Source organism: Lissotriton helveticus, chromosome 8, assembly GCF_964261635.1.
Source record: "Lissotriton helveticus chromosome 8, aLisHel1.1, whole genome shotgun sequence".
Lineage (NCBI taxonomy): Eukaryota > Metazoa > Chordata > Amphibia > Caudata > Salamandridae > Lissotriton > Lissotriton helveticus.
In genome coordinates, this window is record NC_136069.1 from 147,787,738 (window position 1) to 147,914,117 (window position 126,380).

A 126,380-nucleotide genomic window follows, 5' to 3' on the forward strand; every position below is an offset into this window, starting at 1 on the left:
ACAGCCCGAAACAGACCCCAGCAACGGCTTTCGTTTGTTTATCAAAGGTCAGGCCGTTATGAAATCACACCCAAGTTCTTCACAACCTCCTTGGGGAGTGGGGCGGGTTTGAGACAATCCGGCCAGCACTGCTCAGACCAAAGCTCCCGATCCCTGCTGAACAACAGAATCTCCAACTTGCTGGCATTTAACTGTAGGCAATTCGTTGCCAACCAGTCGGAGACGGCCAGGAGATCGTCCTTGAACTTGCCCAAATTGGCATTGCATTTCTTCGAGATAGCAATCACCAATTGGGTGTCATCCGCATATGACACCAAGGACAGCCCCATGCCCTTTGCCACCTCTGCCAGGGGTCTAACATACAAGTTAAACAAGAGTGGACTTAGTACCAAGCCCTGCGGCACCCCCCGGGTGCAGGGCGAACTCCTGGGAATTAAAAGGAGGTACTAAAACCTGGAAGGACTTATCCTCAAGAAAGGACCAAATCCAGGCCAAGGCCACATCTCTAATCCCAACTTCTAGGAGGCGTTTCAGGAGTATTTCATGGGAAACCTTGTTGAATGCGGCACTTAGGTCTAAAAGGACCAGTGCCGCCGAGTCCACAACATCCAAGCTACCCCGAATGGCTTCAGACACAACCAATAACACAGACTCCGTACTATGCCTGGGTCGGAAACCATGCTGTGAAAGATCAAAAATGGCGTCTGGTCAATAAAATTTGCAAGAGAAGAATTCACGTGCGATTCCACCACCTTAGCCATAAAAGGGAGCTGGGAAATGGGCTCGTAATTACCAGGTTCCCCCGGGTCCAGAGAAGATTTTTTAAATAATGGAATAACTTTAGCATGTTTGCATGCCCGAGGGACTATGGCTGATCTCAACGACAAATTGGCCAGTTATAAACACACAGGAGAAATCAAAGAGTACATATAATTAAGTTAGCATGAGTTACTGCCACTTAGAAAATATTTTTCTTCAGGGGATTCTTTGTATATTGATAACGATACCCTGTCTCCTGTGGGGTACCGGGTTGTTCTATTGTTGTCTGTTTTTGCACAAACAACACAAAACCTGAGCTTTTGAAACTGTCCTTTCCTCACAGTTTCATCACAATTGCTGAGAGTTTTCAATAGGGAAACACTAACCCCCTGATATTGTTGATAAATGCAAGATTGTAATTAGTTCCAATTTTTTTGGGTGGGGTGTGCAAACGGTGTAATGATAAATCATGTGCATATAGAATCTATCATTGTATACAAAATGCCTTAAAATCTAAAAGAAGCACTATTTGATCACAACTTTTTCCAAATTATAAAGAGGGAACAGCAGGTGATAAATATCTGCACACCAAAAAGATTGTAAGTCTTTGCCCACCTTGACACCCTTACTGTGAACAAGATCACAGGAGCTTATTTGCAAGTAATGTCAATTAACAGTCCACGCTGATGCTTCTCCAGCGGATCACTCATTTTCTGCAGTCCAAATCCAACAAGCCAATCACAAATAAAACAGGATAACTGGTCATTAGGAAATCATGCATCAGGTTTACTTCTATAATGACAAAACACCTTCTGGACCTTAAAAAAGACCAATTGGGAGGGCAGGTCACTTCTTGGAAGAAACATGGGCACAATTCAACACCAAAGTAGATTTTAACAACAACGAATGTCCCTATATTAAAAATCCTTTCATTGAACAATAAAAATTAGACCAATTTCATCTACTTAAGTTGAAGGGAAATAGCCCTCCAAAAAGACGCATCTTACAAATGACGATAATAATATTGCTCATCCAAATGTTCTGGAAAAATCATTGATTTAATTGTTTGTAAAGAACAGTCATCACACTCAGAGGAAGTGGTGCTCCAAACTGAAAATAAATTAAAGGAAGGTTGGCGGTCATACCAATCTCAGAAAGCAAAAGGGACCATTGCTCCAACATTTAAGGTATGCTCATAGTGCTGGGGAGAGGGGAATGTGTGGTGCACGCTGTAACCTAAATTTAAACGAAAAACAACTGATTTGTGGTCCACCTTTAAAGTGACAGCATTGCGTGTTGATGGTAAGAAAAGGACTATTAGGTTGGTTTTTTTCCAGGAAGAAATAAAAATTTGTAGCAGCAAAATGAGTCCCAATGAGAAATAGATCATATTAAACTGTAATTTAATAACAGAAAATACAAGCCCCAACAATAAAGGAGCAGATCCCTGAAATCTTCAAGATTTGGACTCACATTAGGTGAGAAAATAAAATTGTCATTCTATGCCCTTCAACATTGATTTACATTTGATCTCCAACGAATTTCCATATCGCATTCATGCACCCAAAGACAGTGGAGTAGTCTGCTATGCATTTTTCAGTTCACTGTAGGCATCCTTTAGCAGCACACACTGGTGTGTTACTCTTACTGCAGCTGTTGGTGTCTATGGGAATGCATTTCCTTTAACCCCAAACTTCACTCTCAAAGAGAGATGCCCTACTCATAGTACAGAAAAAAGGAAATATTGTTTTTCGCTCTACAGCCAAAGCCGACAAACCGTGCAGACCACTACCAGGGGTCATTTCCGTAGCTTGAGAATGTCAGCATGAGCACATGTCCAGAATCTCCCCCTTCACCAGGAGAGGCTGGCTTCATTGAGTCCATCAGTCTCTTTTGGTGGACACCATTGGCTTACAGAGCCATATGCTTCTCAGGGGCTTGTTTGTGTGCCAGATACAGGAAGAGGATGCTAGACAGTGCGCTAACCAGAAAAATGACATCAAACCAGCGGTGATAGAAGTTAAATTGCAGCTCGCCTAGCACCTCTGTGATGATAGTGCGGTACTCCAAGGGCATGCTCATTCGGATCAGCAACACTGATGACACAAAGTACATGCCCTGCAGATAAAAATAAAAAAAACACACAGATTAGCAAAAACAGCTACAATCTCTGTATTTTCAATCCAACATGTTACACTCCAGAAGCAGACATCGGAGTTGTAAAGATGCTGCTCTCACTGGGTTGGCAAAGATGACCTAGGGAGGTAACCTAGCTATTCAAAGTCAGGGATCATCATTGGCAAAAGAGGACTCCTCACCTCATTCTCTAATTTCACATGGAATATTTCTTTATTACGTGTAGCATCAATGCTCCAAATACTCGCCCTGCACTTCACGTAGTCTGTGCTGCATATTTCAATCTGTGTCGAAGCAGATGCAGCAAGTTTTATAAGAATATTGGCATAATCCTCTTCTCTGCCTTCATAAAGTTTGTCAGAGAAGCATACTTTCAGCATAAAGTACTACTAGTCAACACATTTTCTATTTTCTTCTGTTGATAACCAACTTGGATACAACTCTTTCTCATGCCCACGATCCTTGTTATGATAACCTACTTGGGCACAGCCTGGTACTTTTCCTCCCACTTCCTACTGTTAAGACTAATTTCATGACCACAGTCCCTTACAGAGGAGGTTATTCGCGGTTCAATAGCATGTTTTCCTACCTCAAATTCATTTCTACTATTTAATTTTTTCCACATAGATCCAAGTAATGGTTTTAACCTTATATTTTAGTAACCTAACTCCCAGGATTACCAGAACCCAAACAAGCATTACCAGAACAAACACACCATCATTGACCAAATAACATCTTGATCAGGGATGATGGAGAATTCAGACATACTAAGGATTATTGGGGCTTATGACAGAGAGGAATGTATGGTGTGTGATGTGTGCAACACATTTGCTTAAATGACTATGTACAGCAGCATCTAACTTTGAATAGGCTCTTTGTTAATTCACACATGTTGTCAGACATTAGGGCCTCCAAACAACTGAACAGGCCATTGTTTTTACAATAAAGGGTTTCTCCCTCCTATTGCTTATTGACAAAAATGACTAGGAGGAAGACTCACCACTCTTCACCCAACGACCTAACACTCTTTGCCCAGAAACATAACCCAGCGCTTATGCAGTTGTTGTTTTTGTTGTTTTTAAGTAATGCATCTCCCTTACAACAACCAGCAAACAATAACACTCCAGAGCCTAGAGACATCGTTCATACAGCTGTGCAATATAATAAATCAATAAGCCATCTAACCAAATCCATTCATCCATACCCCCACTCATACTTCTAGACTGCACCCATAAGCAGCACGGGTTGCTAACTGCAGAACTAAAGAGATAGATCTGTAGGTTATACCCTGCATTCTTGGGTACACCTCAGGAATGAAAGCTGGATAAATATGTTAATGGGTGCCATTAGCTTGAAAAACTCCTGCAGGTTCTGTCCCACATTTAGGTATTTGGTAGTGTACATTTGAGAAAAAAGGAAAACAATAATATTATTCTAGATTGTGCAACAACTATGACAGCCTATTGTGAAGGGACAGAGAGCAAGCAGTGTTCTTTGTCCATACAACAGTCCTTACTTCATCCTCGAAATGTTCATGAAAAGTCCATTTCAGATTTAAGAACGTATTACTTGGAAAACAACTTACTAACAGGGATGCTTTCTCAAATAAAAGCTGCAATAAATCAATACATCAAGGGGAATCACTAATGAAACAAGAGCCCAATTAAAGGGGGCAAAGAGAAATTTGACCATAGATATTTACATTTAAGATTGAGATAATAAGCAGAAATAAGCTGCGCAAGGCAGTGTTCAAAGGACAAAAGTGTAAGCGATGGTTGGTGGAAACTGAGACAAACACTGCCTACATAGCCTAAATATCTACACAGATGGGTATTGAAGCAGCTAAACCTGTTGGCTTTGAGTGTGGAGAAAATGTGTACAAAAGCTTCCTTTAGCTTTCGCACTGGTGGAAAGGTCCAAGCAGACTAAAGGGTTTTAATCGAATGAAGCACAACTTGTTTGGGGACCGGTGAGAGGATACTAGTAGGTGACACATAGATCTCATGAGGGGTTGTACTGCAAGAGGTAAAACAGGGAAATGCCATGGATGGCCCCGGAGAATATATGGCACTGTTTTTTGACTTGCCGTTTATAGGGATAGAGTATTGTAATTACGTTTGCACACTACTAAAGTATTGGGGTGGGGCAGTTTGGCTTTATAGAAAGGGAGCAGATCCTTCTTTAGATACTGAAAGCCAACTCAAAGCATATGCTGGGAGTTGGGATGAAGTTAAGGTGTTCAGGAGAAAGAGCATCATGGCAGACAAGGTATTAGTAGCAAAGTATGCAGGGAAGCGGATGTTAGCGGAGGTTAGCATCAGTGAATGATAGATCATCATCCAGTGTCAAAGTCAGGGCACATTTATTTAAGGTTTTGTATAGCGCGAACATGATAAAGGTGGGTATCAGAGCGCTTTACACACGGTTTAGGTAGACAATGGAAAACAGCAAGGGGATAAAAATCAGGGTAACAGTGGGACAATATACTTTTTTCTTGGTTACTTTTACTTTGTATCACTTATCCCTTGGTATTAAATTGCCGGCCACTCTTAACCTGCACCTCTGACCCGCTCACCTGCATTATAATTGGAAGAACACCGCACTTTGCGGGTCCCTCGCCCCGTCTCGTTGGCGGCCATCTTGAGGGAGGGTTGAGGCTTCCAGCGGTCTAGTTCTCACTAGGAGGCTGGACCAACATAAATACAAGCCATGCCGATGCGCAGCGGTATCGCGCAGCGGGATCGCCGGATATACGCCGGAGTTACGCCTGAGTTCAGCCCGTCTGCGCCCGACCGCGCTGAGGACGCGCTGCAGGATGGGCTGGACTCGGCTTACACTCCTCCTCCATTTTTTGAGGTACTTAGGCAATATTCTATTTCTGAGCTGTTGGCTCTTAAACCGTCAGCACATTCATGCTATTATTGCTTCACTCCAGAGGGGATATTACATTCCCATTTTTGTCTCACATGCAGAGCTCCCCTTCGCTTCCCCGCTCCCGTTCCTATAAGACCTTATTTGCGCCTCGGAAAACGTCTTACCATCCCTCCCAGAACGGGTTTCCTAATAAATGCGCGCTCGCTCATTAAAAATAATGTTGCCTTCCACGAGTTTGTCGAAGAGAGACAGCCAGACTGGGTCTTTGTGACGGAAACCTGGGCCTCGGACTCCTCCGGTCATGACTTACTTCTGGCCATTCCTGATGGCTATTCTCTCCACAGGCAGGACAGATTGCTCCGTAGAGGTGGAGGACTTGCCATCCTCTATAAATCCTCCCTCTCTTGCACCATCAAACCCCTATCGATGCCCCAAGACCGTTTTGAAGCATTATACTCCTGCATTCTGTGTGCCCCATCTGTCTCATTCACCGGGATACTTATATACAGACCGCCTGGTCCTAGAGCTAGTTTTTGTGTAGATTTACTTAGAATCCTTGAACCCTATTTTGGAAAATCTCGTTCAGATGGTGAACAGCCCAACACACAAGGCTGGCCATATTCTGGACGGGGTATTTTCCAGTGACTCAAGATTATCTACTGGCCCCCCTTTGCCGCTGGTCTGGTCAGACCATCTTGCAGTGCCGCTAGAACTTGCTCTCCCTGCCTCGGCCACGGCTAACCAGGTCGCCACCACATATGCTCTCAGGAGAAATTATAGAAACATCACCGACAAAGCTCTTGCCCCTTACGTTCGGGCCATAGAGCCCTCCACCTCAAGAGAGGCTGGTGAGGCAGCTCAAGAACTCGCGGACTCCATCATTACTGCAGTTGAGAAGCTTGCCCCCGCCTCTCTCCGCTATGTGGCGAGACAGAAGCCCACTGCTCCCTGGTTTTCTGAACATCTGAGACTTCTGAGGCAGAGCTGTAGGAGTAAGGAGAGAAGCTGGAGGAAATCTTGGGATATGAAGGACCGGGAGGAACACAAGTCCGCTTTGCGGGAATACAAACAGAGAGTGATCATGGAAAAGCAGGAGTATTTCTCCAATCTTACAAGTTCTCTAACCTCATCTAGAGAACTCTTCAAAATTGCTGATTCGCTGTGCTCTCTCCAACTTCCAGATCCAGTGGTGAGCTCACAAGATCTCTGCAATAACATCTTGGATTTCTTTTATAGTAAAATCGCAGATATCCACACTTTTTTAGAAGCTCAATGCCACTCCCTGGACGATGATGTTCCTCTCACTATAGCCAACCTTGATACTTTGGTTGAAGGCCCCTCCGAATCCTTCACCCAATTTCCAGCACTCTCACTGGAAGGACTTAATCTCCTGCTAGACAGGACCAAATCCTCTTCCCCAATGGATCCTGTACCGCTAAAAAAGTTAAAGGAGTGCAGAAACAGCATCCTTCCGCCTCTGCTTGAAATCATGAACGGGGCTATGGTCCAGGGTGTATTTCCGCCGGTGTGGAAGAAGGCTATAGTGAAGCCTCTCCTTAAAAAAACGTCCCTGGACCCGGGCCTCCTTAAAAATTTGAGGCCGATCTCTTTACTTCCAGCCCCGGCAAAGAGGTTAGAAGCGCACCTCAATACACATCTTTCCACCTTCCTTGAGTCTAGTGAGTATCTTGATAGCTCGCAGCACGGATTCAGAAAACATCACAGCACCGAATCCGCTCTCACTGTTGTGGTGGATAATATTCGCTGCAAAGTTGACCTTGGCCAAACCACAGTGCTGGTCCTACTGGACCTCACGACTGCGTTCGATACCCTGTCTCCCGCCATTTTAACATCTCGGCTTAGGGAGGCAGGGGTCACTGGACCGGCCCTGAGTCTTCTTAACTCCTTTCTCCATGACAGAAAACAGAGAGTCATGCTTGGAGATTTCCTCTCCCCTGCCAAGTCATTGCAATGTGGGGTGCCACAGGGGTCGGCCCTGAGCCCGACCCTATTTAACATCTACGTGGCCCCCCTTGCTAGACTAGTAAGATCGCAGGGGATGGAGGTGGTGTCTTACGCCGACGACACCCAGATCATGGTGTCGCTGGCCCACTCTGTCAGTACATCCGCATTCAGCTTTAGGTCATGCATGCAGCGTGTGGCGGAGTGGATGATCATTAACTCCCTAAAGCTGAATGTCGACAAGACAGAGGTCTTGGTGTTCGGTAAAGACCAACACGTGTGGTCGAGCGAGTGGTGGCCTTCATCTCTCGGCATCTGCCCCACTCCCTCCCAATCGGCCAGAAATCTCGGCGTCATCTTTGACACTTCACTCTCCATGGCGCTCCAAGTGAATAGGACAGTGGCCACTTGCTGGGGTGTCATCAAGATCTTAAAAATAATTCTCCACTATCTCTCCTTCCAGGCGCGCAAACAGTCTGCGATTGCCCTTGTTGGCTCCAGGCTTGATTATTGTAACTCTCTCTATGTGGAGTCCAACAAGGGCCTTATCCATCGACTGCAAACTGTACAGAACGCCGCAGCGCGCTTCGTCCTGGCCCTTCCCATAGCATCATCTGCCACCACTGCTAGAAGAGATCTTCACTGGCTCCCCGTCCAGTTTAGAATCTCCTTTAAGCTCCTATGTCTTACATATAGAGCACTTGTGGCTGGCCCTGCGGACGCACTTGGTACCCTGCTTACCCGCTATGTACCCACGAGATGCCTACGATCGGCCGGGCTACACCAATTGGTAGTGCCCCGCGCTAGGCTGACCAGATGGGGAGTGAGAGCTTTTTCTGTTGCCGCTCCCCAGCTTTGGAACTCCCTTCCGGTGGAGATCAAAATTCTTCCCTCCATCGACCTGTTTAAAAAGGCCCTTAAAACTTGGTACTTCATCAGAGCCTACCAATGAGATACTGCTGTCTGACCTGGTTTTTTCCTTTATTGGATGTAGGCGCCTTGACGCCCATTGGGCTAAGTTAGCGCGGTATAAGACACAATTCATTCATTCATTCAGGGGCACGATGAAATTAAGATGTTGTCTGAGATTTGAGCCTGAAGGCGGGGGCTTTTCAGAGGGAAGTAGAAAAAGATTTACATATGATCTGAGGTAATGGAATCTTGGGCATGAACTTGCCTAGTGGGATTAAGCACAGCTAAATTAGAGTTGCCAGCGCTTCTTGACAATGAATAAATTAGAAGGATCCCAACGACTGAGGCCTATCTGCAACCCACAGAAAGGGCTAAACAAAGTAATGGCTATCAAAATATGATATAAACTACATTTTGTATATTCAAACCCAACGTCAGATGTGTAACTGACAAGACATTTTGAACAATGATCAAAAAGGAAAATGCTCACCATGATCTGTGCTATTAGTAGGACAATCACGTTGGAGGACTTGCTGCTGGAGATAGCATAAAAGAACTGAAAAGAAGGAAAGCTCAATGACAAAACAATTCAAGAGTACGGCAAAATCTAGCTGGACAGACAATGTATTGAAGCTAAATCCAAGTACTGATATGGCCTTGCATGGAGTAGAAGTAGAATGAGAGAACATTTAACCAGAAAATCTTTTTTATCGGTCATGTGAGTATCCACAAAGAGAGTAACCAAGTGGGATATTAATAACAACAAAATATACTTTGGCCAAAAAGATTTACAATAACTGCAACATACTCCTTGTTGAGTATCAGCATCAATTGTATACATCTACCTTTAACTTCAAGGCAGTAAATTAACCAGACACTTCTGAAGATAACCTGCTATTTTGCCACTAACAGTTGTCTTTTGGTAAAAAAATAAATAAAAGAAAGAAAACGGTAATCATATAATATAAAATTGTTATGCCTTTGTCCAAAAAAAGTGAAAATATAAGGCATACAAGAAAACAGTTTCCTGCATGTCAATATTGACTTGCCGATCCTCAACAAATTGCCTGAATTCTCAGCAAAGGGATTGTTACTGCAGCACTTCATATGACTACCAGGAGTATTTGCTTTACAATGAGACTCATATTTGAGGTGGAACAGAAGGGATACATACCTTGGTGAGTGTAATCAGTAAACCCCTGATGGAGGTGATAATGATGATCCCCACGAGGATAAATGAGATGTGCTGGGACCAGAACTTTACCTAAAAGAGGAACAGGAGATTAAGATATGCCACGTACCCTAGCTGTTCGAAGGAAGCAATCAGCACGACACTCACATTCCCTTGATAACTCGCTCATATGTTTAATAACTGTATAGAATTTGTCTTGCAAATCTTTACACACATAAAATCAGGTTTCAATGCACTGTCATGCAGAGAGTTTGTATTGGAGCTCTTTATTACAGGATCGCCTAACTACTTTGCCACTCTTTTATGAAAATACTATGAAATTAAAGGTCAACACCGATTCTTTTTGCTGTTCGTCTTTTATTTAAGAATCCCCCATTGGAAGCTGCCCTCTAGAATGTTGAGGAAACTCACCAGTAGCTTAGGATGTTCTTCAGTGAAAGTGCCAGAAATCTACTTCTTGCAGACTTAATTAAATGGTTTAAGCATGCTTTGACTTTTTGGGGAATTCACATTCTCTTCTGGAAGACCCAAGGAAATATATACCAGCTACTTGCCTACGTTTACTCAACAATTACTTTTGCGGGCAAGCAGAACGGTGATTGTGCACAATAATTTACTTTATCCCTAAATAAGTTGCTTGTTATGAAGAAATAGTTTCCTCAACATCCCAAGAAAAGGGGACTGCTCCTTGCCTTTTCCTCTCAAGAAACACATATGGATTAACAAGAACCCCCTAAAGTACTTCTGAAAACCTATGCAAATATTCAATTTCCTATAATTTTTCTGCAGGAGCTAAACTTACTCATGCAGCGCAGACAATATGCAGAAGTAAGATACTGGATTTTTTTCACTTGAAGCTTTTACTTCTTTTGTTTCTCAACACCAGGAAATATTCTTCCTAGTGGAAAATCCCTTCTCTTTCTCATTCTGGCAACATGTTTGTTCCAACCCAATACCCACAAAGTTACAAATCTGTGTGCCTTCTAAGTGTATTGCATGGCTACTGCCCTGGTGTTTCTACTTCCATTCTTACTCCTAAAGATATGAATGCAAAATAACTTTCGAGCCTTCATAAGCTCCTTCTGCAGATGTATGTGCTCGCATATCATGGGGCCAGATGTAGGAACCCATTTACTTTACTACGATTGGGTAAATAGCACGGTTTGTGACCAGTGCATGTGTTTTTCAACGGTATTAAACCCATTTAGTAATTTGGTAACAGGTTACTGAATCAGTAAATAGATTTAGAAAACAATCCCGAGTATGAATTTGGAAGGGACATGTTAGGGTGTCCCTTCCAAATACTAATTACTTATGAAATGTATTCATATTTTGCTCCAAAAATTCGGTTGTAAAACATTCCTGTTTTACCGACTACTGAAGGGTATTGGTAACCCATTTATAAACAGAACGGAGTCCCCGAAGGACCCCTCCCTCTTTTTTAGGAGTAGGCAATGATCCATAGTTTTCAAAACATATTTATTTATTATTTTATATAAACACAGCTCATTGTCCTTTAACCCCTTCCATGCTGATGACGGCCCCCGTCCGTCATGCATCACGGTGGGCATGTGCTGATGACGGCTGGGGGCCGTCATGAACCCGCCCACTCATTAAAACGGCCGCACAGGCGCAGAATCGCGGCCGCGCCCAAGGGGTTAAGGAAAACGAGCTGCATTAAAAAAAAAATGCAACCTACCTCATTAATATGCACGAAGTTGGATGTATTTCGCCCCTCACCTATTTGGATTTTGAAGATCCAACCAATTAGTACATGAGTTGGTTCTTAGAACTCTTTACTGGTCAAAATTTTAACCAGTATTTTGCAGCCAGATAGTTGTAGATATGGCTCTTGATTCTGTGAACTAGGATTTGGGATTAATGCCAGCAAAGGGGTTATTTTGTGCACACCGAAGTATATGAAAGGTGAGCAAAAAGGCACTTTATCTGGCTATAACTTGTACACTAGATGTCAAGTAGCTCAAAGATGTCGTTGCACAGTTTGTGTAATCATAGTTGAGATATGCAAGGAGATCAACACTATTGTTTTCTCCACCACAGAGTGATTACAAGGGATAAAACAAGGCAGTCCGGCAGGAAGAAACTGCAAGACATGTACACTTAAGCACATATACGCTATATTAAAAGCAGTGCATCTATTATGTGAAATCAAACCCAAAAAGGAGGTGTTATATCAAATAAAAAACATGAAATATTTATCAAGCAACACAGCATCAGGGAGTTTTAACAAGAAAACAAAGCTATACATTGCACTATCACTGGATTTGGCCTCACATCAAACTGTATTCCTAGGTAATTCACTGTGATCTCAATCCCTCTTGTGACTGGATCGGTCTTTCCAACGCGATCAAACACAATATTGATAGTTGCCTGTAAATCAAGCACAAATAAAAATTATTATGATTAAAGAGTGTAGTACGGTGATGTATGTACTGTGAAAATGCAATAATTTCAATTCATTCTGAAACAGGCAAAATTAAGGTATTATTCAAAAGGTTGATCCTAGACATAATACACGTTCCAAACTCCATCTTGTCTAGTATTGGGGACATTAATTGAATCAAAGGCTTTTACGGTGTTCAATGACAGCACTGCAAATGGTTCAGTGACTCTCTCATTATGTGCAAGATTACTGTGGAGTCTTTGCAGGTTAAATCTAGTCTTGTGGGCATATAACCGGACTGGACTGGTCAGCATGGACCAAAATTATCAGAGGATTACACTCACTATTAGAACATTGGAATGTTGGGAGCTCCATTGAAAACAATGGAGTGCTCTGGGCTTATAATGGCTGGTATAAGCCTGGAGCTCCAACATTCCAATGATTCTTTGAACAAAGGCTTTAAGGACCCTGAGGGGATTCCAATCCCCTCACGCTCCCATAAGGCTTTGTTCTTTTTTGTTGGACATTCTGCCCTCTAATGGCAGAATGTTCTAATAGCCTTATAGCCCTTCCTGGCTGGGCTATACCGGCTATTAAAGTCCCTCTCCCTTGTTAAAGGGCCTCGCCTTCAGCTCGGGGCCTTTAACGCTGGAGAGGGCCTTTAATAGCCGTATAGCCCTCAACAGCGGGCTATAAGGCTATATTAATTTGGCTAAAATCTTTGTTTAACTATTTAATACGAAAATGGGAAGTTAAGATAAGAAGTTCCTCCACTGCCCTGCCGTCTTTAAAGATCAGTACTACATCTGCTGTCCGCAGGTCTTTAGGCAGCACCGATTCATCCCTGATCACTGAACATATCTAACATTGAGCTTGGAATCTCATTGGTCAGGCTTTTACAGAACTCCATCGGCAAAACATAAGGATCCGGAGTCATGCCTGATTGAAGTTGTGCTTAGTTCCTGTCCCACTTTTTCAATAGTGATCTCTTTGTCAATAGTGACCACTTTGTTCAAGTTTGTCTTTTGCTCTATCGTCAATCGAGGTGTCAGGCAGTCAGACACAAATCTGGTTATATCCTTTATTGTACCGGACAGATAGGAACCCTTTAAGGTGCAGAGGTGCTCTGCTTTGAAATTTTTATGACACGAAAGACTGATGTTTTTCACTCATGAATAGACAACTTTTGGAAGAATTCAATAAAATAGGATAATCTTAAAAATGAGAGGAAAAAGAAACTTATAAAGCATGAGACAATCATCCAAAGGTGTCAAGGAGCTAGCTCATCAGACAATATTAACTGGACGGTTCAGGGCCACTTCAGAGATTAAACAGCCACGTCTTCAACGCCTTCCTGAAGGCCAACAGGGGAGTTTCTTGTTTCAGCCTCAGTGGAAGGGAGTTCCACAATCTGGTCATGACAACCAGAAAACTTCTTCCACCCCAGGAGCATTTTTTTTAACCTGGGAACTATCAGGTTATGGGAATGAGACGTGCAAAGATGGCGAACAGGTATGTAGGGCTGTAAATTATATTTTAAAAAGCCCGACCCTATATCATGCGTGGCCTTAAAAGCGATGCAAAGAGCCTTAAACTCGATCTGCCTCTTCATCTTCACTGGCAGCCAGTGTAATTCTTTAAGCACTGGTGAGACAGATGTGTGTCTTGGAATATTCAACAGAAGAAATTCATATGGTTTCACAAGCACAATGAATAAGAAATTCAAGAACCTGCATGACAACTTTTTATTGTTATTGCTTACTTTTGATGAACATTTGGAAAGTATATTGTTTTCTACACCCTACAGATCAAAACTTTGTCTGTATTGCTCTGGCATTTGTACTATTCTGTATTTGTATCTATTTTCCCAAGCGCATATTGCATAACCTAAACATCAGAATGAATTAAAAACTATAAAAACGCATTATAAGCATTGAAAGATAACAGAAAATGAAAACTTGAATGTCAGTAACTTACCATAAAGATTTTCCAAACGCAGTAAATGGAAAAGAAGTAACCCAGGAAATTGAAGTATTTTCCCTGGAATGTTTTGGAGTATTCTATCCTCTCCTGAAAGAATAATCACCCGGGACAACATATGCAGATTACTGCGCAGAATAAAAAATTAAATCTCAGTAAAGCAGCATCACTATCTGATTAACACACACAAATGTTATTCTCACGTTCTAGTCAACAATTTTTGGTTTTACCATAGTGGCATAGTGCCACAAGAGGCAAACAACTGTGTCAGCACTTCTAGAAGAAGGGACCCTATGGCAAAAATTGACAATTCACATCACAAATTATTCTGCTGTGCCAGAAGAGCTCCATTGCATATATTGCTGTCCATCTTCTACATTGATCCGCTCTTACACAAATCAATATTTCACAAGAAGCAGTTTGTCAGCCATGTTAGAACAGGAAATACTTGTTCTCTGCACTAGTTGAAGGCATTTGGTCACTGTAGGAATTCTTCTATTCAGGTCCCTAGCCTGCCAACACTAAATAAGAACCAAAGGAGACAAATGAGGCTGTCATTTTGAGATCTTTACACCGTAAGTACCTGTGTGTTTGGGGCAACTAGAGACATTATGACATGCACAGACACACAACCCCTTAGATCTAGACACTACCATTCTGGTAGAATTATTGGCTTTGTAACAAGTGCCCGTGTTATTTATTTAATTTATTTATTACTGTGTTTTATAGAGCGCAAACTTGACCTTTTAGGGTATTAGAGCGCTTTACAGGAAACATAGCATTTAACAAAAAGCCATAGAGTCCCCACATAAGAGACATGTATTTAAAAATTATATTTACAGTTAATCAAGATGAGACACGTATTTACAGATTACATTTACCATTACTCAAGACAAGATCCCAGGTTTCTGGGTGGGGTGACTAGGTAATCCGAGGGGAGGCAGTAGACAGACGTAGATCAGGGCCATAGTGGTGATTGAGGGCAAAGTTTAAACAAGGCATTTACTCATATGGAAGGTCTTGGCATCCTTTTTGAAGCTGGCCAGAGTAGGGATTTTTCTGATGTCAGGTGGTAGAGAGTTCCATATTCTTGGAGCAGCTCCAGAGAAAGCCTGATTGTAGGGTTTTTTTCCCGAAACCGTGCAGGTTGGAGCAAGAGGTCTCTGGCAGCCCGGGAGTTTCTGATTCCTCCGGAAATCACAGGTTTCTGTTCAAGATATGCAGGGGAGTTTGAATATAAAGCCTTGTGTGTGATGCATGCTAGCTTGAGCTGTATTCTTGCTTCAAAGGGAAGCCAGTTCAGAGCTTTCAGGTGTGAGGAAATATGGTTGAATTTTCTTGTGCCGGTAAGTAGTCTGGCTGCCGCGTTGAGGCAGGCTTTTAAGGGTGCCAGGGAGATCTGGGGTATACCTGAGAGGGTAGAACAGCCATATTCCAGTCTAGAGATGACAAGTGCTTGGACAGCCTTTTTCAAGTCAGGAGCATCAAGGAAGGGTTTCAGTTTCCTAAGGTAGCTCAGGTGGAATCTGGCTGATTTGGCCATCGAATTAATGTGGTCCCGCATGTTCAGATTGCTGTCAAGGGTAATTCCCAGGGATTTGGCCAAGACCATGATGGTCGGTGGGCAATTTAAGGCTGTGATAGAGTTAATTTATGTTTGAATTTCGTGGTTGGTATTAGGAGGAGAAATTAGGAGAAATTCAGTTTTCTTAGCGTTGAGTTTGAGATCATTGGAGGCTAGCCATTGGACTGTGAGTTTCAGGGCTTCGTTCAGGGAGAGAATCTTTTCGAGAGTTGAGGTTTTGATGTAGATCCGAGTGTCATCAGCATAGATATGGTAGGAGATTTTTGCAGTGCGTAGCACTTCGGCGAGCGGTTCTAGGTTAAGGTTGAAGAGGGTGGGGGACACGGTTGAACTTGAGGGACTCCAATCGTGACTGTGAAGGATGCAGATAGGTTGCCGTTGATTAGGAATCACTGTGATCGGTTTAGGAGGAAGGACCTAAACCATTCTAGAACAGTGCCATCCAATCCAATCCTGAGTTTGAGGCGTTCAAGTAGTTTTTCATGGTTGACCGTGTTGAAGGCCGATGATAGATCTAGGAGGATTAGGAGACATGTTTTGCCTTAGTCAAGGGCTTGGAGGGCATCATCAACGATGTGGAGCATGGTGGTTTCAGGTCTAAATCCGGATTGGAAGTCATGGAGTAGGTGAAAGCTGTTGATGTGGTGACTTAGCTGCTGTTGCACACATTTCTCCAGCAATTTGGCTAGGAGGGGGTTGTTGGAAATGGGTCTGAAGTTGTCAGGGGAAGCTGGATCCAGTGAAGTTTTTTTCAAAATGGGGAGGACTTGGCCGGCTTTTAGAGACTCAGGCATCAATCCCTGCGGAGAGAGGCGTTAATTATTGCAGTTCAGCTAGGAATACGGATTGGGCGCCGGCAGCTAGACAGTTGGGAGGGAGCGGGTCATTAAAATGCTTATTCGATTTAACTTTAAGGAAGATAGGATTTTAGAAACTGAGTCTTTGTCATAGACTTTGAAGTCACTCCAGTGAGCTTGATTTTTAGGTGGAGCCTGTGGGGGAGTAGCGGCAGGAGGAGGCAGGCCAGGAAGGGGTTAAGAGTATGTGGTGGAGCGGAGTTCGATTCCTGGAGTTTTGATTTTATCAGCGAAGAAAGAGGAGAATTCCTCGGATGATATAAGAGACATGGGGGTTTCTTTCGATGTTTTTAGCCAGTTTATTCGATTGGTGTTTGACCAGTTCGAAGAGCTTGTGAGGTCTGTTCTTGGCCTTCTCGAGTTCAGTTCTGAAAACTTCTTTTTTTGAATTGAGGATGTTTCTGTTATAGGCATTTCTGGCCTGGCGGAGAAGTTTTAGATGTGCGGCAGAGGGGTGCTGCCTCCAGGTTCTTTCAGATTGCCGGAGGGATGTCCTCTGATACCTTCTATGAACGTGCACAGCAGTGACAGGTCACTTTGTGCACCTCTGAGCTCCTTACAGAGGTCTCAAATGACTCCCTGCCGCCCTATCTTGACCTACAATACAGCAACGACCAGACCCCGAATGAGCACTGTTGACTAATCTACAACAATACTGTGGCTCTTTATACAATTTCAGTTTGGATGATTGTTAGACCTGGCACCATTGGTGTGGGTCTCCCTTCCATTTTTGCTGTTGCCTCATGTGTTTTTGCTGGTGTTAGATGCTTTGGGCACTGTGCCACTGCTATTCAGTGCCACAGTGCAAGTGATCCCTATTGTAAACTAATGTATTAATCAGTGGTTCCATGTTTGGCTATTTGGTTTACTTGTCAGACCCTAGTCTAGTGCACTGAGTGTATCAGGGCATGTAATCCAAATGCTGCTGGTGGGCCTGCAGCACTGGTTGTGCCACCCACAGAAGCAGCCTTGTAAAATGTGTATAAGGTCTGCCATTGCAGAGCCTGCATGCAGTCTGGCACTGTCATGCTCACTGGGCAAGTGCACTCACTTCCCAGTACCTAAACCTTCCCTTTTCTTCATATCAGTCACCCCTATGGTAGGCCCTAGGGCAGGGAGCATTGTAAGTATTAGGTAGGACAAGCCCTGATGTGTGTGGCATGTCCTAATAGTGAATTACAGTCATTTTCGTTTTTCACTATTGCAAGGCTACCTGTTCTCCATAGGCCAGAATGGGATGTTAGAATTGTTACATTTTATAATCCTAACAGGCTCAGAGAACATGGTAGAAATTCGAGTTTAGTATGCCTGAACTCAGACTAATACAATACATCTTTTAGTGAAGGTTATTTTAATATTCTGTGTTTGCAAATACCACTTTCAGAGAGTAGGTCTTTGCTTGTCTAACCATTTAAACCTGCCTCTGCTAGGTTGTGTATTACTATGTCTGGTTTCTGTGAGTGACAGGGCTGGGGAATTCCAGGAGACCGGCTGAGTCACCCAGTGTTGAATATAGAGATCTGCATCTTGATGGGAGGGAGGGGTGCACCTGAACTCTGAATAGGGCTGTGCCTGCCTTCCACAATGTTGGCTCCACCCCTTGGGGAGCGGCTGATGTCTCTGCCCTGCACACTGAAAGAAGAGAAGGAAGACTGTCAACACAGTGCTCCAAGACTGTACTTGCCTCCCACAATGCTGGCTCCACCTCCTGTGGGGCGGCTGATGTTTCTGCCTTGCACTGTGAAAGGAAAGGAGAGGTCTGGAAAACAAAGTGCTCAGGAACTGGTTTGGACTAGGCACAGGCCCCTCTCCCCTCAGAGAACAAAGGATTTTGGGGTATAAATATTGGGACCCTGCTCCCATGAAATTAGATCACTCTGAACAACAACAAGAAACCTTTACTGAGGAGAGGAACCTGAAGAAACTGAGGAGAGACTATTCCCAAGCTGAAGTGCTGCTTGGGGGACTGGCCTGCAGTGGTTGCCTTACTGCCAAAGGAAGGAGAAAGGAACTTTGTGTACTTTGCTTTCAACTGGTGAAGGATCTCCAAGGGCTTGGAAAAAAGCTTGCCTCCTGCTGAAGTCTCAGGGACAACAGACTTCACCCCCCAGCTCCACAGAGTTCTTTTGGAAGTGCCTGCTGCTGTTTTGGGCCTTCTGAGGAACTGTGTGTCGCAAGGAGCTGAAAGCGAGACTCAACGAGAAGAAGCGTGTCGCTGTGCCTGCTGTCGCAACTCCGGAGAAAGGAGGGTGTTGCCGCTGGAACTGTCGCACTGCACAGCATCGGAGAGAAGCGTGCTGCAACAAAGAGGAAGCGTGTCACCGTCGCTGCTGCTGACGTCGCAACGCCGAAGAAGGAGGGTGTCGCCGCTGTGGTTGTCGCACTGCACCGCATCAGGAGAAGAATCTCGCAACGAGGTCAGAGGGTGTCGTCGTCGCTGTGCCTGCCGTCGCAACTCCGAAGAAGGAGGGTGTCGCCGCTGGAACTGTCACATTGCACTGCATCGACCAAGAGCACCTCGCATCCCAGAGAAGCGCACCGCTGTCGGAGCTGCTGCCGTCGCATCTTGGATGTCGCCAATTTAGTTGTCGCATCGAGCGGAAGCTTCACGCATCGTGGAGAAGAGCGTCGCCACTGGAGCTGTTGCCATCGCATCGTAAGGGTGTCGCCGCTGCAGTCCATGTATCGAACCGACAGTTTCTCGTACCCCCGAGAAGTGTGCCGCATCTGGAAGATCTTCACGTCTTTATTTCTTTGCACCTGAACTTTGCCGCATTTCCCATCACTGTGACATTGCTTGTCGTGGAAGCGCAACCCAACCAAAGGTACATCGACGCAGCGTGTCACATCTATGAACTGAACTGAACAAAGCTTAAATCTACCATCTTAAAGTAATCATAGTGCGTAATTTTGTCGTTATAGTCTTGTGGTAACTCTATATAAAGTCTACTTATTTGTGATATAAAACCTGTGTGGGGTCCATTTGTAGTGTTGTCACTGGGTTACTGTATGTGGTCACAACTGCTTAACTTACAACGCCTCTGAAGTAAGGCCTTGGCTGCTCTCGCCACGCTACCTTGAGGCTGAGCAGGGGTTATTTCAGAAGTGTAAGCCCCCTTTACCTGACTAGAGGAGAGGGTCCCTGCTTGTCACAAGTACCTACCTGTGTCAACCAGAGACCCCCAAATCTAACATTGGAAGTCAAGCGGAAAGGATTCCGGATTTACATTTGTGACTCATGTACAGTGACTGGTGAACACTACTTAGTGAGTGCAGACCATAACGATACCACATACTTTTTGGAGGATTCCGTTTTGAATTTTTGGATTGCCTAGTTTTGAAAGATGCCTAATTCAGTGGAGAGAGCAGAATCTGTAGCCTCTATTAATTGTGAATGGGAAGAAGAGAGGATGGAATGCTACACAGTAAAGCAGATGATGTACTTTTGCAAGAAATTCAATGTTTCCACTTCTGGATTTAAAGTGAAGGAAGAATTCTACAAAGCGCTGAGGGCCTGGGTAGAAGCAAGGAAAACTCATGTGATTGAGGAGGATGATGATGCAGAAGCACAACAGGAAGAGCCATTAGGCTTAGGAGGAAGGAAAGTACCTTCCCCTGCAAGTAGCCGTGCTTCTAACAAAAGTCTGTCTCCAGAGGAGTTGGAGGACAGAGAGAGAAATAGAAGGCATGTGATGGAGCTGACAAAACTGAAGTTAAGTGGGCAGTTAGAATTTGAAATGTAGACCAGGAAGTTAGCCCTGAAAGAAAAGAAAATGCAATTTGAACATGAGAAGGTTTTGAGGGGGTTGGAGTTAAAAGCCAAACGTTTAGAAATGACTCCCTCTGGAAGCAGCATGCCATCAGTACATTCAGAAAGTAGGGTGTATATTCCCAAGGATGTGGTCAAGGAGTTTTACAAAAATTATGATATTGGTCAGTGGTTCAGAGCCTATGAGGTAGCCATGTCTTCCCACCGGGTCCCTGAGAGAGATGGGGAGTGGGGTTGTGGGGAAGGTTCCTTAGTGAGGGGCGGGATATATTGTTAGACCTGCCTTCTGAAGTCCACAATTCATACAGCCACATGAAAGATGCATTGATGTCTAAATATGGTTTGACACCTGAGCTCTATAGGCAGAGGTTCAGGAAATGCAAATAGTTAGTAAACAGTACTTGGGTTGAATATGTCACTTTCTTTTGCAGAGCATTGGATGGTTGGGTTAAGGGCAGCAAGGTGAATGATTTTCAAGGTCTCTTTGATTTGATTGTATGGGAGCACTTGTCTGATAATTGTTTTCCAGAGCTGCGCAATCATCTGATATATAGCAAGCTGACTAAGCCTAGGAAGCTTGCTGAGGAGGCGGACCGCTGGGTCCACAAGGGTCACATGGGAGACTCAGCCAAGGGTGGGCAGGGTCCCCAGCAGCAGAGTGGGGGGGGACAAGGGTAAACAGAAGGAGTTCCGCGAAGGGCCCCAAAGTAGTCCCCAAGGGAACCCCGTGAAAGGTTCCCAGCCTCCCCCTGAGAGAAAGCAAAGGACCCCGACAGGTAGTCCTGTTCCCCAGGGGCCCCTGAAATGTTACAAGTGTAGTGACCTGGGTCATAAGGCGAATTATACCAGGTGCTGCCTGTTTGGTAAACAAGCACCCACTGGTTCTCCGCCCAGGCAGATGGCTAGTGTAGCCTTGTGGGAGAAGAGTGAAATCCAAGGTGGGGGGAGTCCCGTACAGATGACCCTTGTCTCTTTAGGAGACTGTGAGACGGTCTCAGAAGCTCAGCTACCCAGGAACACTAAGAAATATGGGCAGCGAGTGACCGTCAATGGCCAAAAGGTGGAGGCTCTTAGAGACATAGGAGCCAGTGTGACAGCTGTCAGGTGTCACCTGGGGACTCAAGAGCAGATTGTACCTCATGCATTTTGCCGAGTTGTTAACGCCGACAACACAGAGAGTCATTGTCCAATGGCTCAGGTTCTCTTTGAGTGGGGGAGGGGTCTCTGGTACTCTTCAGGTAGCAGTGAGGCCCGCCATGCCTGTTGACTGTTTGTTGGGTAATGATTTGGAGAGCTCCCCTTGGGAAAAGGTGGAGAAGACAACTCCCTTGAAGATGGTTGGACTGCCTGACTGGGCGTGCGTGACCACCCAGTCAATGTCAGCCAGTAGGGGTTCTCAAGAGGACCTGGAGCCTGAGAGGGAGGCCCAGGACCCAGCTGAAGAGAGAAGTGGCGAGGGGCGTGGGAAACCGGCCCCCGAAGTTCCCACGGCCCAGGAGGAGGTAGACCCTGAGGGGGATGCCCTGGAGCCCACCAGGGAGCAGATAGCTGAACTGGGAGACCTGCCTGAGCTGACCCATTGGCAGCAAGAAGGAGGTCCCTTCAGGGAGGAATTTTGCAAGGAACAGAGAGAGTGCCCTTCTCCTGTCGGCGTGCGGCAACAGGCTGCAAGCCAGGCAGCAGGTGATCAGTCAGGGTCACACGTGATTTACTGGGAGAATGGTCTCCGGTATAGTGAGCCTAAGGTACTGAACCTGGGTCAGCCCGTGTGCTGGTGGCACCCCAGAAGTTCAGAGCCTTCCTACTGGGGCTGGCTCATGATGTGCCATTAGCAGGACATTTGGGGCAGGACAAGACCTTTGAAAGGCTTGTCACCCACTTTCATTGGCCCCAAATGCGCAAGAGTTCTGATATTCATTGCAGGACTTGTCAGACTTGCCAGGCAAGTGGAAAGAGTGGGAGGAAGCACAAGGATCCTCTCCAGCCATTCCCTGTGGTCAGTACCCCCTTTGAGCGGGTGGGGATTGACATTGTGGGGCCACTGGACCCCAAGACAGCCATGGGCAACGGGTTCATCCTGGTCTTGGTGGACCATGCCATCCGGTACCCGGAAGCCATACCTCTGAGGACAGTGATGGCCCCCGTGGTGGGACGAGCACTGATGGGAATTTTCTCACAAGTAGGATTCCCTCGCGAGGTACCAACTTCATTTCCAAGTATATGAAGTCCCTGTGGCAGGAGTGTGGGGTAACTTACAAGTTCACCACTCCTTACCACCCCCAAGGAAATGGGCTGGTTGAAAGGTTCAACCGGACCCTGAAGGGCATGATTATGGGTCTTGAGGAACCCATGAGGCGTAAGTGGGACGTCCTCTTACCATGCCTACTCTTTGCATACCGGGAGGTGCCACAGAAATCTCTAGGGTTCAGTCCCTTTGAACTTCTCTATGGACACCCGGTCAGAGGACCTCTGAGTCTGGTTACAGAAGGCTGGGAGCAATCTCCCAGGAAACCTCCCCAGGATGTATATAGCTACATGCTGGCCTTCAGGAACCAGACCAGGCGCTTCAGTGAACTCGCTCAGGCGAATCTGGAGGCCAGCCAGGAGGAGATGAAGCGCTGGTATGACCAGAATGCCACTCTGGTAGAGCTTCAACCTGGACAGAAGGTGTGGGTCATGGCCCCAGTGGAGCCCTGCGCGCTCCAATATAAGTGGACCGGACCATTTGAGGTTGTGGAGCGCAAGAGTCCCGTTACCTACTTGGTGGACTTGCTGTCTTCTAGGAACCCCTGGAGGGTCCTCCATGTCAACCGCCTTAAGCCCCACTTAGAGAGGTCTGAAGTGGGCATGCTCTTGGCAACAGATGCTGGGATGGAGGAGGAGACTGAGCCTCTTCCTGACCTCCTGTCAGCCTCAGAGCAAGATGGGTCAGTGGATGGTGTTAACCTCTCTTCCACACTGACCCCTGAGCAACAGAATGACTGCCGCCAGTTGCTGGGACAGTTTTCTGATCTGTTCTCCCTGGTTCCTGGTGTCACAGATTGGTGCGTCCTTGATGTGGACACAGGAGACAGCTTACCTGTGAGGCACATGTCTTGAAGGGTAACTGACAGGTTGAGGGCTTGCATTAAAGAGGAGGTCTCAAAGATGCTTGCACTTGGGGTGATTGAGTCATCTAGCAGTCCTTGGGCCAGCCCAGTGGTCTTGGTCCCGAAGGCTGCAGCGCCGGGTGCCACACCCGAACTCCGGTTCTGTGTGGACTACAGAGGGCTCAATTCAGTCACGAAGACTGACGCGCACCCCATCCCCAGAGCTGATGAGCTCATTGATCGGCTAGGGGCTGCACGGTACCTCAACACATTTGACTTAACATCTCGGTACTGGCAGATCGCCTTGACTGATGGGGCTAAGGAGAGGTCAGCATTCTCCACACCAGATGGGCATTTCCAGTTCCATGTTATGCCTTTTGGGATGAAGAATGCCCCTGCCACCTTTCAGAGGTTGGTCAACCAGGTGTTGGTTGGACTGGATGAGTTCAGTGCCGCCTACCTGGATGACATCGCAGTGTTCAGTGTCACTTGGTAAGAACATCTGCGCCACCTCTGGGAAGTGTTGTTGGCGCTGCGGAAAGCAGGCCTCACGATCAAGGCGAGTAAGTGCCAGATCGGGCAGGGTTCTGTGGTGTACTTGGGACACCAAGTTGGAAGCGGCCAGGTGGCGCCCCTACAACCCAAGATTGAAACCATCCTGGCTTGGGAGCCACCCATAACCCAGACAGAGGTGAGAGCCTTTTTAGGACTCACAGGAGGTTTGTCAAGGGCTATGGCAACATAGTTGCTCCCTTGACAGAGCTGACTTCCAGGAAGCAGCCCAAGAAAGTTATTTGGACTGACACCTGTCAGAAAGCCTTTGAGGCCCTGAAAGCTGCCATGTGCACGGCGCCCGTGCTCCTGGCACCCAACTTCTCAAGAGAGTTCATTGTCCAGACAGACGCTTCAGAGCATGGTGTGGGGGCTGTTTTGTCACAGATGAACGAGGAGGGCCTAGATCAACCTGTAGCCTTTATCAGTAGAAGGTTACTTCCACAGGAACAGAGGTGGAGTGCTATTGAGCGTGAGGCATTTGCTGTGGTCTGGGCACTGAAGAAGCTGAGACCATACCTGTTTGAGACCCACTTCCGGGTTCAGACAGACCACAGGCTCCTCAGATGGCTGATGCAAATGAGGGGTGAGAACCCAAAGTTGTTGAGTTGGTCCATGTCCCTACAGGGTATGGACTTTACGGTGGAACACCTCCCTGGTACAGAACACACCAACACTGATGGTCTGTCAAGATTTTTCCACCTTAGTGAAGAGAACTCCCAGGAGTTAGGGTAGTTCTCCCCACTTTTCAGCTGGAGGGAACACGTGTTAGACCTGAACCATTGGCGTGGGTCTCCCTTCCATTTTTGTTGTTGCCTCATGTGTTTTTGCTGGTGTTAGATGCTTTGGGCACTGTGCCACTGCTAGCTATTCAGTGCCACAGTGCAAGTGCTCCCTATTGTAAATTGATGTATTAATCAGTGGTTCCATGTTTGGCTATTTGGTTTACTTGTCAGACCCTAGTCTAGTGCACTGAGTGTGCCAGGGCATGTAATCCAAATGCTGCTGGTGGGCCACCCACAGAAGCAGTCTTGTAAAATGTGTCTAAGGTCTGCCATTGCAGAGCCTGCGTGCAGTCTGGCACTGTCATGCTCACTGGGCAAGTGCACCCACTTCCCAGTCCCTAAACCTACCCTTTTCTTCATATCAGTCACCCCTATGGTAGGCCCAAGGGCAGGGTACATTGTAAATATAAGGTAGGACAAGCCCTGATGTGTGTGGCATGTCCTAATAGTGAATTACAGCCATTTTCGTTTTTCACTATTGCAAGGCTACCTGTTGTCCATAGGCCAGAATGGGCTGTTCGAATTGTTACATTTTATAATCCCAACAGGCTCAGAGAACATGGTAGAAAATAGAGTTTAGTATGCCTGAACTCAGAATAATAAAATACATCTTTTAGTGAAGGTTATTTTAATATTCTGTGTTTGCAAATACCACTTTTAGAGAGTGGGTCTTTGCTTGTCTAACCATTCAAACCTGCCTCTGCTAGGTTGTGTATTCCTATGTCTGGTTTCTGTGTGTGACATGGTTGGGGAATTCCAGGAGACAGGCTGAGTCACCCAGTGGTGAATAGAGAGATCTGCATCTTGATGGGAGGGAGGAGTGCACCTGAACTCTGAATAGGGCTGTGCCTGCCTTCCACAATGCTGGCTCCACCCCATGGGGAGCGGCTGATGTCTCTGCCCTGCACACTGTAAGAAGAGAAGGAAGACTGTCAACAGAGTGCTCCAAGACTGTACTTGCCTCCCACAATGCTGGCTCCACCTCCTGTGGGGCGTCTGATGTTTCTGCCTTGCACTGTGAAAAGAAAGGAGAGGTCTGCAAAACAAAGTGCTCAGGAACTGGTTTGGACTAGGCACAGGCCCCTCTCCCCTCAGAGAACAAAGTATTTTGGGGTATAAATATTGGGACCCTGCTCCCATGACATTAGATCACTCTGAACAACAAGAAGAAACCTTTACTGAAGAGAGGAACCTGAAGAAACTGAGGAGAGACTATTCCCAAGCTGAAGTGCTGCTCGGGGGATTGGCCTGCAGTGGTTGCCTTACTGCCAAAGGAAGGAGAAAGGAACTTTGTGTACTTTGCTTTCAACTGGTGAAGGATCTCCAAGCGCTTGGAAAAGAGCTTGCCTCCTGCTGAAGTCTCAGGGACAACAGACTTCACCCCTCAGAGTTCTTTTGGAAGTACCTGCTGCTGTTTTGGGCCTTCTGAGGAACTGCGTGTCGCAAGGAGCTGGAAGCGCGACTCAACGAGAAGAAGCGTGTCGCCATCGCTGTGCCTGCCGTCGCAACTCCGGAGAAAGGAGAGTGTCGCTGCTGGAACTGTCACACTGCACCGCATCGGAGAGAAGCATGCCGCAACGAAGAGGAAGCGTGTCGCCGTCGCAACTCCGAAGAAGGAGGGTGCTGCCGCTGTGGCTGTCACACTGCACCGCATCAGGAGAAGAATCTCACAACGAGGCCGGAGCGTGTCGCCGTCGCTGTGCCTGCCGTCGCAAATCCGAAGAAGGAGGGTGTCGCCGCTGGAACTGTCGCATTGCACCGCATCGACCAAGAGCACCTCGCATCCCAGAGAAGCGCACCGCCGTCGGAGCTGCTGCCATCGCATCTTGGATGTCGCCGATGTAGTTGTCGCATCGAGCGGAAGGGTCACACATCGTGGAGAAGAGCGTCGCCGCTGGAGCTGTTGCCGTCGCATCGTGAGGGTGTTGCCGCTGCAGTCCACGCATCGAACCGAGAGTTTCTTGCATCCCCGAGAAGCGTGCCGCATCTGGAAGATCTTCACGTCTTTAATTCTTTGCACCTGAACTTTGCCGCATTTCCCAATGCTGCGACATTGCTTGTCGTGGAAGCGCAACGCAACTTAAGGTACATCGATGCAGCATGTCGCATCTAAGAACTGAACTGAACTAAGCTTAAATCTACCATCTTAAAGTAATCATAGAGTGTATTTTTGTCGTTTATGGTCTTATGGTAACTCTATATAAAGTCTACTTATTTTTTATATAAAACCTGTGTGGGGTCCATTTGTAGTGTTGTCACTGGGTTACTGTATGTGGCCACAACTGCTTACCTTACAACGCCTCTGAAGTAAGGCCTTGGCTGCTCTCGCCACGCTACCTTAAGGGTGAGCAGGGGTTATTTTAGAAGTGTAAGCCCCCTTTCTCTGACTAGTGGAGAGGGTCCCTGCTTGTTACAAGTACCTACCTGTGTCAACCAACGACCCCCAAATCTAACATTGATTTATCAGGTTCCTAGGCTAATGAGCTAAGTAAGGAGGTAAGACAAAGTTACCCTGAGAGTTAGGTAGACAACCTCTTCAAAACGTCCAGATTTCCTGGTCAGTTAAAAAGAGTTCAGGCATGTATGGCTCGAGCCCGGTGATAACTATCCGACTGAATGCAGAATTTGGAAATGCTGAAAAAGCTACTTATTTGTCTCTGCACAAAAACTATGAGGCCCTCAATCTAATTAGGTAGATTATTTCGTTTTAGCGATTCAGGATTACGAATTGAATGAAAATATTGCACAGACCCAGTTGTTTTCCCTACACAAATTACGCCTTAAGCTGGTGCAGGAAAGAAAAAGACAAAATTCCAAGAATTTTCAAAATGTAGAACTTAAAAAAGGAGAGGCAATACCAAACCTATGAACAACTAGACCACGCGATCTTTCCCCAGGTACTACTACCTCCTGTAAACACGGTCGGCACTGGAATGAGGTCCTAAGAAGGAAATCAGCGCTGGCAGTGTATTTTTATTTAATGTATGTAGGATTCTTGATGTAGTTTTAATTACGTTCCATTCATTTCAAGTCACAGGTAATGAATAAAATAATTGAACCAGAATGTGAGAAGAAGTTTTTTGAAAGGGTTAATTTTTTTAACGAGCTTCTAAGTTTATACACATAAGCATTCAATTGTCCTGGTGGTTCTCAAAATCTCGGTCCCCCGTTGCTGAGCCTCAAAACTGCAACGTTGGAGTTTCTTGGAATGTTCACATGTACTTAGTGCTCCAAGTAAACAAGGTTAAAAAGTTGACCATTTATCACCCGAAGATCATCCAAGAGGTCTACTTCATTTTAACGCCCTCGCTGCTTCTGTCGGCCAATGGCTGTCGCAAGCACTACCTCCGTAGTGCTGCGCACGTCCGTTAGCCGACACAGCCCCGCCCACTCAATGGAATGCCCCGCAGCACGGCGGAACTGCCGCCGCGGTTAAGGCGTTAAAGATGTCCCAAAGTATACGACATTAGTTCTTTCATTTGTCAGGCGCTTTTTAGTGACTTTAATGGGATCTATGCTTGATTCATGCCAAAACACTGAACAATCTGCAGCAGGACGAAATCTATGCTGCCCATTAAACCTTCAGCTTCAGAGGTATGACTCCACAGAGAAAGCCATGAGAGGTCTAGATTGACTACTGGCTAAACAAGGCATCGTCTTTAAGACTTAAGGCCAAATTTCGAGTCTGGCGTTCCGAGGACTACCAGACTAGCGTGGGTGGCGGTCCAGCCACCGCCGCAACGGTGGTCAGGCCGCCTAATAAACCTTTGGCGGTCGACCACCATTGCATCGCCACAGCCGCCAGGGAACTGCTGCTCTCTGGCAGTGGCGCAGCGTTCAGGGGCTCAGTAATATGCTAGTGGTGCCGCTACAGCACCACCATGCATATTACGAGTTTCAGGACTGCCAGCGGTGCCATGGAGACCTTTACTCCATGGAAAGGCTGACGGTACTGAAACAAAGGTGGGCCTAAAGGCCCCCTGTTGCCCATGTGCAGGGGATGTATGCAGGATGGCACAACATGTGCTCCCCCCTGTCTGCACTCACCCAGGTTCCTGCACAGCATGGACTTTACTGTCTATTCTGTGCAGGAACTGTTTCTGGCATTCCCATTGCGGTGCCCTTGAAAAAGGGCACCGCCAAAAAAAGTCCGCCATGTACAAGGAAACTTGTAATCTGGCGGATGGTGATAACGTGGGTTTGATGGTGCGGTGACGCCAGCATGGCGCTCCACTCCAACATCGCCAAACTCGTAATCAGGCCCTTTGTGCCTGACCCACAGGTTTTTTTCAGAGCCAGGAGCCCTCCACCTTGCTAGAGCACTCCCTACCAGTTGACAAGATTCCAGAATGAAGCTTTCCACAAACATTTTGCCATTTGTTACTTAAGAGTATAAATATTTTAAATGCATATTCTATCACTATGAAGACCTCTCGCTTGGGAACTCAATCTCTACACCTCTACCTTAAGCAAAGTTAAAAATCTAAACTTCGTGCTGTCTCTTTCAGCACATCTTTACAAAGAGGAGACTATGCAGAGAATGGTCAATATTGAAAGAGAAATTTTATTTCATTTTAATATAATGCAGAATAGCACCTTAATGTTGTGCAATCTATTTCCTGGCCTAAGAAATATTTATTGTTGGAAAATGTTCGCTTTTTAATAACTATAACTGTGCCATAATGCACCCCCAAGACTGTGTTAATAATGATGCAGCTTAATAGAAGTTGGCATTGTCTGTTGCATAACAATCTGCCCAAAGTGGAGTGGAACAGCCCATCTGTATTTTAAATTAGTCAAGCAGAGGACTGTAGAGAACTCTTCTACTCCTGGTCCACTGTTCCCTTATGTTCCCCAATTGCATTGAATCCATTCTTTAATTACAGAACAACAATGAAGACTGTGAATTTAAAATTTTTATTTTATAATTGTTTTATAGATAAAAGGCGAGCAGATCAATCCATCGAGTACATTTTTATCTTGACTAAACAGGGTGGAACAAATCACATCCTGCAGGGGGACTATATTAGTAAGTGATGTACCAAATAATAATCAGTGTTCGGATGTGTACCATTCCACAGGGATTAATTTAGATTTGACACAAATTAGCGGTCCTTGACTTTATTAGAATCAAAACTGGTGTGCACTGCACGAAAGCATCAATGACGTCCATCAGGTCTCACAATAATCTCAAAAATGTTATGGGAAGTCCTGCCTTTTTAATCAAGAAATATGAAGGTTTCATTTAAAGCTAAAATGAAACGGTTTCATAAAGGGCACACAAACTGGATTGCAGACGACTGTTTTGAAATGTTATAACCTAGCCTCTGTAATACTGACTATAATGTATTGCTAAAGGCTTCGGTTAACAGTTCATGCAGGATCAGTTTCAGCAATGAACCACAAACACACACAACCCCTCACCCAATCCCCCCTCCCCCCTCACCCCACGTTCTCCCTCCAATCCGGCAATCAGGATCAGTTTCAGTAATGAAACACACACACCGTGTTCCTAACCACCAATCTGACCTGAAAGACATTCTTGGGCTGAAAGACATTCTTGGGCTGACAGACAACTATTTCCAGAAGTAAACATTGTATGACCCACCTATGGGTGTATCAGTTTTTACCTTTGTTGCATGGAGATCAGCCGTTTCTAGGAAAAGCTGTCGACTCAACTCCTCCAATGCATCCACTTCTTGCTGGATCAGAGAGAGATCTGCAATATGAATAGGCTTAAGGAAAGACCACGTCTCTGTAGCAAAACTTCATACATTCTCAAATGTCCTCCTCAACCTTCTCCCCACCTGAGAACGTGATGCGGCCAATCGCCTTTTAAAAGACTACAATCTCCAAATTTGCTGGATTATTACCTCTGTTTCATTTAATTCTGTTTCAGTTGATTCAAGATTTGAGCTTCCCTTAGTTTCTATATGAAGTACAGTAGCAGAAGTCCCATGCATGTTTGTGACCTAGTACTGTTGTACTATATATTCACATTACAACATAGACAAGACCAGCAGAGCTTTTCTTTAAATCTTGCATGTAAAACATCAGAACCACCCACTATGTTGTAATTCGACTACTATTCCGAGATATAAAATCCAGGCTAGATTTGAACACAGCCGTATGAGTGTACCTCACCAATGACTGGAGTAAACTCTCTTGGAGAGGTGTATCTGCATAGTCAAATAACGATGAGCTATTTTGACTGCTGGAGAAATTGTTAATCTATGTAGAGGGTTACTAAGTGAGTGGATTGGTCATGAAGCTCAGGTCGTCAGTGCGGAAGGCTGCTTTAACCTGAGGAATGACGGAGGAGGAGGCGGTAGTGCCTCTCTGACTGTAGCACAGCCTTTCTCAAGAGAAAATATGGAGGTATTTCGGAAAAGGCACACAATGGACACATGCCCAAAATAAAAGTATACAAAGAAATTGCCACATTTAGACCCGAAATGTTTCTTAAAGCATTAATATGAGGAATGGTACCTTCTGATCATCTAATGTCTGGAAAGCTAGTCCTGGAATGTTTCATTCCATCCTTATTCGACCAAGACTACAGACTAGAAGTGGTTTAGACTGGTAATCAATAGCGGCAAGTATATTATTAGTAATGCACATACATCACAATCATATTCACCGCCACTATTTTTGGAAAGGGTTTACTGTAAAAATGGGGTCATTCATTCCCAAAAAGCTTCCTGTCAGTAAGAGGTGGTGCAACTTGTGCAGTCCTCTACAAGTGGCATTATGTGACATTTATCTGCCTCCAATAATTAATATTTTCAAACGCTAAGTAGTAGAGTGTCAGTTGTATGGGGATGGAATAAGACTCTACATTAGAGTGGGATGCCCAGATCAAGAATAACAATCTCTCTGGTCCATGAACAGCTCGGTGGAGCTCAGACAGAGGTTAACATCTTCAGCCAAAAAATATAACGCTCTGGGTAACTTTCTGGTACCTCTCCCACTAGCATGAATTTCCCCCACACCAATACTTTAGAGTTAAAAATGATTCTGTATTGTTCACTGAAAATGGAAACACAAATAAATGCCTCTAAATTAACGACAAGGACTATTAATAATGTTTCACAGCACTGGGGGAAAAGGCTAAGCCTAAGGTGTGGGCAGCTTTAGTGTAAAAACCTTAACTATTTTGGTAGGCGACACGTTTTCCACATTGGATCATAGTTCTCAATTAGAAGACACCTAGTGTGAAGCACCCTACACACTAAAATTTTACAATATCACACAGTGGTTGACTGCAACTGTAATTACGGAAACATCATTAATGGAAGAAGTAGCAATTGTGACATCAGGCACAGGTGGTCTACAAACCAACACTATTATGAAGAAAAATAAATTCAAAGCAGAAAAGAAAAGGAATAGGAGAGCCATAACATTTAATGATATTATCGAAAACTGCATATCGGCCTAAGCTACCAACTAGGAATCAACAATATTACCTATTAAAGAACTCCTAGATTTGTCAACTGCATTGAAATGAGAGAAGGCAAAGGATACTTTCACTTCCTGGAGCAGAGGAAGTGACACTCTTTATCATCCCCCAGAATCCAGAAGGCTTGCAGTGCTCCTCCCCTCTCTGGAACATGTTTCTTCTTATCATTGCCATTCTGAAATATTAGGAATGTTACTTTTATCACACTGCAGAGGACAGTTTCATTGCATTATGCGAAGGAGCACTTGAAGACTCGGTGTTGACATGGGCAAAATGTGCCACTTCTCCCTATCATTTAACAGTGCCTATATTCCGAGACCTGTAGTTTTCTTTCACATCAATTGAACCAATGGAAGGAACAACTCACATTAGATAGTTTTTAACAGGAAAGTACAGAGCCAGATGACACACAGTATTTTGCTAAAAGTAAAACAGAAGAAAAGGAATAGAAAAGCTGATGAATATTGTAAATGTCAACAAAATAAAATCAGACTTTGATACAATTAATGAATGAGTGACTGTACTCATTTCCATTGTTTATCTACTGAAAACTTGGAAAACCCTCAGATACTCTTTCAATGAGATTCAGCAGCATCATTACGGTCTATGCTGACAAAGCACTAGTTTTAGTAAGGCCAATGGAATATAGACATCCATGACATAAACATTTATCCAAACCAATTAAACTGGAGTTCGAAAGAGTAGCAAAGAACTGTTCAGAGCAGCGGTTCTTAACCCTTTGACTTCCATGAACCCCCGATTAATCATTACTGGAACCTGGGGACCCCCACTGAATCATTATTGGAATCTGGGGACTCCTAATGAATCAATACTGGAGCAGAGGATCCTGGCCTCGGCATTTTCGATACTCTGAACCGCAAAATGATAAACAAAAAATACAGAAAAAAGCATTCATGAAACAAATATAGCAAACATTAATTCACAATCAAATATTAAAAAACAGAACAAAACTTTAATGGGAAGGTTGGAGCTTTTCCAAATTCAATTGAGGCCAATCATCGCCATTACTGTATTCTGTTTGATGCACTTGCACTGCTCCCATGAATCGATCTGAGAAATTTGGCTTAATTTTTAGCCTCCAACTTCAGATTCACTGCATTAACAATGTTTTAACACGTTGTTATAGATGCTGTTTCTTTATTTATTTGGGATCAAAGGTGGTTTTTGAAATTTTATTGGAAGCTGAGGGCTCATGCAGCTATTCACTGGGAAAGAGGGCTCTGTGTCCGTGGAGGAGGCCCAGGTCACTCCTGAGACCTTCACACTAATCCACATGTTTAAATGTTTGTTGTTTTCTTATTTGCTGAAAAGATAGCCGCACTCCTGACTGGCTCTGCATCTGAAGATGGAGCTTTCGTCAAAGGCCAACTTTCCTTAGGAATTTTTGGGGTGAGTGACAGAAAAGTGAGAAATATTGAATCACACAAAGTAATATGTCTATGAGAGTGCAGGCAACGACAAGAGTAGAATTACTGATGATGGCTCAGTGAACAACTATTTTGGAAACACAGCAAAAGCCTCACTTTTATTAGAAATTGATGACTCCTAGATCTCATCTTCTCGAGACAGGAACTTCAGATAAAAACAAGAGATGCAGTCAGTAATGTTTTGTTCAGGCCACATGTTTAATGTGGCCCGGATATAGATTTCTTACTTTTACAAGGTGTTTCAGTAATACTTCAAAATGTAGAAGGATTCCTTAGTCAAAATTCCGAACAGCAGTCTCCAGATAGTGCTGCAGAGTTGCAGCCAGGAATAGAAATAAACTTTAGGTAGAACACATGAAAACACAGCCCATATCTGCAGACAGCACATGAAGTTCCTCTCTTCCTGTGTGGCTGCTTTTCTTCACTTCCATTAATGCTAATTCTCCATACCAATGATGCAGCCAAACTACAAAAAAGGCCAAGTTATATAAAAATCCTAGAAAAAGTTGAAATTGTGACTGATTTAAAGAATTTTTGATTGGGGAATGGACAGAGCTTACAAAATGAATAGCAACGAGCAAATACACTATTCGAAAAAAGTGTAAACAGAAGTAAATTATTATTTAATGGTAGAAAGTGTAAAATACCCATAATCACTTTCTTTACACGCCAAAGGCCAGTCTGCAAGTAAAGTTATTTTGAATACTGTTCTAACACCCCTGGTTTAATCCTACAAAGAAAAGAAACAGCCCTTAAAATGCCACCATTGCATAGCTTCTTACCTCTCATGGTTCGATTACTACAGCTCTTTCTTCTCAGCTGTTCAAACCCTTGACATTTTAACCTTTAGAAATGCCCTATATGCAGCAGCTATATTAATTCTTTGAGAATTTCATGGCTTGTCATCAATCTCAGGATCTAATTTCATGGGATATTTTGCACAAACAAAGGCCCATACCCTATAGTGAAAATAGTAGCATTATTTATGGTCAAACAACCCTCTCTCCATCTAGTACCAGCCTACCGGGTCCCTTACTACCAATCTAGTGAATATTCATTAAGAAAAGGGTAGACCACCCAAAACGTTGTAGAACCGGTAGAACACATTCACTGCAGAGTTCCATTCTACTACTAATTTGCTCAATCTCTCAAATATACTTAAAATCTGCATTATTCCTTGGGCCCTCAATCCTTTCCTCACACTGATAAGCAACTGGAAGTTATTACATCCCGTCCCTGACTGCCCCAGACAAGGGCAGCATGGACCTCAGTTCCACAACTAGACCCTTGCAGTCCCTTTGCTTCCACCAGTGTTCCTGTGCATGAAATGTTCAAACAAATGGAACCAATCTTGAAATGTGCACCGATACCACCTGTGAGGTACAGATCATCACAGAAACAATACAATAAATGTCATCAGACTGTCAGTGGCACAAATATTCAAGGATCTGCAGGAAGGGGTGCAAAATAACTCAATGAGAAATCACAAATGTGCATATATGTGTAATTTGCACATGTGTAAGAAAGGTACTGTATTGTAATCAATGTCAGCCATCTAAACATTCTTTTTAATTTGTGCTCACCTCTTCTTCTTGCTGATTATCATATCCAAAGTCTGTAAAAGTCTTCTTTCCAGGGCTGCGATATCTGTATCCGTCACATTCCTGGAATACAAGCGGGCAACGTCAACTGGGTTCACGCTTTAGAATACAGCTCTAGGGTCAACGAGACAAGTCACCAGTCCAAGTTGTACAAACAGCCAAACTTGTCAAAATTGTTTTCTAGTATGTGTGATGGAGAGCAGCGTAGGATAGGTTTGCCTGCCTTTCCAAAGTGTCTATGACTGAGACATTGTTCATTCTGTACAGTACAGGTATGGAAGGCTGCACCTCAGCTACCCCTCCCCACCGAGAGTTATTGGGAAAAGGGTGTAAAGAGACCAGAGGATTGGGAGGGGCTAGACGGGACGATGGAATGTTGAATAGTGAATCCGCATGGCCATTATCCAACTGCAGGTCCAAAAGCATTTTAAGGTATGCAGGGATAACTACCTGGTTTGGCACAATTGAGTTAGAGAATACTAATCACTCAGCCGCTGCAATAACCATGAAGCTGCCACACACACACATATACGCACACACACACACATACAAACACACATGCCTTAGGTAGGATTTAGACAAACTCATTCCAGAGAGTAAAGTTGCGTATTGTAAAATGCTTTGGGTTTTCCCAGTCATAATTTAATTCTACATTATGAATGTTAGGATTGCTGTAATAATATCCTTCATTTTGATATAAAAAGTTTATGTGCTGATTATACACAATAAATATCCTTACATTATAAATCACCAACAGCTGTCTATTCTCACTGTTCTCAGGGGCCTGGGTGAGGGTCCAGGCATCTACATATAACCGCTGCTGATAACAGCTTCTCTGGCAGAATTGTCTGTCCCATAAAACTCTGGATCTAGATGAGCCTAACTCCTCACGGAGAGGAGTGAGACACATCTGTCCATGTTCCTTTTCTCCGAATTAGGCGTAGTAAGCAAGACCCTCTTGGCGTGAGGGAAAGCTTTCCTGGAGCGCCTCTCGAACTGGGAGGTACACAACAATATTTGCATGTTGCACTACATTATTCGTTGCTGGATAATAAATGTCTATCTTCACCATCTCATCTCCACCAGAATAAAAGCAAAAGACATAACCTCACAATCTAGTCCATTAAAAATACAGATATTCCCTAAAAGTCTAATATCTTAATTTCCATTCACTGTTTTTTCCTGTTATGCTTCATACTGGTCGATTAATGCATACACTTTCGACTTCACATCTAGGTTCCTACCTGGCATCCACACAGACTTAAGTCTTTTACATGATTTCAATTCTGTGGTTTACGTTAGCAGATGTAGGACACCCAAAGAGTCCAAACAGAAACTAAACTCACGCTGAGTGCTGAGAAATGGCCAAGTAAAAAGCACTGATTATACCAGTAAACGAAAAGCATATTTTAGTCCTTAACCTAATATAATATATTCATGGAGGGAGTTAATATTTATCATTTTAGGTCCTGTTTCACCATTATACACAGCAAACAAAGGTGTACTACTTTTTAAACGTCACCGGACGTGTGTTATATATTTTTTTAACCAATGTGTCATATTTCTATTACCATTAGTTATATAACTGTGCAGAATTGTATTAAGAGGCTGTCTTCTTTTAGCAATTAGGATAAACAGGGAGTGCTCAGGAGAGTGACGCGGAAGTCTAAGAGGTGTTGTGTGGATGTAGAGAGATTTACATATTCCTTTAAGTATCCAACATTACCCCACCGTTCTTTACAACAGGTCTTCCAGTTTTCAAATGTATAGGGCCTGATTCACAAAGGAAAACGTAGACCAAAAGTCTAAGTTTAGATCTAAAGTCTAACTTTAGTAGTAGTAAAGTTAGACTTTAGGTCTAAACTTAAACTTTTGGTCTAAGTTTACCTTTGTGAATCAGGCCCGTAGTCTATAATGTTTGATGCTACAAAGGGTAAAGGATAGTTCTACAATACAATCTTCTTTGGGTTGTATGGCAAGGGTCTTCACTATAATTAAACAATCATATTTAAGGAGGAGGGGCAGTCCTTAACCCCTTTCAATGAAAATATCTTAAGCACACCCTTGCTTAGCACTGGTGGGGCAAGAACGACCCTTCTCATCACATATTCACACAGCTTCTGGCTGCAAATCTCCTTAGCAGATTGTGACAGGCACAGCTCTCTGATTTACAATGTGCAACAAACACCCTGTCTCACAACCTCAACTGAACTGAAACAAGCACTATCCAAACAGCCTATACAATGATGTATAATGGGAACCTGTGCACCTCAGGAAGTAGGACATGTAGGTGTAGGGACAGTTCACCGCACCGAAGCCGGACAGCAGCGCCATCAGGGTCACTCCGATCACACCCACCCGGCTGATCAGCTGCTCGATGGAGAGAATCCCTGGAAGAGACAGACAGCATGAATGACAGATATCTAAACTATCATCCAGTATTAACATGGTGCATAAAGAGGTCATTTATCCAGATCATTACGCAATATTTTGTAAGCATGCATTGTCTAACTGAACTGGTAATCATGTTTTAAAACTTTTCGAACACACGAAGGTGAAAGACTGGATCAGCCCTGCCATATGTAGCAGATATTTGCACATGTGCTGCAGGAAGGGGTTTCTCCCAGTAAGACATTTACCCAGCTTCCAATAATGCTGTAGTACATGAGATGGCAAAAGACAACACATGACATATATGAAACAACATCTTAAACTAAGTACACGAGGAAATCATATATTAAAGGTATTTACTCAAATGAAGTTCACTTCTAGTTTTGAGTGATTATTAGAGTTATAGTAATCTAGATGACATTTTGTACAAGTGACTTCTCCTACCATCACTTGTACTTTTGGACTCCCTCCCCTTCCTTCATATATTTAAGATCCACATCCGAGGCATGGTAAGGACTCAAGATTTTAGCAAGGTTGTTGGAAAGCCCATGCACTGTTTTCCTGCAGCTAAGAACCCCTCTAGAATACTCGCCCACTCGTCGCCCCTTTCAGTTCTTTCTCTACAAGCAAAAATGGGCTGATACAATATTTATTCGGGTACATGGAGAGTGTGGGAGAGTCATAAGAAGAAAGCTGGGAATGCACAGCATGGAGCAGCAGAAGCCATTCTAACCTCTACGAAATGTACCCAGTAAGTTAAATCTACACACTTTGAGCTTTCCTCCTCAGCAAGGTTGACTGAGTGAGTAAATGGACAATGTTGCCGCCGTTCCTCTTCAGGTGCACAAATGACAAAATTCTGAGCACTTAGAAGCATGAAAGTATGTGGAAAATGGTTGAATGCTAGTATAAAGTGCCATGTAAATGCTACACGTTTACATTCAGTCACGTGACCAAACTGATGACCTGTTACTAAAGTCATTGGCAACAGAAACTGCTGAACAATAAAACTGAAACTAGAGAAGGGACACATAACAATAGCTAAGAAAAAAAACAGTCAAAGGAATAACTCACCATGCTTCGGACTGAGAATAGGAAAGGGGTCCCCCAGTTTCCAAAAGAAATACATGAAGGTGAACCAAATGACACAAGAGAAGATCAGCCGCTGGCGGTGAACTGGGGAAGCAGAAACAGGCAGAGAAATGCTTTAATTGAGCATACAGTAGTGGTCAGAGACAATGGAGCAAGCCGGGCTTCAACATTCAGTTCATTCACCCATGACAGGATACTGCACATCCGGCTGTATCATTCTATGCGGGGGTGGTTGTGCCCACAATTAAAATACTATACATTTGAAGACTTGGTCTAGAGTAACATAATATATACATTTGTATAGTGTGGCTGCACACCTCGGGGTATCTTGACCCTCAATAATAGGTGTTTACTGTTACTAAACTCAATAGTACGAATTGTATCGACTTCAGAAGGATGAAAGCCTGAACGGTGCAGCTGAGATTTGAACCTGCAGCTATGTGGTCAAACACAGGTTTCTGAAGTAGATGGACCAATGCATCTAGATGGACTGTGCCACCAGACCTAGCTTTTATAATATTATATTGTGTAGCTTTCACATCTGCAATAGCATGTTGGCGCTTATAATCAAAAAGATAACACATCATTCTATGGGTACTGGTTATGGCACCTAGTGGTCGGACTTCAGTTCAAACCTCTTCTTTATTGCACCTGGCACAACACAAGTGGGACATAGCCCAAGTGCATCTAGCTCCTGTGCATCATTGCTCTAGAATTCAAGACGCTGAACACAACAACCCAGTTAAGCTCCTTTCCTATATAACATACTTGGAATGACACTATTAGAACACACTTCTATCTGGAATCCTTTTTCTACCCTTATGAAATATGAGACCAAAACCAACTCGTTCTGGGTCCATGTAAACTGTGGTTGAACCATGGGCATCTCCTGCTAGGTGAAATTTAAATGCTTTTTGTGTCTGCACGCAAAAACAACTTACATTTTTTTTATCCAAACGTTATATTGATAATCCCCTTTCTCACTAGTTCAACTGTGTATCACTTCTCATCAGCTGCTGGCAGGATGTTTACAAGTGCAGTGGAACACCTGTGTGACCACAACCCATAAGATTTCAAAACACTGCTTTTTAGATAATCTGTCGTCATTCACTGTTTCAGGCTTGAAATAGCCCCAGGCCTGCACGTCAGTAAAGCACAAAACACAGTGGCAGTAAAACACGCTTTTTTTGCCTTGAAGTGCAAGAATTGAATTCTGATGAGAAAATTGAATACATACTTTAACATACAGGAATTCATTCAGAAATGTGTCTGTCTGTCTGCCCTCCGAGCCAGGGCTCGAGTTGGGGAACCACGCGGGTGGACGGCGCCCCCCCACTTATTTTACAAGGTGGACTCCGTCCCCCCTGCCAAACAGCTGGACTTCACTCTTTGGCCTTTCTGGGATGAGGAGCTCGGAGCTCACAGCACGCTGCTCACGCGCTGAATTCTCAGATGCAATCGCATCTAAGGGGTGAGTGAGGGGAGGCAATGAGCCCGACGGTGCAAGCCACCTTTCGTGACGTCACTTCCTGTTGTGACGTCACTTCCGGTGACAGCGTACCCCCACTTTTTTTTTTAGGACTTGTGCCCTGCTCAGAGCACTCTAGAGTAATTACACCTCTATGAATGATACTGGTTATTTGCATTCCATATATGTTTTTGCTTCTAGCTGTAGTTGACCTAATTCAAGGAGCTTCATGTCAACATGTAACAAGGACTTCATTCTGCATAGCCCCAATGCACCTAGATCTATGTAACTTCTCTTTGCCCCATACTAATTTACACAGCCCTCACAGAACAAACGTGTTGTATCCCAAATCCGCTCTGTAATGCCCAATACATTCCTAATTCATTTGCGTTTTCCAGGTGTCTTCAACCGGTCGATCTTGTGCTACCAGTAGCTCCCAGACACCTTCAAAGTAGCTCGCAGCCTTGAGATTATTTTTAAATAAGCACAGGGTTAAATGTTTGTTTTAACATTAAGGGAAGGCTGTGTGTACTTTAAACTATTATCATCAGGCTGCAAATGACAGAGCCTGATCATGAAAAGTGCTCAGCCAGATTTATTTGCCAGGCTGGGTGTCAAAGAGGTGCAGACCTGGAGCACTGAAGTATTTAACTGTCCTTGTTGACTCAGTATTGGAGAGTGCGATCAAATGCTCCAGTCTGGATACTTCCCTAAAAATTGGAAAATTGCATCAATCCTTCCTCTTTTAATAAAGCAAAATAATCTGGATGCCGATAATCCCAATAATTATAGGCCAATCTCTCGACTTCCCTTCCTGGCCAAACTGATAGAGAAAGCCATAAACACCCCGAGCTCACTCTATTTATCCGGGAGCACAATTTACCGGATCCCTCTCAGTTTGGCTTCAGAAGCCAACATAGTACTGAGACAGCCATAATCACAGCCGCAGAATATGTCAGAACAACTTCAGACAATGGAAGGAACACTGCCCTAATATTGTTGGACCTTTTGGCAGCGTTTGACACGGTCAACCATCAACTCCTTATCAACCGGCTGTTCAAGATAGGAGTCAGAGGTACAGCCCTTAAACTCCTTAGCTCATTTATCACTGACAGACTGCAGATGTGGAATGTAACGGTCACAGATCTACATCTTTCACCCTTCCCTGTGGCGTACCACAAGGTTCGCCATTGAGACCCACCCTTTTAGATCTGTATGTTACACCCCTGGCTTCACTAATCAAAGGCCTGGGCTGCTCGGTTGTTTCTTATGCTGACGACACCCAAATTGTAGTGTCTGTCACAGACAATGCAGATAACACAGATAAATGCTTTCACAACTGCATAGTACAGATTGGGAGGTGGATGTCCACCAATTGCCTGAAATTGAACTCAGACAAAACTGAGGTACTACTCTTTGGCAAGCAACCTTCTTTTTGGTCTCCTTGCTGGTGGCCTCTAGAATTGGGTACCCTCCCAATTCCGGTGCCAAAAGTGAAAAACCTGGGAGTACAGTTTGATGAAAAACTGTCTTTTGTGGGTCAAGCTAATGCCATTAACTCGACATATTTTTTTCACCTTTATATCCCTATGGACCTACGCAAAGCAGTGATCACAACACTGATCTTTTCTAAAATAGATTACTGTAACGGGCGCTTCCTGACCGCCCATAAGAAAGCCCTGGATAAACTACAAATGGTCCAAAATGCGGCCGCTAGACTGCTTTTTGGGAATTCCAAAGCATCAGTCAGTGTTCAAGTCCCTCCCCCTACTCCACTGGCTTCTGGTCAAAAAAGAGAGTTATGTTCAAGTCCCTGTGCATAGCCTTTAAGGCCCTCCACTCAGAGGGCCCAGACTCTACTAAGCAACTCTTACATCTGTACACCCCTGACAAAACCTTAAGATCGGCCTCCCAGGCTAACTTGGTTGTTCCCAAGTTTAAAAGAGCTACCTGGGGAGTCAAGAGCTTTGCAGTGGCCACTACCAAACTCTGGAATACGATGCCACTAACACTCAAAACTTCAGTAAATCTTTTCACATTTCGGAAAGCTCTTAAAACTTGGATATTCAACCACTAGTTTATCTTGCTCTTTCGCCTCTCTTGCGTTTCACTAGGATGGTGTTATTTTCACTGGGACCAACCCTGTTTTGGTAGTCAGCGCCTAGATACCCACCGGTAGTAGTGCGCTTTAGAAATCATTATTTTATTCATTCATTTAATTTCCTAGTTCCCATTTACCCAAGCTCTGAACAGCAATCAATTAACCCAGTTTGGTACATGTTTATTGCTGATTATGAGTATACACATATATGACAATAAAAAAAAATACTAAACGATTTATTATTATAAAGCATACAACACTGCTAGTGACATGGGATTTGCTGCAGCCCTATAGTAGGCTCTGGGACATTAAAATGTGATGACATAACCGCCATCTGGGAAATACTCACAGAGCCGGATATTGCTGACCACGAAATAGCCAATGTAAAATGGCACCACAAACACCAGGACAAGCAGAATCACACACAGATTCAACTTCCAGTGGAAATATCGTGAGCTGAAAGAAAGAAGACATTTTCAGATTGATCACAGTGCTAAAGACTCTGGGTCCAACTCTAGTCTAAAAACATAAATGAGCCAAAGTGTGGGGATGCCAATAGAGAAGGCTGCATTTCCATGAGAGAGTAGATAGATGCACAATAAATCATGCTAACTTGCATCACAATATACTCCACAAAATAGGTGAATCTCTTTGAATTCTAATAATAGAAAATGTGTATTTCTAGGGCATTCACCTGATACGAGGCAGGTCAGGCAACGTAGACATGCCTCGGAGAATTACAGAATTAACACTTTTCTTAAGTCAGGACCCCTTTAAGAGGGCCACTGGGCAAGCAGGAGCAACAAGGGGGAGGGAGAGTAGTTGAAGGCTTTAACTTCTGATGTCCCGAGGCCTGACTTACTATGGGTCCTGAGCAACTGGGACAAGTACCCCTTCTTTTCCTGAGGAGGGGGTTTGGGGAGGGGCCCATATCCAGATACCAAGTATGTAACAAGAGGAGCAACTCCAAATCTGATAGTCCCACAACACAGACAATGGGAGAGACTAGAGGTTCACACCTGTATGTCAGCCACATTTATATGTGCATCAAAAGATTGCCTCAGCCCTTCTCTTTAGGGTCTCTTGTCAGCCCCATCTCCTCCCTGAAATGTGTCCAGGATTCTTTCCTGTGACTGCTCCCTGAACCAAAGAGCAACCTTGGAAGTGTACTTAAGAGTCCGTAGTGTTGTGTCTCATCCTGCTCTCAGGAATTCAGAGTTCCACAAATCTGTTGGGGGAGCTGGTGAGATTCCTCTACCTCCTCATGCTCTTCCAGTCAGCTCTGTGCTTCACAAAATGGAACCCATATTCTTCCATGTATGTACTATTGCAGACACATATACACACAGCACACACGTGTGCTGCACAGCGCTACATATTAACTTGATGGTGGCCAACAGTGAGTTACGCAAACAGCAGCTGAACTGTACATCAGTGACCCTGTAGGACTCACTCCAGTAACACAGGTAAAATGCCTGCTCACTTCAATTGATCACTACACGCTCGAGCTACTTAACTGCCTGCAAAGGCAACAGCCTTTCATCATTCTGACTGCTGCGTTTTTTGCACCTCTCTCAGTCCAACAACCTGCAATCCATGTACCAGGCCCATGTCACTGTGTATGCTAATGATCTGTGCTCGCTCATGACAATACAAATCAGCCTCAGGGATCCAGAGTTTGTTGTAGCTGGGGAAACAACTTGTTGCTTTTATTAAAAAAAAGTTATGAGAGGTGGCTGACAAGGTATCCTTTGATTAACCTCATGAAAATGTTCTACCACAGAAACAGGAGAGAAGGGTTACAGCCATACTCACTTTAACCAATGTACCCAACTATTTTTACATTTCATACATTCTCAACACAATAAACGGAGCATCCTTCAGAGGAAATCAATTACCTTGTGTTCAGGAGTCCAAGAATCTCAAAGATGATGAGCTCAAACATGGTGCATGAGAAAGCAAAAGTCACGGAGAAAACCACTTGCACAACATACTGGCGCACCTGAAACAAGGGGAAAATAGAGGTAAGTAATTCAGATGAAAACTATTCCATAAGAGTGAAAGCAAAAGGGGACCTGAAATAAACAAATTGTCTGTATGTTTTGGCTTTTCGACAGTCTTCAGGGTTTTAAGTGACAGAAGCTATCCAGTGTTATGAACAGCCCTGGACAGGAAATTCCAAGCTTTTTCTTGAAGGTCAGATCTTAAAAACTGTTTATCTAGCAGAATAGGCTGAGCACTGATCTACGTGAACAGCATATTGGACTTTAATGTTTTAATTTTAGATGTTACTCTAAGGAAAGCCTGTGCACGCCTGCAGTTAAGTCACAGAGGGTGCAAAAGTAATTAACTGTCTTTCAACTTTATGCCATGTGCCAATTCCTTGTGATGCCCATTTTCTTGTCAGTTTTTGTCTTCACTGTAAGTCTATGGCAATTTTGTAAAGTTGTCACAGCTGCAATGGAAGTTCATTTTGTGTTATTGTGTTAAGGAGTAGTATATGACTGCTTGTGAAATTTGGAGGAAAGTAGACTGATATTTTTTTTCATTTTAAGCAAAAACCTATTATATAAGCTAAAATTTAAAAAGGGATTTAATTTGCTTACATTTTGTTTTTTCTCTCTTTCTACGAAATAATTTCAGTAAAGGTAAAACAAAATAAAGAGGCATTCCTGTGACACTTTGAATAATTTATTTGCTTTCCAAGGGCAAATAATTCCAAAAGCATACTCGTTGGACAAAAACATAAACACTGGGACCTTACCTCATAGTCCTTAAACAACTGACGCATGAAAAACAGCCATCCGAACCCAAAGAAAAGCAGCTGCAAGAACAGAAAAGAAATAGTGGTAGTAATTGTTATAAAAGGCCAGTACAGCTCACACTGAAGAGTTTTCTTTCAAATGGATTTCACATGAATTGACTTAAGAAGTCTATGAAAGTATTCATAAATGTACTGATTTGGGAACAACAGATGCCAGGCTGTACAAAGCTTCTGACTCTAGGGAGAGGCTAAGGTTATAAAGCACCCTTGTAAAAGTATGGGATTAAAGAAATACATACATGGTGAGGCGTCCCAAATAAGTACGCATAAGCGAGAAATCCAAAACGTTATGTTGCAAAGCACTCACCTTCTATGCTAGCTAACCCGTTTTTTGGTTCTTATTATATAAAACCATAACATAATTGTTCAATATTACAGCTGAAGTATACTGATTCTTGACAGGATAATGTACATCTCAGGATAAAGGGACTAGGTTTACATCATTGAAAATGTAGGACAGAAATGCACATTAAGAGGAAGTGACAATAAATGGAAAGGTCAATCGGTGACGTAGATACATAAAACAGATGTTGCTCTAATCACCGACATGTTTTCAACTAAGAGGCAAATCAGGAGTTATGTGTACCCTGTAAGTGGGCTAGATTCTTATTATACATGGAGCAAATGTTTAGACTATTAAATCAAACGAAAGAGTTTGGAAACAGCAGAAATGCTGATCTCACATATTCAAAGGTGCTCTCATAGGTGATAATGAAGAAAAAGGTGATTCTATGAAATAAAATAGTTCCCTAGAATCAAAGTTTAAAGGGCAATGCAATATAGTTAGGTTGAGTAGATTATTCTAATCAGTAGACCTGCAGGTCTACTAACATTGTTATGATTTTCGGAGGCCTGCACTAAGATAATTACTGATGCACTAGGAATAAGAACGCAACCTAGCACGTTTGAGCCACTCAATCTGCACCATTTTGGACATTTGTCAAAGTGCCAATCCCATTCGAGCTCTTCAACGGTTGATTCTTAACATTCAGGAACACTTGGGAAGAACAACTTACCAAGGTATCCTACGCTTGACTTGCAGTTTCAAAATCTTTCCAAATTCTCATGCAATAATATTTCTAAAAATATGCTGATCATCATGTTAGGATGATGAAAGTACAGTTTAAAAAAGGGTGAGAGTGACACCATCATTCAGTGAATGCATATGTTTGGTTTTGATCTCCTAAGACTACGACTTCAGCCTGACAGATGGATTTCAGTGTTCAGTAGCAATGTGCTATTTCTGGGGTCCAATGAGTCAACCAGTCTATGAAACTACCTCGGGCAGCTCTCTTCCCCAATTGCAAATTCTAGCAGTTTTACCAGTCTGCCTCTACTTGAGCACATCGTAATACAGAACCTTTGTTTACACATACCATTATAAATCCTGTGCATATTTGAGTTAAATCTTTGAGTATTTGTTTTTCAAAACACCTGTTTTCCCATTGTTATGAATTTCAAAATCTGCCATGAGTAATGGATAAAAATAGTTTACATTTCAAGAACCACCCTGAATTACCAGGAAATTCATACTCCAACAAGGAGTTCACATTAGACTCCAATTTAGTTAATATTACAAGAAGGAGTAAGTGAGAAGTGATACAGGGTTCGCTCACCCTCTCCAAACACCTAACCATACAAAAACAACAGGAGGGAGCCTCTACCGAGCTTCACCTGTCATTCCATACTAGCCCAAAGGGATCACCCTATCATATTAAAAGGACTCTCACCCACTAGGATTGCAAGTGGGATCCCTTGTAAGTCAAAGTCCAATAAAAAAGGGGGTATTTGGTAATGCAGTGAGCTTGCACTAGAACTAGGCCCCTGCGATCCCCAGAGCAATAGCAATACTCGCGCAACAAGAACAACCCACACTCTCAAAGTTTTTCTTTAGCATAAAAGGTCACTTTATTTAAGACAGGTAAACAGTATAGCCATGCAACATTGTACATTAAAACATTCTTTTATGTAAAACCTTTAAATATCAAAAACCTTTAAAACTTCCCCACAAAACTTTGCATCAGCAATTTCCCCAAATGAACAGAACCATGCCCTAGTTTATTTCCTCCTTCCAATTTCTCGTTCCCCCCCCCACCCCCTAGGGAAGGATGAGCCCGCTCCTGACCATCCCATCCCCAAAAAAGCGCCTTCAGCAAATAACAAAACCATGGCACTGTCACCTGTCCTATAGTGACAACAAAAATAAATAAATATAACAAATGGTAACAGCATTACAAGAAGGGAAGGGAGGGTGGGGCTCGAAAATAACAGCTGCGTATTCTTCCTCGCAGCGCCGCTCTCCTCAGCCTCTGCGCGCGCCTCCTGACTGCCCCCGCCCGCGAGCCCTGACCTACCCACAATCCCCTGCGCGTGGATTGTTCCAATCGCGCGAATCATCCCAGGGGGACACCGGCTGACGCCGGAATCCCCCCGGGCCCCATTGTCACTCCACAACAACCTTCCAATTGAGCATCCCATCCTCACTTCAAACAAGTGTGTTATGATAGTAAGCAGACAGGATGATGATGAAACTGGTGCTCAGGGTAACTGCGTGCTCATCTTCTAAGTCCTGTAAGGCAGCAACCCTTCTCTCAGGTGTACAGCTTAGAATTCTCAATTATCAGACTTCCAAACATGTGCATAGTACTTATCACACAGCCGACTTGGCTACATACCAAGCATGCATGACCTACTTCGCAGTTGTACATTTAAATCACAACCACGTGCACTCACATACACAACACAAACATGCCATACCATGCATACCAACAAGAAGACATACAAACTGCAGTCAGACCATCAAAAAACGTGTTTTAATTTCTATTTACCCCACTCCTACAACAGAACTGGGGCACATTCTACGCCAGCTCTGCTTAGGCAGGAAGTCAAAGTGTCATGACAGTGACAGGTTGCTAAATTAGCTCTTTATTAAACGCTATCCAGAAAATCAAGCAGGAGTGTAATGAGGCTACTACTTTCGTCTGGGAACTAAGAAGAGATCCAAAAGCTGTGTTCCAATGTTGTGCTATCCTCTCAGGAGGGGCATCTGGGAAAACATGTAAAACATAAATCCCTCTACTCAAACTTAGCAAAGCAGCATGGTCATTCTGACATGGTTTGGGATATATATATATAAAGAGACAGCCCACCTGTGAAATGACCATCAGTATGGAATCAATCAGGAAGCTCATTGTGCTGCTGAACAGGAGGAAGCTGTTCGATCACCTAGAATCTGGTCTTCAGTTCCAAGAATGCTTACTGCAAGAGATGCCACATGTGGGATTCCAAGCCTTCTCGATAGCCTCTGGGGTGTCTTCAAGGCGAGGCGTTATAGTGTTAGCTGGTCACGACAGTAACCACAATGTACAGAGAGGGTCGCCGTGTATACCTTAAATAAGATTGAACATTGTTTCTCTACTTCTTTTTCGGAGGTCGTTTTGTCTAGCCACTACGGTAATTACGTGGAGCAGGGTCAATTCCGAGGCACCAAGCTACTCTCAGCCAATCACGTGGACGGACATATTCACACTGACGTGCGCAAAGGTTGAAATCATGTTATTGGTAGAGGTAGGTCTTGTCAGTTGTTTATTGGCTGGATGACACCAAAGAGACGCTATGTGTAGTCGCCTACGATTGGCTATCAGGGCTTACGACGGTTGTTTATTGGCCGTGGAGCCTAAAGCATGCTTTGCCGCTGTCCCCTACAAGTACATATTTGCCCGTCGAGCATCGAGTAGGTAGGTAAGTGTATAGTCATTTGTGCGAGAGAGGCTTCAATTGCGGTATCAGCCAGCTCTTGTGAGCGAACCACTGCCCGGATTTGAGACTAGTTGGTAAATGCTACTCATGCGTGTGCATAGGATTAATTCTATGAGCAAATCTGTACCCATAGTAGGGTAACATCTCGGTGACTTCGGTAGTGCGACCCTCCACCAAGAGCCACCCGGTCAGTACATCGTCATGTTCTGCCCTGTGTCACAACTTCCGCCTGACCTGCTCTCAAGTTCATGGCTGTGACAGTAAAACGTTCATTGACAGTGTTCAATAATTATTTTGCGTGGCTGTTCAGCCCAGTACTTTAAATGAGCAGGTACTCCGATCATGCAGTTCTTTAATTTGTTTGGGATAGTACCGGCACTTTCTATCGCTTCTCCAATGCGTTTAATGGCGAGTACCGGTACTTCTCAGCAGAAATCGTACTATGGGAGAAGTAGGACCTGCACTTACGTATTAACTACTAAAGCACCCTTTCAGCCCCAAATACTCTTTTGTCTGTCACGCTAATAGTATCATTTCGCATTTATTAGCGGTTCCCTGGCATTCTGCAAGTGTACCTTATGTTTTGCACTGTTATTGTTTTTATAAAATGTTCTTTGATGTAGTGGCTACTAATTGAAATGTTCTGCCGTTCTTTTATTTATTTTTCATTTAATTATTGAAACGTTATTATAAATTAAAGGCCCACAGAAATTAAATATGGAGACATCCACACAGTGGCGGCTGGTGAAATTTGAAAATGGTGCGCAGAAAGAGCACACATTAAGTTTACTGAAACGCAATGTGTAAATGAAACATGCCCCAACTTTTAGAAGAAAGATCCAGGGCTGCTTATCCTTTTGTTTGTCCACCTTGGTATGTAAATGCCATGGAAATACTGCACTTTACCCCAGGTCATAATTTATTGGCGACACAATGTCAGACAGGCATTAATTTATGTGTATTTTATTTTAATACTATAAATATCATATACAATATTCCAGAAGGTGGCGCTGTTTGATTATACGATTTCAGAGCAGCTCCGGATTTTCTCACATAATTGGCAAGTGAAATGTAGTAATTGATATAGTAAGTCTCGTTTTGGTTACTTCAGAACATTTGGAGAGAAGTGTAGGAATGCAATATCAGACCAGGAAATTGGACTCTAGGAGAACTGTGGTCATTGTACTGGTGATAACTACCGCTAACACTAATTAGCGGCAGTTTTCTTACCGCCATGTACCACTGAAAACTATTGCCTTGTTAGCGACATATTCACAAGACATCGCTACATGGTGATAGCTTCAGGGATCCGCTGTGAAATCTGCTGGTAACATTTGCGTGATGGCAATAGGAATTCCTGAGTTAGCGGGCGAAAACCCATTAGCAGCAAAAAAACGCATGTTAGTCAGCCCAACGGGAGTTTTTTTTTTTTTTGCCTAAATAGCCTATCAGTCGTCCTCCAATGAAAATGGGCACAAAACAATGAGCAGTGTGCTTTATAAAACCCCGGTTAACATAACCTAATGCAGAATGTAGCATCCAGGGCCAAATTTAGCTGATTGCGCCATGGTGTCAATGGCCAGGTAAGAAGAAGGTGGGACTCGTAGCAGAGGAGGACCGGGGGTCGAGTCGCCCAGGCCTAGCACCTGGTGTGACGCACCCCCAGTGGCGGCTCATCCGTGATGACGGAAGAGCATCCTCCCACTGCTTTCAAGCTTTCAAGGAGAGCAAGAACAACAAACACACAGGACTCGGCCACAAGGTAAGATGTCTTTCTTTTAAATATTTACAACACCCGCTCTCACACCCACACAGATGTCCCCGCCCCATCCAGTGTCCTTTCCGGCGTTTCCCACCTCCCTGCTGTCCGTTCCCCCAGCAGCACTTCTCTATGGCGGGCCCTGTGCGCCCATGCGCAGCGGGCGTACCACGGGTATGCCAAAGGTATATATGCCGTTACAACGCATACCATTACATCGCATTCCATTACAATGCATTCTAATACTATGCATATTGCAACAGTAGGAAATGCGCTGGATAGCGGAGATAAAAACGTTACTATTCCTACTTCAATGAGTGCAACCCTAAAACTATCCCTTGCACCCAAAACACCCTAGACCCTAAAATTCATCTTGACCCCACCAAACACACCTGTAAAATTCATATTTGACCCCAAAACACACCACAAATTTCATATTTGACCCCATAATACACCATAAAATGTTATCTCTGACCCCTGAAACCCATACCCACCCTAAAACTTAAAAAACACCATTACTAACATCACAATGCGATGTAAAGGCACCTGCGTTGTTGTATTTGCGTTGTAAAGGCATTACGATGTAATGCCTGCGTCGTAATGGACGTCTCTCGTGCCAAAGGCAAGCCCATCTGCATCCCTCTGCCCCTGGACTGCGCTCAGCACCAAGGCCCCTTCCTCTTGGACACCCCGCCGCTACGACGCCAGCACCCTCCTCGCCATAAACCCTGGACCCCACATCGCCTGCCAGGACTAACCTCTGCTCTGGACTGGACAACGCCATCAATGACGGCTAATAAATCACCCGCAAGGACCACCCCGACCGTCCAGGAGGAGGCATTGCCATCACCTACAGAAGCACACTCCGACTGACCACGCACTCTAATGACTCAACGGTGACCATGGAACACCTCAACTTCCAGATCTGGCCCAACAACATCCTCTGCGGCTCCCTAATCTGTAGGCCCCCCATTCTCCGATACCATTGTATATCTCATTGCACTCCAGGCTCTCCCATCCACCAACGACATCCTACTTGGTGAACTCTACTTCCACCTGGACAACCCCAGTGACCAGAACACCACTCCTTCCTAGGGAAGCTCTCCAACATCAGTCTCAAGCAGCTATTCACCGCAGCAAGCCACATAGCAGGACACACAGTTGAGCACGTCCCCTCCGCCAGCAGGAACTTCAACTACAGCCACACCACTGGACTCTCCTGGACCGACCATTATTGTATACATCGTGTCTTCACCATGCCCACCGTACACCACCACCATCATCATCGCCTCCCTCCTCGCAGTTGGATCAAGGCCACCGAAGAACTTCTTGTCGGCTCCACCACTCCGCCAGCGCTTACAGGCGATAACACAGCAACGTGCAACCGCCACAGATGGATCTCCAACTGCGCCGACACCCTGGCACCCCTCAAGAAAAGACCAGGCAAAATCTAGCACCACGTTGCGCCGTATTTGCAAAGTGACTTATGTAGGCATATGTGTGACCTTGTGAAGCCCCCTGCCACATCATACCTGCATCGGGTATGATGTAAGCAGGGTGTGCTTTCCCACGCGACAAGGCCTCATAGGAGTGGCACAGTGAAATCCATCATATTTCACTACAACATTTGTAGGACGGCACTGCCTCATTACCTTATGCCTGCCTGATGGCAGGCGTAAGGGTAACGCAGTGCCACGTGGATAGGCTGGCCCCGTGCATTGCTGGAGTTGGGTCACGCTTGTGACACAACTGCTGCAAAGCATGACTTTAGCGCAGACAGATACTTCAGGATTCCAGACGTATCTGTCATTACTCCCGTCATGGAGCCCTGTACATTGAATACAGCGCATCCATGGTGTGCAAGAAGGGTGTAGTGAAAAGTGTCGCAACGCTGTCTTGAATGCGCACTATCTTATTGATGGTGCACATTCCTGCCCTGTAGTTTTGTCGCAGGGCAGCGCAGCAACATTACTTATAGAGCTGTCCAGCACCAAATTCTGCTGAAATTAGGCTCCAAGTGTTATCTCCGTTTTTAAGACCACCTATTTTCTGGTCTTAAAAAACTGCCTCTGTTCTGTTGGCTGTTCCTGTTCCCTCCATCATGGCTAGTCCTTAATAGGTGCCCAGTTCACAGTAGCCCTGCCTTCTTTGGCCCAGAGTCCAAGCTGGTGTCCTCCGATGAGCAAAGCGACTACCTCCAGCCTAGAGGCGAGATGACCGCACAAAGTATATTTTTATAAAGTTACTTTTTTACTGAAGTAATCAAAATTCTGATTTTACAATTAAATCCGGTTTTGAAACTTGGCGGAAAATAACTGTAAATGATTTTTTCTGGCAGTTTCCTAGGCAGAATATTTTAGGTTCAGGTACATTTTAGTAACATTTTCAACACCTGCCTTACAATCATCTTTAGGGTCCATCTCAGTGGACCACTATGTTAAACATTGTGACATATACGGCATAATGGAAAAAACCTACAACTCTTCCCCACAACCCTCTATTCCAACTTTAACTCCCACCTTCTCCCCACAGTCTCCCAGTATCCATTGCTCCAGGTCCACAACAGAAAGTGATGGCCCTACCTCCCCCACCACCACCGCGTCCAAAAGTACAAGACAGACCCCTAAGTTCGAGCTATAGGGTAAGCATATTTCAGCGTAACAGGCGCCCAATTTGGAGTCATCCAGAATGTTCAGTGCTCTGAGCCGCTTGGGACAGAAGAGTTCCTTGTAATTTGTGCTAAAGTAATTAATGGGCTCCATTGTTTAGCAAACATCCCTCCGTACCATGTGGTTGCGCTGCCAATTTCTCAATGCCCAAATATGACCCAAAATATCTCTATCCGTTTCTGTTCTGAGGACGGGCTGTGATGCCCCCACAAGCATAAAATATTGCCTATATCGTTGCCAGTAGCAAATGGCAGATTGGGTGTCATCTCAGGCCGTATAACGGAAAGATGTCTGGGACTGGGCTGCCCAATAAGATCACCTCCGGACATTGGGCCAACGCCGAGCCCGTGATGGCTTCCACCTGTGTCAAGACTATCCTCCAAAAGGGCTCATTTTGACAAACAGCCACAGAATGTGTCAATGTTCCCTCCTCATTATATCTGCTCCAAAACAGTGGGCTTCTCCCCTCTCCCATTTTTGCTAGACGTGCTGGAGTATAACACCACCTATACAAAATCTTTAAGATTGACTCCCTGGCTCCTTCATGAGCAGCAAAGTTATTCACTTGAGACTTAAACCCACTCTTCTTGGCCAAGGGTTATTCCCAGATCCCTCTCCAAGGTCTGCTGGAAAAGTAGTTTCAGGTCCCCTCCTCCCATGTTCAATATCTTGTAGATGTGAGATATGGCATGGCTGTCTCATGTGCAATGCACCATGTGTGAGAAGTTGGCCTGGTATATGATGTCCACTATTCTAGTGGGCACATTGCACCAGTCCAAATAACCCTTATGGTGATGGTTGTAAAGTCAACCTTATAGACCAGCTATCCTAGTGGTAGCATGGACAAAGCAGTCTTAGGCTAAAACCTCAGAGAGTATGTGAAGCCAGCTGTTTTACCAATAATAATCCCTTGAATATCAAATGAAATGACACCACACAAGGTATATATAAAATATATATGTATTTATTACTAACACAACCCCTCTGGACTCTTTATGAGGTCAGAGTTGGAGATACAGCACAAGTTACTCAATAAGCATACTATAAGTTGCACAAATACAATTCTGCCCTAGGGGCCTCACGAACCATATACTAAGTAAGTGGTATAAGGACCACTTTAGGAAAGGTGAGTAGGCCTAGGAAATCACTGCGGCTACACTGAACAACCAAGGGTTTGGAAGTAGGAGGCCCACGGGAAGCGTGTGCAGTGTCTAAACACACACGCGAGTTACCATAGAGTTTCAATGGGAACGTAAAAGTTACAAAGTAGTAGATTTCGGACACTTCCGGATGGACTACGGGAATACCCTGTTAAACTAGGACACTTGGATAGTTAATACCCTCGGGAGCACCGGAGTTCTCGAGTTACCTCACCCAGGGAAGCCGAGTGCATAGGTGTTCTTTCGTGTCGGGTTTCTTCGCTGTTTCCTATGGAGAGCTGCAAGAAAGTGCTGCAGGCGACCAGGAGAAAAGTGTCCAGGTGGATCCAAGGGTGGATCGGAGTCAAGAAGAACCTGAAAGCAGAGGGGACAGAGTCTGGGTCACTAGCCAGTGACCAGGAAGGAACCATGTGATGTCGAGATGCAATCAGGTGAAGAGGTGAAGCTCGTCTCTGCAGCCACGAGGACCAGGAGGCGTCGACGACGACCAGTAGCTGGAGTCGAGCTGTCCCACGACGGTTCTAGCTGTTGGCGGTGTCGGTATCCGGATTGGACCCAACAAACCATGGCAGATGCAATCCACGCAGGATGGGAAGATTGGCTTCAGTGTTTGATTGGTTCAGATACTCCGTCCATCACCACCCCCTTTTGTACCGCTTTGTCGCCATAAGTTGGCAGGGTATGCTCAGACGTGAGTCCCTTGCTCACTTTGCCACTGGATTCAAGCAAGCCTGGCTGAAGACGGCTGTAATGCCAGAAACCGGTCCTAGGAAGCTTGAATCCGGTCCAGGGAAGGCATGGCTTGGCAGTTCGGGCTGGACTGTTCCCATGAGGCACAGGGTCAGACTGATTTGCATATGGCCATGTCTGAACTGGGGTGGCAGAGTGGGCAAAAGAAGGGTGATGGATTATACCCAGATCTGTTGACTGGGTGTGAGTGTTTGATTGGTTCAGATACTCCGTCCATCACCACCCCCTTTTGTACCGATCAGTTCAGACCAGCAAGGTCTGGGGAGCTTCTCCTTGGCAGGGAAGCTGGAGCAAGCCCGGAGCAACCAGGCAAGCAGTGTAGTTTCACAAAGATGTCTTCAGAGGGCTTACTAGCCAACGGGCTAGCAACCGCGAAGACGCGTCGAGCTGAAATGCAGGCGCAGGTCCCACGCGGCACTCGTGGAGTGTGGCGGGCTGAGCTTCGGTGCAAATGCTGCTCGGGTCTGGGGCTTCTCAAACCCCAATGCACAACTTCGAGGGTACCTCAGGAGCTGCACAGGTAGCAAAAAGCAGGTAGTCCAGGATGTCCGGTCCCACGTCTCTCGTGTCCGCCACGGGTCTCAGCTTTGCTGTGGATGTGGGTCGGAGTCAGAGAAGTCTGGAAGTCCAGTTCTTGCGTCGCTAAGTCTTCGGGTTCCGACAGGAACGTCGACAAAGCAAACCGGCAAGTTACTGATGGTGCCTGTTTGCACAGGGTGTTCACTCCTTGACCACAAGGGAGATGTCTTCTGTCTTCCAGTCGATATGGAACGTCGAAGGTCCAAGAGTTTCGTTTCAGAGTTTTTTTCCAGGATAATCTAATGTCTCTAGACACAGATCCTATCTTTATACTAAACTAAGGGGCTCGATTACCTGCTAGGTCCCTCCTATGGGTGGAACCTGAGAAGGGGTGGTTACACCCCTTTCTCTTTATCCAGTTTCGAGCTGGGGCTGGAGTGCCCCAGCAACTGGTTTGAACCGGGCTATGCATGGAGCACCTTGTGTGCCCCAGGCAGTGTCTGGAAAAGCATCTTTCCATTGAACCCACCCTGCCCCAATCCACTACAGGCTGTCTGGGGAGGTGCTAGCACCTCCTTCGACAGGATACCTATTGTCCAGGCCTCCCCTGCCAGAGTTTCGTCCAGCAGCAGGAGGTCAGACTCGTGTCTGTGGCAGAAGCATCCGTTTTGTGATGCTGAGGCTCTGTTTAACTTTAACCGGGTAAAGCAGTAACTACATGTCTTCTCCCTCTAGAATGGTGGAATGCTACCCCCATCGCCAGAACTGGCGAGAGGGGGGGGGGTAGTAGTCCAAAGTGTTTGACACCTTACACAACATATTTTGATAAAGCCAAACCAAAGTTAGCATTAACCGCGAGGATTATAATGCACTTAAGAGTATATGGTATGGCTATATCATAGAATAGCTATAAGGACATGGTTCCGAAAGCTGCAGACAGGTTCAGCTCGTGCTAGAGCACCATTGTTAGACGGGGACCTGGAGGGTCGGCCGAGCACAGTGATCGCACAGACAGGTAACTTCCCCCCCACAGATGGACACCACACAAAGTTCAGGGTAACACCTTTTATAGGCACTTCTGGGAGTAGAGTGGTACGATACAAGGCAATCAGGACACGATGATCCTCTCAATTCTAGTCTCTAGTAAGGGAAGGGGGTAGCGGGACAGTCTTGGTACCCACGGGTACGGGTGTGTAACGGTGATAGCTCACAATCCTCGAGCTCGGTGTTCGGAGGGGTCAGACCGCGGCAGCGCCGGCAGGTCCCGAGAGGTCGTAGGTGGCACGGGCCGCGGCAGCGCCAGCAGGTCCCAACGAGGATGAAGGTTACAACGGGCCGCGGCAGCGCCAGCAGGTCCCACGAGAATGCAGGTTGCAACGGGCCGCGGCAGCGCCAGCAGGTCCCAACGAGGATGAAGGTCACAACGGGCCGCGGCAGCGCCAGCAGGTCCCACGAGAGTGCAGGTTGCAAAGGGCCGCGGCAGCGCCAGCAGGTCCCACGAGGATGAAGGTTGCAGAGGGCCGCGGCAGCGCCAGCAGGTCCCACGAGGATGAAGGTTGCAGAGGGCCGCGGCAGCGCCAGCAGGCAGGGCAATAGTTCACAAGGCAGGGCTGTGGCAGCGCCAACAGTCCGTCAAGGATGAGTTCGTCGCGGTGTCTCTCGACTCCAGGATACAACTGCCTTCCTGTCCTGGGGCTGCCTCAGTTATAGGTCTGGCGCCCTTTGATGTCCGGACCCTCGCTCTTGGAGGTCGGGAGGTCTGGGATGAGGGAGTCCAGACACCCAGCAGGGGGGTGGAGCCAGCGCCCGAGGAGGCTGGGGGTGCTCGGCACCTGGCGGGGGAGAGCCATCGACACTTCGTACTCCCATTGACCTGCCAAGTGGGCCGTTCACCTCCTGGGTGGAGGGTGGTGCCGGGATGTCTGGGCCTGGCCAGGCCCAGGGTTGGGGTCGGGCTGAGGCCGCACGGCCGCGTGGTGCCGTGTCCAAGATGGCGGCTGGGCCGGGCAATGGTGCTGACGGTGGCCCGGGCCCTGTCCTGCGGGGAGGGAGCGAGCCCTTCATGTGGCCTGTCCAACATGCGTCCCCCCCAGCTGAAGGCGGGGAGAGTCACCCATCTTCTTGGGGACTTTCCTCGTCGAGGCGGAAAAAGCGGGACAGGCCATCCGCGTTGGCGTGGTCTTGGCCGGGTCGATGTTCCACAGTGAAGTCCATCCCCTGCAGGGAGATGGACCAACGTAGTAGTTTCGGGTTTTCCCCCCGCATCTGCATGAGCCATTGCAGGGGTCGATGATCGGTCTGGACCCGGAAGTGGGTGCCGAAGAGATAAGGCCGGAGCTTTTTGAGGGCCCACACCACGGCGAAGGCCTCCCTCTCGATGGTGCTCCAGCGTCGTTCTCGGGCCAGGAGCCGTCTGCTGATGAAAGCCACTGGCTGGTCAAGCCCTTCGGGGTTCAGCTGGGAAAGGACTGCCCCAACGCCATGGTCGGAGGCATCTGTTTGGACGATAAATTCCCGGCTGTAGTCGGGGGCCTGGAGCACCGGGGCGGAGCACATGGCGGCCTTCAGCTTCTCGAAGGCTGCTTGACAGTCTGGGGTCCAGTTGACCTTCTTTGGTTGGTTTTTGGAGGTAAGTTCCGTGAGGGGCCCTACGATGCTGCCATAGTCCCTCACGAACCGTCGGTAGTAGCCTGTGAGTCCCAAGAAGGCGCGGACCTCGGTCTGGGTGATGGGGGACTGCCACGACTGGATGGCAGCGATCTTGAGTTGCAGAGGGGCCACCAGACCGCTTCCCACCTGGTGCCCGAGATAGGTCACGGACCCCTGGCCAATTTGGCATTTGCTGGCCTTGATCGTGAGGCCAGCTCGTTGGAGGGCCTGTAGCACCTCTCGGAGGTGGTGGCGGTGGTCGGACCAGTGGTGGCTGTACACAGCGATATCGTCCAGGTAGGCGGCGCTGAATCCTTCGAGTCCTGCCAGGACCTGGTTTACTAGCCGCTGAAATGTTGCTGGCGCATTCTTCATGCCGAATGGCATGACCTTGAAGTGATAGTGGCCATCAGGGGTAGAGAATGCCGATCGTTCTTGGGCCCGGGGTGTGAGACCGATCTGCCAGTAGCCCGCTGTCAGGTCGAAGATGCTGAGGTAGCGGGCAGCTCCCATGCGGTCGATTAGTTCATCTGCTCGGGGGATGGGGTGTGCGTCTGTTCTGGTGACCGCATTCAAGCCCCGGTAGTCGACGCAGAACCGGAGCTCCGGCGTGGCGCCGGGGGCGGCCGCTTTGGGGACCAGTACCACTGGGCTGGCCCAGGGGCTGTCTGAGGGCTCGATGATCCCGAGTGTGAGCATCTTGGCCACCTCCTCTTGGATGCAGGCCCGTACCCGATCTGGTACGCGGTAGGCCCGATGGCGGATAGGGGGACTGTCTCCAGTGTCCACGTCGTGTAAGCACCAGGGGGTGACCCCTGGGGTGAGGGAGAACAGGGTGGAGAACTGGAGCAGGAGGACTCGGCAGTCTTGGCGCTGTTCCAGGGTGAGGGCCTCCGAGAGTCGGACCCCGTCCACGGAGCCGTCCATCTCCCGTGACCGTAGGAGGTCAGGAAGGGGTTCGGAGTCCTCCTCGGTTCCATTGTCGGTTGCCATCAGGAGACTGAGTTCGGAGCGTACAAAGTGGGGTTTCAGTCTATTAGCGTGGAGGACCCGGAGAGGGTTTCGGGAAGATTCCATATCGATGAGATAGGTGACAGGGCTCTTGCGCTCGATTACTTTGAAGGGCCCCGTCCATTTGTCTTGCAGGGCGCATGGTTCGGTGGGAGACATTACCCACACTTGTTGGCCGGGTTCAAATTCGATGGAGGATGCATTTTGATCGTACCACCTTTTCATGTCCTCCTGACTGGCCTCCAGGTTTGTTTTTGCCATCTCTCTGAACCTTCTGGTCTGGTTGCGGAGGGTTAGGAGGTACTTGAAAACATCTGGAGGGTTCTTTAGAGGGGGCATTTCCCAGCCTTCTTTGACTAGGCTGAGCGGGCCTCGCACCGGGTGTCCATACAAGAGTTCGAAAGGGCTGAAGCCGAGGGACTTCTGGGGGACTTCTCGGTAGGCAAAGAGAAGGCACGGTAGTAGCACATCCCACTGGCGACGGAGGGGCTCATCCAACCCCCCAATCATCCCTTTGAGCGTGCGGTTGAACCGCTCAACCAGTCCGTTCCCTTGAGGGTGATAGGGGGTCGTGAATCGGTAGGTGACCCCACACTGTTGCCAGAGGGACTTCATGTATTTTGAGATAAAGTTCGTACCCCTGTCGCTGACGACTTCCCGGGGGAAGCCCACTCGAGAGAAGATCCCCATCAAGGCTCGACCCACTACTGGGGCTGTTATCGTACGAAGGGGGACCGCCTCAGGATAGCGGGTAGCGTGATCCACCAGGACCAGGATGAAGCGATGTCCCTGTGCTGTTCGGGGGTCCAGGGGCCCCACAATGTCTATTCCCACCCTTTCGAACGGGGTGGTCACCACGGGGAATGGTTGTAGGGGTGCCTTGAGTTTGCGGCCGCTCTTCCCACTGGCCTGGCAGGTCGGGCAGGACCGGCAATGGTTGGATACGTCATTTCTCATTTTGGGCCAAAAAAAGTGAGTCACCAGGCGGTGGTAGGTCTTGTCTTGGCCCAGGTGCCCGGCCAGGGGGGCATCATGGGCTAGGTTCAACAGGAAGTCTCTGAAGTGGAGGGGCACCACCAGCACTCGCCCGGCCCCCAGTTCTGCGATTTTCTGTTCGCTGTACAATAGATCATTGTCCCAATAAACCCAGTGGGCCCCGGTGGTGTCTCCTTGGCTCTGGGCGAGCGCTTGCTGTCGCAATCCCTCGAGGGAGGGGCAGGTCTTTTGCTCCTGCCGGAATTGTTCCTGGGTGGGCCCCCCTTCTTGACGCCACTGAGCCAGGTCGGGAAGCTCGGGGGGCTGTGTGGACCCCTCTGGGGTGGGGTCCGGGTGGTCGGTCTGGAGGAAGTCTTCTTCTGGAGTGATCGAGGGCGGAGGTGCTGCCCATTCTGGTTCTTCTGGTCTAGGGATGGTGCGGGTGGCCATGGACCGGGTGGTTACGCACGCCCAGTCCGGGAGACCCAACATCCCCAGATGCTCTCTTCTTTCCACAGCGGCCCACGGGGAGCTCTCGAGATCGTTCCCCAGGAGGCAGTCTACGGGGGCATCGTCACGGACAGTTACTTTCAGCATGCCGGACACTCCTCCCCATTCGAAGGGGACGCAGGCCATCCGACACAGGCTCTCCGAGTTATCTGCCGATCGGACGGGGCAAAGTACGTTTGGTAGGATTTGTTCTGGGGTCACCAGGTGACAGCGGACAGCCGTCACACTGGCCCCGGTGTCACGCAGGGCCTCGGCCTTGCGCCCATTGATGCTCACCCATTGGCTGTACTTCCGAGTGTTGGCGGGCAGGGGAGTCCGCGGGACCATGTCTCTTCCTCCTAGGCATGCCAGGGTCATGGCGGCGGGTTCCCACTCGAACTGCTCCGACTCATAGGTCTCCGTGTCTTCGGAGACTTGTTCTTCTCCCAGGGCGGCGGCCGCCATCTGGCGGGGCCCGGGGGCCTGGTTCTTCGGGCAGGTCGGGTCACTGGCATAGTGGCCGACTCGCTGGCATCGATGACACGTCACGTTAGCTCGGAACCCCGGGCGCATCGGGGGGTTTCCCCGGCCTGCTGGGGCCGGGGTGGCGTTAGTGGGTGCGGCCGGGGCGGCGTCTCTGCCCCGGCCCGGGCCTCCTCCTCCTCCTCGGGGACGATGGTGACCTTGGTTGGTTCTGTTCTGCTCATTCGGCCCACTCGGGTGCTCTCCCACCGGTCAGCCTCGGTGGCGAGCTGCCGGGGTTCAGTCAATTTACTGTCGAGGAGGTGCTGCCTGAGCTCGACAAAGCAGTTGTTGGAGAGGTGCTCCCACACAATGAGATTGAAGAGTTGTTCGTAAGTGGTTACGTTGTTACCCTTGATCCACCCCTCGAAGGCTCGGCTGAAATAGTTCACGTATTCCAACCACGTCGTACCTGGGATCCTGGTGCAGTTGCGGAACCTCTGGCGGTACATTTCGGGTGTAAGTCCATATCGACTGAGGAGGGCGGCCTTCATGTGGTCATAGGACGTCATTTGATGGTCCGGAAGCTGCAGCAGGGCATCACGACCCTCGTTGACGAATCTCCCCCATAGACCGGCTCCCCAGTCACTTCGAGCGACCCGGTGGGCGGTCATGGCAATCTCATAGGCCTTGAACCACTGCTGTATGTCGTCGTTCCGGTGATATTCTCGGACCACATCCTTGGGGATGTGGACCTTCTGCTCGGAGGACCCGGGGAGTGCGGTTGCTCGGGCACCCCTAGGTTTTTGTTCAGTTTGCGCATTTCTATCTCCGCTAGTTTGCACTCGTGCTCGTATGCCAGTCTTTTTTCTTCGAGGTCTCTCTGTCTCTGTTTTTCCTCTCGCTCTTCTCTGAGCCGTAAGTGTTCTAAGTTTATTTTTTGTTCCGCCAGTTTCAATTCTCCGTCTAATCTGAGTCGTGCCAAGTCTAACTCGTGTAATCTATTTTTTTCCCGCTCTTGGATCTCTTCATGGGAGGGGCCTGTTCTCCGTTCCTCCGTCCGGGTGGTGTTGACTTCCGGGGCTGCGGGGTCCCGGGGGGTTGCGGTATTTGTCTCTGTCCAGGCCTCTAGGGCGTTTTTGAAGTCTTCTTTTGTGCTTAGCCCGGTGGTAGCAATGCCTAAGTCCATGCAAAATTGTTTGAGCTCTCGGTGGTTGTATTCTTCCAGCTTTTCCATCTGGAACTTCTCTGCCGATCCGCTCTCTTTGGTCGTCATTGTGGTTTTAGTCGTAGGGTGAGTTACTGTCTGTACGGTACGCGTTGGTTCGGATCGCGCCGCTAGCCACCAATGTTAGACGGGGACCTGGAGGGTCGGCCGAGCACAGTGATCGCACAGACAGGTAACTTCCCCCCCACAGATGGACACCACACAAAGTTCAGGGTAACACCTTTTATAGGCACTTCTGGGAGTAGAGTGGTACGATACAAGGCAATCAGGACACGATGATCCTCTCAATTCTAGTCTCTAGTAAGGGAAGGGGGTAGCGGGACAGTCTTGGTACCCACGGGTACGGGTGTGTAACGGTGATAGCTCACAATCCTCGAGCTCGGTGTTCGGAGGGGTCAGACCGCGGCAGCGCCGGCAGGTCCCGAGAGGTCGTAGGTGGCACGGGCCGCGGCAGCGCCAGCAGGTCCCAACGAGGATGAAGGTTACAACGGGCCGCGGCAGCGCCAGCAGGTCCCACGAGAATGCAGGTTGCAACGGGCCGCGGCAGCGCCAGCAGGTCCCAACGAGGATGAAGGTTACAACGGGCCGCGGCAGCGCCAGCAGGTCCCACGAGAGTGCAGGTTGCAAAGGGCCGCGGCAGCGCCAGCAGGTCCCACGAGGATGAAGGTTGCAGAGGGCCGCGGCAGCGCCAGCAGGTCCCACGAGGATGAAGGTTGCAGAGGGCCGCGGCAGCGCCAGCAGGCAGGGCAATAGTTCACAAGGCAGGGCTGTGGCAGCGCCAACAGTCCGTCAAGGATGAGTTCGTCGCGGTGTCTCTCGACTCCAGGATACAACTGCCTTCCTGTCCTGGGGCTGCCTCAGTTATAGGTCTGGCGCCCTTTGATGTCCGGACCCTCGCTCTTGGAGGTCGGGAGGTCTGGGATGAGGGAGTCCAGACACCCAGCAGGGGGGTGGAGCCAGCGCCCGAGGAGGCTGGGGGTGCTCGGCACCTGGCGGGGGAGAGCCATCGACACTTCGTACTCCCATTGACCTGCCAAGTGGGCCGTTCACCTCCTGGGTGGAGGGTGGTGCCGGGATGTCGGGGCCTGGCCAGGCCCAGGGTTGGGGTCGGGCTGAGGCCGCACGGCCGCGTGGTGCCGTGTCCAAGATGGCGGCTGGGCCGGGCAATGGTGCTGACGGTGGCCCGGGCCCTGTCCTGCGGGGAGGGAGCGAGCCCTTCATGTGGCCTGTCCAACAACCATCTCACATAAAACCAAGCACTCTGCCTTCAGGATTGTCAAGGCCTGCCAGAGGAGTGACTTATAGGTTTATATGTGTCTATATATAAGGGTAGATATAGGAATACTATACCTAAGCAAGGGGTGATTACAAAACCTTGCCCAAGAGTGATCAGCCTGTGGTGTCAGTTTGGATGGCCAGCCAGGGGCATAATTCATGCTGCAGCCCTTGGTAGGCCTTGGATGCACCTATGCCCTGGGTACCTATGGTACACTATACAGGGGCTCACAAAGGTTACCCAATTAGGTATGTACCTAAAGTACATGGTATAAATTTATTTAGAGAGAGAACAGCTGGGCTGTGGGTCTGATTAGCAGGCCCACAGCCACACTAAAGTCGAAAAACCAGTGAATCACAGCAAAAAGTGGGGGTGACTATAGGAAGCAGACCCTACTCTCCTACGCCATGTAGTTTTCAAATGGGGTCTACGGTCTGATGGCCCCTTGTTTCATGTTTGGGGTCAAGAGCCAATGCCGTACCTGTCGGTAGTACAAGTGCTCGAACTCAGGTAGTACAACTTCGTTTTGCAATTGGGCAAAGGTTTTTATCGTCCTTTAGCCAAACATATCTCGGAGTGTCTTGCACCCACTCCCCAGCCATGTCTGAAATTGGATTCTGTCCATGCTGGGAGGAAACTCCGGTTTGCCCCACAAGGTGGTGAATGGGGACAGGAAGGGCCTGAGTCCGGCCTTTGTCGCTACATTTTCCCATAGCTCCAGTGTTGTTCACGTGACCAGGGATCAGTAAAGCGTTCTTGTCCAATGTGGCTTCTGTTGCATGGGGATTTTCCAAAACCTCAATAATGTGGCAATCATGCCCCACCCCTTGCTTGTTTCCCCACATGTCCAGTAGATTAGGTATCGTAGATGGGCTGCAGCATAATAACTGGCAAGGTCCAGGACCCCCAACCCTCCCTGTTGCTTTGGACTAGAAGCATTCTTCTCTGGCCAAGTGCTCTCTCTTTCCCTTCCACACACATGTGTTACATATCACCTTCATGTCAGTAAGATAACATTTGGAGAGGCAGAGTCTGGATGTTGTAAAGAATCTTAGGTAAACTCATCACTTTGTATGCGCTATACACCTAAAGAGAGAAAGTTTTGTATTTCCAGCTATTTAGCTCAGTCTCACACCCCGCCACAACCGTTGCAGGTGAATGTCTTTTGTTTTGGAAAGCGTGGAGGTCAATGCCAGTTCCAGATAGTTTATGTGAAATGATGCCCACTGCAAAGGAATTAGGTTTTCAAGTTTTCAGAAATTGGCTAGGGGGTAGAGGTGTTCAGTAGCTCCAATTTGGATATCTTAAACCCCAAGACCTTCCAGTAGGCATCCAGTACATGCTGCAAGGGAAACCTGGGTAGGAGCATAATGCAGAGGAGGATGCTGTCTGCGAACATCATAAGATTAAAGTCTTGCCAAACCTAATGCCTGCAGTGAGATGGTTAGTCCTAATATGTTGTGCCAGTGGTTTCAATGTGAGTGTGAAAAGCAGAGGCGACAGGGGGCACCCCTGTATCGTGCCTCCCTCAATTGTAATCCAGAGTGAACTGAGACCATTAAGATGGTTCCTCCCTTTTGGCCACTGTTAGCCAGCCAAAAGGCATTTCTCAAAAATGTCTCCCACTCTCATCAACCGCAGAATGTTTGCCATAAACTCCCAGTCCACCTAGTTGATTGCTTTCTCTGCATCCAGGGCGACAGGGAGTGGTTGCTTGGTCCCTGTGGCTAAAATGATCAGGAGGAGGAACATTTTTGTTTTTAGCATTGTTCCTCGCTTCCCTCTCTGCAATGACCCTGATTAGTCAGGGTGGACCAACTCCTTCATCAGCAACTGCAGCCATATGGCTGCGATCTTTGTGAATATTTTCACATCAACATGAATTAATGCTATGGGTGGTAGGAGTGACATTCCGAGGGGGTCTTTACCAGGTTTGGGGACCAGGGAGATAATGGATTCAGTCATGGAGGGTGTCATCCGACCCTAGTCTACCATGTCCTTGAAGACTTTGTACAGTAGCGGAAGGAGGGAGGGCGCAAAACAACGGTAAATAGCAGCTGTGAACCCACCCTGGACTCTGGAGAGATGTAGTTTTAATATGGCTTGGAGTATCTCCTTCTCAGCTGTAGGCTTTTCCAGGTCTTCCCTATCTGATCATGACAGTTGGGTTAGTGCAGCTGTGGGTGCGTCTTGCGCTCGGGCGTCAGTTGGTTCCCTGGTGTAATGTGTGGAAGCATTGTGCCTTATCCACATCCCAGGCATGTACCCGTCTGTATGATGAGTGGAATACTGCTATAAGATTTTTAGATCTAAGTGCCTGCAGTAGATTAGCTAGGAGCTTGCCTGGTTTATTATCGAGCTGGGCGAGCAAGTTTGCTGCTCTGTTGTATTCTAGGGTCCTGATTTGGCCCATTTCCATTAGGATTTTCATCCAGAGTTTTTGAGAGCAAGTGTATTTGGGGTCTTATTCTAGTATCTGGAGTTTGTCTGTTCACTTAGCTTCAAGGCATTTTGCATTTTTCGGAGGTGGGTTGCCTTGGAGATGAAGGTGACTCCCAGCACAGCCTTCAATGCGTTCCATAATCTGGCCACCTTCACGTTATTGTTGTGGGTGATGTAGTTCGCTATCCTTACTTTGATGTTTGCAATCATCACCGGGTTGCGCAACAGGGAATAATGTAGTCACCTTGTGTTGCCTTTCTCCTGTGATGCCAACCCCTTAATGAACAACTTGCCATAGGCTGGTCCGACAGTGTGAGACGGTATTGCACCACATCCATGTGATCGGGCAGCAGTCTCTTTTCTAGGCGGAGGTTATCCAATCTAACGCAGGTCTTATGTGAACAATCTCGACCGAAATTTTGTCTAGTCCTCCAGAAATCCAATAACCTAAGGTGTTCCAGGAGACCCCTACCGGCAGGTGACAGAATCGTGGACCCTCACTCCCCCAATTGGTGTTGTCTGCATCTACTCCTGCCCCGAGAACCAGATAGAAATCCCCTCCTGCCCCCCACCAGTGGCGCTTTCCACCAAGGTGTCAGTGTACGAAGTGTATCTGTCAAAAAATGATCTTGTCTGTCATTCGGGCAGTAGATCGAGGCCACTATTAGTAGGGCTCACCACAGTGTCCCTGTTATGGCCACCTAGCAGCCCGCCCTTTCTCTACCAGTGTCAGAGACAATCGGCCAATGTAGCAGCAGGATGGAGTGAGGAGCACAGGGTTCTCCCGCCCTAGCACTGAATTACTCACCAGTTTACAAGATGGTTTAGACTGTGGTTATGACGTGTGATAATGTTTTGTAATAAGAAGGGATTACAAATTTTGTATAACTCCCCTATGCCTTTTTGAGCCAATAAGATCATACAACCATTGGGGATTGTATAGTGTGTTTAATTGTAAATATGATCACATGTTAGCACTGCGTCGTCTGCACTACACATGCACATATTTCGAACCATTCTGTATATGTATGAATACAGTACATTTATGATGGAAATTCTTACTTTGCCTAGCACTGTGTTTTCTGTAGTAATGTTTCCACTCAATCAAGTTGATATGGAATGATGTTAAGTTAATGAGAGAGCCCTGATACCTACGGATGATCTTTCTACTTTTGAATGACCCCCACGGGACCTTTTGTGCAGATTTCAGACCATGAAAGTGCATTGCTTGTAGATCCATATCCCCTACCGCGGTCTTTTTCCCCTCCGGTGAGTGAAATTGTTTTGGGAAGAGCTTAGAGGCCAATCTGGGTTGATCCTCCCTCAAGAAGCAGGTCTCATGAAGAAAGCCTATGTCTGTGTCTAGGTGGGTCAATAAATGCAAAATGAATCTCCGCTTAAGGGGGCTATTGAGGCCTCTGATGTTGTATGTGGAAAGTGTTAGTGTGGCAGCCATTGGGAGGTGCATGGGATCTCAATAGGTCTACCCCGCTCAGTATCCTCATGCCGTGTCGTTTGTGTAGGTCTTAGAAGATGATACCTTCCTTCCATCTCCTAACCTCCACCCCTACACCCCCAAAAAATCTAGTAACAGGGAAACATCTAATGACTAAAAGCATGTAAGACAAACTGCTCCCTTGGGTGGGTCCCTGAACCACAGCACAGTGCCCATTCAGATCTTGCATCTCACAAGAGTTCCTATAAAAGTGTTCGGGATGAAAGGTCGGCACCAGGCCGTAGCTGTAGCCTGATCTAGGAATATAAATCTGTCTTCCCTCTGTAGCCTTACCCCTCCTCGGTGGCGGGTGTCTCCTCTAAAGCAAACACAGGTCCCTGCTTAGGGGCTGGAGGAGGCACATCCGGGTAGCCTGGCGGCCCAGCCCAACTCAATTTTTGGACCTGTTCCAGCACTGCCCGGTGATCCGCCAGGATCTCCTCTGTCTTCAGGCTCCTCCAGGTGTGTCTGCACCCAACTGTTGTCCACACTGGTCCGAGGATTTAGACAAGTCTACAAGGCAGTCTGCTTTCTCTGGGGAGTTTGGAGGCCCAGAACCTGCCAGGCCTCTCCGATCTACTTGATAGCCTATTCCTTGCCCTGCCACTTGAAAATAAGCCTGAAGTGGTGGCCCCATCTGTAGCATACATTGTTGGCCCACAGGAAGGCGGTAGGTCACCATTGATAAATTCTATTAGATTTGCAGTTCATCTCTATTGTAGCATATGGGGCCCCCCTTCCTCGCTGCCCAAGGAGTGCTTCCGATGGATGGAAGTAGACCAATATATCTGGGAGGAAGTATCCCATTTCAGGTCTTGCTGCCTGGGCCGCCCTGTGTGCTTGATTTATGCGCAACGGACCAGGGCTGTGTTATTCACGCAGTGCCTTTCTATGCCAGACTCTGTATGTATGTCTGTTGTTATCCCTTTCCTTCCCCCAGGGAACACCTCCTATGCTGGCTTTGCACCTCCGGGAACTATTCTAAGTACTCCTGTTTTTCCTAGAGTTGTTCCAGAACTGTCACCAGGTGAGCGACATATACTTCCGGTTCCAGGGCATGCTCATCCTGGGTTGTCTCCAGTGAATCCACTCTCTGCCTCAGATCGTGTCGAAGTTCTGACAATTTCTGTTTGAAGGCAGCCCTAACCGCTCCGATTTCTGTTTTGAAATCCGCAAAGAATTGGAGCATAAAGCCTTGCGCTTAACTTTCTCATTCAGGTCTAAATCAGAGCGCCACTTTCGCTCCTGTCTCTGACACTGCTGTCTCAGATATCTTCATTTTTTGGAGTACCAGGCAGCCGATATTGTACTTTTAGAGGGGCATTTAACCTTCATAGGTGTCTAAGGCAGCCACAAGCCAGCCAGTGTAAGCTCCCACCGGATGGTTAAAGAGTGGGATCCGTATCCAATGCAGTGCTGAAAAGGGCCTGCTGTAATTCTTCAAGAATGATCTTGTTCCACTTTCTGGAGGCTTGAGGGCTGCATTATGGTTGTTCCATACTGATTGTCAGTTGGGGTAAAGAAGTCGTAAAACACACCACCTAATGATCTGACGAAATAAGTGGAAGTATATCTTCAACATAGGGATCTGTGGAGTTGGTAAAAATACCATCCAGAATGTGAGCAGCACTGTGGGTGGCAGAGATTTGAAAGAAGCCAGAGTTACCCATGTGCTCCTTCAGCGAGGTGGAATCCTTAATGGAGGAATCCTCTCGAAAAAAAATGAAACCCCCTAAGATAGTGAAGTTGGAGTGAGTGATAAATGGCACCATCACCTGCCCCAGGACGCATGCAAGTTAGTTTGCGTGTCTGGCGAGTGATAGATCAGAAGGCCTGAAAAGGTGCCTTAGCATGAGGTTTTAATTAATTGTTCAGTACTCTAACTCGTGTCTGTAATCAGTGTTCCATATACACTGATTACAGACACGTGTTGGAGTTTTTTCCTTTTTGATGAATTGATTTCCAATCCCTTTCTAATTGGTAATAAGGATGCAAACGTATAAGTGACATACTAGGTTAAAGTTGCTGGACACAGCTTCTACTTGCAAAGTGTGCACAAATATAATTAGAGTTGAGCCTTGAGGAAGTCAATGGTTAATACACCTAATGGCCGAAACACATGTTGGCTATAAACCTTTATAAATTGCTGGATCTATGAGAAGTCGAAGAAAATTAAACTAACAATAAAGATGAGTCTCTTGCTGTGAAAATATATCAAATGTGCTTCCCTTCATGTTGATGCTATACAAAAGACCAACGCAAAGATACTGAAGGGTGTAGACCACAGACCTCCCTCAGCCCTATGGAACTCTTTTCTGCCACATGCACCTTCTGACCTATCTTGTTGCGTAAGAGCTCAGAGCGTCAAAAATATCACACAACAGTCAATTTGTTAGATGCAGCGCCTTGTATTAACTTCATCCTTCACCTAACTCCTAGAGGCAGCATTTGTTTTGTAATGCACTATATAAAAGTTCTACGCATCTATTCACTCATTGTGTTGCTGTCTCTGTTAAACCATTGGCCAGGTTTAATTACCACTTTTACTTCAAATAATGATCACATCTGGGGGCCATCAGGTGTATGTGTAATCACAACTTTGCCCCAAAGTCCGTAAATCTTTTACAAGTGGACACCGCATCCAACAAGAGATGTCTTTCTGTTTGTGCCATACAAATTAGTGTTTATAGTGTATGCACTCGAGTAGTATGTCTTGGTATTAAGTAATAGTGCTTTATGGCATGTTAAGGCTAGCTGTTGTGTTATTTATTATAGCACAACTTTTCACTTATAATTGCTTCGAGGAGCTGTTTTTATTTTTCATTTGTATGTGTTTTTGTGCGTAACAAAAATATACATCATCTTAAAAGGTTTTTAATTCCCCAGGTCTGCTGCGGACATAGGAAACCCTCGCCCCAGCACTAACGCCACAATGCACACAAACATACTTTTATTAACAGCTTCCACCCATTTTGATAGCAACGAAGACGGTTGTTGTTACGGTATTACGGTGTAGTAAAAAGAGAAGAAGGTGGATTGTGACAAGAGTAATTGTTATCTTTAAGTTGAAGAACTATAAACGAGTGTTGACAAAAGTAACAGAGCCAATGTACGTTATGCATAAAGTGCATGTTTGTTAAAACATTTAAATAAAGTTATTTAAGTTGTAAAACTGAACTCGGTACCTCAATACTAGTTATGAATAAAATACAGTTTTTAAATATTATTATTTTGCTTTATCTACATTAATTTCACATGCAAGTGTTTAGTAGTGTGGGCGTCTTGCTTGTTCAAGAAATCTAACCACTTTAATATCTTCTAGTTAAGTACTTACTAGTGCGAGAAATTAAAAAGTCCATTTATTAACCTATTTGATTAAAACTATTGGCCTCATTACAATGACAGTCGGAAAGCATTCCGACCAATTCCTTGTCAAAATCGTTTCTGACCGACACAGGTTCGGTGAGTCAGACCGACTGGTTATGATGTTTTCAAACACTGTTCGGTCGGACTCCCATTGACTTCAATGGGAGCCTGCATTCCGATCGACAACACAGGCTCCCATTGAAACAAGCATTGGCATAGCCAATAGGTCTCGCTTGTGGGACCTTATAAGTATTTAGTTACAAGGATATTGTGCTGCAAAACAAAATACTTATAAGGTCCCACAAGCGAGACCTATTGGCTATGCCAATGCTTGTTGCTATATGCCTGCGTCTGTATCTCTCCTGTGTGTCTGTCTGCTGTGGGGGGGGGGGTGTGTGTGTGTGTGTGTGTGTGTTTGCCATGTGTGGGGTCTATCGGCTGCGTGTGGTGCTATGTCTTATCTGCTGGGTGCGTGTGTGCGTGTCTGTCTGCAGTGTGTGCATGGCGGCACTCTTTCAGTGTCGGGGCTGCCTCTGCTCGTCTCCGGTGGATTGATGGCCGTGTTTAAGGTCCGCGGGGTGAATGGCCGCTCGCCCGCCGCGGCCCTGTCTGCTCTCGGTGTATCCCGGCCAGAAGGGACTGTTCTTTGCCTGGGGAGACGCTCCCCCGCGGGAGCAGTGGTGAGCCCAGCCCTTCCTCGGAAGCCTGGGCTCGTCTGTTAAGTAAATACCGGAGAAGTCATTATCCCGTGACTACAATGTTTTCATCATATTTATTATTCTACAAATGTATTTTTAAATGCACTGATGTGGTGTTTGCATGCTATGCAAGACGGCACATCATGGAATGTTTATAAGGAGCATCGAATAGGATTGTGATATTTACACCTGGAAGAGTCGGACACGCAGATCCTGAAAAGAAGTAAAGACTCTCTAGCAATTGGACAGTAAGACAGGGACAGGCATAGATAGGTGTTTGCGGGGAGAGAGAGGGGAGGTGCTGGTGTGGGAGGGGGGAGGTGCTGGTGTGGGAGGAGTGCTGCTACGGGCTGGGGAGGGGGAGGAGAAATGAAAGGAAACGCTAGACGGCACATCATGGAATGTTTATAAGGAGCATCGAATAGGATTGTGATATTTGCACCTGGAAGAGTCGGACACGCAGACCGGGGGAGGAGGGACGGAACTGAAGTGCTGGTGGGCAGAAAGGACGGCCGTGGGTGGCGGATTAGGGAGATGCGCGTGCTTGTGTGGTCACGTGACCCGCTTTTGTGGCCACGTGACCTCACATGCACTGTGAAGAAATGCCAGTGGTTTCTAGAGTCGGATCAAGCACTTGAATTCGATCCTATCCATTCCTGCTGAATGGGACAGGCTCGACCGAAAAAGGGGTGGTTGTAGAAAACCTTGCACCCTGTGGCGCGCACCCTATGGTGCCTACCACACTGTGCATGGTTGTAAGAGGGGTCCCATGGGTACCCCCACTGGCCCCAACCGGAGGCCTCTGGGTGGGGGGGTCCTGCTGAGGGCCACCAAAATCAGTTTCCGACAGCCGTTTTGTGTCGCACAGACCGATTCGGAAAGGCTGGCCGAATCCAACATTGTAATACGTTGGTCGGAAACGTGGTCCATAGACCTAAACGATTTGGCTCCGACCGACGCGGAGTCTCCGAATGCCAGTCGGTTCAGAGTCAGTAAGACCGAACGGTTACCTTTCCATCATAATCGGTCAGTCGGAAATGTTTCCGAGTTGGTCAGATACATAGGTTCCGACACGGGTTAGGAAAATCCGAATCCCGTTCGGAGCCTCTCTGACCGACATCGTAATCAGCCCCTATGTAAGCTTGGTGTCGTTCTTGTCCTGCTTTTAGTTCACTTGTTTTTTAAGATACAGGGCTATAGTTTATTTGAGGAGTGAATAGGGTGCCGTTACATGTATTCCAGATAAAATCAACAGGATTTAGTCTGATTTTTTATTTTGATGACAGCTCTCGTCCTCTTTAGTAATAAAATGCACAACGTTTAATCAATTTCTTAATTTTAAAATCAAAGCGGAATTAATATCTCCAGAGAGGTGAAATTTAAACTGGGAGAACTTTTAAAAATCATTTTACATGTCGTACATTTTACGTACGCTTTGTTAATGTTGCTAGATACTCAGAGGGTGAGGTGAGGGCTAAGATTGGGAAGTTTAGTAGGGTGTTGTTACTACCATTGGCAGCTCTGGCAGAGGCAACGAGTGGAGCAAGCAGCAGTGGCCTCCTGACAAGGGCCCTGTCACTTATATTTTTACAAATTAAGCTCTGACAATACAATAGTGCACTCGATTTACACTCCAAAGCGTGAACTGCCTACACAGATAAGGATAAGACCTCTTTTCATTGCTTGCAGCACAGAATCATTTCCATCGGCTTTACTGAGCCTTGTGGAGACAGCAACCTACAGCTCTATAATGAATCGCTCACTATAAGATATTTCCCATTGCTCGTGCTGCATAACCTCTGAATGGCTCAAGGTCCTGTCAGTAGACCTGCGTCCCTGTGGAATACGCCCCATGACTAGGGAGAGCCTGCAGAAAGTGTGTATACAAAGGAGTTTGTTGCTTGCTGTAGACATTGAACTGGATATTTTTCTGTGAACCAGAAGAAGCTGAGGTTTGCCTCCTGCATCTGTAGTCTAGGGTCTGAAGGCGAACTACACTTTTTGAGCAATGCTTCAAGGGAGTAGACCTAAGGCCTTCTTTTCTATAAACCATTCTTCACCAGAAGGAGTTGCTAGGGGTCTGCTGCTTTTTAGGTCTCGCTTACGCAGCAAGTATGCGCTGCATAGGAGGGCCTTTAGCCGTCGCTCTGCTCATTTTCAAGCACACTCTTGTACTTGTGGAGGCATCCACCTTGCGGGAGCGAGCGGAGGCCCGCCACAAGCACGAGTGCAGTGCTTGAAAATGAGAAGACTGCGCTCGCATGCATGCATGCTCGCACGCACCACTCCCAGGCTTGTTCCCTCCATGCAGTGACCAGCAACACGAGCACACCCATCACTCGCAGGACGCTGCAGCGATTTCACTCCATCTTTAAGGCAGCAGCCGGCACCATCCCTTATACAGTTATGCTTTCCGTGTTCCCCTCGAGCTGCTTGAGCAGGGCACCAGTCACCCCCCTTAAACCTCTCACTCTAACGAGCACTATCAGCAGACTACGGAGCCAAGAAGAAAGAATTAAGGCCTTGGCTGCGGCCCTTCAGAGTCCCCGAGTTACTCCCATCTCTGCATCCTTTCCACACAGCCCTATATAGTCATGATTGATGCCTGATCTAGCTGGGTCTGCACCGCTGCCTCGTGCCGCCCTGCGCACCTTCCTGTGTGGTCTGGAGGACAGAACAACATGCAGCGGGCATCATACCAGCCACATACACACACACAGGGAAGCCACCAAAACCTGCATGAATACAAAGCTGAACAATGAACTGAGTCAGCCAGGTGAACCTGTATTGGCAGAGGCAGCTGTTTAACTGGGCCTAATTCAGAGGAAAATGACAAAAACATTGATTTTTTTCTACTTGCGCTTGCTCACTCAGCAAATTAACTTGAGACATGGAAACACCAAATTAATTTAAAAAAAAAAAATGTCTTAAGCCATTTTACGAAAACTTAGGAACCCCCCTCCTCTTTGGGGACGTGACTTTGGCTCAGAATGTGTTACTTTTATAAATGAACCGAAAATGTACCTCATCGAATATTATGCTGCACATTTTGTGAAAGCATTATTTAATTAAGTTGATTTTCAACTTCTCAACAGTGGGCATAGGTTTTGCCTCATTAGTACCAGTTCAACCACCAAATATAGAAACAAGCAACAGAAAGGGTACCAGGCAAACTCGGCGAAGCTTCTTCTACTGCACAGCAGCAGGTACTACCTGCCATGTTTTTTCTAATTCTTGATTCATTGATGCTAGAAGCATTTTTTTGTTAAAATGGGTAGATTCTGCAGCAGATGATGGCTAATGCAGGAAACGTAGCAAATCCATAACGACGCGAAAAAAACGCCATGTTCCGCAAATTGCATGATTCCAGCATTGCCAAAAATATATGTACTTTCTTTGTCTAATGTACACTAATCTTTACCCAGCTAAAGACAATGGTGTTTAGTCTGAAGACTCGTCACTTCCTTTGATGCTGTTTACTGACCAGTTTGCAATGATTTTGTCACAGACTGGGATTGTTTGTGTTTTGTTGCAGGTTGTTTACCATTGTGGTTGGTGCAGTTGTGAGCTTGAGCATAATAACCAACTATATGGAATATCTGAGCTGTGTTGTACACGTGCCTAATGTTCTGTCTAAAGTGGTCTGTGGGTGTGAATGGCTATTGGCAGTGCGACTTAGACATGGATGCTTCGTACACGTCTCCACACCTATATGTATCGCCAAGAAGTGTCCCCTATTAGGGTGCTGTTTATTATTGTGTATGCTGTTGAGAACTTCAGCAGCTGTATTTACATGTTTGTGTGTGTGTAACTAATTAGCTGAAAGCCTGTGAATATCTTAATGAGAATGTCTTACGTTGAAGGTCTTGGAGTCAATCATTAATTTATAACGTTTCCTATCCCTATCTTGTTTATCGTACCTAAGTAAACAGGTTATCCGTCTGATTGGCACGTTTTTAAACCTGCTCCTTTCTGTAGGGGTCGAAGTCCAGATCTATCATTAGCTTTCAAATAGCAGGCATCTGCAACTTGCACATCGGGTGGTTTGCAACGGGAATTTGCTAATCAACCTGTGTACTATAAGCTGCATTGTAAACCGTTCATTGCTTGAGTGTCTGAAAATGACCCGCCTAATGAATGTTAATTTGGAAGGTCGCAATTTATGACCCCCGTGATTGGATGTCGCTGAAGCAGACCCTTCAATACATTAGATTTTCAAAATGGGAAACGTAGTCATACACCCATTAAAATCACAGGTGCTACTTAAACAAGCATTGGCATAGCCAATATGTCTCGCCTTTGGAACCTTATAAGTGTTTAGTTATACAGCACAATATCCTTGGTGCAACAACATCAAGTGTTGCATGGCTAAACACTTATATGGTCCCACGAGCGAGACCTATTGGCTATGCCAATGCTTGTTTAGTCCCAGTAATTGTTGCACTACTGTCCCCCAGTGACCTTTTGCAAAAGGAACATTTTAGTTTTTGCACCAGAAAGCTTTCTTTACGTAAGGACATTTAAATTAACATTTAACATTTTACATTTGATCACTACACCAGTTTATTAATTTTGTGACATTTTACTTCTTACATTTGAGGGTAATAATTTAATTTGGATAATTTTTTAAGTTTTTTATTTCAAACTTATATTTGTGGTTTTGGGTGTTTGCAGCACATGCGTTTTCTTTATTTACTCAATGTTTTGCTGCCTGTGTCAGGCTACCAACTATAAGCCAGTGATGCCTCACAGAAACCTGTTTTTTGTGGGTTACTTTGGGAGCTCAGACAACACTTACATAAAGACCGTGGTGTGCCTCTCTCTCGGCCTTCAACAACAAGTCTTGGCTAGATACGGGGCTTACATCATATCCTGGCATAAGATAAGCAAGGCCAATCCAGACACCCTGAAATATCTGCTTTGGCAAAACTTACAACATAGGGAGTTTTCCCAAGCAAGAAACTACCTTAAATTAGGCTTAGATTCCACCAAATTGTCTGGACTACTGAAGTACTGGGTTTTTAAGAACCCAGCGGTGCCAGGGAACACACCCTAAGACTTCGAGTCCTTCCTGTCCCAGACTACAGAAACACAGAGTCTTCTTGGTGAAGTCAAAGATCGAATTTATTGGCTGCAGCCAGTAACAGGTATCCTAGAAGTACAACACGGTGTATATTCTCAGGAGACTGCTCAACTTACAAAGCCAGCCATCCCTTTATATACAAAATATTATGCTTTAGGCAAACATTCCTTATTTTACAGTTGACCATTCACATATTTTCACAACAAAGAAAAAGCAGAATCATGATGACAAGCCCATTTTTCAGTTCGCCCAGCCCACAATCAATTTCCCGGCAAGGCCCAATACTTTCATCAGATATCGAACGGACCCCTAATAAAATCGGGCACCTCCTCATCGTAAAGCAGGCCATAAAGCAAGAAACAGAGACAGGTGTGTGTAAGATTAGGCATAGTTGTGTGCGATGAAGTGTTTTATGGCATGCGGCACCTTGATCCTAATCCCGGTCGGCCACTGGGAAAGGAACTGGCCGAACAGGTTTGGCTTCGGGCAGTGTAGTCAGCTTGCCCAGGTCACATAGAAGTCAGCTAAAGGTGTACGTGTCCCAAAAGACTTATTCGGCCTTAGTCATCGGCCTATGTGAGGGCAACCACAAAATGGCTGCCATACACAAAATGGAACCCGAGGGTTCAGAACGGAATCCCTGATTTCAGGGTGATCTCGCCACTCGAATACGGCGAAAATGCTTCTATATAGTATACTCGTCATTCTCGGTCTGCTGATACCAAAATCGTCATGATACGACGAGGTTTATGACACGGGTCCAGAATTTTCAGTACTACACTATGGGAGGCGCAACTCGGCCAACTTAATTTAAAAAAATTGGTCTGGAAAAACATAAAACTATCCTCCTTACTTAAGGACAAGGCAGCCTTCTCGAAAAGATCTCACGCCTGGATGACCCTCGGCTCTTACAAATCGCTCACCCCACAACCATATTTCAATCAGCCTTACTCGAGGGTGACAAAAATGAATTTCCTAAGGTACAGACTGGGGATGCTTCCATGTACCCAACATTTACCACCATGGTTGAGGACCAAAGGCCAAGCTGCCTGCAGACTGTGTAACAACAAGAATGGTGACATTCTGCACGTAATTTGCCTATGTGAAGAACTGCAACAAGTACGGTCTCAATTTCTAAAAGATTAATTTAACCAGAAAGGGATCCGCACCAGAAGGCAAGCAGTGCTGGCCTGCTTTAACCCAGCGGACATCCAATTAAATTGCAGACTGGTAAAATATCTGAGGATGGCCGAACAAAAAAACGGAGCTAAAGTTTCCTCTCTGACTGTGTGTGAAACAGCTACCGGAAGTGGACAAGGAGCTATGGCGGGGACTTAACCGAAACAAGCAGAGACAATCTCGCCATGATATCCGAGCACGCGTGATCCATTGACTGCTCCAAATATCATAATTTGACCATGTATTATCACAATGCAGTATTTTATTCTAATTCTTAAAATGTTTTTAACTACGGATTATGAATTTTATAGTGTAACCTTTTGCAATGGTTTTAATTAACTATGCTAATAAACTTACTTTACTTTACTCTTATATCTTAGCTATCCATTTGACTGTAGAAAGTAATTAGCACACACTTAACAAATAAATAAATAAATTGTAAACTGTTTATTAACAGTAGTCTGCAAAAATGAAGTATGCCGCAAACACACATGCATAACCTAAACTGTTATTTTCAACAAATAAAAAAAATTAATGCACCTTGTAAGACTATGGTTTCACTGTTTCTATACAGTAGAGTCATTAACGATACTAAACTTGTTGCTAGTTTTACAACATACAACACATCTGATTTCAACTGAAAGAGTACTGCTTTGCAGTCTGTTTACTCCTTTTGAATTTATAACATGAGCAATGCTGCAAAAAAAATATAAACTGCATGCAAAGGTTGTTTTTCAGCTTGGGTTTTGTACATTAACATGCAATTTATACTTCTCAGTTTGATATCGAAGGGGGCAAAACTATACATTGCTAGACACACAGCTTCAATAATCACAAGTATGTGGCTTTAAAAAACTCATTTGTGGACAAGCTAAAAAAATGAGTTGTATTCCGAACCCCTGCCCCAAAGTTGAGAAACAAAAATATGCAGCTTTACGAGAACAAGTTTTACTTTTCATCTCCAGTCACTATTCGCTGTGATTAGGCACAATTGCCCACATGCATCAAGCGATTTTGGAGTCGCAAATGGTGCGAATCGTAAAATTAGGCTGTTTGCGATTCCAAAATCACTTTTTGGGATGCATTAAACAATTTTTCAAAAATCGCAATTTTTTGCGATTTCTAAAAATGCGATTGCATTTAAGGAATCGCATTTTTGCGATTCCTTAAATGCAATGCATGAATGTTTAAAAAAATACGAATTCGCAAATAGGAGGAGCAAATTAACACGAGGTTGACCCTCGTGTTAATTTGCGAAATTTTTCAAAAATGCTCAAAAAAGCATTTTTGAAAGTGTCATGTTACACACACACATGTCCTTTGGACATGTGTGTGTGAAACTTGCACTTAAAAAAACATTTCAAGGGTGCAGGGGGGGGTCCTTTGGACCCCCCTCAGCACCCTTGAAATGCATTAACAAATTGCGATTCGCAAAATGAAAATCGGCAAAAAGTTATTGCCTTCCCATTGATTCCTATGGGCCTCTAGGCCCATAGGAATCAATGTAATGCCATTCCTTAATTGCGATTCGCGAATAAGGAATCGCAAATACAGAAAATTAAGAAATCGCAAAAACGTTTGATTCCTAAATTGCGATTCCTTAATTTTCGCAATTTAGGAATCGCAAATTCCTACAATGATGCATGTGGGTGAATATATAGATCTATAAAAGAACCAAAGTGCAAAACTCCTGTTACAAATCATTTCTTATCTATTTCCCAGCAGCAGAATTATTCTAGCCGCTGCATTCACCAAAATTCTGTAGGTCTTACAGTGGAAGAAGCATTAGCAATGCCAATAGGTCTGGATTCAAAGGTATTATGTATGGTAATGTGAAGCATTACAAGAAAATAGCATGGGAATGGATATGTAATTGTATAGAAGCAAAGAACTGAAGAATAATATTGTTGTAGGTTAAAAGGTCAGGTGACCGTTGCACTGTCAAGCCAGACCTAAACCTCCATGTGAGTTAATGACTGCCCTCCTCCCTTCTGTGCTGCTGCCAGAGAAACACCATGAATTATCTATTTATCTAAGACACTTTAATAGCACTCTGTCATGTGGCCCTCCTGAAATGAAATGAATGAAATGAAAATTGTTCTTTTATAGCGCATGGCTACCCGAGAGCATCCCAGCGCTTGGAACCACGGGAAGACAGGAGGTCTGAAGATGATAAAGGTGTGATCTTAGTTATTTAGTTAGTTTCCTAGTTTCCGGGAAAAAGCCATGTTTTTATTTTCTTGCGAAATGTAAGGAGATTGGGTTCCTGACGAAGGGAGAGGGGCAGAGAGTTCCATAGTTTTGAAGTATTGTAAGAAAAATACTTCAACCTTCGGTAGCTCAGTGGTGTGGAAGGCAAGCACTTTTTTGTGGAAATACAAAATGTCTTCCCCATCAAAACATGCGTGGAGGGGTTGCATTGGCCCTCTTTGATGATGCTCACATACATAACTGGCAACAGGTGCACTGACAAGCCAGACCATAAAAACAATTCCTCACCATGTTTGCCTTATGCCCTTTGCAAGCCAATACAAACAAATGTCATTTAAAATGTAAATCACTGTGAAAAAACATAAATTGCACAGTACAAATATCTTATACTCTATGTCCAGACCTAACTGTGTGGGAAATAAAATTCAAAATATGTGATTGACAAGGGGTGATGGCCAGGTTTTTTTCATCATGAAAAGGTAAGCTAGACTGATGTAAGACTGCACCTGATATGGCCTATGAATATATGTAGAAGTGTCTTCTTGTGTGCTCACTGTAGTTTCATTCCACTGTTTGAATTTGTTTTTCCTTTGGCTAATTTCAAAGGAGTCCAATGGATACCTAAAGATGATTATTGGAACATGGGCGTTTTCCTGAGAATACCGTCCTTGCTGTTCAGTCACACCAAGCGTGTGGCTTGTAGGCATTACAGCACCCATGCATCATTGGATGAAGTCCTGCAGCTCCCAGAGAGTAGAAAAAATGGCGTTCTTTTCCCCATCAAAAACCTAGAGCGATACTTGAGCCCCAGTGTGAAGAGAACGCATTTCAGGATTTTTGATCCCAGTTTCAATGACCTTTGTAAAGCCGAAAAACTTTTCACACCTGCAGAAAGACATGAGATTGACTATTTAACATCAGCTGTGAGGATGGACCATACTCCAGAACTTGCAGCACCAGAGGTGAGTGCCAGCACACCAGTCATAAAATTCAACCTGTTGGAGCCATTGTTCTTTTTTGATCTCTGTCCTGAACGTAAGCCTGAATTGTGACATTGGCAGCGCCAGTGGTTTTGTGCTAAGAATAGAATATGAATTTGGCAATTCACTCACATGTTGCAATCTTTGTTCAAACTCACCTTTTTTCCTTCACTCCATTTATGTATTGATGCCAAATCCCAGTAGTTTGAGGACCAAATAAATGATGCTAAAATAATGCAATAAGAGATAGTCTATGTAGTAGAACAGTTCTACGAAAACAGGTTGAACATCTGGAAATTGAAGATATAGAAAATAGTTGCTAAGTTACCTCATAAGTAATAAAACATTTTCAAAAATATCAAGACCTCAAATCGAGACGATTTCGTTTTTTTTTTTACTCTTATGATATTTTTAAAAATCATGTTAAAGTTAAAACATGGACAACCAGGTGAAAACCTTGAGGGCTATAGTTTTACTCTGGGCCTAGTGACGAATATGATCCAGAATTCTGTACTCTGGGCAAACTCCAGTTTGGAATTTCAAGCACTGAAGTTCGCCATGTGGGGTAGTTACCAGATGCGATAAATCTTACACCCTGGTCAATTGCGACAGCTCAGACTGTTTCAAGTCCCTAATTGAGGTCAGGAGGGCATCTGGCCTGCAGTTTATAACTTGCAAGTGTTGCAGTATCCTTGTGGCTTGAACTGTCAAAAGCTGTTCTTTTGCCTTGGAGCTAATGTGTGTTAATCTTCTACTCCCAAATCTCATTACAAATTATAGGTTTTCAGCCCTTCTGTGTGAGAGGACTAGTGAAGCGAACACCAGTTAGTCTCAGTGGTCCACCATCTCTAATTATGAGCCACTTACCTGTACCGTAGAAATGTTTGTAGGTACATGCCTGCGTTTTCTTCATACTGTGTCAATACAAGTTTCAAGCATATTATACTCGGAGGACCTCTCAAAGAACTACATGAAAAACGCTCTCCCACGTTTGGAGACAGATAGTATGCAAAAGTGGACAACTAAGGCTACTTGACCATGAGCCAGCATTTTTCATGACCCACTTAGTACTCTAACTGTACTACACCCTTTACACTTAGTCCACTCTCATCACTGCACTTTAACACAGAGCCGATGGTTCTCAGATGGATCTTTCACCGTCGATAGTGAGGGGTGGGAATTAGGGTATCCAGAACCATGTTGGCCACCCAATGAGGACCATTAATTGGCAGCCTACTTACAAATTCGAAATAAGGTACAAATACACCACTCTTAAGACCATGCTATAGAAATAAAGTATTGGAATGGGTAGACCCAATCTCCTGAATTTCAGTTTAACCAGGATTGTACACACTAAGAGTCCGATTCTGATGCGGTTAGGAAAGCATTCCCACCTATGGCCCGATTACGATGCGGCTAGGAAGGCCTCCTAACAGCATTTGCTCCTTTCAAATCCGATCGGGAACGTGTCTTCCCGACCGAGGCCAGATTACGATGCGGTTAGGAACATAGGCTCCCAAAGAAGTCAATGGAAGTCTAACCAAATCGTATCTGGAAGCATCCGGATGCATCATACTCGGCCGGTCGGACTCTCCCGATCCGAGTCGGTCGGAAACCATTTCCAACCGATTCGATCAGGAAGATATCCTAACTGCATCAGAATCTGGCCCTAAGAGTTTTGCAGTTGCAACACAGAATAAAAGAGCAGAATTTGATGTCCTGTAAACAGTCTAGGACTTTCTCTGTTACGCATCTAGAATCAATATTAAATAGTACAGTTTTAAAGAATGAACATCAGGAGAATAACAGACTTAGGCAATTTTAGATAATTTGGTTACTGTATTAATGTTCCAAAATCAATGCATAATAGTATTATTTTAAGCATATCAGTAAAGAATATTACGACCTGTAGAATAAAACCACACATTTAGTCAAAGGGTTCTAATCAGAAGAGGATGGTTTAAAGAGCTGCATATCCCTGCCACCATTAAAGGTAGAAGGATGGTTTGTTTCTCTTAACAGTTTTCAAAAGGTTCTAAAGCAAAGGGCAAAATTATCAAGTTTAAATTCCTCTAGGGGCGAGTCCATTGACGTGAGCTAAAGGGGAGAAGGGGGAAAATCAGGTTGTTCATCAGACAGTCCAAGAAAGTTCAGCAGGCAAAATCATTTGCAAAGGGCAAAAAGTGTGAGGTATAGAAAAAGATTGTCAGTCTGCCTATCCGCATCAGCAAGAGTAGTCCAAAAGTAAGAGCCAAAAGGATGGCCCTAGTGGGATAAAGCAGCCCCACTGCGAAGATCTGGAAAAATACCCAAAGAAGATGAATAACTTCTTTGGACTAACTCACAATTTAAGTGGAGCGGATCCACTATCAAATACTTTGAAATTCAGATAGGAGGCAGTATTGAGTATTCATAATCCTAACTTCCTTCCCCTCTTAAGAGAAGCAAAAAGAGTTCCAATCCAGGCACAGGCAGTTTCTACTCAGTCAAAATTACAGTACTTCCAAAGGTGTTTATATTTTAACAAGGCCATCCTGAATCAGATTGACCACCAAATAATCAAACTTAGCAAATTTTCATAGTGGGTAATAACAGGCCATGGGACCATTGAAACAAGGGGTCATGCTGATCCCAAACTCTATGATGTATTATCAAGGTACACACCAAATTAGAATGGCCGAAGGCTGAAACAGACTGCCATTGGTGTTTTATCAACCACTATCTGATAAGGGGCTTCCTGTGAGAAACACTGTATTCGACCTAAATAAAGGGCCAAGAACCTCTCCCAGTCCCCAGTAACTAGGGCTATAATGCATCTATGACACTGTAAGTGAAACAAAGCCCTGACTCAAGTTATTTTACCTTACACACCAATATCTGAGATATCCCACTTACAATCTGAGCACTAACATGAAAGCATTTTGTAGCTGGATATATATATATATATATATATATATATATATATATATATATATATATATATATATATATATATATATATATATATATATATAATCTCTTCAGATGGGCCAGATAAAATCATTTGGGCAAATGAAAATATATTTTGGCCTTGGAGAATCCAGAAACACTTAAATGAAGGATATAAAGTAAGCATCAACACGTTCACTGTTAGACATGGGATCTCTGGTTGGCTGAGGCTTGCGCCACAGCCAGGCAGAGACCACCACTCTAGTTTGGGCAAGGGAGTTACACTCCAAAGATAACCCCTGCTCACTCCCTTGGTAGCTTGGCACGAGCAGTCAGGCTTATCCCAGAGGCCATGTGTAAAGCATTTGCGCCCGCACACAACAGCAACAACATCCCAGGCACACTACAAAAGGAACTCCACACAAGGCTATATCAAAAATAGTCTTTGTATTCTCAAAACACATACTGTACACTGTGCCAACTGGCACTGGGCAATATTTACAAGGGATTATGTACAAAGCGAACTTAGTAAAAGTAAAATAGATCATAACACGTACAAGTAAAATAGGTCATAGAACGTACAACCAGTAAACACTGGTAATCATTGTACTTTGCAACAGTCTGTGACATAAATTACATTATGCACAGTATCCCACAAGTCTAAATACATTCGACCCTAACCACCTAAGTATAACTCACATTAGGGGCGTAAATCACACAGTGGAGTATAATCTCACTAACACAAACCCAAAATTGGCAAACCAACCTCATAATCATAAGCCATGTTTTAGAGGTCTCAAATAGGGTGCGCAAAACATAATATACACAATACATTTCCTAGTACCAAAAGCATTAGCACATAAATCACATTAGGGCCTGGCGCCCTATAAATGTAACTATCCCCCTGGTCATCTCAAAAAGGGGGCTCAAATGCCCTATGTCCACAAAGTCAGGGCTGCTGCCTAGGCAGCGAAGGTCAAGGGTGCGCCACTGTGCAAAACCTAAACGTTGCAGCTGTCCTCTACTTGCTGGGCAGCTGAGAACAATAACTGGGAGGCCTAAACGATGCAGCTGGCACTAAGTGCTGCGCAGCTGAGGAAGGCCTGGCTCCTCTGTGCCACTTCTGTCCCTCTCTGGGACTCTCACACGAATTGCGCCTAAATGGTGCAGCTGCCCTTACAACAAACTGCGGAAAGAATACGGGCCTTTAAAATAGATATAGCCTACGGGAGAGCCACCCAGGCTCTAAGAGAAATGGGGCCAAAAGCATGGAAGCCCTACTAGGCTCTGAGGAACAGATGAGGCCCCAAGTCCCTCATGGGAACTTTAAACAAATCGGCACGGGCACCCCGGGGTTCTCTGTACCCCTAAGGGGGGCCCTCCGAGCCCCGTGGCATGTTGGAGCGGCCCACTTAGCACACGGGCCGCTCTGAGTCTGTGCCTCGTAGTGGCACATGAAAAACCTGCTCCCTCGGGGAGCGGGAGCGTAATGCGGCTATGTCCCCTGCCCAGCACTTACTCACTGGGCTCCGGCGCAGGGGACTCCTCTTCTCTGGATGCGCAGGGGGGCGGGCACCGACAATGTGCTTCGCGCCCCCCAGCGCATGACATAGGCCCCGCCTTCTCTATGTGCCAGGCTTCACCCGGTCCCCCATCTCGGGACCGGGACTTGGGATGTAAAGCCCTCAAGGCTCCGGGCTAAGTCCTCTTCCGGGGCTCCCCCCAGCTAATGGGAGACCGCAACGCCCGCGCCGCTTCCGGCCCAGCCCACCTCACAGGTGGACTTGCCTGACTTACGGGCGGCCACTGCTCGGCAGCGGCCGCAATTTTCTTGACTCTGGGCACAATGAGGGGTAAGCTCGCTCCGTAATTAGCACAAAGAGTGGGGTGGGCACCCGCGAGCTCTCAATAATGCGGGGTGGACACCCGCTATCAAAATTGGCGATATAAGCGGGGTGGGCACCTGCAAAGTCCCGGCAATTACGGGGGAATCCCTACGCTGGGGATTCCCTCCAGGCGGGAGGCAGCTCAGCGCTGCTAAGCCTACGCTCTCCCTCAGCTGGGCCAGTTTAGAGGAAAAATAAAGCGCTCCCAGGGCGCTTGGCAGGCTGTAACAAGCCTTGGCAAAATCAGAATCAAGAGGAAAAGGTCCAAGAAGTCCTGGGGAATCAAGATGGAGCAAAACAGCTCCCAGCAAGGAAAATCCTCCAGGCATCCAGGGGCAGGGCAGGGCCCAGGGAGGCAAGCCTTTCCCTGGGCCCTAGCAGCAGCACGCCCCTGGTAGTTTCAAGTCCAAAAACAAGAACATTTACTTGGGGTCACAGCCCCTTATTTATACAGCTTTTTCCCTTTGTGACACAGAACAGGGCTAGGAGGGAACAACTGATTCAGGAGCACTTTAGCACTTTGTTTTGCTCAGCTCCTCTCCTCTATTCACAGGACAGGCCAGGGACATCAGACGCACCACAGGGTGCGTCTGAGCCAGCATTGTGGAGGGGAGGCCCAGCCCTGTTCAGGTCCGAGGTGCAACTCCTCCCTCCCATCTACATGCAGATCTCTCTATTCACCACCGGGCAGACCCATCCTGGCTCCTGGAGCCAAGCACACCAGCCAACCCCTGTCAATCACAAGCCAGACAGTCCATTCACATTCACTGCACACAGAAATGCCAACTTCTAAAAGTGGCAACTCTCCACTAGTCACATTACATCTGTGCACACCTTCGTGCAGCATTTAATCTCACGAGTTCGCACATACCAAACTCGCCCCTGCACTCCTCTCACATCAGGAACTATCATGGACACACATATCCCCCATGCATTCCTATGGGGAGAGCATGCCAATCTCACCACACGCACTCGGAGAGCGCACGCACTTAACACTGGGCCACAGTGCCACAGTGCTAAAGTGCGCAGAAGCCTAAAATCACTACCGTCAGGTCACATTAAAAGGTAAAAAGTTCAGGGGTGAGCCTGCGAAAAGTCCAACACTCACTAACATAGTTCAAAAAGTTATTAGCGAGACTATCTGATGATCTAGTATTTAAGCCATACATATTAATAAGCGAAGGAGGGCCGGCTTCTAAAGCCACCAACCAGCAGAGCTGGGAGAAGGAATTGGGGATAAACCTATTCAGGAACTGTGCAACTGGAAAAATTTCAACACATACAAAGGTAACACACACCTACACATATAAGGCTTAAAAAACTGATCCAGAGATTTGATAGCGACAATGTGGGCAGTTGGGAACAATATCAGACATTTATGCATTGCCCCATCTAGAAACATTCTGGAGAGAGGTCCTGAAAGCTTCCGAGAACATTACAGAAGTATTAGTAACCCAAAGTACAGCTAGCATAATACTGTATTGGATGCCGTAGAATAAGGGAGGAGGTTGAAAAGGACTGATGCCTTGTAGAATTGTTAGTGATAACCGCTCAACAAACAATACTATCTAATTGGGGCAATCTGTCAGCCCCAGTATTTTGTAACTTGTCTGTAAAGTTATGGTTCATCCTTGTGGTGGAAAAGATTATTACACCCTACTAGAAGAAGAGAATCTGGAAACCCATGCTAGACTATTTGGCTGAGGACTACAGGGATCTAACTTTCCAAGGATCATTAAAAACTCTATAAATAGTTACACTCTACCTGCTAACAATCTCCGACCGTGACTGCCTAAGAAACGAAAGGCGCCACACGAGGCAAGAAAAGACTTATGATAGCACTATAAGGGGGTGGGAAAGGGAAATGAGGGGAGGCTTTCTGGTAAATTTAACAAAACCAATAAAAATGTATTGGAACTTAAAATGAGAAAGGGATCTCCTCCCTGTAAAAGGACGCTAAAAGGGCTTCATGGACGATTGTCAAAGTCTTACAGTCCGGTCAATCATGCTATGAAGTCTCCAGTAGTTTGTGGCCAGGCCACTGGCTGTGTTAAAGGGATGCAAGTTACTGTTCGAGCTTGTCTCGGGAATCAATGTGTTAGAGAGGGAATTGCCTGTAATTTACAAATAATTACATTGAATTTGTTATGTTTGAGACACTTTGCTTCTTGTCTTTAACTTGTGGCTCTTTCTTTCACATCCAGGTGTGTTTTATTGGCAGAAGCAATGTTGGAAAGTCTTCTCTGATAAAAGCATTATTTGCACTCTGCCCTCCAGACCTGGTGAGAGTGTCAAAGAATCCAGTAAGTTCTGGACATTTTTTATTTACACAGGTTATGTACTTGGCTGCCTTAGAAAATAGGTTGATGGTAGTTTCTGCTATTTGTCGTTGTTTTAGAAAGCTTTCAGATTTTATTTAAAGCATGAAATCGCTTTCGTTACATTTGTTAACTGCATTAATAAGTGTTGACAACAGAAGACAAAAGGATGCAAAGACCTATATATGGGTTGAACTCATTTAAAACAAATAGATTATCTGCTGGCCAATCAATGTCCAACCTACCCCCACTTTTACATTTTCTACACACTTGCCTTTCTTCACACTCTTTCCCTTCTTGATTCTCCACTCTTCCCTTTTCTACTGTAGATCCTAAGTCCTATGAGACTCAGTGTTGGGAGCCACAGTGGTACAGGATCCCATTAGAACAAACTTGACTTCCCTTATGCGGAGACTGTACTACATTCCGGTTTCCTGCCTCCTCCTTGGTCTCTCTGGTCAGAGAGGACCTTTGAAATTCTGGATTTGTCCACATTCAAGGAACTCATAAACCAACATTCTTCCATTGATCCTAGTTTGGCCCCATTGCCACTGCCTCGTCTGATCCTACTGTCTCCATCGGCCTTGCCACAAGTGCAGGCCCCCCTCTCTATGGTTCCGCCACACAGACCATAATAGTTCAGGGCCAATCAAGTTGAGGAAACTCTCTCCAAGGCAGAGTGAGACAATTTGAAGTGTTCCCGCGAGCGTGCACTTTCTCATTATGTAGGATTTTTATAATTATTGTGCTGGTACGATATTTCCACATGCAATCAGCATGAGAAATACGTGTAATTTAAAGTTACACTGGCATCTTTATAGGTATATTTTATTGCATATCCCCCATGTAGATGACTTTCTTATTTTTGATAATGTCCGGTTTCACCAGGGAGTGTAATTTAATCAAATTGAGCATTATCTGATAAAAGCACATTTTCAGTAGCAAACGCCAGTAATAGTTTTGATATATTGTTCAGCTAATTTATCATAACAAAAACAACCTCATGTTAGTGCTTACATTGTATTTCTTAATCTGGAATTTTGACCCAAATAAGAATATTTGTTGGCTGGAATTAATCTGTCACTGAACCTCCACCTGATGAATCTCCATTAAAAAAAGATTGCATACACAAAGGAATACCACCATATTTGTTACGACAGAGGGCCTGATTACAATTTAGGCGGTTATTTCCTTTCTGTGCGTAAACCCCTGTTTACGCACAGTATGAAATTATAAGTTTGGTTTTAATGCATCTGATAATTATCAGATGCATTAAATAATCCAGCATTCGTTATATTTCTGCAGGTCAAACCTGCTGGAACTTAAAGCAGGGGAAAATATACAGTATTTACCATATCATGGGGATTTTGTTGCCTTAAACACCAAAATCTACATTTTATTCACCATAAACTCATAATAGGTGTTCTGTATCTCACACAATAAATAATGTAACCCTTGGTATCATTATTTATCAGGGGCGATATGTAACGCTTCAATTTATAATCAGGCCGACTGTCTTTTAATCATGGGCTCAAGTGACAAAGTACATTTGTGGTTGCAAAGTGAGGGCTCAGCTAAGAGTACATCCTGCCATGAGGTTGCGCTGTCCCAAATGTTCTTCTACGGTATTTTTAAGATGCATATTTTCCGTCTGATTATTCATGATGGTATCAAACGTTTTCTTTTTTAATTGTAGGGCCACACAAAGAAAATGAACTTTTTCAAAGTAGGAAAAGCGTTTACTGTGGTTGATATGCCTGGGTATGGTTACAGAGCCCCTAAAGATTTTGTAGAGATGGTGGAGGCTTATCTGGAAGGAAGACCGAAGTGAGTAACAAATAATGTGTGGTTGCCTTAGTTGTTTTTATCGATGTAAGGAGCAGCTTGCCACAACTCTGGGTATAGAAACAGCTACTCGCACTTCAAGGTGATGTTGCACTGCACAAGCTGCTATATTAAGCATTTTTAATTGGTAATTCATATATTAATGTACAAAATACTGTGCTAAATAAATAAAGTAGAAACAGAATTTACAATACCTAAAATAATTATATTACCTATAACTGGTGATGGTGTAAGTAACCTTTGTCTTCAATTAATATATATATACTTTAGGGTGTTTTAAACATAGGAGAATCATAACAGATATTTGGCATTCAAACTGGTGTTAGAGGACTTGTTATAAATTCAAATGGTATCAAGAAGAAAACATAATCAAAGGGAAAATCATAAAACTAATGTTATAGAAAGAAAGTAGCTGTAGAGAGAGCCCAGTTGTCCACATTCTCTGCGAGCTAACCAGTCAGGCCTTCAGTCATGAGGAGAATGGGTAATAATAGCAAAATGTAGTACAATGAATGGTCCCTGCATTTATGTGTTCATGGGGAGGAACTAAAGACCTTACAGTGTTGGACTGAATTGGAGATATTATGTCAGCTGATGCATACATCTTCATGCAGATGCCTTATGAATATCCCTCCTAGCAGCAGATTGGGCTGAAAACCTTTCCCCAGCAATGCTTGCCAGCCTTTCCAGATGGTGTTATACCGCTTCATCTGTGACCCCACCTAAAAGGGTGAGGACATTAGGGTATATCTGGCTTCCATTCCTGTTCTTAAGAGGCTCATTGACACAGGGCGGAAGCATTCAGTGCTGTACTGATTACATTTCTCTTTATTTTTATATGAATGGCTGGGCCAGGAGTCTCCTTCAAAAATATCAAGATATAAACCCTGTCTGAGGTGCTGCCCAAAAGAAATCGGGCCCACTGACCTATCTGCATATGGCGTTTGAGCGCAGCAGAAAACGTATGTACAGCGACTCTTGTCCTTCGATGTGCCCTAAAGCCATCCTGGAGCAGAAGGCAAAGTTATTTTTGGCCAAGGCCCACAGGGATACATTGAAGCATTCCTTTTCATGTCCAGGTAAGTTGCCTGACCTGAAATCATCTCACAAAAGCTTAGAGGGTCATAGAAAGGTAGACTCCTCTTCTTCCTCAAGGAAATAGTCCTGGTTCTGGGAACGTAGTCCTGGTTCTGGGAACGTTCAGAGTTTTCAATGCTGTTTCCTGACACTAGGCTGCCCTAGTGATCAGAAGAAGTTCTGAAGATGAAAAAGATGTAGCTCCCGGGTACAGTCGGGGGGCTCTCTCCCAGTTGAGACCTTTCAGCTGTCAATGCCTGACTTGTTCAGGACAACCCCAGTACCCTTTGGCTACTCTCCAAGGGTGAGTCCAGTCTAGAGAGCTTGGTGAGTCTGGCAGCTCCGACTCAAATGCCTCCCAACTCTGTGTTTTTCACAGCTCCAACACCTAAGCAGTGGAAGCCTGCTAAGCCTCCATCACCCACCTTGTCAGTCCTTTCTTCAATGCTGATTTAATGCCACCTTCAACGTCAGCTGAGAATATTCGAGTGGCAAAAGGATAAGTAAAGGCATGTTTTGATGATGAGCTCTTGGTGGAATTCCTAACTAAGGCTTAGTGATTGGCATGGCTGGGAGAATTGTTTGGGTCTGTTTTTGATGCACTTTCAATACCAGATAAAGATTACTCTTGCACAATAAATGATAACCTCCTTTTCCCCTATAACACTGATGCTGGCATATATCTTGCTTTACAAAATGCAAGTGATCTAGATACTTCATCCCATAACCCCTTCAGAGCAAGTTGCCATTGAAGTATGAATAGCAGCAGAAGCTTTAGATTTGACTGTGGATGGAGAGTCCAAGTGTCTTCGATTTTGGAGCTCTTGCTTCAATTTAAGTAGGCTCTCCTGGTACCTGCCCTTAATGCAAAGAAGAAAAAGGATGCATCCTACTTGCGCCCAGCGACAAATCGGCAAACATTATTAACCTTCTCGGAGTGACCTACAATTCGTCATCTCAATTTTCACCTTGAAAGTCTAGTGGTCCAAGATTTTTCATCAATGCCTTTCCCCTGGCTCCTACAAACAAAGAGATAAGAATTGAATCTTCGGTCTATGGGCGGCAAACTTCACCTCTGGCAGTCTGGCCTTTGGAATTGAGAACAGCACCAGGTTTCCTGGGCCGTTCAGTTCAAGCCCTGTGAGAACCGGCAAAACCTACTGTCATCATACTGTGCCACTTGAAAAAAGCTATCTTCCGATCTGGTTAGCAGTGGCTTGGATGACTCCAAACAAATGTTGAAGTGCAGCCTGAACTCTGTTGACGCTGTGGCTCGATTCAGAGGCAGAGCATCATGCAGAACTCCCATGCTTGGATGCGTATCATTGGCTTTTTGGGACATGCTGTTTCATGGCAAGAGGTATGTTTGGAGACGAGGCCAACTCATTCATGGAACCTTTCAGGAACAGCAAAGCTACAGCTTTCTTACTGGGCCTAGATTCCCAAGTGAAGCAGTTCAGCAAGCACTTTAAGAAATTCCATTGCTATTCCAAGGTACAACTATTCCAGCAGAGACCGTCTTCCAAACCAATCCAGATGCCCCAATAAATGTGGCATCTTTTTGTGACTGGTGGAACTAGCGTATCCCTTCATAAACAAAGGCAGCAGAACCATTTCCTTTCCGACTCAAAACCTCTGTCTCTCTCGCTTATGCCACATCTTCTCATGGAAGGGAGGGCTTTCCCACTATTCCACCAACTGGGGGGTGGGTGATCACAACAGAGTGCTGTGTCATCCAGTTAATCCACAAGAACTGTACCTTACCCTCCCTGGCCCTCACCCCCAGACCAGCCCATTGTACACCAGGATGTTCTCTTCAACACACTTACCGATTGTGGAGGCAGATGAGCTCACCTTACTGGACAAAGAGGGTATAGAGGTGGTGAATCTGGAAGAAAAAGGCACAAGATTTTATTCCATTCCTTAATCCTCAATAAGTCTACTACCCATTGCCTGCCTGCGCCTCTTAAAGCTGTTCATAAGACAGGGCAATTCAAGATGCTGTCTCTTAACCAAGTTCTGCTGGCACTCAGTGTGGGGGATTGATTGATTTACCTGGACTTCTTAGATGCCTGCTTCCATCTGCCAGCCCTTTTTACTCATAGGTGTTCCCAAGATTTCCTGTGGGGTTTCAGCACTAGCAGTTCAATCCTTAGGTTCAGACTACCAACCACAGCACTCATCTTTACACAAATGCTGGCAGTTGTGGCAGACTCACTGCAACTTTGCGGAGTGTATGTATTTCCATAGCTGGTCGACTAGCTAGTGAAAATGGAGTCGGTGGTGCTGCTCAAAGAACATCCTTGGTGCACGATAATAAGCACCATGACTTGGGCATTCTGTCAGATCCCGAAGTCTCCTCACACACAGTTGTGATGTAGCCTTTAGCATCACAAGGGGTGCAACTGTACAAAACTAGGTCTGCTTCCTCAATCGCCTTCTAAATGTACATTGTTTAGAGGTCACTCAAAGGCACTTACAGCCGTATCCTACTTCGTCAGGTTTGCTCCTCGCTATGGTACGTTGCACCTATCCATAGTCTGCATACGCAGATCATGAAGAATCGTTTGCAGTGTTTAGTCTAAGGCCCTGGTTGGGAGGCAGTGTGTTGTTCTTCAAGTGTGTCCCTGAAATGTACAGCTGCTCCTAATCATAAAGAACATTATAACTTAGTAGGTAGAAGTATATCCGAAGGAAATTAAAGGTTTGTTTGAGCTATCTGTTTTCATATCACTGTTCACTTCGCTGTTTGTATGAAGGCATAGCATAGAGAATACTGTTCATTCCATGAAGATTTTAGTGGAAACTCCCTTAAATGTAATGTTGTCTTGAACTGTTTGGATGGATCTTAAAATCTATTTGCTAGAGTATGCATAGTGTATGTATGAAACATCTTCGCTACCATAAGCATCTTGGTGTGATTTAATAATGCAAAACACTCTATATGTTCTTACAGTCTAAAACGGACATTCCTGCTGGTGGACGGCTCTGTGGGAGTACAGCAAGCAGATTTAATTGCATTGGAAATGCTTGAGGAATTTGGAATCCCTTATGTTGTACGTATAATAGAAGTGAATTTCCTTTGATCCTCTTTAATAATTTTACCTATGAATGAAAAAGAATTTGACTTAAAATTGTACCTCTTCTGAAGATGGGGTTCCCATTCAGTGAAAATATGTTCACAGCCACCCAGTTGAACCAGACTGTAAAGAAGGAAAGTTGATGGATGCACTTGTTGAAAATTTGCTGCATTACTGGCTACTAAAAAACACTTGTGCTTTCTTTACAGCACCTCTGCCATTATTTTGGACCAGGATTGCTGGCTGATGGGGGAAGCCTCAAAAGCACAGTATACTGACATTGAGCCAGTAACCCTGCCTTTGGACTGAACAACCTGAATTTCCTTGGCGTTACCTTGAATAAAACCCGTTGGCTCCCCACTCTTTTTTGGCTGGGGTAGTGTTTGGCCATCTGATGTCAACTGAGACGCGAGCCTGTCCAGCTCAGTTGATATGTGGTGATATGAAGTAGGAGTGTATCCAGTATCCATGTTCACTTTTGTGCTATCCTGGACCTTTTTTTAGTCTTGTGAGAGGAGATGGAACCTTTCTAGCTTGAGTAGAGTCCCCTGATATGAGGCCCAGCTGTATCACCCGTCCCTCCGCGTGGTACTTTGAATTCAGCTAGGAGTATTTCTTATCCAGGAGGCCACTCATACATTATGAGTATTCTGTAGATCAATACTATCCCACAAGATCAGGTTTTTTTTTGTGCCGAGATCAATTCTCCACTAGATGGAGAAAATGAGTTGCTTCATTGTACCCTGTTGGACCATTCCTTCGTCCTGTCTTACCGCCACTCTCTCAAAAGTAGGGTGTTGGGCATCCTTGCAGCACAAAATGTCTTCTTTCCTTGCAAGAAAGGCCTCAGTCCCACACAGACCTATCCTCTGAAGAACATTCAGGTTGCATGAATCTGTCATTCTGCAGCTGTTTAGTTCATACCTAGGTACAATTTAATGTAAGTTAGGGGCTTGAGGCTGAAATCTAGTTCAGGGATGAGAAATTATTATGAGAGATGGGTTGGTTGAGTTTTAGGATGCACTGGGATGGGAAGCCAAATCCACTAGCCAAAAGGTTGCTGCAAGATGTTAAGGAGAATAATTCTGTCAGTGCACTGTCTTGGTTGGTGAAAGGAGACCAGAAATTGACAAATATTCAGTGTGTTCTGATTTACCTATTTCCTTTCCTCCTAAAGATCACACAATCAAAACTGTATTTCCTACAAGATCAGAGTTTTCTTTCCCCCGTTTGTTTTTGAGCATGCCCATTGATCTTTTCCACCTAGACCTGGGCAATCACTGACATCAAAAATCATACCCATAATGCTCATTTACATAGACTTCAACTCTGCCATAACCCCTTCGCTGTGGGGTATATTCCTCCGCTGTGCTGGGGGGAGGGGGGCGCGCACAGCGCCCCCATGCTCATGACGAGCTCAGCTCGTCATGAGCTACGGCGCTCCGGTGCTCATGACGAGCTGAGCTCGTCACAGGTGTATTGACTCCTGTGGAACACTCAGCACAGCGGGGGAATTCTTCCCCGCACCTGAGCGTTCCACGGGCCATGACGAGCTGAGCTCGTCATGAGCACCGGAGCGCCGTGGCTCATGACGAGCTCAGCTCACCATGAGCGTCAAAGAGGTTAAGGATGTCAAGAGAGAGAAGACTTGGTGTTCCAAGAGTTTGTGGGTCACTTGTTGTCTGATCCCACAGTCACAGTGGAAGCCCTCAATGCAAATCCTGTATCAAAGTTAAATGTTATGTTATGTTAAAACAACTTATAAAGCGCACAAATACCCATAGGTGTCTCGGCGCGAAGTGCTCCAGAAGGCGGGGCCATGGCCTTGATGGAAAAAAGCCTACTTATTGAAGTGCCACATTTTTATTGGTTTCTAAATGGCAATAAAGTAGGATTGGCTCTGATCTGAGAGGGAAGTGAGTTTCACAGCTTAGCAGTGACAAATACAAAGCTTCTGTCACCCCAATTAGTTATATAGGTTCTTGGGACGACAAGAAGGTTAGCACCTGATGAATGAAGAGATCTGTTGGGAGTGTATACCTGCAGTCAATCTTTCTGAAATGCTGGCCCTTTATTGTGAATAGCAATGAACAATGCTTTGAACTTTGTTCTGCCTATAGGCAACCAATAAAGTTTTCTAACCACCTTGGAGACTGACTTGAATTCCAGAGTGCCCAAAAGCATCCTGGTTGCTGCGTTCTGTACCAGCTGTAGCTTATTTAGTACAATTTCCTGTGCATTATTCAATAAACTGTAACAGTCATCAACTTTGGACATAACCAAAGTGGATATTTATCTTTCTCCTGGTATCAACCGGAATGAGAGGGAACAGTTTCTTCACCATTCCGAGAACATTGAAGCATGAGGAGACCACGGCGTTAACTTGACATTTAAAATACAGCTTGTCATCTGGGACGACACCCAAGTTCTTGTCTTTCGTAACTGGGATTGGGGGCGATCCCACTTTACCTGGCCACCAGCCAGGAGACCAGACAGAGGATACATTTCCAAAGACTATAACCTCCGTCTTGGACGGTTCAATTTGAGGCAGTATCTGGACATCCAAGACCTGATTGCCAACATGCCATCATGAAAATCAACTAAAACAGTGTCACCGTTCTTATGAACTGTATATGACGTGAGTGCTAAACCAAAAGATTTGATCACCTTGCTAAATCGGTAACATACATGTTAAACAATGTGGGGCTAATGGAAGTGAAAAAACGCGGAAGACGGTCGCCCAAGCTGACCTATTGAGTGTGTTTCGATAAGAAAGAGGTCAACAGAGATTTGGCCTTATTCCCAATGCCAAGCGCAGAGACCCGGTTGATCAGAAGCCCATGATCAACTCTGTAGAATGACGCTGATAAATCCAGTAGCACAAGGACAGCCACTGCTCCTCCGTCTAAAACAAACCTAATTTCATCAGTAGCTTTGATAAGTGCGGTCTCCGTATTATAGCCTTTTCTGAAACCGAATTGTGTTTCATCCAAGATATATTGGGCCAGTTGATCATTCATAATTTTCTCAGCAAGTTTAGCAGGTAATGGGAGACGCGCAATTGGTCGGTAATTATTAGTGTCCGCTGGGTCCAAGTTAGGTTTTTTTAGCAGTGGGAGAATAGAGGCCTTTTTCTATTGAGAGGGGTAGATGCCTGAGCATATAGTTAAAGATATTTGCCAGGTTAATACCTATAAGGTCCAGAATCAGTTTCAGAGCAGAAGGGGAGCACGGATCAAACGGTGAGCCGGATTTAGCAATACTCACCAACTCAATGAATCCTTATAGCACCTTGCAGTGTACTCGATCTTGCCAAGTTATAAACTGTATATGATGAAAGAACATAAATATGGGAGCTCAGATAACAATACCAGCTGACTGAAGACCAGTACCTCCTTTTATTGTTGTTGTTTTGTCTCCCAAGGGAGACAGACAGGTGCATGAGCCGATCAGGGTCTGTGGACAAGCTTTGCGCGCACGCACACAGCGTTACTAAGGCCGGCCGAAGGCACGCACACACAGACAGATGCACACACACTCACACACAGACACACATACACATACACACGCCGCCGCCGCCCCCCCATGCACACATACACACACAGACGCACACATACACACAACCCGCCGCCCCCACGCGCGCACGCACACACAGACGCACAGACACACATATACACACACCGCCACCCCCCCACGCACACACACACACACACACACAGACGCACACACCCACACCGCCCCCTCCCCCCACAACTAAGCCCCACTTACCAAGTGTGTAGATGATGTGATAGAAATTAGCATTAAAATAATAAGTGAGGTTGGACTTCTAGCAAATAGCAGTGACTGCCGTTATCACGTGAACACCAAGTAATAGAACAGAAGCCAATAAATACCCTCAGGACCTACGGTCCCCTCCCAGGCGTCCTCTGTACTGCGCCATACGTACTCCTGGGACCTTCTCCCTGTCATGGCGTCGTACTCACCTCTCCCTCCGCCTCCTGCGCCAACAATTGAGTATCCCGTGAAGTCGAGGGCTGCTCTCCGTCTATCTCTACGGGGGTGCAGCTGGCTACCTCCATTTAACTCTCTATTTACACTGCGGCCTGCGCGCACGCCTGTTAGAAGCCAGCCCAGTCTGTCAGTGCTGTCCGTACGTGTGACGTCCGCTCGTTACGTGTCGCGTCGACTGTCTAACTCTTCGTCAAGGAAAGTGTGCTGCTGCAGGAGTCCGTTTTAATTTTTTTGGTCTCTTCTGCAAGACCATTTTTAGGTTGAGCGTCAGCTGTAGCAAGACCTGCTTTAAACACTCTACCAGAGTGTAATCTGGCAATATGGCCTGCTTCTTGCAATTGCCATTTTGTTTCCTTGGTCCTTTTTTGTTCCTGGTCCGATACATCATTTCCGATTTTACCCGAGGAGCACCGGCTAATTACTGGGGCATAATTGTTTATTGAATTTAATGCTAGTGTGTTTTTGATTTATAGTATGTGCCTTTATTTGGACTTTTTTGTTTACACTGTTTACTTTAATTGGCTTGGCTAGAAATCAAACCAGCTCCAGCAATTGTTTTCTTCACACTCTGCATTTACGTTTATTTTTTGGGGGAGAGACACATGGTTATTGTTGTGTCTAGGCTCTAAAACAAACGTGCTCCACTGAGGGCATTTTTTTTTTTTTAACACATACGGCATTCACTTTTCATTTTAATTTTCAATGGGGAGAGCTGATGCCGAGAACCCATCCACACTCTGTTAACACTGAACAGGAAGGTATTAGAGACTAGATGCAGCTTTCCATTGTCACCGCTAGCTTCAGCCTCCCCTTTTGCGCTCCTCCCAGACTCATTTGCTCCAGAGCCAAAACACCGGCCAGGAAAGCAGACCAACACTTCCTGGTGAAGTCCTGGCCCCAGCATTCAGAGTCCCCTCCCACCGAAGCTAGTTCTCCCTCCGATTGTTTTTATGGCTTTGGGCTTCTCCAGAGCGCCCTTCCTGCAGCTACAATGAAGGTAGGAATGTTATAAGCAGCTGCCTTAAAGTTACAACAATGCACTGCAAAAAAAAGGGCGCACATAGAGCCAGGACCACATTTACTCCTGCCAGCCTGGCCGGAGGAACCATGTGTTGCACGCAAACTCGCTGTGTAGGGTGCCTCGCCAGCCGCCCAATAATCATTACCAGCAGTGCAGCGCGGTAGTCAGAGTTGAGGGATTGTATTTTATTGTTATCGTCGATTTGGAGTGACTTGTTCGGCACTCTTCTTAAGGGCAGCTTTTAAGTCACAGGTATGCGTAGCTGGCTAGTGGGTCGGCGTTTTGTGGCAGGTGATATCTGTATGTTTGTGTTTTTAGCCTGTTTTCACATGATGTGTACTTCTTTTTCTATGTAGCCTGAGCTCGAGTGGAAGCTGTTGAAGGATTTTACAAAAGCAACACTTAATAGAAGGGCACGTTCATTTTGCTTTAGGCACGGGGAAATCAAGTGACTTGTCCAGAATCTCAGGGTTTTGAACAGACGCAAGGACTAAAACCTGGTTCCACAGTTCCAAAAACGGCAGCTGTAGCCCTTCCTACAACTGCTCAATACGTCAGTTGCAGCATCTCACCCTCACATTATCCAGTGCAGCATCTCACCCTCACGTTACTCTTTCTACATGTTCTTCACCCATCCCCATGTTCCTTCCCCCTCCCGTGCCCCCATATGGTTTTACCAAACGCCGTCTGGGATTCCTTACAACCCCCACTTGTTATTGCTCTCTCCTCCAGTTCCATAGTTTTGTTTTTTTATACCAGTCCAACTCAAAGCTGCAAGCAAAATCTTTTTTTATTTAAAACTGCCTGTCATGTTTTAGGTGCATGCATGCTTGGTGCTTGCACCTGCAAATTACAAAGCCGACTGCGTGTACCCTTTTTCCTGTTATTAAAATAAAAGCAGCGCTGTACAGGGATGCTGTACGACAGGGCTTACAATCTTAGCAACGTCAATTAGGGCAAGGACGAGATATATTGACTTTGCCAAGAGCGTTTTTTGTACTAATCTCCCCTTCTCTGACATCTGAGACAGGCCCAATAATCCCTAAAAAATCTCTCCCTTATCAGCAAATCTCATGTTGAGGCGATTACTATTAGGTCTTCTCTCAGTGACTTTGCTTATCACAGATGTTGGTGTTACAGAGAGCGCCTTCAGTGTCTATGTATCACTTTACAGTTGTTTTCACTACACCCAATGATGTTTTTTCACATGTTCATACTGGGGACCCAAATGTTTGGGTTATGCTTTACAAGGGTTTCACTCCGCTCTGATTTTTTTTTTTTTTTAATAATTAACAGACGTGTTTACTAGCTTATGTGTTTTATTTTACATGTTCACATTGGGGATTTTGGGAATTCCACTTTAAAAAGCTTTACTACACCTTAAGGTCTTAATACTCCTTATGACGTGTTTAACCTACTTGTTTTTGTGCAACTGCGGATTCCAGTCCTTAACCTTTACACTTTAGAGGTTTTGTTTTAATAAGTTCTGTAATTTGTGTATACACTCGTGGTGGCGATGCTTGGTGATCTGCTTTCTTTTATTCTTTTGCAATGCAATAGGTCTCGCATTTTTTTAAACTTTGACTTATTGGTATTGTAACTGACAATACCTTTTATTATAGCGGGTTTTTAAACCTATAAATAAAAGGCATTGTCATTTACAATGCCAATAGATGAAAATCTTGCAATTGCGAGACCTATTGCATTGCAAATGCTTGTTGAAGGTACCTGTTAGACCTGGCATCATTGGCATGGGTTTCCCCTGTATTTTGTGCCTTGACCTCCTGTGTGTTTGCTGTGTGTTGTACTCCTGTTTGCTGGTCTATAGGCTTTGGGCACTTTGCTGCTGCTGTTCAGTGCCAAAGTGCAAGTGCTCATTTTGTAAATTATTGTTATGTATTGGTGTTTCCATGATTGGCATATTTTATTTGTGCCACCCACATAAGCAGCCTGTAAATGTGACTCAGATCTGCCATTGCATAGCCTGTGGGCAGTCTAGCGCTGCCATGTCGACTTGGCAAGTGAACCCACTTGCCAGGCCCTACCTTTCCCTTTTTTTTTACGTGTTAGTCAACCCTAAGGGAGGCCTAAGGTACCAGTGTGGGCAGGGTGCAGTCTATGTGAAAGGTAGGACATGCCCTGATGTGCGTGTCATATCCTGATAGTGAAATACTGCCAATTTCGTTTTTTACTATTGTAAGGCGATCTTTCCCCAGAGGATTGAATGGGAAGTTTGCTTATAGCATCTTATAAGCCTAACTACCCCAAGGAACAAGGTAGGAAAATAAAGTTGAGTATGCCTGTACTCAGAATGTTAAAATGCATCTTTTAGTGAGTGTGATGTTTACATTCTGTGTTTGAAAATACCACTTTTAGAAAGTAGGTCTTTTCTTGCTTTTATAGCCATCCACTGTGCCTCTGCTGGGATGTGGATTGACTGTCTGGGTTCAGAGTGTCAGGGGCTGGGGAAGTGCAGTAGCTCCAGAGGGTCTGATGAGTCAGGGCTGGGCTGAATAGACCTGGGCTACATTTAGAGTAGGGGAAGGAGATTTCCTTTCACCTGAATGGGCCTGCCACAATGCTGCCTCCACCTCCTGCACCAGAGAGGACAGAACTAGTTTTGCCTGAGCAAAGGGCTTCTCTGCCACCAGAGAAAAAAGGATTTTGTAGAATAAATATTGGGGCCCAGAACTTCAGATCACTTCTGGGAATCAAGAGGAACCTTTGACAAGAGCCGAAGAAGCTGAGGAGTAATACTGCCAGGGCCGGACTGGGCATAGCGGGCACCGGGCAATCCCCTGGTGCGCCGCACGGGTGGGGGCCGGTTTTGGCCCCTTGGGGCCGTTTTTGTTACAGGGTCGCTTTTGCAGCAAAGCTGCAAAATCGGCCCTGTACCAAAATCGTCCGAAAACCGGCCCCGGCAAAGTGCTCGGCAGCCCCACCAACCCTCCCGAGTGGGGAGGTGGCGAGCACTTTGCCGGGCCGGTTGTGGTTCCCAGTCTGGGCCTGAATACTGCCCCTGTGCTGTTTTGCTGTCTGGGGTTGGCTGCAGTGGCTACTTGCTACCAAGGAAAAGAGAAGGACTTTGCTGTTGGCTGTGTCCCCTGCTTGAGGAAGATCTCCAAGGGCTTGAAATAGTGTGCCTCCTGTTCTGAAGTTTCAGGGACACAAAGACTTCATTTCTTTTGTCTTTCCGCATCTGGAACTGCTGTTTCAGCTGCCACAGAAGGAAATTGCACCACTGACGCCGGCAAGCGACACCTCAACCTGCATCGAAGCAGTGGGCACTACTGTTGATGAGCATGACGCACCGCCCCGACTTGCACCGTAGGCCGATGCCATGCCGGATCGACTCCAAATCCGTCACAGAGGCCGCTGTCTGCACCGGAGCCAAGGACACTGTTTGTGACATCCACGACACACCGTCCCTACTTACACCACAGCCCCAACTCCACAGACACTGGTGCTTCATAAACGCTGAGCCAATACTAGATATGGGTGACTCTCAAATCCATTGACACCGCTACCGTGATATCACCTCCCCAACACAGTAAAGAACCGACCTCTCACCTTCCCTGCATTGCAGTATGGAACCGAAGCTTCATCTTCCCTGGGGTCGTAAGGAATCTGTCACCTGGCGCCAACAAAGCATCGCCTCCCCTATTCCGTCTTTGCTTTCATCATTTCCAAAGTTCTGTTCTTTTGGGGGGGTTCTGCTTGACTCTGCGCCTGATGCTGCGCACTTCACGCTCTGCGCGGTACTTGGTATTTTTACCTGTCACAACATAGTCCAGGTGGAGTTATTTTTTGCTACAATCTTTGAGTGAATAACCGATTTTTAAGGATATCTTAGTAACCGTATTGTAGATTTTTTGTTGTTTTGGTCTTTTTTGGTTTAGATAAAGATTACTTATTTTTCTAAACTGGTGTGCTGTCCATTTGTAGTGTTTTCACTGTATTACTGTATGTGTTTACAAATGCTTTACACACTGCCTCTCAGATAAGCCTGTCTGCTTGTGCAAAGCTACCAAGGGGGTGAGTAGGGGTTCTTTAAGAAGTGTATTACCCTCACTAGGAAAAAGGGCCCCTACTTGTTGCTAACTAGAGACCCCCATTTCTAACAGAAGCTTTTTTGGTTTTGAGCAGTCGAATAGTCAGAGGCTTACTTTTGATAGTGCATTGGGGTTGTGAATTGAATTCGGGCAATCCTGTAAGTGCTTAAACAACACACAATCAATTGATTATACAGCCCTATCTATGGCTGTGGAATTTTATTTTAAAGTTTAGTGGCTTAGTAAATGCAGTAGTTTTGTAGTTAAAACAGGGGTCAGATTACTCAGTCTTCTTCAAATAACAGCAGCTTATGTATGAAGTACATATGTTACTTGCACCTGTGTATCTATGAGTACATCTGATCACAGTTTTGTGTAAAATTGATTGTTTATTTTAAAGCAAAAGCCATCTTAATTCAGAAGATTTTTGGGAAAACAGTTGCTAAATATTTTCTGATAACGCGGAGGCATACCACAAACAAAAGAATAGTGATCTAATGGATAACATATATAGATGGCAGCTAATATGAAGCAATGCTTTGACGCATCTGTCATTGCAAATGCTAATCAAAAGAAATTACACAAAACGAAGCATATAAATAAGGCATATTAGATTAAAAAAATTCTCAATATTCCATCAGATAATAATGAAAAGGTTGTAGTGTGGAGAGCCTGTAGCCATAACTATTTTTTAGTAGTAGAATGTATAGTGCGCTTGAAATTTTTTTCACTTTTATCAGCATCTGTAGGAATATTGTTTGGGTCGCAATCATGTTGATTTGTATCTTGATCCAGTTGTACAAGGCTGTGCAATAAGAAATGTTAGCTAGCAAGAAGATAGCATCTGACCCAGGCCTGTCAATTTAATGTTTACATTTGTTATAACAGCATCACAAAAGGATTTTAAATGTTGATTGATCTACATGAAAAGTATGCCTAGTTCTTTGTTACCAGATTCTTAGCTTCAGCACCCTATTTTGCTGGTATGCTTACGTTTTTTAATCCTCTACTCTATTTTATCGGTGCCATAGCTTGTGATGACAAAAATCGACAAGTCTGCACGGGGTGAGTTGCTGAGGCAGTTTCTGCAGATGCAAGAAATGGTTGAGAAACAAACAAAGGGATGCTTTCCCCAGATCTTTCTAGTAAGGTAAAGTATGTTGTCATCTGTTCCTTTTAGCAAAGAGCTAGATAAAGTGTAATTCAATGTTTAGAAATTCGCAAACCCAGTAGACGTCTGTACAAAATTCCCATAGAAGAAAGATTAGCATAAGCTATGGAGAGAAAAATGTAAGTGCCAGTAGGGAGGAGGAACAAAACGTTGATGTGTGCCATGGAGTAATGTAATTGCCTAATGTACAAGAGGACACAACAATACACCAATAAGTCATTCTCCTTGGTTAACAAGCCTTCAGTTTGTACCACAGTGCTGTCAAGACCTTAGATTGTGTTGGAAACACATTTTTCAGTTGTTTTACTTTGTTCATTGGGTTGAATTTTCTTCTTTGTGAGTACCCTGCTGAGTTGAAATAGAACTGAAACCTTTACATTAAATAAGTCCCGTATGTGGGGCTTTTCTTTGAATCACTCATTGGTGAGTGGGAGGGAAAAGTAGACGTTATACTGTATTGAAGCTCTAATGTTTTTGCCACTTTCATATCTCTGAATGTTGGGATCATTGTATATCAGTTTTCAAAGCATAACACAACATAGTATATAAGATTATACACACTCTGCTAACATTTCAAGCCATTTTAATGTACATATAGTTTAGCTTTGCAATCCCAGTAATAAAGAAGCACAAGCATACAGTCAATTGGGGCTTTCATAATGTCCTAAGAGAACAGGGAGTTTCTCACTTCTACAAAGCCTCAGACTATAGTGTTAGTAACTGATGCAGCACGTATTATGAGATATACGTAAAAGTGTAGTACACCGACAGTCCAATGTGATCTTGACAGAATGCATACTTGAGGAAACCTCTTCGTATGACTTGTTTAATCAAACTGTTCCAAATGATTAATATTGACCAGGTTAATGAATCCAACCATGTAAATAACGTTAATGTTGAGAAATGTCCGCAAGCTGTCATTTCTGTGTGATTCTAAAAATCCTCTGTTCCCTTGGTCCTTTTCCAAGGATAACCTCCTCTTAGGTAAAAGTGGAATGCAATAAATAGAAAATAATAAAAACGCCACCTAAGATTTCCTCTGCCTCCATCCCATCCTCACTGAGTTCTAGTGTTTTTATGAGTATCCCTTAACGATCAGATGTTTCAGTTCTTACCACCTTTGTTTTGCTCTTTCTCTTTCTTCCCCAGGGATACACCTCACACTACCCTAGACTTCTTTCCCATTTTGCATGCTTTCTCCCTGGCTCATTTCTCTATCCGAACAAGAGGAAAATAACTCACTACAATACATCCTATACACTAACGAAAAAATCGCCACAGAAGATGTGGTGGTGAACATGGACACTAGATCACTGCTACCAGATCTGCAATCAGTCCATGGAAGATGCAAATAGGTGACCATAGGGACTACTACCTTTACAATTGCATGTCTATAGAAGTGGCCTCCTTCGGCTGAGACCAGTGGAGCCATTGTTCCCTGACATTCAAGGCAGCTTTCTCACTTTATTGCACAGTAAGACCCATTCCTACCCTCACTACATACTGAGCAAGGGCTTTGAAATGAGAGGGATCCTGTTAACCCAGAAGAAGCTCCAAAACTCTTTTTGGACTTTTAGAATGGCTGAAACATGTTGATTAAAAGGATGATGGGGATCTAATGTCCTTGTATCCTCTGATAAAGGGATATCTTTAGAATTTACACAGAAGACTGTTTATTACTTAATCTGGATCCCGCAATGATCCAGAACCTAATATTCTGTAAGATCTCTTTGGAGATTGAGACCACCTTGGTGACATGATCTGACCGAAGTGGGACAGAATGGCCACAAGTAAGTGGGTGAGGCTTTTCCTTTTTTTTAATACATTTTTATTTGCGTCATGGGAAGCAGCAGGTGAGGCTTTTCCATCCATAATCATTGTGATGCTCTCGCTGGGACACTTTTGGCTTACATTGAATTGATCTACTGCACACATGTTCACCCCCATACTTTTTGTGGATATCTTTTCTGCTTTTTACCATGTCCTTCATCTAGCGACCAATATTGTTCCATATTGGGTGGTGGACATGGTTTTCAAAAATTTAAAAACTACTGTGCATGTGCCCAAAACAAGGGTGAAAGACAATAAGCTGAAAATACATGGTGTACTGGTCATGTCATTAATGCTTTTTGCAACATGGCAGACTTGGTGAGCTTACTTACTTATGTTACAATACTAACAAAATATATTTGTGTGTCTGAAAGTACATTAAGCCCTTGTAAAACATTACATTGTTGCTGACCCTTTATGATTGGTATAGGATCCACTAGCTACCAACACAACAGTAATAGTATACTTCTGTTTGAGTCCAAATATGTGAGAGTGTCTATTGCCTGTGTGGGTAGATTTGATCCTTCGCCTGATTTCAAGTGATCATTGCTATTATAATAAATGGTTATGTATAGAGGAGACTTAACATTGAAGTCCTGTCAGAATCAACAAGATCAAATTCACTAAAAAGTACCTTTTTGTAAATGCTACCAATTACAGCCTCATGATGCCATAGTCACCCACAGTAACCTCATACAGATCACCTAAACTGGTATGCACACAGCTATCCCATTCTCCTGCCTTTATGCATCTTCCAAATGTCATACCTGAACAGATTTGTGATCTTGCTCCAAACCATGCACGTTGGAGTGGCTCAGCCCCCACAGTAATGGTGCCATGCAAAACTCATCTGAATAATGAAAACTTAATGGACTTTAAAACGTATTGGCCCAATATGTAAACTGACTCTCTACTTGATGAATGGGATATAATTTTGGCATACATGAGTATTGGGTGAGTAGCCGTGCCTAAATACTCTCTAAGGCTTTTTAGACGTTTAGCTTTACAGATAAAATAATGTGTAATTAGTGGAACAAGTACTTATGTTTTCAACGTTGTTTTTGCAGTTCCCCGCAGTTTCACGGGATCCATCTGCTTCGATGTTTTATTGCCCATATTACTGGAAATCTTCCCTTGACAAACACTAGCTGATAGTGGATTAAAGGAATCTTTGTGCAAAAGAAGCTGTGACAGTGGAGGCCTGAACTCATGGATCATGATGAGCCTGACCATGCTTTACCTTGTGTATTAGGATCACTTTTTCTTCTGGACGACTCCAAGCACCACAGAGCCATGGATAACGATGCATTTTGCAGAAGATCAGAGGTTGTATGCTAAAAAAGAAGCCATCTTTACGACTGAAATTCTCTTCCCTCTGTTTTGCTACTGCTTGTGTCATTTCATTTTGAAGTGCGTACTGTGGGGGGATGATAACTTTGTATTAAAATGATAATCATTTAACTTTTTAATGGAAGGTTGACTTTCTCAAAACTTCATCAAATAGAAACCACCACTTTTGGTGCGGAATCAAAGATTGATTCTTTGCAATCCAAGCACAATGAACCAAAGCCAACACTTGACACATGGTTAGTCTGTCAGAGTGAAGTCATGGGGAAGCCATAGGGTTCAGTGTGATACTGGTATTGTTCTGAACTAGCAAGTATAAATGGAGAGTTGAATGTGGATATGCAAAGTGTAGGGCCACCTTTTCCATCACAATCGGCTGATGCAACATGCTGGAAAGTAGTCTCGTATTGACTATCAATTTCTTAGCCTAAATTACAATCAGGTTCAAGTTACTAAATGGATCAGAAAACGAACTGGATGAGAGGCTGTTACATTCCATCTTTCACATCTAATGCGTGTTTTGATGTTGCTTGTGAATAGATTATCAGTTTTGTTCATTTATGCAATGAATAAACCACTGGATGAATGGGTATATGTACACTTTGTGGTTTTACCATATTCGATTGAAAATGGCAGTTGATGTGAATATCCTTTGTTGTATATTGACAGATGTTAGAATTTGGAGTGATATTGAGACCTACTGTAATTGTAAGATTTTCAGAGAAAACTGCAAAAGATCTGCAGTAGAGGCTACTAGACTGCGATTGGGTCAGTGACAGAACCCTCTTCCTACCCCACCCAGAGCTGACCGTGTTGACGAATGTGTCACTCCTAGGTTGGGGCGACCACAATGGGTACGTATAAATCAGAGGTCTCTGGCGTAGTCCCAGCTTCACTTCAACCTTCTGGAGCGGAGAGAAATCCACTTGGTGTTGAAAGTTTTCCATCCATAAAGGGGAGGCTGGTACAGGTGCTTACGAACAACACCACCACCGTGTGATATTCTAACAAACAGGACAGGGGGAGGCCACAAACCCTCTGCCACAAGGCCCTGTGCCTCTGGAAATGGTTGAACCATCAGGGTATTTTCCTGGTGGCGAACCACTTGGCAGGCTCCTTGTGTTCCCTAAGCTGCTGAAGCATTGCGGATCATGAATGGCACTTGTATCCAGAGGTGGCGCAAGGTTTCTTCCCCTTCAGCAGAAGGGCTAGTGATTCATGATATCAAGGCCAGGGGCTTTAAAGCCCCTGCCGTCTTTTATATGCGACCCAGACTTCCCTCAAACCCGGGAGATGCCACCCCCTGCCTTTAGACGTATTTGACACCAGGACAGGTGGGAAATCAGCTATGCAGACTGCTTATTGCATCTCCAGGCTAGTCATCCCATATGGTGGGCTACCTGATGTGCTCCATGAAAGAAGGATTTCATCATCTTGTTTTTTGGTGGTTTTAGGAACTCTGGTACAGCGTTATGCCCACTTCCAACAGGAAGTGGTCATAGAGGGTGTAGTGACCCCAGGGATAAGTAGCTCATTGGCTACTATCCTTCACTCCCCTGAATACCCCTACGTTTAGTGTTTAGGTGGCCCCCTGACACCAGGAATTCAGATTTCTATGCCTGAAAAAAAGACAAAGAAGAGCGGAAGACATGAGAACTGTGCACCAAACTTGGCGCAAAAAACCCTGTCTGGCTGCTGCTGTCCCGACTATCATGAAGCCTGACTCACCCGAACAGCCTCTCCAAACCCTTGGAGGTCTGCTCAGCACCTCATCAACCAAGCAACATCTCCTTGGGTAGAGGAGCTACATCCTGCTTCAGTAGGCACAGACTGCATCTGCCCGGTACATATCAACCGCCCCCCCAGCTCCACACTGAAAATGGTCCTGCTGTGTTGCTTTTCCTTCTTCTGCAGGTACACCAAGAACTGTGATAGCCTCTACCTCACGACCTGCCGGACAAAACACCTCTGCACCCAAGCTCTCCAGCGCAGGCTTGAGTACACCAACTGTGTCTCAGTGGTCTCGAGACCCTCAAGAGCTGAGCCACCCCCACCCCCTTGGGTTCTGCTGAACTGGTTTCCCCAGTCTCCACTTACAGCCTCTTTCTTACAAGTACTCTTCCCATTGACTTTGATGTGTAGCGTTCCAGGCTTCCACCATGTACATCACTGCACCCAGACACCCCAGAGAACTATGGAAAAACGAATGAAAACTGAAGCAACTAAATGGTGGGAGGGTAAATTTTTTTACAAAAATACAGAGACATGGGTTTGGTCCCATGAGGATTAAGGATTATGCTAGCCCCCAGATTTGAAAACCCTAACCCTCTGATGCTAACAGAATGAGCAGAGTAATTTATATGCCTCGATGCTCCGGATTGTCATCCTCATAAAATACGCCGAAATCGATCGCACCACTACCATGAAAGAAATTGAACGCATTAACACTGAACTTGACAAATTGGACCCTAAAGTCCTGATCAACAAGGGAAAAGATGACATCGCAGCAAGACTAAAAAAGCAGGAAGAGACGAAAAAAGCCAGAAAAGCCTTCCAATTTGCTCGTGATAAGGTGGACTATGAAACAGGGCAGATTTTCACATTCTCTAGGAAATATGATTCCATAAAAAAACATAAATTCACCAAACCGACTATACCTATTCAGGAAACTGGAGCAAATGCCAATGAGGATAACACAGCATCCGTATCTGATATGAGTTCAGCCCTGGTCAGTGAGACCAGTTCAGATGAGGGCAGAGGCCACAACGAGGGGGCTATATGCAATTTCACTCTCGCTGAGGAATTGGATGTTTTACGGTTAGACCGCAGACAGACCTTGTGTCCACGACCACCAAAGAAACGAGAAACAGACGCAACAAAAAAAAACACCAAAGGAGACAATGCAGGCAATCCAAACAAAAACAACAGGAGAGGGAACAACTGGCGGAGGAAACAGACCTAAACGCCAACACTGTTATAAACCTGAGTGAAATTACCTTAAGCAAGGCTGAATTGCAACTTCTGTCGCTTGGCCTAACCTTGAGCCCTGAAAGCAGTTTCACTTACAGTCGTACCTGTGTTGACATTTTCAGATTTATCCACAAACTGAAATTGATCAAATATTTCAAACTCAAGCACAGCAACAACACTACCATTGCACCCATAACATAGCTAATACCAGGAGATACTAACCTCATGGTATCGGACATCCTGATTATAAGCACCATGCACGATCTTCAATCTACTTCACAATCACTCTCCACACAACAAATCCTGTGCGAGGAAGGTTTTACTGGCTCTGTGACCATCAAAAGCCCCTTTAAACCTCATGCCACCTTCACCCCCATGATGCCTAGAGACTATAGTGACACGTTCAATGATGTGATCATCGATGAATTGAAAGACCTGCACCACAGAACCGTCAAACGTCAATGGAATTTCAAACAACGAAACAGACAATACTTTACCCTTAACAAAAAAGTACATAGCAACAAACAAGTGGTGATCAACAAATCTGACAAGGGTGGTAATATCGTTCTGTGGCCCAGAAAACAATACCTCGAGGAAGCACACAGACACCTAAATGACCACACATGTTACAGGAAACTGGTAAAATCGGAAAAGAGTTGAGATCAAAGTTGAATCATTTCGAAGATGAGGGACTGGTAACTAAAGATGAGTTTCTCTCTCAATAATTAAACACCAGCTATGCCAGTTTTATATTTCCTACCCAAAGTGCCCAAGGGTTTGTCACCCAAACCTGGGCGCCCACTTATCTCGGCCCGTAACAGTCTGTGTGAGAACATTTCAAAATATGTAGATGACTTTCTTCAAGACTTCGTGACGCAGCTACCCTCCTATTTAAGAGACACTGGTGATTTTCTGCTTAAAATTTAGGATATTCAGTGGTCAAATGAATTTTTCCTGATGTCCATGCATATTACCGCTCTTTATAGGAGCATAAATCAGTGTGATGGGTTGAGAGCTTGTGAACATTTTCTTAAGAGCCGACCAGTTCAATGTTATAAACATAACGATTTGATTCTGGTTTTGATCAAGTGGTGCCTTAACTTGAATTTCTTTATGTTTGATAAATACATCTACCAGCAATTGAGGGGTGTGGCCATGGTGGCTTGCTTCTTTCCCAGCTATGCATGGTACGTGTGGGGTGGTGGGAGGAGCAGGTCCTCAGGGTAGTCCATCAAGTGGCATTCAGTACCAATGTATTCACCTGGCTTCGTTATATAGACAAAGTCTTCGTTGTCTGGAAAGGCACAAAAGAAAGTGCCTGGTCATTTGTGTCTGACACTAACCCGAATGACCTCAGCCTAGAATTCAATGCCACAATCAGTGCCATGACCATTGAATTCCTTTAAGTCACTGCATATACTGAGAATAACTAATTACAGTCTATGCTACATCGCAAAACCACGGCAGGCAACTCTACATTGCACGCATTGAGCTTTCACCCAAAGCACCTCGTGGCCAGTATCCCGTATGGTGAAATGCTACTGCTCCATAAAATTTGCAGCCTTGAGTGTGACCTGATTAAGTGTCAACGTGATGCATACATGAGATTTAAGGCACGAGGTTACTCTAATCTGACTATCTCTAAAGCTATTGAGAGGGCCAATGCTATACCGAGAGAACAGCTTCTCAAGGGTAACATTGACCATGCACAGGTTGAAGCTACTGCTACCCTTGAAAATATCAACAGTGGTGTTGTTGACCCTCGCTTAGCTCTCTTCCTTGCTATAAGTAATGACTATGAGATCCATCATGAACAGGCAATGGTGCATTATCCAGACTGACCCTGTCTTGGGTCCCATTGTTCCCAAAGGACCCACTATTCCTTACCGTCGAGCTTATTCCAAGAGGGATGTTCTAGTCAAAAGTAGCTCTGAGGTTATTACCTCATCTAACTGGCTCTCCAACTTAACTGATTTCTTTAAATGCCGCACATGTATAGTCTGTCATTTTGCAATTAACATTACTTGGGTTAATGCCGCTTTTCGGTCAGAGCCTATCATCATCAATAGGAAGTATACCTGCAGAACTGAGTTTGTGGTCTATGTACTTCAGTGTACATGTGGCTTGAACTATGTGGGTAGCACCAAACTTAAAGTCCATGTGAGCATTCTACAACACCTCAGGGCCATCGTTAACAATGACCAAACTTAACCAGTGGCGAGGCACTTCAAAGAGATTCATAACAATAACCTTCAGCACCTCAAATATTTCGTTATTGACAGTGTGCATTTATCAAGAGGTAGTAACCGTGAAAAACTTCGTAGACAACTGGAGTCACGTTACATATTAGACCTTAACACCAAGACACCAGGGGGCCTTAACATGGGTAAAGAGTGTTACAATTTCCTATAATAACTGTTTCTGTACTTGTGTTCAGATTTCTGTCGAATCCACTAATATATCGGACAGAAACACTCTTCTGTAATTATTTTCTACCTTATCGTTTTCCTGTTCTCTGGGTTACTAGAGTGCTGATTGTCTGTTCCAGGCATCATAGTTAGCTATATGATATAGCATCCTGCAATTATGTTCAATATCATGCATTACCATGCTGCATTTTGGTATGATCATAATTATATATTTTCAAGATCAATACCCTAGACTATTGCCTATGATCATTTTGATAGCTAGCCTTTTATTGTTTAAAGAATATTTGGTCAAATTCTGATTAAGTTACTCCACATTTCCCGCCTCATGTGGGGATGGTGGCTTCTGACTCCTACTCTATCAATCTCCGGTTGCCAAGAGAAGAGTATATTTAGCATTCATACCTCGCATTCTATATTGCAGTACTATGTTACCTTTTCTACACTTGTTTCACCTTTGCATATTCATTTTGCTGTAAATGCATTTGCAGTTCCAGCAGCACTTGCTTCTTCTATTTAATACTCTGCACACCCAGCACCTCTTTACCTACCCGGGTCAACTTAGCCAATGGTTCTCTTATATTGACTCATTAAACACCTTCCAGTTGTCCTGAGTCACCACACAGGTAGCTGAACTGCATTATGAGGCTACGTGTTCAGAGATATGTGGTTTCTTCACATATTGCATTATGCAGAGGTGTATTATTGAGCCTACTCAGAATAGAATATTATTTGTTTTGCTATGTTTCTTTATTTCACCATTTAGCGAACTACTTATTTTCAATTGTGCGTTAGTATACAGCATGATTTAGTTTTTAACTAAAAATAATGACTGTATTTTATGTCTAATGTACCTGGTTGTTATTGGAGTCTGTCAATGAGGTCTATGACCAACTTGTCACTACCATGTGGTATGTGACCTGGGAAGGTAAAAGTTCTCATCTGTGCAAATACACTTTGAGAATGACGAAAAGGTAAAAAAAGACTGTACCTTATATAAACTTGCCAGTTGTACATAGCGCTTTATGTGAGCCAGGCCTCAGGTCAGTGGCCGAAACGAGTCATGTGGACCATGTCATTTGAATAAAGCATTTCACATAATCTGGAGTCTGTGCCTGAGGTGTGTTTTCCATTGCATGCACCGGGAAGGATTTGTGTGTGTGTATATATATATCTATATATACATCTTTAAACAAATGTGTGGTTAGGGATGGGTAAGTAACAGTTAGGGGTTTAAGGGAGGGAAGAGTAAATAGTTTATGGGTAGAGTTAAATGGACATCAGCGTTTGTTTTGGGTTCTGGAGAACTGGGAAGTGTTTAGGATTAAGATGAGGTGAAGTAAAGGGAGGTAAGGTGTTTATAGGAGGGAAGACATAAGGCTTAAAAAATATATACATATGTGCAAGTACAAATATATAAAGATTAGTATTAACCACAAAAAATGAGTGGTAAAGACCCCCGATGTAGTACAATGCATTGCATTACATGCATGGTTTATGAAGGCATGTTACATTTGTACGTCCCATGGGCAGTAGTTTCTCTTGTAATCTTAAGCAGAAAAAAATATTTTTTTAACATAATATCAAATAGCTGTAAGTAAGGCCCCGTACTTGTACCTCAGTCTAATGTGCCTTTAGGTCTAAGACATGCTAAAATAATGTGTATATGTTAAGTCACTGCTTTTTTCTCGTTTCTCCATCTGCTTCTGTAGATGACCCTGGTTTTTAGTGGGACGTATCATTTGAGTTTCATTGTAGGCAGGGAGTGATATTATTGTAATGAAGGATGATGCGTAGTCTGAGTCTTGTAGTTACATCAAGTACGTTTATTCTTAAGTTACAGGAAGATAGTAAGTCCTTTAGATGTCTCTTAAGTTGTCATAAATGCCCCACCAGGAGCAGCCTCCTGGCTGCTCAGCCATCCAGATCAACTGACACTCCACTCATACAAACCCACTCCAACATTCTACATGACCTCATCACAAGCTGAGCAGGTAGGCAGAGAACTATTGAAAGGAGAGTGCAGCAGGTAAAAGGAAGACTACAACACATCTCCCCCATTATAATATGAAAGAACAAACAGAAAGTGTGAAGCTGTTAGACACACGTTAGAGCATAGAAGGATGCAGTAAAAGAAAGGGTACATCACCTCCGATTGCTGTGAAAACCATAACGAACAAATGTAAGGAAGAAGTGTAGCGGAACAACAAATAAGAGTGAGGAAAGATGCATGAAATAAAACATGCCACACAACTCATCCTACCCCTTGATAACGCCATGAAATAAAACATACTACACATCCTACCCCCTTACTCAAAAATGCATAGAGATGGTAAAATACACAAACGGCAGAAAAGAGGATGCACTACAAAACATGTAATACACCCTACTATCTGATAAAATAAGGAAAACAAGGAAAGCAAGGCAAAAAGATACAACAAAAAACTACATACTGCGTTTCCAAAACAACACACCACACGGTGTACCTAAACACCACATGACAGAGCCAACACCCATAAAAAAAACTACGGGTAACTGTAAATCCAAAACAAACAAAGGAACACATCATGAGTTATTCTAACTCAAAGCAAACGATATATGAGTCACTTGAACTCAAGATATGCAAGTTATGAGTAACACTAACTCAACGGCAACCAATCTTGGGTATTCCTACACCCAAAGGAAAACAAATTATGGGAACAACTAATCCCAAGATAGACAACATTTTTTGGGAATACAACACCCAAAGGAAAACAATTTTTGGGAAAACGCCATGGCCACGGCAAACATCTGATAGGTTTCTTTAGACCTAAAGTAAACAGATTTTGGAAACTAAATCCAAGGAAAACAAAATATGGATTACTTAAAACCCACGGCAAAATAAGTTTAGGAAAACTTTTAAACCCATAACACACATGTACAACTGTATAAGGGACACTCCAACCGAGTCAAAGAAACTAAACACACACTTACCAACACCACTCCAGGAAACAAGAGACAATAAAACTACAAATGACCAGCAAAATAAGAATGTCTCATGTTTCAGTGAGTTGTCTCAAGTAAGGAATGTTGTAAATACGGGAAGATTCGCGACGTCCTCCGCAAAACAACACAATTCCGAAAAAACACACTTCAAGGTTACAAACAAACCAACAACAGTAACATGCCCCCAATACAATGTAGTGAAAATGCAGATGTAAAACACAAAGTAATATTAACACAACAAACTAAAACAAAAAACGTGGTCACCGTAGTCTAGGTAGATGAGCGATACCTCACCCGAAAGTCCAGTCCATAGATGAGCGATACCTCACCCGAAAATCCAAAACTTCGCCCAAAAGTCAAGTCATCATTCATCCATAGTCAAGGTGGTGCAGGTTAAATCCAGTATATGTAGAGAATAGCGTCAGAGGTAGCACCATCAACACGAGATCTCCCAACATAGTTGTTCGAAGAATGTCAGCTGTAGTCGAACACCATGAAATTCTCATTTGCGTTAAATTTTTTTGTAACTCCCACGTTTGCCACAGCTTAACAAAATTAACCTTCAAGTAAAGAGTTGTAGGCAAAAGTAAACATCACTCCCCTGCGATGTAGTTGCGCTTCAAACTTCAAAATAAAACGTCGTGAAACTCAGCATAACAAAGGGATTCTACCCAATGTGTCAAGGTGGCCGCCACAGCGTCGTTCTGCGTCGCTTACTAAAGGAAATAGACCTCACTTGACGCTGTCATAGGGGTCACAGGAGACTTCCACCAACACCACGGAGGATTCCAACGACGTCATCACTTGAAGGCACAGAGGCGAACTGGAAAGAGCTCCATACAGCAACCGTCATTCTGACAAACGGTGAGTCAGCTGGCATAGGAAGAAACTCGGGCTCGTTTTTAAATTTAAAGTCTCTTTACATCCAAAACGCGCTGCAAGCGTTACTCAAACCCAAGTCTTTGCGCCAGCAAATGAAGTCAGCACACAAAGCGCTATGTGCTGAACACGAAGAAATGAGCACCTCAAACGCTGCTTTTAAAACTGCTGCATGTTTACACGGTGAATCAGCTGGCTCAGAAAGAAACGCTAGCTCAAACTTAAAAGTTTCCTAAGTCAGAACGGGCTAAAGTCTCTCTACAGCCAAAAGTAATTTTCAAATCATCAGCTGCGTGTAATTTCCAAGTCGGTAAACATTTGCTGCAGTTTAACTCATTCAAAAAACGATGTAGCTCTTTCCCAGTCAGCTTCTTCACACATTAAATGAACATCAAGGTTTGCAGGTTGTCTGATCACATTAGGGAACAGTCACCCCAGTCCAGCAAATTCAATTGGTAAAATCACACATTTGGGGAAAATTAACACTCACCCAAGTTCAACAAAAACTGGCACGTCCACGTTGAGGCCGACCGGTCTTTGGTCACTGGTGGGGCATGTGGACAGTCAGTTTGCTTTTTCTTCATGCGCTTCTTCTTTTTCTAATGCTTCTTCAGTTTCAGCAGTTTCAGCTTCTTTTTTTTTTTATTTGTGCTTCTTCAGTTTCATATGTACAAGCCCATTCAATGTATATCACATAGGTTCTCCAACTCGTCGCCAGTATTGTAATGAAGGATGATGCGTAGTCTGAGTCTTGTAGTTACATCAAGTACGTTTATTCTTAAGTTACAGGAAGATAGTAAGTCCTTTAGATGTCTCTTAAGTTGTCATAAATGCCCCACCAGGAGCAGCCTCCTGGCTGCTCAGCCATCCAGATCAACTGACACTCCACTCATACAAACCCACTCCAACATTCTACATGACCTCATCACAAGCTGAGCAGGTAGGCAGAGAACTATTGAAAGGAGAGTGCAGCAGGTAAAAGGAAGACTACAACAGATATGCTCCCCTTTGGGATGGTCTCCCTTGGATCCAGAGTTTGATTTTGGATAAATGGCTTACCTAAAGCAGCACTACAGTGAAAATATGGTTGTGTGACAGAGTTCAAAGAAGCAGCTGCCCGATAAGGCTCCACCATTTTGTCCAACTATAATTCTTTGTGGCTGATGTACCAGTAATATTCCTCTTACAGATTTATCAATACATACAACCACAAAGAACCGCTATCTTCCCAGGATCACCAGAAAACCCACAAAAGAGGCTTATATCCTTTGCTTTTAAGAGGCGATCTTGGACTCATTCCTAACCGAGGAATGATTGATGGGATAATTGTGACCTGCGTAGAGATATTTCGGATTTTGGGCTTATATTTTGAGGAGGCTTGCCTCTGATCTTCTTGACTTTGTCCTGGCTTTCTATGTACTCTATCCCAGATGTTCAATTTGATGAGTCAATCGACGTGAGCATAAATTAAATAGGCGAGACATGATTAACGTCACCTAGCCACTGACTTGAAAATGTTCAAAGAGATCAAGCTTTGGCAATGCCAGTTGGCCTACCATTGGCTGCCAGTTTTTTAGATTGGTCAATGCTAGTTTTGTCATGGTTTTTGTAGAATTTTATTATTGGGGGTTGAGCTGCCTGCCCCCTAATAATATGAAAACAAATGTTGGCTAAAAGCAAAAATATTATTTTCATACCAAAAATACACACTTTGCCACAATAGTTCTTGTGAAAGAGCAGAATGCCATCACATAGTGAAGTTATCCAATGGTCGAAGTGCGCTGACCCATGTTGTAGTGGAGAAAAGAAAAGTGTGATTGACGCATAGAAGAGGAGGGCTGGATCAAAGCCCCAGCAAGGAAATTAGACCTAGAATGTTAGTAAAATCAAAGGATCCTGCCCAATGCCAGACGTAAAAATTGATGCCAACTTTGCAATCATTGTCCATTCAAGGAAAGAACTACTAGAGTAAATGTGTAAAAAACAAATAGTCTGTCAGATACTGACCCGATGATGGCTCTAGCGACAAGACAGAGATGAAATGTGTCCACACTACACATAACTCACCAGGACAACAGATGAAAAACATTAATAAGACCTCACACCCTAAGGTGAACAAGCACAACTAATATATGGAACACATAAGAGGAATAAAGTAAAGTCTCCTTTTTCCGTGTTAAAATATTTAGGTTCGTATTGATGTTTTATTTTGCCTAACAAATGTTCACAAACATCAAAAACACTTTGAAAACGGTTTATATAATGTTGAAACGTGAATTAATTATATTGATTTCACTTTCCATATTAAAAGAAAAATCAAAAAGCTTTTTATGGTGAAGGAACACGATTATTTCACATTTTGCTTTTACGGTATGGCTCATCTGAAACCTACTGGGTATTTAATTGTACAAAAAAGTTCATCCAGTTTATAGCTGTAGTGTACCATATTTGGAATGTGTTCTGTAACAGAATCCCATAGGTAAAGAAACTCCAGCCTCTATAGCAGGGAGACAAAATGGCACTGATAAGAGTTCTGTAAGTTGATAGGGCACAAGTTGAGAGTGGACGTGGGTGTCTGGCGTCAGCCAAGTCCTTTAGATTTTAGTTAAATTACATATAAAATATATTTCCGAGGGTTTTCAACTAGTCTTCCTCATCCACTGGTCTGTTAATGTGTCATTCATACTTTATCCCACCGCCTGCAGCGGACACTCAGCGAGAGAACATTCCTCCTTACTGACAAAAAAAGACCTGGAACTTATAAGCAACTTTTGCAAAAGTGGTTTTGGAGCTCCATCGTTCTTTGTAAGCAGGAAGTCAGATGTGGTGCACTCTGCTGCCGACCGCCATCCAGCTTGTACTGGTCAGCATGTTGGCCCATTTGTCTCCATTACCATCTAAAGCACCTCTCATGTTTAGTCAATGCTGCCAATGTTGGTCCATGTCTGGGCAGGGTCTCTGTTCTATGCAGGGTTCACGCATCACCATAGTAAACTTTTAGTTTATCACAGCAGGACAATCAGCCTTCACCTGTGTAAGGAAACTTGTATACCAGATATGGTCTTCCTATCAGCACAGTGGAGCAAATCAATATTCAGAAATTCTCGCCTTCTCATTAAGTCTGAACAGCCTCAAGTGTAACTCGGATAAATCTGAGATACTTTTCTTTGGATGTCCCCTGGAACCGGACTGGCATGATTGGTGGCCTGTTGACATGTTCCCTCCGGCTCAGGCTTCCATCTGGGCTAAGAACCTGGGAATTAAAATTGATAATGGGCTTACGCTTAATTCCCAGGTGGCTACCCTTACTGGAACCTGTTTCGGCATCCTCCGGATGCTCCGAAAGTTCTTTCCTCTTTTGTCCCAGGAACACCGGAGAATAATTGTTCAGGCCCTCATTGGATCCAGATTGGATTACGCTAACATTCTGTATTTGGGTCTCCCAGAATACCTTTTACAGCGTTTGCAGGTGACCCAGAACGCGGCAGCACGAGCAATTTTTGGCTTGCATCGTCGAGCCAGTGCCTCAAACCTGCTGCAATCCCTCCATTGGCTTCCCATACGGAAGAGGATAAAGTTCAAGGCTCTGACATTAGCTCACAAGGCACTGCATGCCACGGGTGCTAAATACCTACAGAAAAGGTTAGCTTTTTACCAGCCGACGCGATCTTTAAGATCGGAGTCTTTGGCCTTGGCCGTGGTCCCACGTATAAAGAGAGCACGCCTGGGAGGGCGGTCTTTTAGATACTTGGCCCCTCAGCTGTGGAACTCCCTTCCTTTGTCGTTGCGGTCCACGCCCAATCTGTTGGCCTTTAGGAAGGGTCTTAAGACTTGGTTATTTTCCAATTAGATCTCTACTGTCTCCATTCTTTGTATTACCTGTCTGTTGTTGTGTTTGTTAGCTATCTTTTCTGGGTCTGGAGCATAAAAGCGCCGGGACACTCCTTTGGAGTAGCCGTTGCGCTATACAAGACCCTATATAACATATAAGTCCACACTCATTGGTCAGGTAATCGCATTTTTTCCTTTTTGTGGTTGCCCCCCCCCATGCAAGCACACCTCTGGGCAGTATGTTCTGTTTATACAGTAGCTACCAGCATGATGAGCCTTATTTTATCACCATAGTGACAGTCGTGTCACATGCATGTGCCTTTTCTATTTCTAGGTCAGTAGGATTATCAAAGCATTCTATGTTGCCCTGGTGATCCCTATTTCTTACCTTGAAGTGCTTGTCTGCAGTGTGGAGCTAACCTCTCTTTCTCTGATCTGCTTCCGATCCATAGCGCTTTGGAGTTCAGCATCCTCCATGTCTGGACTCATCATAAATGTACCTGATGTCTCGTTAACAGGAGATTCTGATGGAATAGCAGGCGGGCATCACTCACACACGCAGTCTCACTCTACTAACACTGGTTTCACTTCCTTGAATGCTACCAAGACCACTCGCAGACCTGTACCTAACCTCTACCCACAGCAGTCTGAAAACTTCCACGGAGTAGCAGCCTCACGCATGTTCCACACAGTACAGGAAGTACTCACACTGCTGACAGTACTCTCACACCCACGAAGAGTAGCAGACTTACACTACCAACAACAGTCATACCCTTAACGAACAAGCAATCTTTTTAGAGGCAATACTTATTAGTCTTTAACAAACTAGCAGTATCACCCTGCTATCAGCACTCTCACCCACCTCAAAGAAAAGCTGCAAAGCCAATAGATATCTAGAAGTGACTTTTCAATGAGAATTGAGTTTGTGGTATTGTGAATGGGCGACTGGGTCAATGCAAATATGAGATGATGGATGAATAGCTGCTTATGTGAAAGAGGATTGACTGAATGGATAGATGAGTGCACATATTGAGGAGTACACATGGATGGAAGCATCCAGGCACTTTTAGTCATATGCCAGACAAAACAAAAACTGGCTGTAAGGTTGAAGAGTGACTGGCAGTGCACAGATCAATGGATAAGTGCACAGGTAGAAGAATCCTGCATTTCTAGTTATATGCCAGTCCTATTGGATTTGCCAATGTTTGTTAGTAAGGGAGGGGCACTGTTCCCCTTGGCTCGAGGCCGAGAGAAGTCACGGAGTCCTAGCAGTGCTGCTGCTTGTCTCTGCAAACACTGGTATGCCTTTAACCTAGTCTTGGGAAATTTGTAAACCTCATTTGTGGGAATCGGATCATGTTTTAATCTCCTATCTGTGGAATATAAATCTTCACTCCATTAACTCTTCCATTGTGAACTGAAAGCATTAAGACATTTTGTGCTTTGAAGCGGGGGGGGGGGGAAGACACCAGCAGGGAAGAAATGTGCATTATAAGAGCAAATACGGTTAGATTATGCATTGACCTACGGGACTTAAACAAGAATATCTTGATTGATCGGTTTCTATGTCTCAAGATCAGTGAGATATAGCAATGGCCGAAGGACTAGAGCGGTTCACTTAGATTATCTTAGCTTCCACATACCTCCTGATACAGCTTCAGCCCCAAAGTAAACAGCTCACAGCTTTCATTATACTGAATGGGTGTTTCCAGTTCAGCCTAATGCCTCTTGGGTTGGTATCGGCAGCGCCTGTTTTCCAGTGGTTGCTGTACCAACTGTTTAAAGATTAAAGTGGGGTTTTCTTTCAGGATATCCTTATAATGGGTAAGGATTCTGAAGAACAAGACCATAGTGTTGGGAACGATTTCAAGGTATCGAGCTACAAGAGTCTTACTTGAGAGTTAAATGATAAATACATTTTAAAAAGCATGTTCGCATTTATGTCAGCTACCTATTTGGGTCAGCTCCTGGATACCCTCACGGGTGACACGAAGTGCTCTACAAGTCTACTGATTGATTGAAAGTTACTGAGAATGAAATTTTACCCGAAAAAGACTTATTCTTGGCAATCATGAATGCCCCACTCCTTCCCAATTCTAAGGAAGACATAAGGTTTGAACAGCTGGAGACATGCCAAAAACGTTTTGAAGAGTGACATTGGCACTGCCATTCCATTGAAAGAGTTTGATCCCATGGCTAGAACCATTATTATAACGGATGGCAGTCAAAGGTTGGGGGTGGTAGGTCACAAATGAACGAGGATTCTAGAGAAGTTACTATTTCATGTGCATCACACACTCTTTCTCCTGCAGAAGACAAGTTATCTACCTTAGAGAGACCGATGCTATCATGTGGTTAGGCTGTGGACAAGTTCAGGCATGGAGTGGTGGGGGGGTAGGTGGGGGGGGGGTCGAATTCGCATGGACCATAAACTGCATTCCAAAAACTGCTGGTATGGAACAAGCTAACAAGGTTAGCTAGAATATCTTTGAAATTACTGCATTACAATTATAAAATTCCTGGGTACAAAAACAAGGATTCCGATTTCCTAAGCACAGCACCCTCGCCTGAGATGGAATTTCAGTGTTACTTGTGGAAGGGACATGGTGTAGCCATTGTGACCAAAGAAACGTCCAGTGGTAAAAAGTTATGAAACTGATGCTGTACTCAAGGTAGACCGGAAACCTGTTTCAGGTAAATGGCTTTTGATGAACCTCGCTGGAGATGTAAAACATTTTTGGGGAAGTAGAATCTGAGAGGTCATGGGAAGATGGTGGATTCCCAATGTGAAGGAACAAAGTATTCCCTTTCCTAGAACTCAATCATGAAGTCCATTTGGGCATAATTAAAAGCAAAATAATAGTCCCCTCACTATATTGGTGGCCTGGAATAGATGGAGACAGAAAGAGTTGTTTGTGACTGTAGAATGCTCCGAAGGAGACAAGACCTTGAATACGTCTGGACCACCTTTATCTCCACTTGAAATGTACTTTAGCGCTGCACATTGTTGGTCCCATTTTGGCTTAAATGGCATATTACAGTTTATATTACCTATTCTATAAATGGCCAGAATTGTGAGTCTTAGAAAGTGCGAATGCCAAAGCATTTACATTTCTGGACCAAACTTTTCAATGTTGGGGCATACCCAGATCAGTTCTCAGTGATAACGGACCAGTTTGTTTCAGTAGTGGTACAAAAATTCTTGTCCAGGACTAATATTGTTTGGAGCCCTCTGGTAAAGGTACGGTTGAGAGCTTTTAACAGGGGTTTAATGAGTAATATCCAAAGGGCCATCAAGAGTTGTAAAAAAAAAAAAAAACACGAAAATATGGAGTTCTGCAAATTGTTGTAGCCTAACACATCATCACCCATGACTGGAGATATATATATATATATATATATATATATATATATATATATATATTTATATATATCCCGTCATGATGGAGTTTGGTCCAGAAATGTAAATGCTTATATATATAATTTCAAAATGGTCCTTCCACCATAATGCGCGCAACTGCGGGTGCTCTGCAACAGGGCCGGAACCTAGCCCGTTCAATAATTTCATCCAAATAATTGCGGCACACAGATAGGGTAATATCAAAGATATTTATTACTCCATGCTCGGACCGACGCGTTTCAGCCTGATTCACAGGCTTTGTTCACGGTAAGTAGTCACATGTCTATGTCTAGTATTTATCACAGTTAAGTACCTATACCCTGATTACATGTACTAGAAGTGGACAAATCAGCATATATTATTTTTGCTGTAGGGTACTAAACCTGGTTACTTCAGTATATTGTTACAAACAAAAATATGTGACTGTAAATCCTGCATATCAGTGATATAATTGAAATGAATATAGCGCGAACAGAGCAGTTGCTATAACTTGACAAAATATGATGCGATTGTGGCAATTTGAAATAATGTAACAGCAGCATCCCCAATGCACAATTACTTTGAAATGTTTAATTTCAGTATGTACTACGAGTCCCAGCAAGCACCATAATTGCTTAACTGTGATAAATACTAGACATAGACATGGGACTACTTACCATGAACAAAGCCTGTGAATCAGGCTGAAACGCGTCGGTCCAAGCATGGAGTAATAAATATCTTTATGATATTACCCTGTGTGCCGCAATTATTTGGATGAGATATATATATATATATATATATATATATATACACACACACACACATATATATACATATACACACACAGAAGGGGTGCTCCAATGAAGACATCACACCCGAAGGGGTTAATGCACCCCACTGCCGGCAGCAACAGTTACAGCTTTTCCCCCCCATACCTCCATATCAAAGTCGCCATACGCGTTTCAAGCACTATGTCTGCTCTTCATCAGTGGCTCAAGTAAAATCACAAAAATGGCTTTTTATTCAAACGTTCCGCCCATGTGGGCGCATGGCATCCTGGTAGTAATAGTCCATGAAATGGTTGTCCTGCTTTAATTCATCATCCACCCTAGTGAGCACTGCATACTTCGTGAAACAGTTAATCCAAGTGGACAGTGGAACAGTGATCTCTTCCTGCTTTTTTCAGTTAAGAAAGATCAAAAAAATAGCTCATTTGCTGACTCATTCTGCTCTCATTCAGGTGGTAATCGCCTTGGTCCTTTCACGACTGGACTTTTCCAACTCCATCTATTTGGGCCTACCCCTCGCCCTCGTTAAACGCATGCAGATTGCTCAAAATCAAGCGGCCAGATTAATATTTAAGAGCAATCGCAGGAAGTCGGCCAAACCCCTGCTAGCCTCCCTCCATTGGCTCCCTATAGCCCAACGGATCACCTTTAAGGTAGGCTGCATAACCTTCAAAGCCCTCTACGGCAAAAGACCCAAGTTCGTCAATCATCTTATAAATAAATACGAACCGACCCGGGATCTTCGCTCAGCCCACTTGTCCTTTCTCTCGCTGCCCATGTTTAAAAAGAAACGACTAGGTGTATCTTGTTTCGCCTACCTCGCCCCTAAAATTTGGAACTCCTTTCCCCTGTCTATTCGGAACTGCACTAAGCTAGTAGAATTCAGGAGAGCCCTGAAGACCTGGCTATTCAAACAAGCGCACGGTTAGAGCATTGTTACCATCTGTCTCTTTAGTCACCATCTGTTTCTCAGCGCCATGAAACCCCTGGGTGACCGTGCGCTTAACAAATCCCGAATAAGATAAGATAAGAATTATAATTATAATGTCTCTGCCCATGTGGGGGAAGTAATTGAGGAGAAAGTGGTCCTGCTCCCAATAGAATCCCAGTAGTGAGGCCCCCTTCGCTCCATACAGTGCCTGCAATATCGAGCACC

At 44.9% G+C, this 126,380-nt stretch overlaps 2 protein-coding genes across 4 annotated transcripts; one reads left to right on the forward strand and one right to left on the reverse strand.

The window, feature by feature from the left end:
* Positions 1-2,145: 2,145 nt before the first annotated feature.
* On the reverse strand, positions 2,146-48,770 carry LOC144772444 (Golgi pH regulator). Its single transcript, XM_078656768.1, has 14 exons — positions 48,390-48,770; positions 45,181-45,240; positions 44,315-44,418; positions 42,766-42,872; positions 38,830-38,931; positions 37,634-37,754; positions 35,347-35,427; positions 32,381-32,490; positions 30,487-30,575; positions 14,217-14,309; positions 12,131-12,226; positions 9,818-9,907; positions 9,134-9,199; positions 2,146-2,877 (listed from the first exon to the last, which is right to left on the reverse strand). Exons 1-14 carry the CDS (start codon positions 48,429-48,431, stop codon positions 2,671-2,673), a joined length of 1,368 nt encoding a protein of 455 aa, XP_078512894.1. The 5' UTR covers positions 48,432-48,770; the 3' UTR covers positions 2,146-2,670.
* A 127-nt stretch (positions 48,771-48,897) lies between these two features.
* Positions 48,898-108,080, forward strand: GTPBP8 (GTP binding protein 8). Of its 3 annotated transcripts, none has more exons than XM_078656769.1 (7): positions 48,898-48,981; positions 81,027-81,382; positions 88,419-88,517; positions 90,229-90,359; positions 94,411-94,510; positions 104,650-104,768; positions 107,687-108,080. In XM_078656769.1, the coding sequence occupies exons 2-7, from the start codon at positions 81,062-81,064 to the stop codon at positions 107,769-107,771; spliced, it is 855 nt and encodes a 284-aa protein (XP_078512895.1). In that variant the 5' UTR covers positions 48,898-48,981; positions 81,027-81,061; the 3' UTR covers positions 107,772-108,080. The 3 variants fall into 3 exon arrangements, with proteins under 3 accessions (XP_078512895.1, XP_078512896.1, XP_078512897.1); XM_078656770.1 differs by having other exon boundaries at positions 48,911-48,977; XM_078656771.1 differs by lacking the exon at positions 48,898-48,981 and adding an exon at positions 49,166-49,186.
* Positions 108,081-126,380: the final 18,300 nt, after the last annotated feature.

Coding starts and splice junctions, on each gene's coding strand:
- LOC144772444 (XM_078656768.1), bottom strand. CDS start 48,431: ATGAGCTTCCTGATTGATTCCATACTGATGGTCATTTCACAG. Junction 37,755..38,829: donor TATTCTCAGTCCGAAGCATG/GTGAGTTATTCC, acceptor TGTCTCTTCCAG/GGATTCTCTCCATCGAGCAG. Junction 9,908..12,130: donor ACCTAGGAATACAGTTTGAT/GTGAGGCCAAAT, acceptor TTCCTCTTTTAG/GTAAAGTTCTGGTCCCAGCA.
- GTPBP8 (XM_078656769.1), top strand. CDS start 81,062: ATGGGCGTTTTCCTGAGAATACCGTCCTTGCTGTTCAGTCACACCAAG. Junction 94,511..104,649: donor AATTTGGAATCCCTTATGTT/GTACGTATAATA, acceptor TCGGTGCCATAG/CTTGTGATGACAAAAATCGA. Junction 104,769..107,686: donor CCCCAGATCTTTCTAGTAAG/GTAAAGTATGTT, acceptor TTGTTTTTGCAG/TTCCCCGCAGTTTCACGGGA.